Here is a 142404-nt window from a genome sequence, read left to right as displayed (position 1 = left end):
TAAGTGTGAGGGGGGGTCCTGCTCGCCTAAACATTGCACAGAGCAGCCATTAGCCCGTAGGTGGGCTTGGAAGCAGCTCGGCGGAGGGGGGAGCCAGTTTGATTTATTCTTGGTAAATAAATAAATGGCAGAAGTGGCGGCGCGGGAGGGGAGGGGGGGGCGCTTTCTTAAGTCTGCCGCTACTTTCTTTTTCTTCTCCTTTCTTTTTTCTTAAATCTTATGCAACAGGACGGCCCGTGGGTCTGTTGCGCGCCTGCTTCCCATTAAGCAGCTCCGCCTGGTTCTGGTGCAGAGCTGACACCTCCTGCACACATGGGCCTGCTCAAACAGAGGCACTTGTTGTGTTTCATGTGTGTGTGTGTGTGTATGTGTGTGTGTTACTCCAGACACATGTTCGCCTTCATTAAAATGACCCACGGTAGTAAAATTTGCTCGCCAAATGGGGTGATGATGTCATCGCCTTCAAAGAAGCACCTGCAGCCGATGGTGCGTTCAAGGACGACCTGGGATTATTGCTACTTTTTTTTTTTTTTTTTTACGACTCTGACTTTTCCGTCTGGGAACGCAAAACCATTGATCAGCTTAATGAACGCGGGCCCGCCGACCACTAGGGGTCTCCAAAACTTCAACACGATGACCTGACCCTGTCTTTTTCATTTCTGACGGGCACAATCAGAATATGTGGTAGTTTTGGTTAAAATGTTCTCAAAGACTCCTGAATGCGTGACATCCAAATTTATGATTTTAACTCTTTCTGGTTTCCTCACTTTTGATTTGAGGGTCTCTGTCTCCTTTTCTCTGTATCTTTCGTTTTATGAAGTCCTCACACATTTTCATGTTACTGATTGCTTTGTAATCCCCCCTTTATTAGTGTAAAAAATGTTTTCTCCTTTGATTATTTTTAACAATTTCTCTCTTTTGAAAAAACAAAACAACCACATGTATCAGGATATTAAATTATAATTTAGGCTGATATTTTAAATATATTTTTTTACTTTTTTTTAACCTAATTTTTTTAACAGTATGAATATATATATATACACACACACACAAACACACACAAATAAATCAATGTACTTCCTGACTTTACTTTTAAAGTCAAAGTTATAAAAGCAAAACAAAAAACATGAACAATTAAAATAAAAAGCTTGGAACAAATATTCATACCACAGGTGGTGAAACTCTTAAAGAGTTCTTATCATTACGATCAGATCTTATCTATCACCCTCGCTGGGCGGATCCATTTCTTACGCACATTGCGCTTCATTGTTATCTTGATTGACAGCTTGTGAGTGTATGTGTGTGTGTGTAACTTTTCTTTCCTTTCCTTTTTTTCAAGTGACACGACATCTAATGAGCTCCAGTGACGAAGAATTCCCCCACAGGGAAACTAAAAGAACCTTAATTATGCCTAAACAATTTCTCCGCAGCCCAGTGTTAAAGTGTGACACTGGTAATTATGCAGTAGTGACGCTGTAATTACCAAGAAGCCAAAAAGAAAAAGCCCACCTGCGAAAACAGGGTCAGGTATTTTCCCCTTTGGCATCGGCGTACAATCTTATCTAGGTCGAGCACATTGTCAGTAATCTTTCTTTATTTAACAATTTATTTGAAAACAACGATTGGTTGAGCAAACCTGCCACTCAGTCTCAGGTAGTACTAAAAAATGAAAATAAATTAATGTTTTATAACATTTAAAACATAAGCGGAATTTATCTTTGTGATCCAACTGAACTGTGATTGTAAAATTTAGAATGTTTAGAATTTCCATATTATCCTTCATAAAGTAACTTCATTTGTACATATATATATTCCTTACATGACATTTAAATGAAAACATCATTATGTGAAAAAATAATTTAAAAAATACACATAAAAATATTGTTGTTGACATTGTAGATAAGATGGTGATAAAATGTGTTATTAATTATTTACGAATGATTTTAAATGCCGTTTTGGATAAAATGGAAACATACATACATACATACATTCATACATACATAAATACACACACACACACACACACACACACACACATATATACACATATGAAATTCAATTAAATAAAGAAAATTGTAGGAGTTTTTTGCCTAATTTTTCCAGTTCGGTGTATGAAATCCAAGATAAAGTTTTGATCAACTGGAACCCCCCCCACCCGAGCTTGCAGAATGAAACTGACTCACAGCAAATTTCGCCATCTCACTGGTGCACTCCAGGAAGCACCAGCTCTGGATTTTCCCAGATTACACAGATTACAGGCGTTTGGAAATTTTGAAAAAAAAAAAGGCCTTTTCTCCTTCTGTCAAACCGTTCATTTATCCGGGGAAGTGCTGAGTCACACCGGGGAGGGACCTTCGTTTCGTCATTCCTGTCATTCATTTTATCTGAATTAAAAGTCCGTCTGCGGAAGGGATTCAAGTTTTGGTCAATTTTTCCCCTTTCTTTTTCAGGCATTGCAACTGGAGCTAAAAAAAAAAAAAAAATCAGAATTGAGGGTTTTGCCGCTTTATAATGAAAATCTTGGCTCTGACGAGGTGTTCAGGTGACAACAGGGGAAAAAGTAAACAGTTTCATATTTGGAGTCATTCCTGAAACAAGGTGTCTCCCACCGCGCAGGGAACCCCTCAACGTTACGCGCTATTTACGATATTCCGCGCTGACAGGTCTGCGTCCGAACACCCTGTTCATTCCTGCGACAACTCAAAAGTGTCGTTGCGCGTGACACGAGAACCACGTTTGTGGCACTTGAAAAACGGAAAGAGATCAAGTGGCACAATCCAAGAACGAAAAAAACGCAGCAATTTGAAAACGGCATGAGGTTGTAGTCGATAGCCGTGCACGGTCGGGTTGACCATGACAACAATGGCGGACTCCAGTTGACTCCCGGTCCACTTTCTCTTGGAGTTTCCCAACCAGTATCTCCACCTCCTGGTTGGTCCATGCAAATACTCAGCTGTTCGTGTTGTTGATGTTTGCACTCACGTCTTTGATTGCGTCAAAACAGGAAGAATCTACACGTGCAAGCGCATGTTCATCACAAAGTCACCACGCCAACGAGTGGCTCAGAGTGTGTACTACAGCCTCTTTGGTGTTTACCTACAGTCGGGCGCGCACGGAGATTGTTTGCATAGCGTCGGACGTCTGCGCGTGGAGCTGTATCGGCCGTCGTCATGGAAACGGAGGTGCCATAGAAACAGGGGAGCACCGTTGATCCAAAACAGTGAAAATGAAAAAAAATTATAAAATATATATATATATATATATATATATATATATATATATATATGTATATGTATATGTATACACACACACACACACACACACACACACACACACACACACACACACACACACACACACACACACACACACACACACGATCCGACCTTTTTGCATCATGGGTGTTTTTACTTCCTGGTAGTATTTATCGTGTATTAAAAATAACTGGAATAAAATTGTGAAGTCTTATGTATAAAATTATCTCCCGAAATGAGTAGAATTTCAGAATAAGCTGAGGATGCAGGAAATACTTCTTATTTTCTTAAATATGTTGTTTTTGGGAGCAGAACCCGCTGACATTTCAAAATAAAACTCGGCAGGTTGGCACGCCGCTGCGAGGACTAATCGCACGACACGGGCCGCCGTCTCACCCAGTCGCCTCCAGGAAATGCAACACACACAAATCCTCTTAGCGCCCAACATCCAAACAGTCCTGTTAGTTCAATCAGACGCTCCTCTTCAGTCACCGGACGCCAGGTTCTTTCCATGGCCGCCAAGTGTGACGCAAACCGGGCCTGTCTAACCATCGCTGCAGGGCAGGAGGGCGATGAGGACAACCGAAAAAGGGAGGAGGGGAGTGAGCACACACACACACACACACACACACGTGTTTTAAGATAAATAAATAAGTATACACAGGAATAAAATCCACGACTTCCACCGAATTGGAAACAAGCCCGTCCGAAATGAGAGGTGGAAGTGGATTATTTTGAAAGGGTTTTGGTGTGAGGAAAGGGGGGAGTTTGGGGGGTTGCGAGGGGACGGCGCTAGGCTGATATGAGAAGCAGATGTGGGACGTGGGGAGACGGAGGGTTGATCGTGCAGAGGAGGAAAAGTTATAAAAGGCAAAATGAGAGTAATGGTAACGCCCACCCCGTCTCCACACACACACAGTGTGGGTGTTTAAATGCGACCGATCGGGGTTGATCAAATACACAATAAGTTGGTCGCTAATTCTGCCGAAAAATTGGTTGATTTTTTTGACACATTTAAAATAAAATTTAAATGAAAATCCATTGATTAAAATTCTCTTTTTTTTAGATTATTTAACGAGAATTTCGAATACCTCGGGGTGAATTTTACCAATTTCAGGCTGCTTTTACTCATTTAAAGGACATTCACAAAATCACTTATAATAAAGTTATTACATATAAAGAAATGGGTATGAATATATAGAGATGAATTACATATATGATTTTCTTAAAAATTATTATTTTAAATGCGATTTCATGCCATTTTAAAGGTAATTTATCTTTTCAACAAGCTACGTTTAATAACCAGCTATAGCATTTTGGGGAGGGGTAATAAAATAAGGTACGCACACACAAGCACACACACACACACACAGCTAGGGAGCAGTTGGGGACTTGACCCCTGGAGCTTGTTGACATCTGACTGACCCATCGAGGTCGGGCGTGAATGAATGAATGAAAACCAAGACTCGAAGCCCAGAAACCAGCGAGAGGAAAAAAAAAAAAAAAAAAAAACCAACCAAAAGGACACGTCGAGCTCCGGGCTCTCAAGGAAACACCTACCATAGAGGGAAGACGCGTGCCCTGGAGACAATCGTGAGGATCAATATTGGCCAGAATCCTGAGATTTAGTCCCGAAACTGGATCTCACCTTCTGGGTTGACGGGGTTAATCCGAAATCCTCAGCGGGGGGGAAACTCACGACTGAGTCAAAGCGGCGGCGAGTCGGATCTACAGAGCGTGACGGTGTGCTGAGGAGAGAGGATCCCGGTGTTTACTACAGCAGCCTAAACACACACGCACTGAAAATCACCAGCCCCGCCTGTCTCCTCACACACACACACACACTTCCTGGCTGAGTCATGTAAACTCCCACTAAAATCGATCCTCCTCTTCCTCCTGAGACGCAACGCAAGTTTTCCCATCTAATCCAGAAGGAGAATCCCGGGGTCTCTGCTCACTGATGACCCCTAACTCCAATCAACCATTAACACACACGCACGCGCACGTGCGCAGGCGCCACCTCCTTGCGTGGAGTCAAGGAGGTGACAAGGAGCGAAAAACATCTCACGCCGTTCAGTGCACTCTGTTTAATCTCTTAATCCAGAGGCCCTTAATCTCTGCAGAGACCCGTAGCCCCATCAAGAAGACGTAAACCCAACAGAAGTGTGTGTGTGTGTGTGTGTGTGTGTGTGTGTGTGTGTGTGAGCATGCATACGTGCCGTGAGTGGGAAGGTGCCCAGGTGTCGTAAGTTTGGACGTGGTGTGGATGTGTGCAAATAGGTGCGCAAGTCTGTACCTGTTACTTGTGTGTGTGTGTGTGTGTGTGTGTGTGTTGGGGGGGGACTGCGTGGTCAAGTACATTTTCAGAGTGTGTGTCTATGTGTGGTGGGAATTTGTCCATCTGTGTGTGTGCGTGTGTGTGCGTGTGAGTTTGTATGCGTGGGAGTGTTTGTGTATAAGGTGTCTGAGTATGTTGACGTAGTTCTGTGTGTGTGTGTGTGTGTGTGGGCACATGCATGATGTGAGTGTGATTATGTTTGTCTTTCTGGGTGTGTATGAGGTGTCTGTATCTAAGTGGGTTCATCTGATTACTATGTGATTGTGTGTGTGTGTGCATGTTCTGTCTGTGATTGTGTGTGTGTGCATGGCCTGTCTGTGATTGTGTGTACACAGGAGTCTGCAAATCACTCAGATCTGTGTGTGTGTGTGTGTGTGGATGGTCTGAGCGATGTCCATATCTAAGCATGTTTATGTAGTTACTGTATTTGAGTGTATGCATGGTGACTGCGTTTGTGTGTGTGTGTGTATACACAGTGGTTTTAAATGTGTATGTGCATGATGTTACACTGTGTGTTTGTGTGTATGCGTTTATATGTGGTCTTAATCTGTGGATGTTTACACTGTGGTTTTGTATGATTGTTTACGTATGAGTACGTATGTCTTACTGTGTGTGTGTGTGTGTGTGTGTGTGTGTATACACAGTGTGTATGAGTATGTACATGTAGTTATTTATTGTGTGTGTGTGTGTGTGTGTGTGTGTGTGCGTGCGTGCGTGCGTGCGCACAGGACACAAACAAAATCAGGCCCACCACTCCAGTCTTTTGTAATTTGGTCTAATCCCAGATCAACTGAGTTTAAATCCCCTTCAATTAGCTCACTCACAAAAACAAGGGGGAGGAGGGGGGCACAACAAGGGTTGAGTGGCTGAACCTGTTCAATAATCCCCCCCCCCCCCAACCCTCCCACGCCGCCGGCCTTAATTATGGGAGTCTACCCTTAAAAGTTGGACGGCGGCGAGGGATTATAGCCCGCTGACTCCACCATTGTTGGAGGCAGGAACGAACAAAAGAGGCCTCCACCCCTTCAACTTTGATTCACTTGTGGGGTGGGGGTGACGCCGGTTGTGACGTCGGTTCCCTACACACACACACACATACACACACACATACACACACACAAACGGGGTATCAGTGTGTGTGCACAAGGAGGGGGGCCTGTGGGGTCACTTTCATGAAAGGGATTACGCCGGCTTGTTTTCTCAACCCATCCTCACTCAGCAATGACTTAAATCTCTGATCCCCCCCCTCGAAATACACACACGAGACCGTTTCCACGGGAGCGTGGGTCAGGTACCCTCTTCCTGTTATTCCCCCAGCTTCCTGTCCGAGATGCTCCTGGGGAGCAGGACTGTCGTCACTCCCTCAGCCCGAAGCCCCAATCTCCCACCTCCCCTTCGCGCCGAGTGCTTGAGACATTATTTGGATCCATAAATCAACATGTTTGTTATGTCAAGCCAGATCAGCCGCACAACAGGCCCCCTCCAGCGGTGCCACATGCTGCACCAGTTGGGTTCTGACGGTTGAACACATATACACATGTAAATGTCAAAATCACCAATCTAGATAGCAATTAATCCAGATTAATTAATCGTCGACTCATTCGATTTCCCGTGTAAGAACGCCACTATATGGTAGCCGAGCTGACTCCATGGAGCTGGCCGACCCTGGCCGGCATATCGGTCTCTCCGTGGGGGTGTTTGAGTCCAAAACAAACCCGCGGCGGGACAATCGAGCGACAGGATGTAGTCGTCACACTCTGCGGGAGGGAGTTCACCGAAGAAATTCCTGCCTCAAGTGAAACGCCGACGCCAAGCACCGCGAGCCGGGCGCGGCGCCGTGCCCGGCCGAACCCTCAGGGAGCGCCGGGGCCTCAGATAGTGTAAACATGTGCGTCTGTCTCAGCAGCTGAGAAGGCCACATTGATAAAGAGATGATGATGTTTTTTATTTTTAAAAAGAAAGGAAAAAAATATGGTTGGCAAATGTAACATTAAAAAGAATGTTTTTTTTTTTGTTTTGCTATTCAAAATTCCTATTTCCATCTTGAGTTAAATTAGATAAAGTAGGCCTGGATTTGTCCCACAGCACGGAAATTCACAATAAATAAAACATGTTGACTGTATATATAATATTTCTTAACCTTATTTTTGCAAAGTCATTTATGATAAATACCTAAAGTGATGTCTGTCATCAAATTCAAATGTATTTTTCCCCTATATATAAATATTTTATGAATATTGCTTTATTATTTTGTTAAAAAAACAAATTCAAATGTATTTTTTCCCCCTATATATAAATATTTTATGAATATTGCTTTATTATTTTGTTAAAAAAACAAATTTCAAGGACATTTCTTCTCTTTCAGTTTTTAAAAGATTTTTTTTACACAAGTTTCTTTTGGAATATCCTCGGAACATTCTTTTTTTTTCTCCCCGTTTCTTAATTTATTTATTATTATTTTTATAACCGATCACACAACTCTGGTGGACGACACTCCCGGGAGTCAGCAGCTGAAAACACACTTTCTACGCTAATAAATAAATCAGTGCACCCTCCGCTTCCAGAACCCTCTCGCTTCTTATTTCTTTCTTTTTTCTTTCCTCGTACGAACTGTCAGATGCGGGTGTCTCAGGGTAACTCCGAGGCGAAGCGTCACCAGCTGGAAAACTACAGCCAGACAGGGTTGGAGGGAAGGGGTGGAGGTGTTTGTTTTGCAGCTGATTCAGAGCTGTCCGCCTGTCCGAGCTTGCCCAGGCGGTGGCCGTCCACGTTCCCGGCCTCTCGGCTAAAAAGACACGCTTGTTTTATTTTTGTTTTGTTTTCTTCTCCATCCATAGGTGGGGCATTGAAATTCAAAGAAAGGGGATTTTGCGACGTCCGGATTTGCCTGCTCAGCTCGTGCCAGCTGGCATCATGTAGAAGGCCTCGCTGCTAGCTACAGGAAGAGCATCCCGCATCGTGTTTGAGTGTGTATGTGTGTTTGTTGGTGTGTATGTGTGAGTTGTGTCACACTCCAGGAGCGAAAAAGCAAAGTCACGGTTGCCGAACAGCCCCATTCTCGCAGGCTGACGGCAACGTAAGTAAAGACGAAAAACTAAAACAAAATAACATCCACCCAATGGTGCAGAACTCCATTAAAAAAAACAGCATTTTAAGAGTCGCCTCCCACAACGCCTCGAGTTCATGCACGCTGAAGAAGTAAATTAGATTTTGTGTGATGCACTGGGATTTCTCGTCGTTGGCGCCGGTTTGATTTTCCCGGTCGTCCCTGCTTAGACCCGGAACCCCGAATTTCTACCCACATCTGCATCTATTCCTGGTCGCTGAGCTAACTATCTGAGGAATAAGAGGGCGTCCGCAGAAGTATCACAAAAAAACAAACGCAGACATAAACTCAGCGTTGCTGGTGATGAAGAATATTATTGATTGTTGTACTTATTTATTAAAATACGAGTTGATGGGAAGTACGAGAAGATTGAAAAAAAAAAAAAACAGGCGGCCATCTTGAATCTGGGTTGGAATCCAGATGTTTTTTTTGGGCATATTTCTTCAGATATGTCTGGACTTCTGTCCTCGGTTTATAATTTATTCATTTATTCTTTAATACCGGAACCTGTCGTGTTGCAATTTGTCATCGTTTGCAGGAAAAACTAAACAACAGACTGAATTCCCCTTCGGGACTTGGACGACCGATGAGCAGCAGGTGTTTTCAGTGGACAGTCCCTACAGGTGTGTGTGTGTGTGTGTGTGTGTGTATGCGCGCGCATGGGGTGGGGGGCAGAGCTTCTAGGCTGCCGATTGGCCGCTTTCCTTGGAATTTATGGGAAATAACAACTGGTGGTTCATCAGCAGGCCCATTTTTCAGATTTCAATCTCCAGTGCTTGTGTTTTTTTGTGCCACTGACAGAAGTCAGCGGCTTTCTGAGCCAACAATTGGTGATTTGCACTTCTGTAAACTCAATTTCTCCAAAACATGGGCAAAGTTTTTCTTTGGCCATCCCAAGTGTTTTGTCCTGTCCTCTGCTTCACCTTCACAGAACGAAAACGGTGAAAACAACAAATAGAACGCTGATGAGGACGAGAGAGGGATGGGGAAAGAGAGGTGGGAAGAGGGAGTGAGACGGAGGGAGGAAGGGGGGAGGAGAGGAAAGGAGAGGAAGGGATGGAGGGGGGAGAGAGAGAGGAAGGATGAGCAAAGAGAGTGATGGAGGAAAAGGAGAGAAAAATGGCGGAAGAGAGAGAGAGAGAAGCGGAGAGAAGCCCCGAACTGAGCAGCTGGTGAAACTTCTCTCTCCTCATTGTTCCACTGCTTTTCTGCCTCCAGCTGTTTTAGGCAGGGAGGGGCCCGTCGCCACGGCAACCCACACCTTACAAGCTGTCCTGTCTGGTCCTGTCTCATCAGAGTGCTGTATGTGTGTGTGTGTCTTTGCGTGCGTGTTTGTGTGTGTGTGTGTAACAATGGGCCAAGCAGGCTCAGACTGGCATCATCTGAACAAGAATCATCCTTTCGAAGCAAAAGGTAACTTCTATTTCTCATGAAAAATGATAAACCACAGGGTTTCCCTGCAGTGCCACACACACACACACAAACACAAACACACACACACACACCACACACAAACACACACACACTAGGTTCAATTTATCTTTAAATCACTTAATGGTTTCAAGATTATTTTTTTTTCTAAAAAGAGCTCATCGAGATGGTTTCATATTATTGTTCCTTTCCTTTTTAAACAAACAAGTTCTAATTTCCACACTTTTTTTTCAATTTGGAGACTTCAAACCTCATTTTTAATCATTTGGGGCCTTATCTTGCTTGAAGACCAGAAATATTAAGGTGTTTTTTTTATGTTTTTTATTTAGATATTTTGCTGATTTCCAACAATATATTTAGTTGTGTAATTTTTTGGTTTATTTATATTACTCATTTCTGAATTTATTCAACTATTTATTCAGCTGATTGTAAGCATTTTTTCTCCCATTAATTTATTTTCAAGAAATTCACATAAATTTTAGCTGATTTTTTTTGTCATTTTCTTCCCTTTCTTAATTTTCCATGTATATTTATGTGTGACTCTGCCAGTCTCCACGTGCCCTGAACTAAACTCTGACTTTAATATAAAAACTGGGTGATAAAATGAAGAAATATTACAGCTGCTTGTCCTTCTGTCTGTGAGTCCTTCCGAGAAACACCTTCCACCAATCCTCTGAATAGGGTCTCCATGATGTTAATCATTCTTTGAGAAATTTGTTTCTGATTTTTTTTAATTAGGAATGTTTTGATTGAAACTGAACTGAACACATCAGTGCTTTAATTCACAAATGATTAGCAAAAAAGAAAAAATGTGAAAGATGTTTGGACAAAAAAAAAAACAAAAAAAAAATTACAGAGAAAATTGGGGGAAAAAAACCTACAAAAGAGCTAAATGGCCTGGAGTTAACCCAAAAATTAACAAAAAAAAATAGAATAAAACTCTTCAGCAAGACGACACATTGAAGCAATGAAACTAATTAGAAAAATAATAACTTTCAAAGTTTGCGATAATTGCACGGGAGGTTCCCTAAAAATGGTCATGTGATTATCCACCTCGAGTTCAGATACTAAAGAATATCGGCGGACTGTGTGGAACAGCCTTTTTGTTGTTTTTTTCCAGACGGCAAGGAAAAAAAGGAAAAGTGTTAGAAAACCCAAACAAATGAAGTCAGTAATTGATTTAACACTTTCATCCCAGAGGTTAAGGAGCCTCGCCTCCCCTTGCCTCCTGCCCTAATGTCCTTGCATAACCACGTCAGCTGTGACCCTGGGCGAGGAGATACGTGCCCTCTGCTGCGGCAACGCCCATATAAGGGAATCAAGTCTCCACCCCCTTTTAATGGGTGGGACATCAGTTAGAAACGGAGAGAAAACATCTGAAGAACAGTCCATGGGAAATACACTCGGCGGTCACTTTAGGCACGCCTTTTTGCAAGTTGCTAATCGGCCAATCACATGGCAGCAACTGAGGCGAGCATAGGTTCTCTTCGTATCTGGGACAGTACCCAGTATATGGTACTTTCTTAAAACCTGCTCAGGTACGTTTGTGTGTGTGTGTGTGTGTGTGTAACAATGGGCCCAGCAGGCTCAGACTGGCATCATCTGAACAAGAATCACCCTTTCCAAGCAAAAGGCAACTTATATTTCTCATGAAAAATGATAAACCACAGGGTTTCCCTGCAGCGCCACACACACACACACACACACACACACACACACACACACACACACACACACACACACACACACACACACACACACACACACACACACTTAATACTACTGACAATACTGACAATGAGAGGCCGGCGGCTGATTGGCTGGAGAATGCCGTCTCTTAGCACTACATGTTAGCATGGCTGCTACCACCTGATGTCTTAGCTTTGGTTCTTCTCTTGCTTTGAAATGACAAGAAGCCGCGGACCGAGAAGGTCAGTGATTAGCGATGCCCCCGTCCATATTTAGGAGTTATTGGGAAGCAGCTGCAAACCAGCACTACAATTGCACTATAATGGAACTGTGTCCAAGGAGGCTATCGCTAACTCAGGTCACCAAAAGGAGACCATCTCCAAGGAAGGACACCGGGCGCAACTCTTGTCAGCTAGCAGGAGACTGAGGCTACCTTTCAGGCTTCCTAAAATTGGACCAAAGAAAAAGAAAGAAAGAGAGAAAGAAGGAAGAAGAAGATGATGATGATGAAAGAGGTCTGATCAATGTTGGTTTCTGGGGTGGAATTTAGAAACTACATGGAAGCATGGATCCATCCTATCTCCCAGATTTCAGAAGTCAGATAAAGAAATAAATAAAAATCCATTGATGTGAGCGGGAATTTTCTGAAATTAGGAAAAAAAAAGGTTGAAAAAATATTGAAAGAATAATTCGACAATCTTTAAAATATCCAAAAATTTGACAAAAAAGTCCAAAAACATATTTTATACAACAAAAACAGCAATAAGTTGTGAGAAAAAAAATACAATTAAAAAACAGTGAAAAAAGAGCCGCTTAAAAAAGAAATTCCCGCCAGAAGAAATTATAGAAAAGTCACAGAGCATTTGAGAAAAAAAAAGGACAAAAAGTTCCAAGATTTAAAATAAAATATAGTAAAAGAAAAGATTCAAAAACCCCAAATGAGACAGATTACTTTCAAGAAACCATCCCCCAAGAATCTACAAAAAATTATTAATAATATTTACAATTTACAAAACTACAAGTAAAACCAGGACATAACAAGAATTACCAAGAATTTCAATCAACTCAATAAAAAATTTGCAAGAAAGCCAATCGAGAAGCTCCTCTGCATGTGGAAATCTCGCACTCGTCTCCAGAACACGGACGTAAGGAATAACTTTGAACACAGCGGCTGACGGATCTTTGGCGGGCAGAACGTGGCCATCTGGGCTGGATGGTTTTTGTCTGCGGGCCAACTTAGCTCAGGTTAAGCTCTTTGGCTCCCTTGCTCCCACCCACTTTATTATTCTCTGTTGCCATGGAGACACACTATATATATATATATATACATATATATATATATATATATATATATAAAACTCCCCCCACATGCAGTCTTAACTCTGCCACATTTTCCATCTACGTTCATTTCCTGGACCAAATCGATGAAACCCCCCAAAAAAAAGAAGCAGACACGCGATCCATTCCAGCACTATCGTCGATTTCATATTCGTTAGACATTCATAAATGAGCGACTTTTCCGCCGACAGCTGAGCCTGCAGCGCAAATCATTTCCAGCAGAGGGAGACGGCGGGGACGCATTTGCCAAAGAGACAAACTCAAGGAAAAACGAGCGGAGCAACATGTTGCTATAGCGACAGATGAATTGACTCTTGTGACACATATACCCATTAAATTAGCCTCTTGCCAACAAGAGGTTTTCTTTTGAAATTCCTGTCTGGATGAGCTGGATGACTTGCTCCAATCAATAACTCCAGGTCGCCCATCTACCCGGTTGCACTCGAACGTAGCACGGATCATGTCAATCGGCTTTTACTTTTAAGGTCCCGTACCTTGGAGGCCCTGCGTCGCTCCGGACACGCGGGGTGCTGGCACGCCACCCAGTCCTCCTCCGGCGCCGGCTTGTCATCTGCAACAAAAAAAAAAAATGTTAAAACTCCATCAGTCAGACCCACGAGCCACCGCCGGACATCCATTAAACGCACCTTTCATGGTTAAGCTGTGAAAACACGGCCGTGTGTTTACGCAGCGGGAGAAGATGGAGTGAAAGCGACCCAGGACATGATGGGGGCCGTGTTGTAAAAAAAAAAAAAAAGAAAAAAAAGGGAGGAAAGTAAACACAGATAGGAGGGCGGGGGGTGTTAATGGTGCAGGGGAAGCGGAGGGGGGATGAAACATGACTAAAGAGAAAATGCGGTACATAAAAAGGAAGCGACGTTCTGTTTTCCACTTTTTCTTTTTAAGTATGACAGTGAATCACACATGTCGAGTAGACCTTTAAAAATGCCCCCCCCCCGGGCCGGCGGTGAATTCAAGCTCTGATGGGAAACCCTGTTTACATCTAAACCTTGCCTGTGTAAACACTTGATAAAGATATCAAAGCGGAGACCTTCGAACACAACATCGTTTATCTCTGGGTCTGAGACCGGTGGCCATCCTGGAAGACATCACCCACCGGAAATTTCAGAGAATACAGGAAAAAAAGTCAAACTTAGCAAAAGAAAGGCTCTCGTGACGTAACCAGGGATAAGTTATGAATTTCTAGCCCCCATATAAGCATGTAATTGCCTGAAACTTTATGTATTTCCAATAAAAATGACCCCCAAAAAATCTAGATTTTTTTTGGCAAATGATTGACTCAGGTATAAATCAGGAAATTAAAACAAAATCACAAAAAATATATATTAATGTACTCAAAATGGCAGCTAAATTACCTGAAATGTAAAGTCAAAAAGCTGTGTGGGGACTCGAGGGGTTGGGGGGGGGGGGGGTTGGAAACAGTTCGCCGCTGCTGTGTGTGTGTGTTTGTGTGTGTCATCCCCCAAAGTTGGAAAGCAAAAAAAAAAAAATGGCCGCTCTGAACTTCCATGGGAAAAATACACTAAAACCTACCCTGAAAATGACAAACTACCAACGGATTACAGAAAACCCTGGAGAGAAACAACAGGCGAGAAAATCGCTGACAGGACGAAAGTAAACTCAGAAGCAAAGTACAGGGAGGCCAGCTCGCTCACAAAATAAAATATGAATAATGACTTACCAATAAAAGGAAAGTGGGGGAGGGGAGAGGAAAAATGCATAAAAATCAGACTTGACAACACGCAAAAATAAACTACCTGCGAACATTGCAAGAATTTGACAGATGCATATTTTTAATTATCTCATGATCAACAACCTGATGGAGGGCGTTTTCAAGGCCGCAAGTTCAAGACGGGACGTTTCCTTCCACCTCGTTCTGTGGGGCCGTGATGCGTTCGCTGTCCCCGGCGTGGCCTCCACCCCCCCTACCCCGTCTGGGTCTGGCTCAAACCGGCTGTGTGGACCGGGCTTCGGCTTCTGCTTCGTTTCAGCGAGAGGAAGAGGCTCCCGTCGCGGCGGCTCCACCCATGCCTCCCCCCAGCATTAGCCGGCCACTAGCGGACAGCAGCTCCGTCGCGGCAAACCGCGCAACGTCTCCCGTTTATTCTTTTCCAGACAGGAAGTTGAATGACACGGCGGCGACAGCTGGGGAAGCCACCGATCGATCGGCTGATCGATAACCGATGCCGCGGCGTCTTGTTTTTTTCCGTCCAGTATTCTGGAAAAACGAATATCTGAATATATTTCTCGACTTGACACGGCTCCTCTCTCCGATGCACCGGAACCCCTGAACTCAGCACTGCTGATTAAGCCGAAAAGCAAACACAAGTGTGCACGCGTGCGCACACGCAAACACGTGACAATGTGACAATGAACTCTCAACTGAACGACCCGACGGACGCCCGCTCTCACGGAGGAACGCTGCCCCTGGGGCGAGAGAGGAGATGATGAAGGTGCCGACACAAACTCACGAAGTTGCTCTCAGCATGCTGGGAACGCGAAATACGAAACGTAACTACGTCCAATAAAGCTGATATTTCCTGTTTTCCACGCTTCAACTTGGTTTGTTTTGTATGTTTGGGTCCTTCACAGGCTGTGTGCGGTTTAATTTATGTTTATTTATTTTTAACAAAAAAAAAAAAAAAAGATTTAAATGAGAAATCTAGCCAGAAATGGCCACAGGGATCCATCATTCGAGACACAAACACACATTTATGTGGAATGTTAAGAATGTTTCAATTCTACTTGGTGACATCTCATTGTGGCACAGTGTGTGTGTGTATGTATCGGGTGTTCTTTTGTTGGCTCAGGGTTTCAACTTTGTACAGCAAGTGTGTAAAAGCCTGTGGGCTCTCTCACACACACACACACACAGTCACTGTGTGCTTCTGTATACATGATGCCCCCCCCCCCGCACAATTAGCAAACAATCGTGAAGCTAAACATTCCCTCACAGTTTCACGATGTGTTCCTAATCCGGCCCTGAAAACGTGGCCTTTTGCCGCTTCCCTGAGGCGGGTTATAAGCAGAGTGGAAGCGATGCGTTCGACAACCAAGCCTGGTGATATATCATCGGAGCCATGTTAAGCTAGGCTAATGAGGCAGCGCTAGTAAGTAAGGTAAGGTAACTCGCGGCGTCGCCTGCATCGCTTCACCTAAAAACCACCCACTGAAATTCAGTAGATGAGGTGTTCAGTGCTGAAGTGCCAAAACAAAAAAATAAAAGAAGTCGCCATCTCTGCATGTGCTACCCGATTTAGCTCGCTGTGCTAGTTAGCGTCCATTAGGCTCCATTAGCCTCCGAGTTAGCTATCCATATTTAATTCCCCCTTCCAGAACAACTGCGGCTTTCAGAAAACGATCCATTAGCGGTGCGTCCCTGAGCGCCTCACGTGGCTGAGGGGTGGGAGGTAGACATTGTTAGAGTGTCACCGTATTTAGGAGGCGCCGCGACGGAGATTAGCACATAACTTGAATGTCTGAAGGTATTTGTCAGAAAAGTACAGTAACCGGTCAGGCTGATTGTTACATAACATGCAAGTGCATGTGTGTGTGTGTGTGTTGGCCATTTCTTTTTATGGCCTTCGTTGGCGCCCCCCCCTTCCCTGAGTTCTGCTGTTACTGGAACCTGCATGGAGTCGGACCCAGGAATGCTGACATTTCGGACTCGGCACTTTCACTGGGACCCAAATTAGGACTTGATTAGTGACCTGGGCTTGATTTCGTGCAGGAGGGAAAATATTGGCCAGTGTGTGTGTGTTTGTAACATATTCTGCTCATAAAAAAGGGAAGCGTTCCCTGCGACGTTACTTTTCCCAACATCTCTCTTACCAATCCGAGTGGTTTCACTTCCCGTCTGGGTTGAGCTGGTTTGATTTCGTTTTATTTTATATCTATTTTAAAATGAAATTTACAAAAGGGAAAAAAAAACAAAAAAAAACTATTCCCCCCCCAAAAAATATATTCTCGGATAATGAAGGAGAACTTTTATGACAAACTGTCCTGAAAGTATCAAGAAACAAATGATGACAATCCTATCTATAAAAAAAAAAAAAAAAAAAAATCGCCTGATTGGTAGCAGGAAATGACCCCACCTTCAAAGCAGGAAGTAAAATAAAAATAGAAAAAAAAAAAAAAAAAAAAGGAGATGGAAGTGGTTCTCCGCTTCCAACTAACCCGAACATTTTTATCCCCAGAAGCGAGCAGAGGATGAGGAGCGTTCCTTTTTCTGTCCCCGCTGTGCTCTTCCTCATCTGTAAATATTTCATTCGCTCTTCCTTGCTTCGGGGTGATGGACTAAGTGCCTTCCACCGTAACGATGGGGTTGAGAAGTTGTTGGGGAACCAGATTGGAAAAAACATTATACTAATACTAATAATAATAATAATGTGTTACAGGAAGTATCACCATGGATTTAGCTTGTTGATATGGTGATTTTAAACATTTTTAGCTAACTCATGGCTAATTTGAGCACCAATTTTGATCATTTTTACAAGGCAATTACAAAGTTTCACAAAGTTGCTAATTAATTACGTCTTCTTTGGACAATCAACGTGAAAAAAAAAATGGGATCTTTTTCAGGACTGGCCTTTGCTTGAGCTCTGGCTAGACGGGGGCGCCGGTGTGAACCGTAAGAGGAAGTTTGCGAGTGATGTCACCGCAGCAGTGATTGGTTGGAGGTGAAGGTCAAACTACATCACAGGGTTGATGAAATCATAGCCAGCTACTTTTCTTGAGCTAAGCTAATCAGACAATTCTGGAGTCTTAATCTCAGTCTGATTGGAAAATTACTATCTAGGTCGCACTCACGGTACAATCCCCGCCCCTCTTTCCCATGACCCCGCCCAGCCACACGCCGCTTACCGCACAGGTCGTGGATGGCGTCGGTGGACGAGGACCAGGAGTAGCGCTCCGCCGCGCCCTGAGGGAGCAAGGCCGGCAGTGTTTCCAGCTCATAGGACCCGCGCCTCCTCCAGTACATGAACATCGCGGCTAGCTCAAAAAGCTAACACTCGATTTGCAATCCTGGTCGGCGGAGGTGGGGGGGTCCTTAGCCCCGCCTCTTCAGCAGAGACCCCGAGGCTCCCCCGGCTCCTCCATCTTCCGAGGGCGGAACTCGCCAGCTGTTTGGTCCGGATTCCCTCCTGTGCGGTGACCTCATCTAGCTAGCGCTTAAACATTTGAGGCAAACAAGTCCCAAACTTTCGGTAAAGGGATCCAATAAAAACCTGCCCCCCGATGAAAAATCAACGTGAAATTTCCACCGAAATTAGCGAGGAGTCAACCCGAAACACTGCGGACGCCCCTGCAGTCACCTGCTAGTCTTCGCGACTGAGGGCTGAGCGGTTCGCTCGGCGCAGGACCTTCGGACCCAATGGGCGGGGGCTCGGCCCACTCCCTGCAGACAGGCCGTGCATTGATGCAGAGGTGAGCAGCATGCCGGGACAAAGATCTCTTTTCAAAAACCGAGCCTCCTCCAGCTGACTTTCCCCTCGCCCGACATTTTTCGCATTAATTACCGCCTTCGCCGGTCTTACCTCCGCCCGCTCACGCCCATCTTCAGGCGTGACGCGATTGACGCGAGAAAACAAAAACAGACAGCCGGGTGGATTTCAAGCACGCCGTGGGACTAAAAAACGCGAGATGTTCTCTGAAGGGTGCAGCTGGGCGGAAGGGGGCGGGGAGGGGGGTGTTGTTGTCACATACGGCGACCCACATGTCCAATTTTGGGCCGAGAAATTAGAGGGCAGGCCCCTGAGAGCCGAAGCATCGTCGAAGCATCGCCGGAGCTCCGACATGTGGGAGCAATCTGGCCCCACGACGCCGCTTCCCCTTTTAATGAGCGTGGCGGACGTGCGGCATGAGAACAGAGGGGGAACGGGGGAGGGTGGGCGTGCTCCCCGCCGTTATCCGCAACCCTCTACGACAAAGGCTTCTGCGAATGTACCTGCTGCTAATGGTGCCCTCCCTAACCCCGCGTCAACCACTACCCCTCCGTTCCCAGATTGTTTGGATTAAGAGCAGAAACCACATGTTTCCACAGCTGGGGGCGGGGGTGAGATCCAGAGTGTGGCGGCATGGACTGTACCATTTTCAAGCACGCGACGGAGGGACACGTTTAAAAACAATCTGATTTCCCTCCGATATGCCAACCGCCCCCCGCCTACTAGTTGTATGGCCGCGGGTATCGCCTGGAGGCAGGGTTTAAATGTATTTCGGGAGATGGGTACTGAAAAGTCACTGAGACCTCCGACCAGAGGAGGCGCCGGCGCTAGCTGGAGCTAGCTAAACTACATTGGCTCCTAATGCTAACTGTTAGCTGCTAGCTCTTGCGTCATCGCACAAGAAGGTAGACTTTTAATATCTTTTCTACCACGTTTTCAGACGCAGAATAATTTGACAGAAAAAAAACATTAAAAAAAATCAGGCTGAGAAAGCTAAGTTTTCCTTTTATTCCCTTTTAAAGGAAATATTTCAGACCTTTTCCAGGAGGCTCATTCGTCAGTCTTAACAAGTCAGACGAGGATTTTTTTAAGCTTTGAAAAATAAGCTTTCATGAAAAATGATTATTATTGATCAATCATTAATAGCGCATACCTCCGTTTCCTGCCTCAGGAGCCTTAAACTCCGCACGGCAGGTGGAACCCCCCCACCACCCACCCATTACTAACCCGCTGTTACACACAAAGGCTGAAAATATACCAAAACACGGCCGAGGGCCTCGCATTCGCAGATGCCTTGGCCCGCCGCTCAGATATTTTGATCAGGTTTTTCCAAATGTGGCATCCAGAAGTTTCTCCGGAGCGAGCAAGCCAGCGTGCTCCCAGATCCGTGGAGGGCAAACACGATCCCCCGCCGCCATATTTGCTCGATGACTCACCAGGGCCCGCCTGCCCTCTCGTGCCGCGGAGACCGCCGGGGGATTAGGAGCGCGCATTATTATTTTACAGAAATGTTTTGATGTTATTGTCGGCAAGGGGGGGGGGGGGGGGCTGAGCTGTGCCTGTGTGTGTGTGTGTGTGTGTGTGTGTGTGTGTATGAAAAGACGGTGCATTATTCATCTGCAGAGCTACAGCTAATCTGCCTGCTGGCTACGGCGGGCGAACACGTAAGGATGATGAAGTGTCGACCCCTTAATCACAAATGTTTCCCAAAACTGAGAAGTCTTTTTCCAACCCCCCCCCATCCTCCAAAGCTCAAATTAGAAAAAAAAAAAAAAAAAAAGTTGGCGCAGAAGCAGATCCATTTTTCATGCCGGGACAGAAATAGCAGTACGGCGGCTCCTTGCTAGGATCTCGCTAAAGTATTAATGTGGCATTTGGGGACGAGTGTGTGACGGCGCTGTAAATGAACCAGTGTGTGTGTGTGTGTGTGTTTTGATGGAGGGGGCCCAGCTGAGGGCGTGTGCTCTGTGGACGAGCCGCAGGGGGTTATAATTAGCGAGGTGGCCCTTCAAACAGGGGCCCAGATTAACCCCTCGCCACACAGCCTGGACAGAAACCGCGTAGGAATCCCCCCCTCCCACACAAACACACACACACACACACACACACACACACACACACACACACTCCCCCCCAACCCGTCCTTTTTCATCTATGCTAGGGGAGAAAGTGTGTGAGGAGGGGAAGCGGGTGCTCAGCAGGTCTGATGCAAACATGAGAAATATTCTCTTAAAAAATAGTCAATGAAAAAAATGTATATATATTTTTTGGAGTAATAAGAAAAGGAAAGAACACACTTTATCTCGATTACTTAACACATAATTTAATCTCATTTCTATCTTTCCTTTTCTTTTTTCTCAAAATAAATAAATACAGCAAAATACATATATCTTAAACGTCTTGTTATATTGCAAGTGACTAGAAAAATTTGATTTTGAAAAATCATAGACATTGTATGTATAAATGTATATATATATATATATATATATATACATATAAACATACATACATATAAAGAATGTTTTAAAGCTGATTGTTTTTGTGTGAAAAAAGAAATGGTGCAAATTATGGTGTGTCTGTGTGTGTGCATGCTTGTGTGTCCCCGACTGCCCTGCAACGGAGCTCACGCACCAGAATATTCTCTCAAAGCACTGGAAAAAAGTGAGACAATGCTTTTTTAAAACTTCTTAACACAACTCTGGCTCCTACATGTATAATGACGGCTGGTGAAGAAAAGAGGAAGGTGTGAAGTGATGAAGGGCGGACCCCCCCCCCCCCCCCCCCCACCTCAACCCCCATCACCCCCAGACATGTAATTTGACGGTCGGTCCTCAAAGCAGCACTTTGGCCCGCCAAACAACCTCCTTTTCCACGATTCCTATCGGAATAATCCCATAATTGAAACAATCTGTGTGAAACTGCTTTGGGGGAGCGCTGGGGGGGGTGAGTGTGTTTGAATGTGGGGGGTGGAGGGGGGGGTTGCTGCTGCCGGTGAGGGGGCCGATCACACAGTCGGCGGGAATCGCAAACACTTATTCAGCTGAAGTACCGTTATTGTCCCAAAGAATAAAGGGAAACAGTTATTTAGCAGGGAGGAGGGGAGGGCAAGCAGGGGAACGTGTGTTGAGTGTGTGTGTGTGTGTGTGTGAGATTCCTGCACATCTCAGGTAAAGAGGCCCGTTCCTCTGTTGGGTCGTTGGACTTTATCAGCTGATTTCAGATCCCAAAGATAAGTACTGAGTATCGGTGTGGGGAGACTCAACCGAACAGTATCTTTACCAATTAAATATTTGATTGGTTTCTTGTGCTGCCTTGAGATTTACTTCTATGTGAGTTGAAATCCGTGTCAATTCATTGTTACCATTTCCCACATAGGGCTGGAGGGTATGCGTGGTTTATACTTCCAAGTCTTTGGCTGGCTGTACTTTATGTACTTCATATATACAATATGAGTATCTGTCAGAGGCTTGGCGACAATGCGGGACAAAACAAAAAAAGAGAAACCTCTAGCGAGGAGCCTCCTGTCATCCCGTAGGTGTATGAGTGGGAGGCCGGCAGCCATCTTTCCAGGTGGGGGAGGAAGAGTAGCATGACAGAAGGAGGCCGAGTTAAATGTAAACAAACAGAAAGACGGGCCTCGGGCCGCAAATGTGACAGTGACTTCATCTCCGACCTACATGACGTCTGTTATCCGATAGCCGCCCAGAGGACTCTCGTCCTTCCATGTTTAGCAAGCACAAGACGTAATTTCCGGATCGAGAATCAATCGCCCTGGAAAGTCATCAGTGGACGCCGTCCGTGCGAACCGCAGCTGTCATATGATCACTTTTATAGCTTGTTTTTGGCGTTTTGGGGGTATTAGCTGAAAGCCAGGAGCGGGAGAAGGAAAACCGCCACACACATTTCAAGCTAAATTAAAAGATCGAGGAGAGCCAATTCCGCTAAAATGGCCTCCCCCCCGTCCAACTTCCTGCCCCTGAACCCTGAAAGAAGCGTGTCTGAAACATCGGCCATTTAAAAAAAAAGGGCACACGGCAAAAACTTGACCCGACCCTCACCAACCCTGCTGAAATGAAATCCACGTGCAGGAAGCACCGGATGACGGGCGAGGAAGGAAATTAATTTTCGGCGGGGCGGGGGTCGTTTGTTTTTCCATTAAATCGGGTCGAACCGGAGAGAAGCGGCGGTGGCGCTCAGAAGTATTTACTCACTTTGTCCCCCAAAAAACTAGGTCTTTTTTTTTCCTCCCCTGCCTTTTTGATCCGACTAAAGTCAAAAGTTGTTAAAAGGTCCGACTGAGCCGGGAGTCCTCAAACGCAACACCGGTTATTAAGAAAATAAAGGCTGTCACGCAAAACGCAGATTAGTTGCAACATCACACGCCAAAGTGGAAAAATGAGTCGTCAGGGAGAGAGAGAGAGAGAACAGAAAGCCAAACTGTGACCCCGAGCGGCAAAATAAGGGGGGAAAAGAGAAAGGAAATTACTGTCGGGGAATAAACTGGAAACAATGGAGAGACGGTTCGGGGGAGGAAGTTTGAACTGCAATGAGTCCCGGCTCGTGACCAGAGAGGGAAAAAAAATGGAACAGACGCAGCGCAACGGGACAGTCAGGCTTTTTGAGTGTGTGTGTGTGTTTTGGGTTTGGTCTGCTGAACAATGAACGAGCTCAGATGGCTTTTTTTTTTTTTTTGATATATTTCCACCCCACTCCTAATGAAACTCACACAGGCTCAACTGAGAAAAAAAAAAAAACAGAAAAAAAAAACAGGAAAAAAGAAAAGAGGAATATTTATGTTTTATTGATGTTACTTACTGGAATTAGACAAAGAGATCTGAGCCTCCTGAAGAACTTTCATTGCTATTGAGCTAAGTCATGAGCGCCAACTAGTGGTGAAGAAGAGCTACAGGAGCTAGTCAGACAAATGGCAACCAGCTCTGGAAAAAATGATGGACATGAGGGGGGGGATCCGGGCCAAGACCTGGGGTCATTCTGTCCACGAGGGGACCTCAAGCAGAACGTCCACTCATTTTTCTTTCAACATTTTAACAGTTTGCCAAAATGTTACAATTGTAAGAAAATAATATATGTGAGATAAACCTCCTCTTCTTCACGGCTTTGCAATAATTCGTCTGTTTTCCTCGCCGCAGCTCCAAAGCGGATTAGGAACACGGTTGCCAGATTGGGTTTCCGATCATCGAGCAATCCGATCTCCTCCTCGGCCTCCACAGAAGGGTCGGTCAAGATGGCGCTCAGGCTGATTCGCCGACCTTAGGACGTTTTTCTACTTCCGACTGGACTGACCTCGACTTGCTCCCCCTGGCCCCGCCCCTGAGCCCCGCCAAAACACAGAGTAAACCCCAAAGTGAGGATTCCGTCGTAAATGAGATTGGGACAACCCGGCGTCCTGCGGGGAGGCGGGACTTGGGGGGATTTCAGCTGACTGACAGTGACCAGACGAGACATCTGGTCATGGATTAAACCACTGAGTTTAAGACGGGCTTTAGAAAGGGGGCGGGCGGGTGGCAGGGGGGTCCAGGCTCAACCAACTGGAAGCTGCTAGACTTGCAGCGAACCTGCGTCTGGAGAACCTTCGATGCAGAACACCATTGACTAAAAAATGTGTGTTTTGAAGAGAGTACACAGTGCGGACCCATGTTTACAACTGAAACCTGGCACAAACTTATAAAACACACACATTTTATCGAATATACACAGATACATCGGTCCAATACCACCCCCCTTAACATTCAGATCAGCTTTTTTGACTTCCAGACAGCACATCTGGTGTGGAGCACACAATGCACTATATACTTTAAATACTGCACTGGGAGTAAGATGAACTGCAAAAAAAAAAAAAAAAAAAAAAAAGCTGATGGTCAACCAGCTTCACCATGCAGGACGCGCGCGTGTGTGTGTGTGTGTGTGTGTGTGTGTGTGTGTGTGTGTGTGTGTGTGTGTGTGTGTGTGTGTGTGTGTGTTTCCAGCTGAGCAAATGACTCAGGTCACTCAGAGAAGCGGCCAATATTTCTTTTTTAAACAAAGGGAAAACAAAGATGCGGCGCCGCTGCGCTTCCGGTCCGAGCGACCCGGGAAACCGCACACGCACACAAAAGAAGAGGGTGAGTGTGTACTTACTGAGCCGCAGCTTGAGCCCCAGCCAGCTCCTCGGAGGAGACTTGTGGAGAACCGAGTTCATGCTCCACTTGTTGGGAACCATCGGTCCTCCTCCTCCTTCTTCCTTTTCTTCTTCTGTTTGTTTGTTTGTTTGTTTGCTAACTTCCGGTCGCGAGCCCCCGGGGCCAGCGGTTTATCCGCTCGGGGTTCTGCCGGCGTATCTACAGCTCGTCACCCATCTTCAAACCCGCACACCACCTCCACCACCACCACCACCACCTCTTCCTCCTTCTCCTCCTCCTCTTCTTCGTTTTCCTCCCCCCTCCTGCGACAACCGAAGGAAAAAAGTTCCTCGTCGCATCGCCGTGCGATACTTCAGAAGAGTCGCCGAGCCGCTGGCGCGTGCAGCCCAAGATCCAGTTCCGGTTCCGGTGCGGACGCGGCGCTCAGGTGCGCGGAGGTTGCCGGACAGAAAATGAGGAGCCGAGGAGGAGGAGGAGGAGGAGGTCGAGTCCACATCGACGGGGGCCGGAATTTGGGGTCGAGAGGACGGCGAATCCGGGATCCGAATCCTCCACCCTTTCTCCCACCACGGATATTATAACCGCGGCGTCGACCGGCGTGTATTCTCTTCTTCCACCGCTCGCTTGTCTTCTTCTTCTGCTTCTCCTCCTCCTTCCCTCCATTCATTCATCCGACCCTCCAACCTGGAGCCTCTCAACTCCCCTTCCCCCGCTGCAGTACCGACTCTGACCGCACGGGGGCGCTGTTGGGCGATGCACGTGCGGGAGCGATTTCTCCGAAATACAGGGAAAGAACTGTAATTTTTATGAATCGTGTTCCTGGATATGAAATAAAAATAAAATCAACTTTTATCATATATATATATATATATGATAAAAGTTGATTATATATATATATATATATATATGAAGTAAGAATTACTGAGTTATTTGCAAAGTACAAATCACAGCGAAAATCAGGCAGAAATATATTATCTTTAATGGAACCGAGTCCCTTGGTATGAAATATATTTAAAATGAACTTTTATCATATGTATATATATTTAATAAGTTTGAATTACAGTGAAAATCAGGTAGAAATATATTTTAACTCAATCGTGATATGTATAGATAAAATTATAAAAACATATGTATATATACATATCTAATTATATATTTTATGTACAAGTATTTTTGAAAGCATCCGTAAGAACAATACATCAGAGAACGTAAAATTAAATAATTGTAATGTAGTGTAGCAACTTCTATCATCTTCACTGGAATATTCTAAAATGTTCTTAAACTAATTTGGTTTTCCTCTACTCTCAAAATAGTGTTTCTTTCCAAAATAAAATAGGGGGCATCTATCTGTTCATTATCTAAACTGCTAACCCTTCACTCGGGGTAAAGCCTATCCCAGCTGTCATTGGGTGAGAGGTGTGTTCACCCTGGATCTATCACAGGCCCACAGGTAGACAAACATCCGTTCACCCACTCATTCATTCACACATCATACACACATTCAACCATTCACTCATTCATGTTCACGCCACATAGTCACACAACTATTCACTCACTCATACGGACTTCATATTGAGACCAAAAAAAAAAACAAAAACGCAGGAACGAGAAACTTGGGAGCTTCTTTTTGAACATTGAGAAGGCTTTGTCTTATCCTGTCTGTGTGGGGTGGGGGATGAGGGGTCAGTGAACCCGACCCATCCACACCAGCTCCCCCACCACCCGGGTTCAAGCCAGCTCTCTGGGAAAACAAAACATCTGAGCCCACAGAGACAAAACAATGACTCGGCCAAAACGTGGCAGCGCTGCGCTTGTGAGCCCCCCCCCTCCATTACACAGCGAACAAAGAGCGGCCTGGGGGTGGGGGTAGAGAGGGCTTGTCAATGCATCCCACTTAACAAATTAGCAATTCTCCAGTTTGCGGAGGTTTACGATGCTCCGGACAAATAAGAAAGGTCAGATGTGACGCGGCCATCGGTGGTGGGTGGGGGTCACGGAGGCGTGAAGCCGCACCCCCTCCTGTCCGACATCCATTTCCACTATCTTGATGCTCCTTTCTTTTCTTTTTTGAAGTCTTCATCACATCTTTCCAAAGCTGTAAATGCGCCTCTGCAGCTGTTCAGGGTCCATCACTGCTGCCACCTGGTGGACAACCCAGGCTAAAGAAAAGAAATGCAATAAATTAACAATTAAAATAAAATGGTTTCTGCTCCCTAATTAATTCGTAACTAGGTTTTCCAATATTTTGTTTTTCCCCCAAAATGATTCATACTTGAAGCATGGTTTTATTGCATAAGGGGAGAGGCTTTTTTTTTCCCTGATATTCTATTCATTTTCCATTGTTGATGGGATTTTTTTTTTTTCCCCCAAGTGTGTGTGTTTTCTACTTTTAAGTAATTGTCAGTTTCATCTTCAGGGACAGTGAACCGTCCTGTGTGTTCAGCATTGGCCAGCAGGGGGAACTGGTGGGCGCTTCTGAAGTGACGCAGAGCTGCGGCAACACTTTAATGACTGTTTATTTCAAAAGCAGGACGAGTCAGCCATTGAAAAATAACAAAGACAGTAAAAAGGGAAAAGGGAGGACACTCGGGAGGACACCCTAACCCCCGACAGAACATGGGGCTGACGCGTTGTGTTTTATGTAAATGCTGGATTCCGACAGTTTTTCTTAAGATTCGGGGCGACGACCCTCCGCCTGACCGATGGGCCGGGCCGGCCAGAAGCACGAAAAGCACAAAGTCAGACGGAAGGACAGCATTTCTCCTACCGGGGTTCGGCTCTGGCTGCGGAATGTGGCCTTAGAACAAGAGCTTTGACTACAAGGTACGATAATTTCAGTTCCCCAGGGGAAAAACACGCCGTTTCCTGTGGGGAAACCTCCAGGCCATTTCCTCCAGATGCCGGATCTCGGCTCTGTACAATCCATCGGGCCCGGCTTTGGCATGCGGGCGGCGGTCCGCGTGGGTCATCAGTGGCGCCAACGGGGAGGCTTGCTAGGTGCCCATCTGGCTGGGCCTTATCAGTCCCCGGAAGACCCGCAACTTCCCGGCCCCGGTGAGCTCGAAGCTGTAGTCGGACGTGACGTAGGGCACCTCGCCTGCAAAACCCTCCTGCAAGACAAGAGGCAGCAGTGAGCCGCCAGGTGAGGGTCTCAAACTCTAACAGTCTAGATACCACCGTACAGCCACATTACGTTTAATATTTTATTTATATCAAAAGCCAATTGTAGACAGATTAGAAACTTTAAAAGTGAAAATGGGTTCCCATGGGTGAAAAAAAAAAATCAAAAAGTACTTAATTTTACTGAAGGTTCAAAAAATAAATAAATAAAATAACAACCCCAAAACATTGATTTCCTGAAAGATAAACAGGTATTTTTGTGAAAAGAATAATTTGCAGATTTTTTTAATTTTTCCCATCAAATTGTTAATCATTTGAAAAAGGGTCTTGTTAAGATTAAACATCTCTCCCCCAAATAAACAGAAGAAACAGTAATAATGGAGCCAAAATTTGTGCAGGACACAGAAATGGCTATTTCTGCCCCTTCAAAACTATGGAGACGACCTCTGACCTGCATGGTGAGGATGCAGGCTGGCAGCGAGACGGATCCAAGCAGAAGGCAGTTGACCTTCCTGAGAAGGGAGGGCTCGACGGGCGTCAGTACCAGGTAGAGACCCTGCTCCATGTCGATGCCTCGGAGGATGCCTAACGCCCGTACACACACACACACACACACACACACACAGAAACTGTCTTCAAATGACCTTAAAATCATGGACACATGACGTAGGAGGTCAGAAAAAACTACTTCACACTGGAAGTAGGACCTTAGTCAGAACCATTACTCCCAATCAGGCACGGGCAACCCCAGTGTGATGCAAGTCACCATGGCAACAACATGATTCATGCTAACACTGGTGACGGAGCTAGCGCCCTTGACTGACCAGTTAGCGGGTTGACACTAGCTGCTGGCTGTGAAAGATAGAAAATGATTTGTTGGATGTTTCCATTACCCAGAACCACCTGGGAGGGCCCTTTTAAAAATGTAGCGGGAATCTGATTGGCTGAGACAGCTGTCACTCAGTTCCCAGTGAGGCTCAAGGATGAAAACATCTTGAACAATTCAACCAATTCAAAGGCTAAAGGGACAACAGGCTGCATATATATCAACACCATGATGTGCCACTTCTGATGACTCTGCCTCCAATGATGGTAAAGCTTTAGACAGATTTGGATGGCTGGAAAGAACTTTTTGAACTACACATGTGACAGCGTGGATGAGATGCATTCCGGCGTCCCTTTCAGTGTAGGTACATTGTATGTTTACTTTGGTGGCAGAATGATGAGATATGTCAACCCGCAAACGCACGTGCGCACACACAGTAATTGCCGACTAATCACAACATGGAGGCCCAAACAAAGGACTGAGTGGAAATTCATTGGGCGAGTGAGGAAAAGGAGCGGGCAGTGAACGCACCGAGGCCCACGCAGGGGCAGATGGGGGCCTGGGACAGCAGGACTGGACCCCCTTTGCTGGACACCTTCTCAGCCAGGCAGCAGAGACCCACTAGGCTGGCGTTCGCGGCATATAACATGTGATTGGGTGTCACTTCACAGTGGATGACGCCTAAAGCCACGGCAGCGTGGGGAACCTTTGGGGTGGGGGAAGAGATGTTAACAAAAAAAAAAAAAAACCTTCATTTGCAAGTAAGGGGTGATTTAGGAGCACAGTGCTGGATGGTGTACCTGGTAGGGGGTGAGGGAGTGAAGGGGCCTGACAGGTCCAGTGTCGGGGGTCTGCAACTGGCTCAGGTAGCCCAGTAGCGTCAGCTCTCGCAGCTCGTTGGACCTCTGGTGTCTCCTGCCAAACAAGGAGCAGATGGTGACGCCACCAGTACGAGGGGAGGGGCGGCCAAGTTCTTTCCGTTGTGACAGCAGTGAGCTCACGAGGATCCCTGGCGTCCCACCCCCTGGAAGTCCAACTGGACCTGCAGGTGGGCGTAGCTCCTGGGGGGGCTCTGGTCCTCGGTGAACTCCCGGGCGGTCGGAGCCGGCGGGTGCGTCTGGTAACCATGCGCCGTGTGGAGGAACTCCGGGGTGAGGGCGGGGCACTGGGTGGTGCCGCTGTGGCCCAGCTGGACCACGTGGGATACCGGCAGGATCCGGACCAGGTCCACCAGCAGATCGAAACCGAAGCCTGCGGCGGAATGACAGCGGTCAGTTAGAAGATCGCACCGTCCTTGAACGTCTCACGTAAGAGACCCGGACGCAGGGCAAGACTGAGGTTGATGCTAACTATCCAGTTAGCCAACAGACTTCAGGTTGCCACCAGCTGAAACCATGTGGACCATCTACCATGGCTTCCTGAGCAGTGCCTCACATCTACAAATGGAGACTCTGCCCCCTTCCCGACTATGCCCGCTTCTTTTTATACTTATCGCTAGATTAATTGATTTTCTTTGACAAAGATTCTGGTCTGCATCACAAGGGGCACTCGGGTGCCCGCCAGCGGCTCCAGTGCTGACCTTTGACCCAGCCCATGGTGTTGATAACGATGGGGGCTTCTCTGCTCGGGGAACGTCGGTGCCACAGCGACTTAATGCTGTCCAGGTAGCGGTCCAGGTCCGACTCGCATGACGATTGGCCGTAGTAGACCATGTGATCGGGGGCACGCTGATGTGTGAATGGAGGGCCTGGGGGACCAATCAGATGAATGCAGGAAACAGAACAGTCATATCAGTTACCCCCTGATCCGATAGACATCTCTGATCCGCTATTTAGCTTAGCGCGATGAACAGCAGCCTACAGGATCAGACATTGGGATATCGGCAAACAACCTCAAGCAATGCTATTTAGTACTTAAGAGGTACTTTGGAATTTCCCCCGAGGTACTACCATTTACTTCAACTTCAAAGTTCTGAGTGAAGTGCTGTACTTCATATCCATCCCATATTTATCATTTTAAATTTTGGATGAGCACTTTGTGTATAAGCATATTATAAGGTATATTAAGTGTGTTTAATATACAAGGTAATCCCTGAATGCCCCAGGGCGGGGGAAATAACACAGACATGGACTATTACTGTTCCGTATAAAAATCAATCGATTTAGACACAGCATTATAGTACTTTTAATTCAAAGTATTGCATGGATTTGTTTTGTGACAAAAATGACAGGACATAATTTATATTACATCTTCCTTCACATATTTAGGTAAGTAAAGCATATTTCCACTACCCCTGCATTTATCATTGCTTTTTCTTTTGCAGTATTTGTCCATGTGCTTAAATAAAGTAACCGAGTACTTGGTCAGTCCAGACTCACCCAGCAATGGCTCCGTCAGCGTCAGCAACGACAGACAACCGCAAGGCGTGAACTCTGTCTGACCCACATCGCCCTCCAGGTAATCCACACTAGGAGTACTACACACACACGCAAATTATCAATTATTTAGGCTTTTTGTATAACTTATTGCTTCTTTTTTTAATCAATTAATAGCAAGCTCTGCGCAGCTTTATTTCTCATTAAATCACAAAGCAGCAGGTCAGCTAGCGTCTGAGGGCTTACTGGTTGAGTAAGGAATTGATGAGGAGGCGGATGAAGGTCGACTTGCCCACGTTCTTGGTGCCATACACCAGGATGACGGCGCAGCCATCCATGTCTCCTGCCGCAGACACACACATATCCAACTTTTCAAATGAATCTCTGTTCAAAAAATGTTTTTTGTTTTTTTTTTGTTTGTTTTTAATCTGACCTCTGCAGGCGCCGATCACCATGTCCAGAGCTTCGCTGCAGCTTGGGGACACCTTCAGACCCTCGATGTTTGCCAGCAAAGGGATCATTCCCAGGCCGTTGAGCGGCGTGTCAAGGACGGCCGACATCAGCTCGCTCTGCAATCATGGGGGTGACACAACCAATAAATGAACTAATTGTCGTATCTTTGGGATATAATATAATATATCCGGTGGCTATCTGATTATCTATTCCAAAAATAATTTATTTTTTACTTCCTGTTTTTCCTTTTTTTTTTTTTTTTTACTCAACTGTTAGGTGATTTAATTATCTTGTTTCTTACGATATTATCTCTGGCTGAATTGCCATATGAGTATCTGAAAAGTAATAATATTTTCCCATAGTTTCATAAACAGTTAAATGCATGTGCTGAGCGAGGATAAAATACTTTTATGAAGTGCTGCCACTGACCGCTGTTGGGCTGAAGAGCTCACTGAACTCCCTGAAGCTGGACAGGAAGCGAGTCAGAGGCGTCTCCATGGGCTCCAGAAGGATGAGGGACGAGTAGGGTGAGACTCTTCTCAGGAACTTCTTGTGCGAGGCTGTAGGGGGAAAGATGCACACGCACGCACACACACACACACACATTTAACAAAATTGAAATTAAATGAATCCATAAAAACATCCTGACTATTAAGATAAGATAAACTTTATTGATCCCCTTAGGGAAAATTGCTGTTGAGTCACACCTGCTCACATCTGATATTCTGATATTTTTATCTCATTTTCACAACTTTGGACTCCTATCTTTTAGATCGAAAAGAATGTATCAATACACAAAAAAAAGCTTAAAAAAGGAAAACATTTATGCAAAGGACAAGCCACCATCTGCAGAGCTTCAAAGAAGCAGGGCTGCATATGATGGAAATTCCAATATATTATTTTGTACATGATTCTCCATGTGATTTGATTTGGAAAAATACTGTTTTAAAAAATTCCAAACATTACATATTGAAAGTATATCAGATTCCGTGGTCTGTTTTGTGATTCTTTTTAATTCTGAAAACAATTTTTTTAACTGCCTGCGTCTAGCTGTAGAGGGCTTCTTTTGTTGTTTTGAAAACATTTTTATAGATCAGTTAAACTTCTGTCAATTTACTTGTTGCCCCCATCCCACAATTAAATGTACTCAATTCTTGTAATTATTTGGGAAAAATGAAAAAGAAGAATATTGTAAAAGAAGTAAACTTGAATTCTGAACAAATGAATAAATAAATAATAGCAAGAACAAATACCGAGGGTATCAGTAAGAAATGACCTCAAAATTGTCGGAAACTGATATTTTTTAAGAATATGGAAGAATTATTTCATCATATAATTCTTTAAAGAATGTGGTATAAAAGGTGTAAAAACAAACATCTGAATTATGGGATGTATTTGAACATATTTTATCTTCAAGCTTTTGAATTAGTCAAAAACTAGAAGCCATTTAGATGAGAGAGGATTAAACCACTTCTCGTGAACCCGGGGGTGTTCCTATGTAAACCCGAGCTGTTCCTCGCATGCCCGGCTCCTTGCTGTGACATACGGACTCACCTGGCGGAAGAAACCTCTGCAGGATGTCCGAGACCCGCGCTCTGTTCCCACGGTCGTCCTCGGGGCCGACCAGCGCTCGGATGGTCAGCGGGCAGTGCGATGCCGGGGAGAAGAGGGGGCAGCTGCGGTGGCCCTCCTCCACGGTGAAGCCCATCACCTCCACCCGCCCGTACAGACATGTCAGCACGCACTTCCCCCGGAAACACAGTGTCTGAAGGCCGGGGATCATTTGATACAGATTTTCATTAGTTACAGACTTTCTAGAATTTTTCTCCCACTTTTGGTAATTTCTTACATATTTGTACATAATTTCTCACTCAATTTCTAGGCTGATTGTTTCAACTGATCTCATTCGATGCTCCACTTTTGATGTTCCCAGATATTTAGCTAATACCTTGGGTAATTCCTTTGTTATCAGTATGATATTCTCTCTATTATTATCATTTCAGGTTGATTTTCGATTAATGTCTGAACAATTTTCAGGCTACTTTGGAGATTCCATCTCACTTTAAGTAGTTTTTTCAGGTGATTATTTAATGCATACACCGAGAACTGGACGGTATTTATGATGATTTTGAAAAAACACAGACTTATTGACTATAAAGAAAATATCTTATATAAGAGAGAATATGAAACCCACCTCATCTTTCTGCATGAGCAGTACGGCATGATTTCTCTGGTCGTCTCTCTCAGCGCAGGAGTGTAGGGCTCTCCCCTCCAGCCTGCTCCCAGCGCCGTCGCACCCCTCACCCTCGTCAACCGTGTTCACGCCATTCTGCCGGAAGGACTGGGAATATTCCCTCCAGTCCTGCAGCTCGTCTGAATCGCTGTCACGGGCGAATGCCGAGTTGCCGTTGGCCTCGGCGTGGGGGCTCTCTGCCAACGCTCTCTGAGGCTCTGACACAGACCTCGCCTTGTTTTTCAGTCTCTTCAATACGGGCTTCTTCTTCTGCAGCGATGCCTGGTGCTCCCTGATCACGCGGGTCATGACTGGGCTGGAGTTAAGGTCTGAAGAGATGATGGGCGGCCGGCAACGGTTGCCCCTCACGTCCTTCCATTTGTGGGACTTTGCCTTAGCCTTTACCTGAGGGTGTTTGTTCACCTTCATGGTTTAAAGCAAAGTGGGGGAGGTTGAGGTGGGGGGGGGGGGGGGGGGGGCTACAAAGACAAAAAGCAAATGTCATGAGTGAAGAAGGAGATACAAGGTCACCATACTCCAATGACCTTTTTAAAAACACTAGTATATCACCGTACAATTCCTCACATATTTGCAAGGTACATTTTGCAGGTCACTTCATAGTAATATCAGGCAAGGGTAGAAGAGATGAGATGATGAGACGAGAACAACTTTATTAATCCTGAAGGAAATTGTTGTGCCAGAGTTTCAAGTAAAAAACATAACAGTAATAGATAATAGTAGAAAGGAGGAAGAATAAGAATTACAATGAAATATGAATTGTCTTAACTGTTAACTGTAACTACAAAGATTGAAGATTCCCTGCGGCTGAGGGAAGAAGAAGAAGTAATAGAAAAATAGAAGTAGAGAATTTAGGAAAAAGAGACACTAAGGTGAAGAGAAACTCTGGCAGGCAGCCGCCCGAGACAGCGCCGTAAGTAAGTAAGTAAGTAAGTAAGTAAGAGGTGACTATTGTAGACCACAAAGTTGCAGAAATTAGTAAAAGTGATGTGAGGAAGGCATTGAAGAGGATGAAGAGCGGAAAGGCAGTTAGTCCTGATGATATACCTGTGGAGGTGTCTAGGAGAGGCAGTGGTAGAGTTTATGGCTAAATTATTCAACAGGATCTTAGAGAGTGAGAGGATGCCTTAAGAATGGAGAATAAGTGTGATGGTGCCTATTTTTAAGAATAAGGGAGATGTGCAGAATTGCGGCAACTATAGAGAGATAAAGTTGATGTGCCATACAATGAAGTTATGGGAAAGAGTATTGGAAACTAGACTGAGAGCAGAAGTCAGCATTTATGAACAGCAGTACGGCTTCATGCCTAGGAAGAGAACTACAGATGCAGTATTTGCGTTGAGAATGCTAATAGAGAAGTACAGAGAAGGCTAGAGGGAGCTGCATTGTGTTTTTGTAGACCACGAAAAAGCATTTGACAGGGTACCAAGAGAGGAGCTCTGGTATTGTATGAGGAAGTCTGGAGTGGCAGAGAGGTATGTTAGACTGGTGCAGGACATGTATGCTCGCTGTGGTGTGCTGTAGGGGTGACGGAGAAGTTCAAGGTGGAGGTGGGACTCCATTAGGGATCAGCTCTGAGCCCCTTCAGTGGTTATGGACAGTCTAATAGATGAGGTTAGACAGGAATCTCAGTGGACCATGATGTTTGCAGATGACATTGTGATCTGTAGTGAGAGCAGAAAACAGGTAGAGGAAAATCTAGAGAGGTGGAGGTATGCTCTGGAAAGGAGAGGAATGAAAGTTAGTCGCAGCAAGTGTGTGTGAATGAGAGGAACTCGTGTGGAACGATGAGGCTACATGGAGTGGAGATCAAGAAGTTGGTGGATTTCAGGTACTTGGGGTCAACTGTCCAGAGCAACAGAGAGTGTGGAAAAGAGGTTAAGAGACGGGTCCAAGCAGGTTGGAATGGATGGAGAAAAGTGTCAGGGGTACTATGTGATAGAAGACTATCGGCCAGAATGACAGGAAAGGTGTACAAGACAGTGGTGTGACCAGCGATGCCGTATGGCCTAGAAACAGTGACAATGACAAAAAGACAGGAGGCAGAGCTGGATGTTGCAGAGATGAAGATGTTGAGGTTCTCTTTGAGAGTGACCAGGATGGATAGGATCAGGAATGAGTCTATCAGAGGAACAGCACATGTTCGATGTTTTGGAGAGAAGGTCAGAGAAGCCAGACTGAGATGGTCCGGTCATGTACAGAGGAGGGATAGTCAATATATTGGTAGATGGATACTGGAATCAGAGCTGCCAGGCAAGAGGTCTCAAGGAAGACCAAAGAGAAGATTTATGGACTTGGTGAGAGAGGATATGAAGGTGGTCGGTGTGAGAGAGGAGGATACAGAGAATAAGCTTAGATGGAGAAGGTCGATTCACAGTGGTGACCCCTGAAGGGAAAAGTCGAAAGAAGAAGACGACTTCATAGTAAAATCAAAAATATTCATTTGACATGACACTGACGTCTCAAAACAACAACAGGATCACAACTGGTCACAACTGACACGGGGGATGTAAATAATAATGATACATTATTGGTAAATTAAGCAATAATACTGAAATGGGCGTAGAACTAGTCATTGCAGTGTGGACAATACGTGAAAACCGTATATTTCATTAGAACATAGAAATTAAATAAATAAAACATAAATGAATGAACATACTCCTGCATAAATACTCGTTTCCCTGGAGATTTTAACGTATTTTCTACTGATTCGGGTGTGTGTCTGAATCAGAGGTTACTTAATTTTTCAACACAACTTATCTCGACACGTTAGCGTCACGTCTGTCAACACTGGGGGGGCTAAGCTAACAGTGCTAGCAGGCAGGGGGAGCTAACCAGGCAAAGTGTCACCGTTATACTCACCTTTCTAGGTATCTTTAGGAGGGGAAATAGAAGCGCAGCGACCGTCAAAGACGAACCATGGTTTCGGACAATGGAGCGACATTCATTTTAACACTTTGCGTGAAGTTGCCGGCGCTATCTGACAATACCGAGCTAGCTTCGCCACATCTCCAACCGGCTAATGTTAATTCGTTTATATAGTCGGGGGGTTTAAACCCGGCTCGTTTGTGAGAGACAATATAGAACACCGGAAATGAGCCAACTCTTATAAAGAGGCGTGATTTTTGTGATATTTACGGCTTCGGCGTTGCTAGCAGGCTAACATGCAAACATGTGTGAGCCACAAACAGACGCCGCAAGAAGATGGACGACCGCAGTCTAACACGGAGTCGTTTAATTACTAGAACGTGAGAACAGAAACGCTAGTATCTATTCTAGTTAATGTTACAAAATATATTCATGTCATAAAAAGGCGACAGGGTGATTAAGATTTTTTCTGCTCTTTTGCAGTTAATATCCTTCGTGTTGGCGCTTGATAACGGACAAGAAAAACCTATTCCGGGGCTCGCCCTCTGATACGTCACATCCTCTTCCTTGTGCATTTAGGGGCCTACAAGAAGCGAAAACAACACTGACTTTGCTATTTTTACACAATCTACTTTCGGCACCTCCAAATTGGGGGTCGCTTTTAGCAAAATACGGGCAAATAATCGGTTTTCACCGGCCCTGCCGATGTGGATCGCCGCAGGCACCTGTCGAGTCGGAGACTCGCTAAGGGAGCGTCTTTAAAGATTTGTGCGGGGGAATAGCGCCGAGGTGAGTTGGCTGTCAAGGGGACTGCAGCAATCTTTATTTCATTTTATTTAATTTTTTAGAGAAACGACATGTAAATGTCTACCAAAGATTAGTCCTTTATATTTAAAAGGCGAAGTCATTTTTTTTTCTTGTTGCGAGCTTATATTTTTAACAAGTAAATTAAAATATAATGCTTGTCATATGTCATTCAGTTTATATTCTAATTATTCCAAACATGAAAGTCTTATCATGAATATTTAGTGACTTAGATATACCATCCGGGGACTCATAGCATGCCCAAAGTGTTTCTTATTTTCAGATTAGTGATGCTATCCATTTTGAGCTGTTGTACATTTCCACCTGAGAAGTCGTGACAGTAAGGAGTGGCGTGCACAGGTCGCTGCGGGATAACATTTCTCGTGTTTGTATCCATTTACATACAGGTGCTGGACGCCATCTCGGCACCGGAGCCACAGAGATGCTCAGTGCGGAACACGCCCAGCGTGTCCTGTCTTCCCTCAACCAGCAGAGGGCGGCGGGGAGGTTCTGCGACGCGGCCCTGAATCTTGGGGGCGGGGCGGTCTACCTCGCCCACCGTAACATCCTAGCCTGCTTCAGCGAGCTGTTCCAACAGCCGGGCGTCTCCTCGGCCCCCTGCGTGGAGCTCAGCTTGCAGGAGTGTCCCAAAGACGGTCTGGAGCTCCTGCTGGACTTCGTCTACACCGGAGACCTGAGGCTGGACCCTGACAACCTGGACCAGGTGCGGCAAGCGGCGTCCAGCCTCTGCGTCCTGGACGCTCTGGCTCTGTGCCAGAGCTTCCACAAAACCCCCGCAGATCCCGCCGTCCTCAAGCGTAAAAGAGGCCGACCCAAAAAGTCCAAATTATCCGCGGATCCTCCCCGCGTTTCCGCCCTGGAGGAGAATCTCATCACCAAAGAGGAGTCCGGCTCTGATTTGGCGCCCGCAGGCCTGAGCAGTGACGCCGCCGCCACAGCCACAGCCACAGCCACAGCCACCACCACCCGCTCTGGTCGGGTGGTCAAAGGCCCCAGACGCCTGGTGACGGACGAGAGCGTCACTGATTTTACGGAAAACTCCAGCAAGAAACCGCAGATTCTTCCTTCAGAGAAAGAAGGTGTAGACGCCGAGCATCGCAGCCCCGATCAGCTGCCGGGTCAAACCCAGGTATGAACTTTTTTTCCCCTAAACTTTATTACAGAGTGGCAAATTCACGTACATCTTCAGGGTGAGGCAGCTGACGTTTACCCTCATTTATCAATTTGAGGGCGTTCACCCCCTAGTGGTGGAGACGATAAAAACACCCAAACGTGGCGCGAGTCACGTTTGGACTCTGTATCCGATTCTCTTTATACGTCCCTTTTTTCTCATTTGACAGTAAGAGACCTACTAAAAGCTGGGCTAGATAAATTTCCAATACAGGTCATACCACTTTGGACCCCCGCAAGGAAGCGGTGAGTCTTTGTTTATTGTTCCACCGTCAACAGATCAATGACCCGCAGCTGGACGGCCACAGTGGCAAGGATGTCGTCAAGCTTGTGGAGGAGGAAGGCGACGATGACGGGGAGTTGGAGAGGAACAATGGAGACTCTGATGAAGAGTACTTGCCTGGTGAGGAGCCTCGCTCCTCGTCGCCATCCATGTCGACGGCGCGGCGACGCAGGGCGCCGGGCAAGTCAGATCGGGGGGATAAAAGGGCGGAGGGGGAAACCAAGAAGGACTCGGTTCAGTGTCCCACCTGTGACAAGTCCTTCAAAAGCAAGTACTACCTCAAAGTACACAACAGGTACGTACGGTTCCCCGTAATGGTCATTTGATGGAGTTTTTAAAAACCGATGAATTAAAATACACACACAAATTTCCTGAGACAATACCGGCGTAGTTTTAAAAGTAATCTAGAATTTCCTTTTTTTCTTTTTTTTCTTTTTTTTTTTTTTTTGGCAATTTCAAATAACATTAAAGAAACATTTCCAAAAAAATTTGGAAAAAAATGGCAATATAATTGCAATATAATTTCCTTGTTTTTTTTTTTCTAAATGGTAAGATAATACATTAATGGGCCAGATTGAGCCAGCGGTAGGCAGCAATTAGCCAACAATGATTAAGATTTCTAGTAATAATTAGCTTGGAATTACAAAAAAAAGAAATATAAACATAAGTCACCTAGGAATGGGTGAGAAAATACAGAAACATCTGCATGAATTTGGAGAAAAGAAAAAACAATAATTGTGAAAGCAGCAAAAAAAAAAATCAGCCTGAAACTTTCAAGAAGGTTCAAAAATGAAGAAAACTGACAAAAAAAAAAAAAGATTATGAATACGCATACATATTGAAGCTGACTTGTTTCCCGGACAGACGACACACAGGAGAGAAGCCCTTCGCCTGCCTCAAGTGTGGGAAGAGGTACTTCAGGAAGGAGAACCTGGTGATGCACGAGTTCAGGAACTGCGAAACAGCTCAGGTGAGGGAGGAGACCGGCGAGGTTCGCCAACGCCAACCAGCTGTCTGGTCTATTCATTGTTTTATTTGTTTGGTTTGTTTGGATTGTCACGGCAGACGTACAAATGCACCACCTGCTTGGCGACATTTGGCAGAAAAGAGGAGCTCAGGGTCCACACTGTCTCACACACTGAGAACATGCCGTACAAGGTAACACACACAAACACACACACACACACACACTTTTAAAACCAGCCTCACTCACCTCTCTTTCAGTGCTCGACGTGTCCCGAGCAATTTCTCTATAAGAAGAACCTGACGTTTCACATGATGAAAGTCCATGGCTTCCCCAAACCACACGCCGTGAGTCCTATCAGATTCATTTATTCCCAAGAGAAATCTGCTTCCAACATATTTAGATGCAAAGAATATTGCCTGTTGGAATGAAAGGCGGCTCCTTGCTCAGTGTCCTCAGTGTCAGAAGACCTTCCTGACCCGCTCGGAGCTGCGGGTCCACGAGGCGGCCAAACACCGCGGGGAAAAACCCTTCGTGTGCGAGGAGTGCGGTCACCGCGCCTCCAGCCGGAACGGCCTACAGATGCACATCAAGGCCATCCATAGGTAGCGGCAGGGCGTTATTTTGTCCCGACAACCGCGCCGCTTTGAGGCCGCGTGATCTGACCTTCATGTCCACACAGGAATGAGCGGCCATTTGTGTGCAACCTGTGCGGCCACGCCTTCTCGCAGAAGAACAACCTCAACATGCACCTGCGCGTACATAGCGGCGAGAGGCCCTATCAGTGTCACCTGTGCGGGAAAACCTTCAGGACGCAAGGTAACCCCCACACCACCACCACCACCGCCAAATAGCGAAAAATAAAATGCGCTGTGTGTCATGTGACCTCAGGCAGCCTGGATAAGCATCACCGGACGCACACCGGCGAGCGACCGTTCGCCTGCGATGCCTGCCAGCAACGCTTCACAGAGAAGGGCGCCCTGCTGCGCCACAAGGCCAGCAAGCACGAGGAGGGCCGGCCGCACAGCTGCCACATCTGCAGCAAAACCTTCAAAGGTGAACGGCCGCCTCGTGATCAACAGCGATCCGCCGTCGATAATCGAATCACGCATGTGTTCCGTCACCCCGCAGCCAAGGAGCAGCTGCGCGTCCACCTGCGACGCCACAAAGGCATGCGCAAGTTCGAGTGCGTCGACTGCGGCTACAAGTTCACCCGACAGGTGGGATCCAGGGAACCTTTGTTTCATGAATTTCAATTCATTTGGTAACTTTTCCTCTCGTGTTTTATTTTCTACAAAATATTTAAGGGGATTTCATGTGTTCATAATTTTTGCAAAAAAAAAAAAAAAAAAGATTTCTTTAATTAAAAGAATTGAATAAGTATACATTTGACAGGTATTATTGTTTTATAACTTAATGGTTGTCTTTTAAATGCTATATTTTGGACAGACAAGTAAAGAAACTGCTGTTGATGCAGGAGTTTATGCACAATTTTCACTTTGGCCACTGGGTGGACCAGTGAACTGGCCCACTACACCTGCCATTGTATCTCCTATATTCCCATTCCTGAATTCTGCCAATCTGGAGACAGGGAATTACCATATATGAAGGGGAATTGAGTTTGTTTGTGTCAAAGAAAAACCAGGATTATCCTGGATACTCACACCCCAGATGGGACTCGAACCCACAATCCCTGGCTTAGGAGGCCAGTGCCTTATCCATTAGGCCACTGGGGCGTTACCGTTGCCGTAGCAGCGCACTGTAAATTCGGCAGCCTCAGGGCAAAGTGCTCGGAAGCTGATCCTCAGATCTATGGATGTTGATTCAGATATTTGTTTCTTTGAATTAATTGATCAAGGCCTTTAGCTTGTCAACATATTGAATGGGAGTATTTAATCATTATTGATTCTTCATAGTTTTAATACATTTTGTATTTTGAAAAGATCATCTACTTATCAGTATTTCTTGGGGGACACCGGTCTCTCTCAGGCTCACCTGCGGCGCCACCTTCAGATCCACAAGCGCACGGAGAACTACAACCCCCGCCAGAGGAAACTACGCAACGTGGTCGTGCAGGAAGTGGAGGCTGCTCTGGTCACCGAGGAGGAGGCGGCCGCCGTCCAGGAAGCCGCTGTCCAGGAACAAGAAGGAACCGCCGCCCTGGGCTCAAGCTGCATCGTGAGGGTGGTGATCGAGTCGGGCGGGGCCACCGTGGCGGCGGCCGGTCAGGAGCTAGAGGCGGTGGAGGGTTTCTCCGTGCCGGCAGTCCTGCAGCAAACGCAGTTGAGCGCCAAAGCCTTCGAGTATGACGGCGTGGTGGGAAACCTGCCCGGGGGAAACGCCTGAGGGTACATAACCAAGTGGCTGTGACCTTTACATACCGCCAGAGGTCGTTCGTGCAAACCGCTGCTGAGAAATCAGTGGCATTCGCTACCGGCGTCAGAAATAAAAATTCCTGAAAAATAATGGTGTCGCGAAGAAATGACCCAGAACAGGTTAAAAATCAATTATATGGTAAAAAATTAGCAATTTTTGAGAAAAAAAAAATATTAGCCAACTGACCCACGAATAAGCCAAGTTACCAGAAAACCTGGAAATAATTAACTTTATAACGAAGACATTTTTTTTCTAAAAAAAAAATTTAAAAACTAATAGAAAATGAAGCTGACAAAATGATCATGTAGAATAATTCATGCAAGCAATGGTTAAGGGAATAAAACTGTCTACTACTTAAGAAAAACAGATCCATCATATTAAGTGTAAAGTAATTTTCTGCCCACAAAGTTTTAATTATTCTGGCTGATTTGATTTTGCTTGACCCCTGACCTCACACAGGCAGAAACACTTGGGAGGATGGGAAGGGAGGTTGCTTTACTGGTCCAGCAAGGCTGCAGCCACTAGGTGACGCCAGTGTTTGCATGGGCCGACCACACGAGGACATGCACGTCTGGAACTTTTGGATAAGGAACAAATGGAGCTTCTGTCAAATAAAAACAGACAAAAAGTAAATTTTGTTTTTTTGAAGATTTTCTATTGCGTCTTTCGGGCCTCCAGATAAATATTTCCATTGCACCGCCGAGTCTTCCTGGCTGAAGGGAGGAGAGGATTTTGGTTTGAGCCTGTAAATAAAGGAGAGGAGGAGATATTGGACAGGATAAACAATGAAAATGTTTTCAGGAAATAAAGCCAATTTGGTGAATTGCTTGATTGTCAGTTGAATTTACGGTAATTGCTAATACTGGATATCAAAGATATGCAGTGAGACATGAACCAAAACACCGATCTCGCAGTTTAAATGAACATGAGTCAAATCAAGATGCGACACACGTTAATACTTTTAAAATACATTTTACTTTATAGACTGCATTTTACCAGCGCTCATAAAATAAAATAAAAAAACATAACACAGTTGTTGTCGTTTCACACTCGGCTGAATCTCATTTTTCTTTTTCTTTTTTTTTTTTTTCTTAAACCAAACTATACTGCTCTTCAGAATTCGGCAAAATAAACGGCAGACCTGCTTGCGGTTTCTATGGCAACCACACTGTAAACATCAAACACGGGGCGTCAGAATACACTGTATTTACAGGGAACTCGTTCAAAGACGCGTTAACATTTTTACTGCTCAAACGCCATTTGTGTCAAGGTGAAAAGCGTCTTGAGATTTTTATTTTTTATTTTACGCTTCCAGTTGAAACGGCCGACTTTTCGGCCTTTGCTTGCAATGTAGCGACCGACAGGCAGCAACACCCTCCAGCACAACAGCGCTGATATATCCATAAATAAAAAGGTACAAAAAATAAGTCAACACCCCTATAAATACATCTTTTCTAAGGAGAAAAAAAAAAAAAAAAGTCATGCACATTTGACAGGCGGGATACCAAGGTCGCTTCTGTACTGGGTTGCTTTTGAGTTGTTAACTCGCTGAAATACAACACGTCTTTCAATCGCGGCCGAGCCGACAGATTTCTTTGATTTGTATTTCAAGTCTTTTGTGTTGTTGGTTTGACGTACGTCTATCGTGCATATTTCTGTTTCTAACAGTGTAGTGTGTTGACATTAGCTCTGAGTCCTAAAAGCTACTTTAAATCCCTCTCTCTCTCTCTCTCTCTCTCTCTCTATATATATATATATATATATATATATAGATATATATAATGTATATGACCAACATTATAGTAATTGGCATTTTGGGTAATGAATATTGTTATGTTTCAGTACACTTTGCTCACAGAGCTGGGTGCTTGAGTATATGTGAATATATACATATCCACGCACACACACAAACACAGAGTATATTATCAATTTCATCAACATCTGCTACTCCCAAGTACCAGTAAGGGCTCTGTGGATCCAATATATCGCTCTGCCTCGAACCCGGTGCACCGGCAAAAGCTCCGCTCGCCTCGGTCGAGTTGTCCGATCAGTCAGAATCCATGGGGTTGGTTCTGGAATGTAAACAGGCTCGGCAGGGTTTATTTTTTTAAATAAATGTAAATTAAGAAACAAACAAAAAAAAAAAAAAAAAAAATCAGTTGGTTCTTTCTTTGGACTGCCAACTGTGAAACGGGTTTGCCTGATGGTCGCCATGGCAACGTGTCACTGCCTTACATGACTAGAGTAAAATACTTCATTGATTACTACAGTAGTAAAGAGGCTCTTTGATCAGAAGCTGCCGTTCTTAGACGGCGAACTTGGCGAAGACTCTGAACTTTTGGCCGTTACAAACGACCAAAGCCAAACGGAAAAAACTAGCTGCCTGCTCCGGTTGATTATCGAAGCCCGAATTCACGCGGGGAAAGTGGTTTTGGCTGATTGGTGGAAACCATATATAGATTTTAGCTGACAGACCTAAATGACACATAGTGTTTAAGTTTAATGTCAATCTGCAAGTGGAAAACAGTTTGTTCTTTGTCTACCACATCGGGAGACAATTAAAAAAAAAAAACCAACAACATCATGCTGCCCTTCCGTGAGGAATTTCAAATGTCCTCGCATGAGGACGGGTGGGGATCTGATTGTCCTGCCATCTTTGGTTCGGCTCCGGTCTCTGGACGCCACTGGACACGGCTGATTTAATGAAATGTTAATGTTAATGAAATGTTTCCCTTTGCGTTAGCTCCCGGGTTGTCTCCAACGTAAAAACCCTGGGTGATGCATTTGACAGTCATGTGATCGAGAAGCTCGGACTGAACATGCTCAGTCTTGAAACACCTTCAGCGTAGTGATGAGGTAAATTCACAGTAAACTACCGATGGCACGGGGGAAGAGGGAAAAGCTCAGTGCTCCGCATTGACCTCCTGGTTCAGGTTGTTGTTGAGATTGTGCAGCGCCTGGTGCCGCTGGTGCCGGTGTAGCTGGATGGCGTTGGACTCCGGCGCATCAGCGGGCTGGAAGGTGCTGGACACCAGCGGCATGAACTGGCGGAAGATGCTGACGCTACCGTGCCAGAAGGTGGGCTGCGGGAGGCGCCCCGCCACGCTCCAGGTACGCGTGGACAGGTCGTACGCCTCTACCACGTCAGACAGCTCGAATGTGTTGTCGTAGCCGCCAGACACGAAGAGCTTCCCACCCAGCGCCGCCACGCTGCCTCCAACGTGGACCTGGACAGAGGGGGTTTGTTACGCTTTCAGCACAATTCCCAGAAATCAAAGAAAAAGTCCTATCAACATGTGTAGTTTTTCCTGTGAAAACAGCATCATCTTAATCTACTGATTTACTACCGGCCTGGGATTGACCGCGGCGCCGCACATCTTTTCTGCCAGGAGACAAACCCCATGTGGAATACGAACCTGGGTCATTGGACTAATTTTGTCCCACTCGTTCTTCTGGGGGTTGTAAACATCCACCTCGGCCGAGTCGTCCCTGTCGACACAAACACGCCCCGGTCAGATCCGTCGGCGCTTTACGTCCCCTCGGATTATTGCTCAATTCCGGCATCAAAAATAAATCTTGTCATTCGCCCCGTCAAATCTTGCCAGCGGGCAAACAGAAGACATGGAGCATCGGATGGTTGTCGTCATGTTTATGACTGTTTGATAAATGTAATGTGAGCCTGCGCTCCATGATTCGTGATAAATGTATACAATTGAATTACTTTTACAACTACAATATAAATATACGGGAATACCTTGACTTACAAGATTCATTTGTTCCGTGATCGAGCCCATGACTCAATTTGCCGGTATAGCAAATAAAATGTCCCAATTAAAATGAATTGAAACGCTATAAATCCCTTCCAGCCCCCTGCGTTTGTCACGTGACTTTAAATAAGAAAAAATGTGCCTCATAAGTGACAACTAATGAATAAAAAACAGTAACACACGATAAAAAGAATGTAAAAAAATGAACTAGTGTTATCAAGTGTATTTACCTTGAAGATTGGACAAAGATGGTGGTGGAGGAGGTTGGGGGAGTTTGTTATTTGGTGCCCTCTCGCTTAACTTACTACAATGCATTGCTAAATGTAACTTGCACACTATGCTACACTGGATTGTTAAACTTAATATAGCAACGTTCCTCTTTATAAAATGATCAAACCGTCCTGACTGGCTTTGAATGACTCCTCTGATGCCTCATCTGCTGACGTTCGTGCCATCTGCTTTAACAAATCCCCGTAAAAGTCCTGTGCCTTCTCACAGATGATGCTCTCGCTCACGGTATCTCACCAACAACAACTTCTAGATCTCTTCATGGACGAGTCCTCACCTCGCTCGTGTTATACACTGGGCTTCCTTGTGGTGGGAAGTGCGTCACGATTTGTTTTTTAAAACGCCGCTTAACAGACAGGTGAATGAATGACACGTCGGTGATCCAGATGCCTCGTATCACAACGCAAAAAAATACCCTCAACGACGGATCGTATCTCGGAAAGCTCGTAAATTGATGCACTTGTACGTCGAGGTTCCACCGTGATGAAGGAAAACAGAATTGCCGTCTACAGTCCGGTGTCCTTCCTGCTCACCTGATGAAGAAGATGAGGCCATTGAGGGTCACCGTTTTGGGCGTGAAGGACCAGGGGGGCAGCTGTCCGCAGTTCACCATGGACCAGCGGTTGCTGTCGGCGTCGTAGCTCTGGACGGCCATGGTGTCCTCGCCGGTCAGACAGCCGATGGCGTAGAGTCGCCCGTTGCAGGTGGTGGTGGAGCAGTTGTCCATGGGGTGAAGCATGGCGGGCAGCCCCTCCCAGCAGTCCAGGGCGTGATCGTAGCGCTCGGTGCTGTCCGACGCCACCACGTACAGCTGGCCTTTCAGCACACAGGAGCTGTGGTACTCGCGGGCCTTCAGCATGGGAGACACCTCCGTCCACTCGTTCACGCTGGACTTGTAGCGCCACACGCCGTCGTAGAGGCGGGAGCCGTCAGAGCCCCCTGCGGGAAAGGAGGGCACCAGCGTTAAAGTCTATTTAGGAATAATACGTGCTGGATTGATTTGTTTCTTCACTCGGCATGTTCTGTCCGGCCCGGCCACTCGCGGATGTAAATACAAACAAGTCATAAGTAATTTTCAGCGGGTGAGGAGCCAGAACCGCGTCAGTCCAAATAGCCCGGGACTGAGTCAGCGCCCGAGACAGAAATAGCTGCTTTTAACCAGCAAGCACGAAATCTCAGACGGGCTCGCGTCAATATCCCCGGCCGACCCGCTCGGTTTCAGACGTCTGCAGGAAATGAACACTTAATTTGCATCAGGCCGTGGCCAGATGAGGCCCTGGCTTGACGGTTATTCTTTGAAACAAAAGGACATTTCATTTACAGTCAAAGTCCAACTCCCCCCCCCCAAAAAAAGACAGCCTTGTTTTTGTTGTGTTAATCAAAGTTCAGTGACTTGACAGTGAGGAAGAGACACCTCTGTCAAAATGGGATTCTTGAGAGAATGAGCAATGAGAGAGCAGCACTACAAGAAACAGCCTGAACTTTCACTGAACCTCGACGATGCTTCGCTCCGGCCAAATCACAGTTTTGGTAGCCCCTCGTAAACCAAACCAGCGACCTCTGTTTTTTTTTTTTTTTTTACCCCCAACATTTTTTACTTTTCTGGAAGCTCAGCGCGACATCACATCCCCCAGGTTGACAACTGACTCACTTGCTCTGATCGGGATTCACAAGCACTGGTAATTCTGTCCCTACGGTAAATTGGTGTGTCACATCCCTATTAGAAGCACGGTAACAGCTCATCTAAATACACTACCGGCGGTAACATAATCTCAATCTGCAAGGATACATTATGCAATAATATGGTGCTGTTATTTGAGCCAACGCTGCGAAATGTCCCTGCTGTTGCGACAGGAGTCGCCGGCTCTGAGATAATCGTTCGACACCGGCCTTCCTGTCGGCCTGAAGGATGAAGGTGAAGATGAGGATGAGAGTGCAGGTCACTGCTGGCAGCACAGCATGTCCTTCTTCACCGTGACTTATTTGAGCACGGAGCCACGAGCCTGCTGTTTATTTATAAATCGCTGCTCAATGGCTGTTTAGGAGCGGGAGGCAGCCGGAATGGAAATGTACTGGACGGGGGTTTCACCCGGAACAGTGGGTGCAATTCATGCCGCCGCGGTGACGAGTGGACGCCACGGGGAGCTTTGAGCGGCACACAAATGATCCCCTGTGTGTTTGAAATTGAAGACTGCCGCTAAAACTACTATTTACAGCTGGACAGTAAGCTCAGCCAGACAGAAGTAAGATAAGGGCAACGTGGACGATATTCAGGTGCACGTTTTACCTGAATTGACACACAGAATGTGTGTTTTGTGTGTGTGAAACCACCGGTCAGACAGGAATGTTTGTGTCGTGACCGGGATTCGGTTCCACTCGAATGTTAAATATATTAAGACGTTTGGATAAATAGCTCCGACCCGATCCTTCCTTTGTATAGACAATCCAAATAACCTGGACTTTTTTTGTTTCCATAAATCAGCCATAAACTGAATTGTTAAAGATTTGTTTTTCCACTGTTGTGAAAACGCTCTGGTTGTGTTTCAAGTCGTTCTCGATAACTTTCACTAGAGGTTGTGAGCGTTGCAAATATTCCATAGTATGAATATTCCCAGTACAACAACAGTTAAACTAGATTCATTATTGGATGCTGCTGCTGTGATATAAATAGACATGAAGACGCACTTAAGCATACTTAATGTGTACCAATTCAAAAACTAACTTTAATAAACAGATGACGTCACGTGATTCGACCAGGTATATCATGATGAATGCTGATACTGAACATTGTGCTATATGGCACGGGGACTTTATCAAGCGGATAAAGGTAAACTAATCAAATCAAACCATGTGATTGGTTGGTACTTACCCGTGACGTACATATCATTTCCCAGCGCAGCTATGCTGTAGCCTCCTCCGAGGTGATCGGGGAACTCAGCCAGGTAGCGCCACTGACCCGTCTGCGGGTTGTAACAGTCCACGGTGACCAGCTCGTCACAGTCCTGGTCACAGCCTCCCACCACCACCAGGATCTCCGCCAGGCCCGTGGAGGGCCGCGGCCGCATACGGTGGCACGGCCGGTCGTGGCGGTCGTACTCGCAGGACTGGAAGCTGCGGGCTTCGTTCACCATTCGGAGGCAGGTGGGCGACAGGTACACGAGCGGGTCGCTCTCCACGTGGGCCAGCAGGAAGAACCTGCGGACGAACGGGAGTCGCACCTGCTGCAGCAGCTCGGGCCAGTAGTGGAGCCTCCGTTGCAGGTCTGACTTCACCCAGCGCACCGCGATTTGATAAACCGTCTCCTCTTTGTCCACGCACAGCTCATCGTCGGAGACGAACTCCAGCAGGCGCTTCCACGGCAACCGCTCGAAGTCCGTCCCTTTGGCCAACTCCATGATGTTTTTGAGGACAAAACGGCGAGCGCTGGTCGCCAGCTCCCGGCAGGCGTAGGCCTCCGCGAAGTCCTGAATCTCTAAGCAGTTGGAAACGTCTAGCCGCTGCTCCAGAAAGGCGCAGCAGGCCTCTTTGACGGAGGGGAACTGGAACAGGTCGGCTGTCTTCAGCAGGAGGTCCACGTTATCCTGCGTGACCGTCACCCGGCCCGTGTAGCAGAAGTCCACCAGCAGACCGAGGAGCTCCGCCGACACCTCGTGTAGGACGACCCGGTCCATTGCGCTCTCCCTCAGCGTCCCTGCGAACATGGCTCGGAAGTAGGTGCTGGCGGCGGCCAGCACCGTGCGGTGGCAGTTGAACTCGCGGCCTTCGGCGCACAGGGTCACGTCGAAAAACTTGCGCTCGGCGCGGAGCTCGTGGATCCCCCGCAGCAGGTTGAAGGCGTGGGCCGTGTCGAAGAAGGGCAGGGTGGACGGCTGCGTCTGTAAGATTGGCTTTTCCATCTCTCCTCTCTCTGGGTGTATTGGTTTGTTGGGGTTGCGCTCAGAATGCTGTTTACATCTAAAAAAAACGAAAGCACCAAATAAACAAGAGAACGATAAGTTAAAAAATGAAACCCCACATTAATCTCAAACAGGCACTTCAGAGAAACCATTAGAAACTGTTAGAGCATCAGGCCTCTGTGTAGTTTAACAGCAAATAAGTCACATTGAAAGATCAAACACGAGTGACACGTAAATGCAGTATTTACCAGCACGGCGGCAGAAAAAACGCCTCAAACACACACAGTGAAAGCAAAGCGCCGCCAGTAAACCTCACTGTTACAACACAGACGGCTGTAAAAAGACTGGCCGGCCAAAATGCGCCAGAGATTTAACGGGCCGCAAAAAACCATCCGGTGGGGGTTATAACCTGTAAGAGCCCCTTTCAGACTTGTTTCGCAAGCAGAGTCACACGGCAGTCTAGAAGCTACCACGTCGTCAGGGAACCTACCACAGTGACGCCCGGCTCCGGCCAATATGATCTCCTTCTCTGCCCGCGATAAAGAAAAAGAGCTTGCTTGAGCTCCGGGTCTATAAATACACCAGCAGTGTCCGTTTCCAGTGAAGGGGGATGGGGGTGGTTTAGGAGGAACACCTAGTATGCCGTGGCCTGAAGCTGCAGTGAACCACCCACACCCCGGCGGTATGTGTCTGTGGCCGGCCAGCATGAGTAAGTGGTCTTTGGGAGAGAAGCCGGCGGGTGGGGGGCCTCCACCTTCGCCCGCAGGAAACGGGATCACGACACGGGTCTTTATTAATCCTGAAAACAAAGTGAGCACCTCCGGCGGGTCAGAGCGGCGCTGCCACGACCGCCGGTCAACATGTCCGAAGCGATCGATTCACATTCACAGCCGGGTGCGAGATTCTAAAACCAAGAGGCACTCAGGTGAAATGACTTTCCACATCTTCCCAGAAAAGGCAGATTTTTTTTTTTTTTCAATAGCCTGATGTTCACGTGTCCTGCTGACTAGAATGTGTTTATGGGGGGAAAAATTAACAGAAATTAAATGGAAATCCTAATCTGGCCGAAGCAGTGTCAGCTTTTGGGAGATTCAGGGATCGGAGGAGTCAATTTCTCCCTATTCGGACTGCAGCCGTCAGTCATCCTCTCCATCTATTTTCTGATGTTTAAAAAATCTGGGTTTCATTAAAACAAATGAATGAAAAAAAACCCGCATTCGAAACGCTCTATTCATTCGAGTGTCGATATGATCTGAACTCGGCGGATCCAATTTTGGCCGCTCTGAAAAAAATGAAAATACTTTGAGAATGTTCCCAGAACTTCTCGGCTGTTATCTCATTTTAGTTTTTTTTTTTATGTTCACCATGTCTGGCCAAATTTAAAGAAAAAAAAAAAAAAAAAAAATCTGTTTTAAGGTTCTCAAGGTTTTCTCAGGATCCCTGCATCAAAAGTGGATTGGAGTCCAACATTTCTGGATCTGTTCTCTTTCAAACTTGAAATGTGAAGCTCCTCATCACCAAGTTTCAACTATAAAAAAATTACAAATCAAAAAAAAGAAAAAAAAAAAAAAAAATCAAAGAACTTTTGCGTAATCCTGCTAACAGACCGACCCAGAGAGGGGGCTGGAAACATAATCCCTTTGGATGAGGTAACAACTGCCGCTCTCAACCTCGGCCAAAAAAGATAGAACGATACTGGAAACAGATTTTTTTTCATCCCTCTTCAGCTCAGAGCCGCCGAGGCAAATACCATACGATTACCTGTCAAACACGGGGGCCCTTGAACGTGGCTGATATATGGCATATTAACCTGAAAATTTTTCATTTCACTTGAGTGGTGCAGTTGACCTTTGAAAAGGTGGGGGGTTAGATTTCGAGCGTTCTCTTCAGCGAACAATCGTTTCTCACATCCACGCTCCTTGTCAGAGGACGGGGACGATCACGCGCGCTCGAAAATACCCAGGTATCTCCTTTCGGAGATTTGTGTAAAGCTCCTGGTCCCGGGGCCGGGGAGCTTTGCATGCATTCCTCATTGGGGTTCGACAATGCTGCGTTCCACATTCTGCAGCTCTGTGAGGGATCAAGCTGCCCCGCTGAAGGGCAGACGAAGGGGGGTCGCAGACCTGCACCGACAAAAACACACGCCATTCAGACTTCTGCATAAGCACTTGTCTCACTGTCAGAGGGGCTGATGGTATTTCCTTATGGGAGCCGATGAGATTTTCCTTTTTCGCCCGGCCGTGATGAGATGTCTCAGCCCGCCGCCTGCTTTTCCTCCTCTTTTACAAAAGCACTTGTTTCTGAGCAATTTGAGCGCGTTGTCAGTGGGGGGAGGGGGAGGTTATGGTTTCATCGAATGATCCAACAGACGGAGGCTTCCAAATACTGACGGGATGCCGCGCAACGTACAATCAAGTGTGTTTACAACAGACTCTGAGAATAGCAGAGAGAAATGTATACTCCCAAAAGGAAGGGGAGGGGGGTGTTTGAGCGGAGGGAAGGTGAGGGGAGACAAATCTCGCTGGTATGGGCTAGGAGCGCCAAACAGCCGGCAACGTGAATACGAGCCCAGATGAAACTCACATGTCGAGCCGTCTTTCATCGCGTACCCGAAACACCGTGAGTCCGGGCTCAACCCGTGACCCGCAGCTACGTCCAGGAACGGAAACACCCGCAGAGATACAATGCGGTTAGTGAGACGACTCGTCCTGGCCAAAACTCTGAAGGATGGTTGTTATTTTCTATTCCTGGGAATGGCTGATGAGAGGGTTTATGTCTGTATTTGGGGAACCAGCGTGTCTGTGGCCACACAAACAATACCAAGCACTGACTCTGCCACCGCTCTGGTCTGAAGGCACCGACTGGATGAAGTTAGCGAGTCACAAACGCACACATCCATCCATCAGGCTTAATAGGGTCTTTTCTTTTTTTTTTGCAATGTGAACATAATGTTCAACAGACATCGATGGCATATCCCCATCAGCTGCAGAGTTTTTGGAATTCAATCGAAAATCGCAATCTGTAGTGGCTGGCAAAAAAACAAGTCTTGACTGTTTTAGGCATTCATTTTAGTACATTCATGCACTTACTGTTTCACGGTTAGACCACAAAAGAAATTTTGACTGACACATCCAGCCTTCCTGGATACATCGTCAGAAATGACTGGTCTGATTCGTTTAATGTCAACTGTGTGGCCGGCCGCGTTTTGCCTCTAGGCCGTGCTGCGACAGACCTGCACGTGGATCAAGTGAACTGTTGCTGATGTGCGGACAGATTCCTCTGTTATTTCTCTGTGGAAAAAAACTGCTGTAACAAGTTTTACCTTTTCTGTCTATTAGCATAAAATTATAAAGTCAATTTGTTTAGACACCTTTTCAAGACAATGAAAAATGGAAATTAGTCTATTTTGCATGGCAAGAACTTAACATTTTCTTTTTGCTGTGGTACTGACAGTGGTGCGGTGTTAGGTTTCTCTACTAGTAGTACAATCAGTTGCAGTATTCTGGAACAGTGACAACCTGAAGGAACGCAGAAGTGTGTCAGATACTGCGTCGGTTCAAAAACACATGGCTCACCAGCAGCGACCCTGACAGCTGCTCTCCGGAAGGCTGAGTCCACGGCATCCGTCAGCCACACAAAGCCCCGCAAGGCCATAAAAAGGCAACCCGGCCTGCCGAACGACACACTCCCAGTTCATCCCCCTCCTAAAGATCGTCTCAAAGCCGCTCAGATCAGGAGGCAGAAAGAGTGGACACGTGCTCGGTATGCCCATGAATCAAGAAGCGCTGACTCGCAGTAAAGCTTATTGCTGTGCACGGGACGCCCGGCTGCAACAGGAAACTTTCACTGAACTAGGCAGTCCAAACACAGGACCGGGACCCCTGGTATGTCAAGCTGACCCCGGCCCGCATCGGAGATTTGAAAACAGAAGAACATACACGAGCGCTGGGTTTGACCCAAAAAACATGAACAGTCTAATACTTCAAGATTCTAGTGGTTTCGCAGAAAAATCACAAAATCTTATGTGTTTCTAGATGGCTTTTGTTTTGACATATAACTGGACCTTTATAGAGATTCAAAGCAGCTTATTCCATCACCAGGAGACATAAATATATCAAAACATTTCTACACCTCCCTCTGTTTCGAAACTTTGGAATCTGCTGCTCAACACATTTGCAAAATATTGTAATTGTGCAAACTGCCACGCAGTGGAGAAAGATCTTGAACAGACATCGGTTTGGCTTCATTACTTTGGCCTGAATATAAAGCACCTTCAATCCAGTCTTTTAATTGCACTGCCATCACACATCGGCCTTTGAAATGAATCACGATTTATTTTCCCAATTTGCCTGGAACCTGTTTGATTCCCTGACAGGAAATTCTGGACTGTCAGAGACAGGACTCTTTTGAAGCCCGTTCAAAATAGTGTTTTATTCTGTATATATATGTGTTGGTGGGATTTACACCAATCAGCCACTGGCAGGCCAGTTAGACAAATATAGAAGTCAACCAGGGAACACATTAGTTTCTCAATTTAATGTGTTGTACTTCAAAAATGGGCACTAGGATGTCAGTGACTTTCTGGAGCCAGCATGCGGCGGACTGATGACTCGATTGGAGTTCCTCTAGAACCAAGCTCCCGTCCTTGTCTTCAGTGACCGTTATGTTCCAACGGTATAATAAAGTGGATCTGAAATGGTTTCCGAAACATAATGCCAAGTTCAGATTGTTGGCCTGTGCGTTCTCCAGATCTCAGTCCAACTGGCCATGTAGGAATGTGCTGGACAAAAGAGTCCATTCCAGAGCACCTTCAGAGTTCAGATGGAGTCCATGCCCCAATGGACCAGAGCTATTTGGTAGGCAGAAGGGAAACCCCTACCCTCACATGGGTAGTCGTCATGTTATAACTGATCTGCATAGATATAACGACTTTAGGGTTGACTCGTCCCTGGGTAACTTTCTAAATTAAGCTATCTTTGTTTTTTTCCTTTGGACAGTTTTACATTTCTGGACCGCTGACTCGCAACCGGTCTCCCCAGGATGGATTGAGCCCCACTGGGCCGGAAAATCACCGGTCCTGACTCAGACATCCAAGTATTCATGCTTTTATTTGCCCCCTGCATTCCTGTGATCCCCCCCGCCGCCCTCCTGACTTGGCACATATCTTATCAGGACTCAATCAGCTTATTGATTACTAGAAGATGACAGGACACTTCCAAACACCCCAGAGTCAACATCTGGATTCCTGCCATCCATATGGGATGAGTGAGAGCACATTTTTAAACGTTGACACATTGAAAGGAGCTAAAATCTGACGAATTTGCGTAAAAATATGCCTATCACTTCAATGAGTTATCGATCCGAATCGATATAGTGAAATATCGCCTTCTTATAGTGATATCGGCACGGTGTTTAGAGGGCAGGCTGTCGCTACAAGTAATTTTAAATTAAGGAGTAAATGTAATTATCCCATTAATAACACCACAAACAATACAAGCCAGAGGACCCACACACGCACGGAGGTTAACTCGGTGGAATTCCGTACATTAGCATAAACATGCTAATGACGCAACAACACGGAGAAAACATGCTAACAATTTCTGACCGGCTAATCAACTTCCCGCATTAAATATAACTAAATCCGAAAACAACCGTTTAAAACCGAACGAAAGCCGTTAATCTGGGATGTAACGTATGTCAGGCAACGCGGGGTTTCTACAGAATAAGTCTTATTTTAATTCAAAAAGCATTTGATGTCGTTTAACAAGTGTCTCGTTCACACGATGCCTGGAAGGGAACGCTAGTTTTCTCGAATGCTGCCTTGTGTTAACCGCCCTACCGGGGACGGGGGGTACCGATGTCCGAAATGTAGATATAAAAAAGCCTAAGAGGTAAAATCTACTTACCGGTATTTTCCTTCTTGGCCGCGTGTTTTCAATTTTTCACAAGAAACGGCGAGCCCGGGCGTCGGAGAGATAGAAGGGGTGAAAGTTCGCTGCCGCTGTTTTCTCCGGCCTCCTCTGCGCCATCATCCCGCTGCCGCTGCGTGACGCGTTCAAGTACGTGCCGCAAGGGTCGGAAACGCGAGGTGCGCAGGCGGACCTCGAGCACGTCGCCAGTTCGCTGTTTACAAAGCAGATTATCTGATTGTTTATTTACATTTTTTAGATAATCCTTCTGGGGGGAGGGGGGGTATAGTATTCGCACGTACACCTTTGATGGGCACCTTACATGTACTATTATTATTTTTATGATGATGATGATGATTATTATTGTTGTTGTTGTTGTTGTTGTTGTAGTGATATTACACCCCTTTCTCCCATTTGAATTCATAAGTGACTTAATTAACAAAAAAAATCTAAATTGCGTTTATGAAATTAGAACCAAATATAATGGTTAACACTACTAACAATTTCAGATAGTAAAAAGTTTTGAGTCTTTTGAATTTTTTTTCCTTGGTTTATTTTTAACAGAACCCCAAATGTGTATTACCAACGTTCACACTTTCCCTGTGTTACTTACTTGCTGTTTATTTTCTGCAGCCTCTTTTTATCCATCTATTGGTATTTTTTATTTTTAAATGATTAATTTAAATTTTATTTTTTCAAAATTTATTCATTTCAGATGTTTCTCAGGAATACCTTTGGAGATTTTTGGTTATTTTCCGATCCTATCACCCCCGAACCCCGGGACAGTGAGAAGACCTGGCCCAGTTTATGAGCCTCCCAGTGCGACTGCGAGAAGGGCAGGAGTACGAGAGTCACACCTAAATTTGTGCCCGGCAGGCTTAGATTAGCATCGCCGGGCTAGTATGTTGTGTTTGTTTACAGTTTGGTGTGAGAGGGGGATGGCAGGATGGCTGAAGATGATGGGCCAAAAAGTGATGTCTGAAGCTGTGGGGCCTCCTGCTGGTAGAAGGGAAAAAGTTAGACCCCATGACCTTTTATTCTGGGGTGGTGATTAAATGAATGAGCGAACTGAACTTCACCTTGTTGGCGATGAAGAGCTGGAGTTTGCTGACAGACATGACATCACCAACTCTAATGACAACGTTTTGTATAAACCCACTGCTTAATCCCGTCCAGATTAAAAGGCTTCCAGTCAGAAATCCAGGTCTTCATCCTGGCGAGCAGAAAGTTTAAACTTAGTTTGACATTTACTTTTACAGAAAACTCCACGGCAGGTTGGCTCCTTCGCTTCCGTGCCAGGATTATATCTGTTTGCTTCCACCTGGTTAGCTTAGTTTAAGGAGAGCAGAGAAGACAGAAACTACAAGAAACAAACTACAAACTTCCACGATATTGATGTTTGATTTTATCAATTTTGATTCAATTTGCTTTAAGATTTTACTGTGGATGGCAAATTCATCACACACACATATTCAAACACAGTGAGACACTATTCAAGTTCACAAAATAATACCTGACCTGAAATTATGTCTACAGACTTGCCCAAAATTTTGCTTTTTTATTCATTCATTATCTATCATTATGAATCATATCTATCATATAGAGACAGAACCATTCACCCTCTCATTTGCACATCTGGGCAATTTAGTCTCTCCAATGAACCTCCTCCTCAGATAATCTAAAACCACTGAGGCATTGAGTTCTACTCAGATTGTGAAACATCATGGAAAGGGAGAAAAAGGCTAATCAATATTTTCTAGAAAATAAAATAAAAATAAAAGTCAGTTTGAGTTATTACTTCTGTTTCCTATTACTTCTGTTTCCTGTTTCTTTCTGTTTCCTACAAACAAAACAATTGGTTTTTAAAAAATATTAATATCCGAGATGTATAGATCCCTGGACGGACATATTACCATTAATACTGTGGCTCCTCTATTTGGATGATGAATGTGGATTTTAAAAAATGGCCAAAGAAAACATGTTTCTCAGTTATTATTATAATCATCATTATATTTAAATCATTAGAATTATTAATCTATTCATTCATTTATTTTATTTATGTCAATGGTCAGAAAAGGTAATGCATCTTCACTGTGCTAAAATAAAGACAAATTCATGTGTCCAGTCTTGGATGAAAATAAATAAAATAAGATGATGTAAATTAAATTAAATTAAATCAAATTAAAATAAAACAAAATAAAATAAAATAAAACAAAATAAAATAAAATAAAATAAAATAAAATAAAATAAAATAAAATAAAATAAAATAAAATAAAATAGGAACAGTTACACTATTCGACCACTAGATGAAGACATAAGACACTTTTTAGCGATATCTGCGGACCAACACGAAGAGAAGTTTCATTAATTCACGAGAGCCGAGTCAACACACACACACACACACACACACACACACACACACACACACAAACACACACGCTTGACAGATGTTTCTGTCATCACGAGGACCCGTCCTTGACATTCAATCAAACGACCCTCCCTCCCGCCCCAACCCATCCCCGGGCCCCCTGCCCTTTACCCCGACCTTTACCATCAGAACTGCAGGTCTACTCCGAACCCAGAGCCGACTCTGACCCTCCGAAATCACACTCTCAACCTTTAGACAGCTATTTTTCAGTGAAATGCTCCCCGCAACACCTCAACGTGCACACGCGCATGCACACAAACTTAAGCCCCCACAAATCCAATCGGATGGAGCTGACACTCGAACCTGTAAAAAAAATTCTGATTCTGGCCAAGGCCGCCCTTGAGCAAAGCACCAGATAATAGAACCCTGCTGCTCCATAGAGTCGGCACGCTGACATGATGAGGGGTAAAAGATCGGTTTGCAAAGTATCTAACTATTTTCACAGACGAACAGATAACATTGCCAAGGTGACGAATCGACCAACCGAAAAGTGTAATCGTTCCCTGCTGTTCCCACGGTCACAACGTTGATTTGAGTTTTTTAAAAATAATTTTACACTCCAACGGCGGCGTCGCCCGTGCATCACTGTACATTACACCCTAGTTAATAGGTTAAAAACCAGAATAGCACCGAGGTGCTAAACTTCTTCAATAATTCAACGGGTGGGTGGGGGGGGGGGGAACAGCCACGGGACGTCGCACAGGCATCATTTACTGTTACACGGCCGTGTTGCATACCTCCATGCAATTCACCTGCGTAAATTATTGACGTGACCGACCGCCACGGCGAATGCCAATATACATCCGGGGGCTAGATCGATAGGCGGGGAGTGAGGCGTCCCTCAAGAAGGAGGTCGAGGGAGGCTTCCAGGTAATAACCGCCTCCTTACCGCACGGTGGGGCGACACCGGAGGTCAAGATGTGCTGGGGTTGATTGAATTCCAAATTTATTGTATGTAGGCGGCGGCGGCGGCGGCGGTGGTGCGAGGCTCGCCTGGAGGTGATGGCTTTGAAGGGCCGGCGTAATAACGGAGCTTGTTGAATAAGTAGGTTTATTATTAATGGATGCGGCTGCCGGAGACGGGGCGGGGGGTGAATACGGGGTAAAAATATTGAAGATGCATCTTTTATTTGACTGAGGCTGCAGGCTCTGTCAGCAGACCCCCCTTGTTGTTCTCTTGTCCTTTTCATAGAATTAATATCATTTGTATGCATTATTGTGATGTATGCTTTCAGATTTTGTTTGTATTTATTATATCTCAGTTGCAAAGTCTGTGCATGAGGAATACACCTGGAGGCAAAGGGGGTGGGGGGGATCTGTGTTAAAAAAAAGAAAAAAAAATCCTCATTCCTTCCCCTTCCTTTTGGCGGTTTATCTCCATCTAGAATGTTCTGGCAGTCCAGAGACGTGGAGAAATAAATTCGCCTCGTTGCCATGATAACCAGGTGTTTGTGATTGGTCCGAAAAGGTCGCAGCAGGCCAGCAGGGGGCGCTGCCTGGAAACGATAGCAAATGAAGCCCCAGTTTTTAGTCATTAATGCCAGGGCTGCAATTACAGATTTTTCATGGCAGCAAAGTCGGAAGGAATTTTTAGGAGTTTTATTGGAGTCGAGGCGCTCCCGTTATCTCTGGTCGAGTACAAGGTGGTGATCTGAGCTGTTTTAGATCAGTCCTTTTTCAGTCTTGGGTTGACGATAATATCAAACATGATAAAACAAAGTTTTTCAGTCTTTACGATGATTTATGACAACCAACAACCGATAGGTGAGCTCGATACAGAGACGATGTTCGTTGGCGGTATTGATGAACGAAAACGGCGAGGGACGCCCGGATAAGTATGGAGCGTCAAATAAGAGGACCGTGGAGCTGTGTGCAGTACAGCCCAGCTTGGTCGATGTCAACTCTCCAACGTACCAGTAGCAGAGGCTCTGCAAATACCTGCTTTAAAATCTCAAGCTGAGATTTAAAACTCTTAAAACGTCTTTAGATGTGAGCAGGTGTGAGATGATAGTAGTCTTTTTCAAATCTTTTTAAAGTCGTCTGACGTATGGGTAGATTTGCTGTAAAGGTGTTCATTTCCCTTGAACCCCGCCACTAGATGGAGAACATTTTAGATGGAAACATTTATCTTTTTGCGTGGTACAAGCGGTGATGTAATCGCAAACCTCTCGTTATGCAACGGCTACAACACAGTTACATTTGATCCTGATATATAATCGACAATTTTGCGCATTTTGAAATGCAGTTTGTGATAAATTTTTTTGATTTTTTTGAAGCTCTGCTAAGAAAACATTAAAAATTTTGTGTAATATTTTGTGTCGCTGTTTAATTGTGTAATAACTCATGAAAAACACAAACAAAAATGAACTTCCTGATCTGATATTATTGTTAGCTTTTTACAGGAGCTTGATATTTTTAACCCCAAATATGCCGTAGCAATCCGCATAAAATGTGCTAATTATGTGTTATTATATAACACGCTACATGTAATTATATAACACTATGTTATTACATAACACATGATTGAAATGTCATAGATGCATAATTCAGTTTATGTTTTATGTACTTTCCCATCTCTTTTTCTGGTTAAAAATATCAAATGTTTTAATCCCTGTGTCGCCTCCTCCAGCTGTGGCGGCGGGGTTCGTATTGTAACCTGCCCCGACCCACTTCCTGTTTGTTATTCCGAGCCGCGGCGGTGGCGGCGCCGCTATACTTGTCAACCCCCCCACCGTCCGCCACAAAGAGCATCTTTCAGCAGGACGGCTTTGGGGTGTGTTTGCGGCCCGTAATCCTGGCCCGGCAGAGAAAATCCCCTGTCAAACGATGGGTGGGCGCTATTATTTCCATGACTCACAAGCAAAGACGCCATTTTAAGGCCCTTACGTGACCTTTTTTTTGTCGCAGAGGATACTGGAGGCTGGTTATCAAGGGAGGGGAAGCAGGAGGGGATTTTATCTCTTTCCCGTAAATACCCACACCTAGACCCGACTATTTCCTGGTTCACGGCAACGGAATTCCCGTGGGGGAAACCTCACGTTATGGATATCAAGATAACGACCTTCATGAGTTGGTGCTTGAAGAGATGTGCGAAGAGATTTCGCAAAGAGATGAATGTGCAGAAGACAAGGGGGTTATTTATATTTGATGAAAACGCGACGTCTGTGTTTCCTGCCGCGGCTAGAGCCCGTCGATACTTCGCTGAAGGACGGTTCGATGGCGGCGCTTTTTAATCCGGACGGAGGCTTTCCTGCGGTTTCGTGTTTCTCTTTTCATCAGGCCGTTCGATCATTCTTTGTGTTTTAAACTTTTTTTTTTGTTCCCCTTCCTCTTCTCCTTTTTCTCTGCGTTGCCGAGAGCTCAGCCTCCCTACAGGGGGAAATCGAATGCTGGCGAAAACCAGCTGTCTCTGTAGACAAGACATTAAAATAATTTCTGTTGTTCTGTATAAATAAGACCAACACAGCACTGATCTCATGCTGGAGGGTGTGTGTATGTGTTTGTGTGTGTTTCTGTGTTTGTGTGTGTGTGTGTGTGTGTGTGTAAGAGACCTGAGGCTGAGTCAGGGTTTTTTTTTTGAAAATTGAATTAGATCTGCCCATACGGTGAGAGAAGAGATCCTTCATCTTGTTGGCGAAGGTGAATGACAACCGGTTTACTGATATACTGGGTTGCCATGGGCAACCACCTGCAGGTTCGCGCTGGTCGCACCCAGAGGCAGGGACAGTGGGGTTGACCTTTGGACGAGCGCCATATTTAGGCCAAAGGCCTGCTGTTATCCAGAAAAAAAATTATTTCAGATCGAATATGGCTGCCAGTTGGCGTCAATATTGTCATGGGTGGCACCAATGACACAATTTGCTTGAATAAAGGGTTGCCACGGGCAACCATCCACAGGTGCGCGCTGGTCATACCCAGACAGCTGGGAAAACAAGGTTGACCCCCAGACAAGCGCCATTTGTAGGCTAAAGGTTTGCTGCTGTCCCGACCAAAACAATGATTTCAGATCCAATATGGCTGCCAGTTGGCACCGACATGGCTGCCAGATTGCGCCGATCACCTGAATCGACCAGATGGTTCGGGCGCAAGGGGCGGAGATCAATTTTAACAGTCAGAGAAGGGAGGAATATCCCTTAACTAATCTCTGCATGTAATGTCCTGAAAATCTACTTCCTGATGGAACAGGAGGTGGGGCTTATCTGCTTATTTATCTTATATGACAAAATAACAAATCAAAAATGGCTGAACCGCGCCGTGAGGCTTTGGCCGTGGAGAAATTCATAAAAAAAACAAACAATCAAGTTGCAAACTGTGATAATGAGGAGGAGATATCGCCCGGCGTCCGTGTACCATCAACGCCGCCATTTTTGGCGAGGGAACTCATAAAGCCCCTGCAGCTTTGTGCTGCGCTTGCAGTTTATCTCATATATTTCAATATATACAGTACGTATAAATGGCGGTTTGTGACGGGGGGTTGGGGGTTGTGCTTATTTGTTGGGATGAAAAACTTCCGAATGCAGGGGTTATCCGCCCGCCCGCCCGCTGCCCGCCGCAGCCCACGCCATTATCCACAGTCTGATCCAATCACGCTTCACCGCTGCGCTGGGACAAGCTACTTTCGTATGACTCCCCCTCCCCCCGCTTTAGCTATTTTTTCTAAAAGTGCACGCTCAGAGAAAAATAGATGAAATTTTAAAAGAGCACCCCCCGTTTCAAACCATACACACACACACACACACACACACACACATACACTTGCCTCATCTCTGTTTTTCAAATGCAATATGGCGGTGATGGTTTATATATATATATATATTATAGATATTGTGTGTGTGTGTGTGTGTGTTGGGTTGTGATGGGTCTGCAGCCAATCCCAGCTAGGAGGCGGGGTCTAACCTGGGCCGGTCACCTGTCAATCAATTACAGGGTCACATGTGGCGACAAATAATTGTTCACCATCTCATTTCCACCTTTGGACAATTCAATCTTCAAACAATGTGATGACCAATTTTGGAGAACATGGAAGACAGACCACGCACACACACACACACACATACACACACACACACATTTAAGATCCGCCTTTGCTTCAGGTTTTAGTTTTTAAAGAAATTGCTGTTACTTTGTAATCAAATGCATTTGGTTTCTTTGACGTGCGAGCGTGTGTGTGTGTGTGTGTGTGTGTGTGTGTGTGTGTGTGTGTGTGTGTGTGTGTTTTTGGGTGGGGTGGGGTGGGGGTAGAGGGGTGCATCCTCGTGGAATAATGGGAAACCGTGAGCAAACATATTTATGATTTATAAAAAAAATAAGAACCCTTAAAGTGATTATACACTCATTTATATTCAGTGAATTAAGAATAAATAAACACCCCCCCTACACACACACCAACCAGAACCCCCACCACCACCACACACACACACACACATACAGACACTCACATCTGCATACAAATAAAAAGACCCCATACTCCTAGCTACATGCGGGTGCAGCGGGCGATTTTCAATCAAAACTTCAATCTTTATTCAAAGGGTGTTCTTTTTCTTTTCTGTTCAACGGCAGTAACCATGGCAACCCCCCCATCCCCCCCCCCAACACACACAGAGGCGTTTTTGCGCCAATGCTGACGTGTTCGGGACCGTTTGACCTTTTTTTAGCGGGCGCTAATCGGCGTCGCCCTTTTCCTTGCATCAAGGGGGAACTGCAAACAAAGGAACCCTACACACACACACACACACACACAAACACACACCTTTCCTCCTTAATCACTCTAACTAGCATGTGCTGACACACACTTTTGACACAGCGGCCCTCGGGCGTGAGTCATCCCGCCCAAGCCACCGACACCGTGTCAGTGAAGTCACGTACTCGGTTACACTCGAGGATGGCGGCAGCGAGCGAGCGAGGGAATAATTGGACCAAATTATATTTAGCCCCTGTCTCGGCTCCATCGCCTTCCTCGCCGTTATTCAATTCCGGCCGACGTGCGACTTAAGTCTCACCTCCGTGCGCCCCGGCTAAACAAACGGCTAATAATGAAAACAAAAAAGGAAAGGATGGCAAGACTCCTGCTCTTTTCTCTGCCCTTTTTTTGGGGTGGTGGTGGGGGGGGCTGGCTCTGGCTTCCCGCCTCCTGACACCTTTCGGTGGCAGCTGTGTTATTAGGGACCGAGATTATGGCGTGTCGGCGGGACGGCTGCTTCGAGGGCAGCTGATTGTTGAGGGGAGCGGGGCGCAGTAGCGCACGGAATAAATGCAAAAATGCATGAAAAGTTTGTAGTTTCTAACCTGTAAAACAAAGTCGTTTTGTTTAAAATACATATTAATGTAAATATTTATGTGTTTATATGTTTATTACACATTGATTACAAATTTATTACATGTGTATTACACATGTGTTACATGGTAAAAATCCTCCCTTCTTAAATTCAACCCTTTTTGATTTTAATCTATTACAGCCATTGAATAAAATATTTTGGAGCGTGTGAATGCAACCATATTATATGTATTACATTGTATTATATGTATATTACATTCATTAGATGAGGTGTGATCGACCGCTCGTCTGGTTGCGCACCTCTTCTGGATTTTGTTTGCTTGAAAATTTTGAAATCAGTTTTACCGATGGAAAACGGACATCCCTGTTATAAAAAGATGGGAGTCAGTTTTTTTTTTTTTTTCTGGAAGCACATCATGGCGGAGCGTGAACGTGGAGCTTCATGGAAATGAAGCTGGAGACAAAGATGGGCTCTCGCCGGGCGAGGAAGGCAACTCACTTCAAAAGCCTGTAGTTTTGAAGGACGTGTGAGCTGCGAAGACAGAAACGCCTCCTCTGGAGTTTCGTCTTGGGATTTCAAGGAGGGAGGACGAAGTCATGAATTAAACAAAACACTAACTGGGACTCAGCGCCGACTAACCACTAGCCGTCAGCTAATCCATAGCCTGATGGTTTACTTTTGTTTTTTTTATGGTGTCTCTGAAATGTGGGTTAAACAAACATTAAATTTTAGGAAACGTCATGGAGAACAAAAAAAAACAAAAAACTAAACAAACAAACCAATATGACAGAAGACATAGCATAGCATGAACATAGCATCCTAAGCCATATGCATATGCTATGGATGCTACGTTCATATGTATATGTATATGTATTCATTATTATTATTCCCTACCTCTGGGTTCTCAATCTTCCTCCCGCTGTCCAAGAACAGTCAACTACGCATTCTGCAGGTGCAAATGAGATGGTGAATGGTTGGGCGTCTCTGTTTGTGACCCTGTGATTGACAGCTGACCCTGTGATTGACAGGTGACCCGTCGGGGTGAAGGCTCTCCTCTCGCCTCGGCGTCAGCTGGGATTGGCTGCAGCCAGTTAGCGAAAGCACAGAATGAATGAATGAATGAATTCACGCGTCAGTTTGCATGTGGTTACCAGGAGGCCATCACCAACTCCCTCACATCAGCTGCCAATATCGTCGCCGGCGGCGACGTAAGATGTTCTAGATGCTCCCAGCTTAGCGAAGTAGCTCCGCAATCCTGTTCCCACCTTCGCTAGCTCGCTCACACGGCAAAAAAAAAAAGATAAAACGAAACAAAACTGAAGTGTTGCTGACACATCAGCCGAGGCTGTGTTTATCCGCGGCGAAGCAAACATCACGCCGCCGCAGCGGCCGACATCCCATCATTCCGCCCCGGTGCCTCCAGAGGCAGCGGGGGGGAGAATATCAGGTATCAGGATGGAAGAGGTGAGAGGAGGATGCCGCATGCAGGCGGCGGCGCAGCAATGGCGGTCGTCACGGCGCCCCCTTGTGGTCCGAGACCCCCCGCGGGCACGGTTGAGGCTGGCCATGTGGCGACCCCACATTACATTTTTTTTTTCAAAATGTAAAACAATGAAATAAGAAAAAATATACCAGACACATCGCCGATCAAATATTGAATATTTCTTTTTGGTTGCCGTGGCGACTTGGTTCACGCCCCTGCGGTAAGAGGAGGGACTTTATCTGTCTGAGTGGCACCTGAAACAACAGCTACTACTGGTAAAGTTTGTCTCCTGGGCAGTTAAATAACTGGCTCCGCAGCAGAAAATCCTTTTTTTTTTTTTTTGGTGGGGAGGAGAAAACCAACGGATGTTTCGTTTCACCGCCGCCAGGAAGGAGGGATCGAGCCAATGTTTCCTCGAGGGAGGGGGCAAAACTACTGTTTTCATTACACAGTGGGAAAAAAAAAATTATTCACCCAACGTGGGCACCAACTCTGGGCTGTGTGTGTCTCTGTGTCCTCATGTTCTGTGTAATAATATAATAATAACAAAAGTCCAGGAGGATCTGAAGCTGAGGAGAAATATCATAATTGCTTTTATTTAATTTCCTCTTCTTCTTGTCTTATGAGTGTACTGTCGAATTATGAGGGATAAATTAAGACTGTGAACTAAAAAAAAAAAATCAAATAAATGAGTGATTTGAAATAAAACATGCTATAATAGGTAAAATAAAATAAAATAAAATAAAATAAAATAAAATAAATATAGCTCTCCTCTGCTGCACTGTCACAGTGTTATTACAGTTATTACATAGGCATAAAGCTAAAGCAGCACTGCTGTCTCAAGGAAAAATAAAATAAAATAAAATAAAATAAAATAAGATAAAATAAGATAAAATAAAATAAAATAAAATAAAATAAAATAAAATAAAATAAAATAATAAATTAATACATTGAGCTTGACCCGATCAGCATTTTGGGCTGAATTAAGGCCAGAGGCACCTGGTTGGTGTGATGATCAATGCTTTTAAAGTAGTTTTCCTTTTCTTAATCAAAAAAAGAAAAGACATAAAACTCAGAGAGGTTTCTATCCAGACTGCTATGAGTTAAAAAAAATAACAAAACTAAAGCAACAAATTCAATAAATAAAGAGTTTTGATCCAGGGAGAGATCAACTGCCCATCTCTGCAGAACACGTTCTGCATTGCTAAATCTAGAATCCCCGGCGAAATTGGTCTTTCAGCGCCTCAAAAAAAAAAAAAGAAGACCATTGTTTACTGTACGATAAATTACAAGTCTGGCGTTTCTAAGAAACCAGTTAGCTTGGAGAATCTGGTGCAAAAACCTCCGGATTTATGATTAATTTAAAACTGGGTTATAATTCATTTAGAGCAGGGTCAGCTTTGAAATGGGCTGGGAGTAAAAAAAAAGTAATTAAATAAAAATATATATACACACATTCAGGTGTGTGTGTGCGTGTGCGTGAGCGTCTGTGCGTGCATGCGCTGCTCTCTCATTACAGCAATCCTTCGTAACTTATTTCCCCGGGCGATTCGTCGAGCAACATCTCCATTTCTATCAGACCTGACCCCACGTCAGGAGCGCGTTCGCTGCGGTCACATGACATGAAACCCGAACACCAGACATCCAAAAGCGAGCGTGTGTGTGTGTGTGTGTGTGTGTGTGAGCCTGTGTGTGTGCGTAGACATATGGTGGTCCTCCACCTGTGAATACGAATAGAAATCAATCATCTCTCACGGTAACAGGACGGATCAATGTAGGGAATCAATTCTTTCCATAAAAGAGATGCATGGCCGGGAGAATGGGATTATCGACGGTAAAGGTCAACAAGTGTCACGTGTGTACAAACAAATATGCAAAAACGTTGAAAAGACAGATGATCCTCCGCGGGGGCATCTCTTCTAATCCGCTGTCACAATGTTATTAAGCTGTTATTACACAGGAAAAAGCTGAAGAGGCGCTGTTGTCCAAGAAGAAAGGAGGCGCAGGGACTTAAACCGGTGCAGGAACAAAGTCCTAAATGGGCTGCTAAGCTAATGCTAATACCAGCCGCGAGTCCAATTTAACAGTTAGCGTTAGCTAGGTTAGCTTGACCGATATTTTGACACAAGCGTGGTCTGGGTGAGACTCGGTTAGGTGACAAAAACCGGGAGACACAAAATGTTTCGCAGTTGCCGTCATCACACATATGACAACAACGCTGGCACCAGTGAGGAAAAAAAACAAACAAAAAAAACAAACCAAAAAAAAGGTGTGTATTCTCTTTGGAAAAAAACCAATAGATGTTTCAAAAAAGGAAAGAAAATAAGCTTAACAGGAACAAACAGCTGAAAAGAGTTAAAGCAAACGACAAGAGAGTCGTCAACAAACAGCGGAGGTAAACAGCAGAGAGAAGGAGTGACATTGCCATGGCAACAGACACCCGAGCAGGATGGGATTATAACCTGCAGTGCTCCTGAAGAGGTATATATATATATATATGTATATGCAAGGAATAGCCAATCAGGCAGAAATAGAAATTAGTGGTTAAATATTGAAAAGCTCTTAAAGAAGGCCCTCTAATGCCTTATCCCTGAAAACTAAGACTGACAAATGCACGTTTGTTTTAATATAATATAATATAATATAATATAATATAATATAATATAATATAATATAATTTTAATAGAAAACTTGCCCAAGTTCTCCCTTTAACTACAGATTATACAGGTTTTGAGTCCCAGAGTTAACATCAATATTATGCTTAGAAAAATATCAAATATCAATACTACTTAATTGAAATAATATTATTATTGATATTTGTATATTTATGACTTTATTTTTTTTCTATTGTTGACCATTAAAGAGCTATTTATGGGATTAAAAGTGAGCATTGAAATCCACCATAGGAATTATTTAGTGTACTAGTTATATATTAAGCTTTTCTATTTTGTTTTGTTGATTTTTATTTCCAGGATGAACATTAAATAGGAAGTTTTAGAGGAAGACTTTAAGAGACAAATTTAACATTCAGGATCCAAAGATTCAGAGTGTGTATTGCTATATATGTGGAAACCCTGGACAAATTCTTTTGAAATTCTTATTATGCGGTCCACGGTGAAGCCAGGCAGGTAGACAAAATAAACAAAATAAAAACCCAAAACATCAAATAAATAACCATTACATTATTTAGCATGTTTACAAAGAGATTCAAGGAAAACATACGTTTTGATGCAATTCCTAATTTTGGTACATAACTGCACATAAGTAAACAATATTTTTCTATCTTTCTTTTTTTTTTTTTTTTTTGCTCAATTAAAATGACCAGGAATAAATCATTTCAAATTCAAAGGGAAGAATTCCCGCCAAGTAATTGGTCAATTCTGGATGAGTTGAGATGAGTGTATTGGCCAATTCTGGGCAAATTCAAAGACGATAATTGGTTGATTCTAGTTAAGTTCAGGGAAGGTAGTTGGTTGATTTTGGCCAAAATCACGCCAGTCAATTGGTCAACTCGAGCCGAATTGAAGAGAGGTAATTGGTCGATTCTGGCACTCAGGTGAGGTAACTTGTCCATTCTGGCCAAATTAATGAAAGATGATTGGTCAATCAGGATGATTCAGGCCAACGGGTTGTAAGATTCTGGCTCAATTTAGGTGAGATAATTGGTCGATCCTGGGCAAATTCACATGAGGTAATTTGTCATTTCTTATACACACACATATATATATTTTTATATTTGAATTTATTTTTGTTTTTATATTAAATGCGGAAGAATGTAAAATTAAAATTGTATCCGAGTTCTGTAAAGACTCTCTTTGTCCGGGAATCTAAGAAAAGACTCATCTGTCAGCCATATTGAAAACATGGCGTACGAGTCGCGCCCCCGAAGACCCCAAGGAAACGGACCCTCCCGTGGTGTTCGGCGGGTCAATCCGTCATCCGCCGGCGCCGGTGCGAATTCCTCCCGGCGCTATTTAGGACTCCTCCGAATGAGCTTAACCAGGAATCGAAATCCAAACGGCTCAGGTTGATTAAGGCCTCAGGGAGACGTGCACACACACACACACACACACGCAGGTTGGAAGTCCAGCTGCTGCTGCCGCCTCTGGTTAGCATAGCTTTTAGTAACCATCCCTTTGTCGAATTCAACATCTGCATCGCGGTAGAGATTAGCCGCGGTGGCGGTGATTAGCATTTCAAACGCCGGCGACGCCACCTTCTCATTTATCGTTGAAAAAAAACACGTCTGCACCTGCAGCCACACAATCAATACACACCGCCCCACACACACACACTTGTTTATTTATAGCCGGTCGAGATGTTCGGGGCGAGTTGCCTCATTAGTCGGCGTAAAATCCCAACAAGCTCCCTCGTCTTTATTACACCATTATTTCACTGTAACAACACGGGAGCTTTACATTGGTTTACTTTTTGTTGCGGCAGAGATTTAAATAATTTAAAGGCAGATGAGCTTTTATATGAGAGATGCTCTTTTCTCCTTTTTCCTTTCTTTTTCTTTTTTTTTTATTTGGTGCTCTTTCAGACCAGGGCTGCATGAATAATTCAACGGCGGGGATAAAAACGTTCGGCGAGCTGTTGGATTGTGAGAGAGTGGACGTTTCAGCTCTTTCCACCGCGTCTGGATAAAGAGGTCGTTTGTTTCCTGTTTTACGATCCGATATCCCGAATCTCGGACTTTGATTTTAAGGGGGGGATTAAAAATGTGGGGCGTGAATATGAGGCCGCTTCCCCATAGTTGCAATGCAAAGTATATGATGTGGAAACGCGGCTAGCGGCCGACTGAATGCCAGCCGGGGTCGCGCATATTTTTAATCCCCGCCAAATAACCATTTTTTTTTCTATTTCTGGAGCCTGATTGCTGCACCAAAGGGCTTATTCATTCATTTTTTCATTAATTCATTCAGGGTTGCATGGATGCTCGGGCCGAGCCCAGCCGTCATTAGCCGAGAGGCGGGGTTTACCCTGGACCAATCACAGAGCCACATATTACCTGTTAATCACAGGGGAACAGAGATACTCAATCATTCACTGTTTTCACTATGAATGGATGAATATAATATCTTCCTATATTAGACAACTGAACAGTTTCCTCTGTTTCGAGTGTTCCGATGCAACAGGGGTGCGAAAAGATACTAGGGAACACTTCCTGTTCCAAAAGAAAACACTTCCTGTTTCGGAGAGAACGCTTCCTGTTTTGGAAAAACACTTCCTGTTTTGGAGAGAGCACTTCCTGTTCCGCCAACGCTGACTTGCACGGATGTGGTGACGTCATTTTTGTTTACGTTACATCGTTGGCCACAAGATTATAACTTTGAATTAATTTTTTTGTCCATTGTTCAACACCGTCACTCATGGCACGCATCGAACCTGGGTGATGAAGAAGAAGCGACAATAACGTCTCTTTTTTGCCAAAAAATTCAGTGTGAGGTGAAAAAAAAACAATCCGGGTGTCGTCGTTGTCGCAGCCACTCCTGCTCTTTCTTGTTCTCCAGCTTATTACAACGAGAACCGTAATAACAGGGTAACTACCTCGTACTTACTGCTTAAACGCTCACTTCAAAACAGCAAACGGGCAAATGGGATTATTACAGCGCTCAGGTGGCCTCTTCCCCGCTAACGGCGCGTCGTCTTTTTAATGGGCGGATATTTCTTAGCTGTCTCCTCCGATGATGGAACAGGACTCATTGAGGAGCCATTACTTACAGTAGCATCAATTATTTTACCAACGCCTGGGAAGGAGGTGGGGGACGGGACTATTTTCTCCCCGCAGTTAAGAGTCTTGCATCAGTGCGCCGGAGGGAGGGGGGCGCGGGGGATTACCGAGTCAATTCGACTGTATGTCAAACCACCACCTCGGCGATGAACGCCGCAGGTAGCGGCAACCCCCCGAGCGGATTAACAACTCCGGCGGGGGCGTGTCAGAGCGGCGGAGGACCAATCGGACAGAGGCGACTCTCCATGACCGCCGCCAACCCTACAACTCTGGAGGATGAGGGGTGGGGAGGACGTGGAACAGCTTTCAATTACCCCCTGGGGAACAATGGCCGAAGGAGGTCGAGGAGGACGCATACCCTGGTTTAACTAAATTCAAGAATGGATTTGACCGAGATCCGTTTCAGCTCAACGTCAAGGAGGAATGACATCATCTCACGGTCTGATTTGTCTCCGGGTTGATTCAATCGATAAGTTTGTGGGGGAGTTAGATTGAGCAAAGAGAAAAATAAACAAGAAAAGCTAATTCTGTTTCATTACTATCAATAAAAATTGGCAAAGGAATCAGAAACATTTGGGTTTTTTGGGGTAGTCGCAGTGCTAGTGGTGTTTAACCTGTGTGAACTGGACGAACACTTCCTCCTGGCCGGGCGGATTACCACGTGAACGATTTTGAGCTATTTGCAGCCTTGTCCATGCTAATAATCAAGAAAGGTCACCTTTTTTACTTGAAAGTAGAGGCCATGTAACAGAACAAGCATGGCTAACAATGGGGAAGCTAACATCGATAGCTTTTTTTTTTGTTGTTTTTTTAAGTTGCGTCAACGGCATAATCCCATTTTTACCCCCAAACACATCCATCGGGCTCCATCCATCAGTTTCTTATCAACAAAGCGTTGAACTTCAAATTTGCCAAGGAAGTGCAGATACTCATCCGGGCTCTTGTCATCTCTCGCCTGGACTACTGCAACTCCCTCCTTGCCGTTGCCCAAGCGGTGACCAGCAGGCCTTTGGAGCTTATTCAGAAAGTGGCAGCCCACCTAGTGTTCAATCGTCCCAACTTCTCCCACACAACTCCCCTTCTTATGTCCCGACACTGGCTCCCGGTAGCCGTCCGCATCAAGCTCAAGTCCCTGGTGCTCGCTCCAGATTATGGTGGAGCCACATGTCCCTACCCGTCGCCTACGATCTGCCGCCTCGAACCGATCGAACCGGTCTCGGCTCTTCTCGGTCTTGGCTCCTCAGTGGTGGAACGAACTCCCGAAAAAGGTCAGAACAGCGATGTCGCTGCCCATCTTTCGCCGTAAGCTGTAAACATACCTCTTCACCAAGCACTTCCCCACAAATCGCACTTAGGTACTTAGGTATTTCAAGTTTGCTAAATGCAGCATCTTTAGTGAAAATTTTTTAGCCATCTCCAGGGGGTAGGCTAACATTGCAGAACGTAGCATCTAACAGCATTTGTTGGATTTTTTTTCAAAATGAATCATCCAGTGGAGGAGCGGCTATGTCATCTGGAAAATCCCTGGCTCATTTTTCAATGACATGAGGTAGTTTGAGTGTTATTTTGCGAATTGTAGCATTTTTAGCAACATTCCCATGGGAAATTTATGGCAAAGCAAGAGTTCCGTGGAAGGGCGGCGGCTAGCATTGTAGCATGTAGCATAATCCCATGTTTACCCCAAACATTCATCAGGCTCCGGCTATCTGCTTCTTATCATTGAGGGTAGTCAACTTTGAATTGGAGCAGGAGGTTAAACACATTTGGTCGATTTCCAAAATAAAATCACCCTGTGGAGGAGCAGCTATGTCAGCTAGAAACCGCTGGTTCACTTTCCAATGGAATGGCGGGTTTTTTTCTTTGGCAGTTGTAGCATTTTTAGCACTTATAGCAGCACGGGAAGCGTTGTTGCCGTGAAGGGTGGAGGTTAACATTGTAACATTTGGGATTTAAGCATTAGCATATAGCATAATCCTATGTTTACCATTGTGGAAACATGGTGTCCAAGATGGAAAGGTTAGCATGGTAGCATTTGGATATAATTGTTAGCATGTAGCACATACACACACACACACTCGTCTTGTAAACACAGCTCGGCGTCGGCTCGTCGGCGAGCCACGGTAGTCGCAGGTGGCTTGGACCGAGGGGAATTTGCCGCGGGGGAACGGCAGACCTGAGAAAAATAAGCCCAGTGGTCGTTATGAGGGTGTCTAGGCCGCATTCTTGGGTGGCGCCATGGAAACTGGGGGTGCTATGATGGCGGCGGCGGCGGCGGGGTGGGGGCGGGGGTGGGGGGGTTGAGCACCCACGATTGTTGTGATGCACCGTGATGTGATGCGGTAATTATTTAGTTGTATCACCCGGGGGGGATAAGCGTGCTTCATTACCTCCACAAATGTACCAATGCACACATACATATGTAAAGTGCAGGCACACAAACAAACTGCAAACACACACACACACACACACACATACAGGCGGGCACGTTTGTGTGTAAACACTCTGGAGAGATTCTGGCAGAAGAATCAGCCGAGGACGGAGACAAGTTGCATTTATCTTCTGCACGGTAGACCGCCGCCGCCGCCGCCGCCGCTGCTGCTGTGCGTGCGCGTGTGTGCGTGCGTGTGTGTGTGTGTGTGGGGGGGGAGTGTTGGTCCCTCTGGATGAGCGCACTCGGCCGAGGATGCAGCTAGGAGCATGAGTTCTGACCGAGAGGAGTATGACATGGTCTGTCAGAGAGCGGTGACCCTAATCGTTGACCTCTGCCTGCACAACAGCACCCTGCTGGAGCCGGACGCCTGCCAGGACTTCCTCTTCCTGCTCTCCGGCCAGACGTCCGACCGCCAACATCCAGGTAACGACCCCGTAATTACCCTCGTCCTCCCCTTTTCGGCTTTTCCCTTTGCTCCGTCTTTTTATCCCTCTTATGAGGTCTTTTTTTTTCGTTTCTTTCTCGTTTTTTTTTTTTTCTTTCTTTCAACCTGGAGCAGGAGTTGCGCGATTGTCCGTCCTGACGATCGCCGTCCGAAAAGAGAGACGCGGGATTAACGCGCTCGTGCGTGCGTGCATATGTGTGTGTGTTTGTGTGTGTGTGTGTGTGTGGAAGAGACTCAACGGGAGCGTTTCAATCCCAGCCTACTTCCAACGCCTCCGATTTTGTTTTGGATTTATTCATGAGGGGCTGAATTTACACATCTGTTGCCGCCGCCTGCATCTGTTGCTTTTACACACTCGCGCGGAGGGAATAATCCCGCGTTCTTTCTAAGAAAAAGGTGGCGAGGGATTGAAAAGCGGGGGATTTCATGCGCAAGATGAAATAACTAATGGTTGGAGTAATAACAACGCGGCCCGTTTCAAAAAACTTTCTTCCCGCCGGGGGAAGGGGATCAGAAAATCCTGAAAACTTTCTTTTGCGCGGCAAAGAGGCTTAATCTGCTTGTCTGACCGCATGAATTTTTTAAAACTTGACAGGTGGGGGTTGTAATTACCGTGTAATAACAGCCGCTGTGAGAGATCATGTCAAATGATTTCATGGCCGATCTTACCAGGACTGTATCTGACATCTGTGACGATTTTTTTTATTGTTGTTAAAATTCTCATGTTAGCTTTGGCTACTTAGCTGAGGAGACCAGCCATCCATGATTTCCCATTATGCATCTATAATTCAACTGGGGGCTAATGGTTGATTTAGCTTAGCTTTAGCGTGCTTGGTGGCGTGTTTTCCCCCCTTGTGTGCAAAATGCAGCTGCGAAGAAGACGTTCTTTGGCGTGGGATGGGACTCATGATTCGGTCGCCACGGACTCGTTTCCGAAGGCGTCGGAGGCACCGTGGCGTGGAGGATTCAGAGCAGCAGGCTTCAGCGAGCGCTCGCGGGGTGAAAATATTTAGACAGAGGACCCAAAACAGAGAAACGTGCGCTACAACGGAGAAAGGAGTCTTGCATTTGAGGTCCGGTTTTGACGACGAGAGGGAAGAGCGACCTCTCGGCGGCTTTTTCCCAGGACTCCCCTGTTGTTCAGAGCTCTCGTCACACAGATCCAGACCAAACCCCGCTGTCGCGTCTCATCATCCTCAGCCCGGGAATCGAACGTACGTCGCGGCGCCACCGGCGTCCACCGCCGAGCTGTGGGGACATTAAATGCCATCGCGTGTTACGCCGCCGCTGACGCCGATCACTTCTGCCACGTGGGAAGCGGAAGACAAGATGCTCCTCGTGATGTCTGCGGACGTGCTCGGAGGTTGGGGGGTGGGGGTGGTGGGGGTTGCATGAGATGTCTCCTTGTATGTATTTATCCACCGGCGCCGGTGCAAAAAATCCTGTCGTGAGGAGGAACACAAAGTGCCGCCCTGCAGATTGGAATTCAGGATTAAAAATTATGCAAAAAAAAAAAAAAAAAAATGCTACACGTTTCTAATCAGGGGGCCGGAGGCTGCAGATTAAGCAGATTACACCTTTCCTTCTCACCAGATCAACGTTCGCAGTATAAATAAATAAACCACAATGAATCACAGTGCTATTTTTTGATTTGTGTACTTGCGACACAAAGCGGTGATTATCTATAATCGTGTAATAACACTGTCATGTCTTACACGGCGCGCCGTGGAGGTTTAAAGGGGGGGGGGGTGCACTTCCTGTAGCTCTGTCACATGGGCTTCACCGCCGCCCCGCCTCCACAGTCATACAGCGTGAGGCCTGGTAAACAGTTATACGATGCAACGCACTGTGGCAGCAGCAGGGCAACACAATCTCGTTGCAGTGTAACACACTGTATTATTACACTGCAATGCATGTGTAATAAACTGAAATGCATTTTTTTTTTTGCAAAAGAATGGACTAGCCAAATGCACCTTCACACTGTTTAAAACATGCATTATAACACAATATATCCCACAGTACTTTACGGGAATAGTTGTAACACCGTTTGTAACGTGTTATTACATAATGTAACCCTCATCACTGCACCGTTGCACTGTTTATGACATGCATTAGACACATAGTAGTGCACGGTACCCTGCATATAGCATGCTTAATAGCAGTGTAACCCTAAGCTATCATAACACAGTTTATAATACGACGTAACGCACAGTAATATTGTTTGTAAAATGCATTACATATCACAGTACTGCGCCGCAATACGTTTTATATACAGTGTAGCCCACAGTAAGATGCCGCAACACCCTTGGGTGTCACATTTTATAACACCATGTAAGACTATTTATACTATCTATTTTTTTCCTTGTTGTTGCCATCCTGTTTTCTGTTCCTATCCTTGTTATTGTCTTTGTTCTTCTAATTGTCTCTTCTATTTATATTTATATTCATAATTATTGATATCATTATTTTTGCGCTGCTGTGACAAATGAATTGTTATCTTATCTTAAAACAATAGAAACCTGCTTTGAAACCGCATTATAACACAGTGTAACACACAGTAAAACGCCATAACAATGTTTGTAATATGGGTTATAACATGGATTGTAAAATATGCTACAACACAATGTTATGAATCAACACACTGTGTAACACAACATAGCTCATAAAACTATGTAACACTCAGAATTGCTCTATAACACAGGTTATAAAATGTATAGTGACACAATGTAACACACAGTAAGAAGCATTTTTTTGTTGCAGCTCTACCTTATTATGACGCTGCAAAACGACATCAGGCGACACGATACGATGGGGACGTCAAAAAAAAAAAAATGGCCGACGCGGAAATGCGGCGAGGAGGTTGTGGCGTGATCCTCCGCAAACGGATGTGTTGCGCTTTTCACGGAACGCCGCCCGTTACAAAATCGCGCAGTTGCCCGGAAAAAAAATCAGAGAGCGTCAAAAACAACATAGATTTATTGATGACAGAATCAAAATAAAGCGAGATCAACTGCCGTATCTGCAGATAAACTTATTATACGGACAATAAAATGTGTTGTAACATAGTGTAACACACAGTATTGCACTGTTACACTGTTTGAGTGAACACAGCGTTATCGAACATTGAAACAAAGATAGCTAAAAAAAAAGGGGGTTCCGAGAAGCCGGGGATACTTGAATACAAGTGACCTCTTCAATGGATTTACTAAATCTCATGCACACACACACACACACACACACACACACTGAAGACAGTAAGGCGTGTACGGTCCTGACGGGCCGGAGCGATAACAGCCCGACCCGTCTATTTAGCTATTTTTGTCTGAAGCTGGAGGATTATGTTTCGATGGAGGCTGAGAATGAAGTGGCCCCGGCGACCCCTGGAAGCGCCCCCTCTTTCCCCCCCGTCTCCACCCCTGCCGGACCCCAGCCGACCCCCCCGACTTTCCCAGAGAGATAACCCCGGAGGAGTGGGCCCGCCGCCCTCACCTTAGTGAACCCTTCCCGGCCCATCGACAGCAAACCTGAGATATTGATATTTACTTCAGAGGGTTGCTGTTGGTTACACAGGTTACCCTCACACACACACACACACACGCACACACACAGACGGCCTGGGTGCTCTTATAATAACCCGGCCCTCCTTTACGCCCATAGCTCCTCAATTACAAATTCCACTTTCATTATCAGCTGCAGCTCCAGGTGTGTGAGTGTGTGTGTGTGTGTGTGTGTGTGCGCGTCTGAATTGACAAGGCTTGTTTTGATCACATCAATTCTCCCACGCTCGTCTCATCTCGGGGGGTTTTATTAGACGGGACCTTGGCCGGCAGTGAACATTAGCATCGGGGGCGCGTTGTTCATTTGGCCGTGGCGTTTCATTGGTTGGTGGGGGGGGGGGAGGGGGGGCACGGCTGGTGCATTGCAGCCAACCCACCCCCCCCCCCAAAAATAAAAAAACAAAACAAAAAAAAAAAAAACAACAAGAACATCAAATGAACTGCACAGTGGAGATTAGAACCTGGGCTGAACCGCTACGCCGTTCAATAATTCATGGCCGCCGTCTACTGTCTCTGCATTTTATTGATACAACATTTCACTGTCGGCCACTAAAGAGGGGTTCAGGGGGAGCGGAGGGGGGGTAAGAGGCAAGGCGGGGGGGAGGGGGGTACCAGGCTCTTCTTCTACCCTTGCTGGTGTTCGTTGTGAAGATTTTTTTTGCACAAAAAATGTCTCTTTTCCTTATAGAAAGATCATAATTGAAGATTTGACCGCATTCATTCATTCATTCATTCATTCTCTAGACCGCTCAGGGTCACAAGAGGGGGGTTCGGCCCCCACGAACCGCTTGCAGGGCATACAGCCATTCACCAATTCACACAGAGGACCAGCATCACAATTATTATTCCAAAAAAACTACTATTAATATTTATTATTTAATGTATAGATTTTTTGCATTACATTTTTCATCTTTAATTTTTTCCCTGTGTCACCATATTTTTTTTTTTCACTGAGACATCCCTCCCACGTGGTGATTTTTTTTTTTTTGTTTTGTTTTGTGCACACACACACACACACACACACACACACACACTCGCACACAATGAGTCCAGCAGAACTGCTGTCACTCAGGTGGATGATATTTCCCACCATTCGCTGTCACCGGGATGATTTATCATCGCCGGAGTCTCTCCGCTGTCGCCATATTGAATGTCAGGGTTGATGATGTGCGCGGCGGCCGCACAATGCCGCCCTCCGGCCGTTCACCTGCGCTTCCACGTGGAAATGGCGACACAATAATCGTTGAAAATGATTGGTTAGGAGAGTGAAATATTGAGGGAAAAAAGCAAAAACCCCTGCATCCTCCGAGGGATCTCATTTCCTGTTTGTTGTTTGATACAGGGGCGGCCTAACAAGTTTTCTGGATTGCAGAAATGGGAAACATCCTGCAGGGGGCAGCAAAGGTGCTGCCGCAGGTGTCCTCTACCTTTTTATGACGCCGCAAAACGAGGGGCGGGGCTAAAAGAAAACAGGAAGTGCTTCGTCCGGATGATGGGGATGTCAAGAAAGAATGTCCGACGCCGAAATGCGGCGAGGAGGGGTTGACGTGAGCCTCCTCCGCCGACGGTCGTGTTTTTCACGGAAGGGCGAACGCTATAAAATTGCGCGGTCGCGTGGAAAAAATAAAAATGTTTAGATGATGGGGAGAACCTGAGGACGGCTAAAAGGGCTTGGCGAGCGGCGGCGGTGAGGGGAGGAGGGCGTCCAACACAACATGGTTTTATTGATGAAAGAATCAGGCCCTGGGGCAAAGGCAGCGGCGGGCGGAGACACAGCGGAGCGTGAGATTCTTCCATTTTGGCCGTCTGCCTCGTCAGAGCATAAAACGATGCGGTTGTTTGACACAGATACACAACGGCGGAGCGTTAATGGACCAATCGCGGGGCGCCGCTTCCCTTTACTCAGTGAAAAAACGCCTAGCGCAGCAATATTTGGTCCAGAGAACCACACACTGAATTAATGATCATAAAAAAAAAAAAAAAAAAAAAAAAAAAGAGTCAGGCCAAGCAAAAAAAAAAAAAAAAAAAAAAAAATAAAACTTCTCTGGGGAGATAATTTCTTCATGTCTGTAAACTCAGTATTCATAAAACAGATCAAGTTCAATAATCTCACATCCCATGTGAGGCTGTGTGACTGACGGGTCGCCGTTTGCACGTTTGGCATCGATGTCTTTTAGCTTTTCAACCAACACGTCTGCAACCCAATATGTTCGCCACGTTTATTACTAAGTTATTACTGCTTTATTACTGTGCTATGCACATATCACGACGCCGCTAGCTCAGGCCGATTCCCAGACTTCATGGCGCCGGTTTCCATAGAAACAGTGCAGGTGAAACCCAGCCACAGGTGGGTGGCACTAATAAGACTGTTTATTAGAGCTGTATTACTGATTCCAGCCACATGTTTGGACCAAAATAGCTCCACCCTGTTTGCTGTTTTCGCTCGTCCAACGCCGGCCCGTTCCGCGAATCGGACGCACCCTTCACGGGATAACATTCTGTGACTGGCTGCTGTGAAATCAGAGCAGAAAGGCGGCGAAAGCCCATCCAGAGAGGCGAAACAACCTGGTCGTTTGATTTACGTCTCGTCTAATCCGTCATCCGGATCCCTGAGAGTTCAGATTGAGCGTTCCCGGGAAGGGTAAGCGTCTTATTACGATTAAATTACATATTTATGCTCTTCCACTAAGCTATCTGTTTGGTTTGGAGGTGGATTTCACTGACTTTTCAAAATGATGATGAAGGTCGATAAAAAGATAAATAAAAAAAATTTACATCCTTCATCCCTGTGTCACGTTTTGAGCCTTCCCCCGCTCGCATTATGGATTAATTTTCTGTCTCTCCGACAACGAAAAAACTTTTCCTGCTATGCGATGAATAACCGCTCCAGAGGTCACGACGCCCCACGTCGTACCGCCGTTTCTTTTAATCGCAACAAGAGATTTATTGGTCCGTGGGAAGGAGAAAAAAAAGTGGTTCTTGGAGGGGGAAAAAAAAAGCACAATACCTGTTTTATATGCAGCCAAAAAGCCGGGGATGAAAGAGGAGTCGCTCGTCGCCCTCTGCAGTCTAATTAGTCCTGGATACACTTCTCTGGTTCAAAAGAAACAGAAAGTGGTGGCTCAGCGGTGATGATAGCACTTTTAACAAATGTATCTTTGAGCACCCAAGAGGAAAAAAATAGCGCCACTCGGTGGATTATAAAATATACACTATTATTACACTGTTATTACACTGTTATTACATGTAATAACCAGAGTCTTTCGATGTTACCGGTTGCAAATAAGTGACATCGTGTCACTGAGCGGTGACAATATTGCTTGAATCAATGGCGGTCAGCGTTCTGCGGCAAAACCGCCGCCAATCATGACAAAGAGCACCTGGGAGCAGTAGGTGGAAAGCAACGTTCGTGCAGCCATCTTGGCTGTTGGTGTATGTCTTATCTGTGTGTGCGTGTGTGTTTTAAAGTACTTTACTGTCAGTTCTAGAAAAGCGTTACTCCTACGTTTTTAAAAAAAATAGAAAAAAAAAAGGCTTTCCCAGCGAACACACGCCATTAGACGTTACTACACGCCATCACTCCATCACGCCTCGTAGCTCGAGGAGCGCGGCTTAATCGACCGGTGGCGTCCTTGGAGGGGCGTTGGGGGAGGGGGAACGTCTAAAAACTACGGGAAACACTTTCAAACCAAACACCCAAAGGAGGTCATGAACGTATGATAAATGTGTCATAGACATGTGGATTGTGTTTCCACGAGTTAAGTGTTCGACAACATTCTCTGCCGTAATGACTTTTCGCGGTATTTGCGGGGCTATTTCCGTATTTCTGGAATCCATTAAAATCGTGGCAATTAGTCAAATTAATGCTGTTTCGCTTGTGTTACCGCGAGGTCACACTTGTGGCCGCCCTTTAATTACGGCGCTCCCGAAAGACACGCAAGAGAGCGTATTTTGGTTCAAGCCAAAAAAAAAAAAAAAAAAATGTAGAAGTTTGATGAAAACGGACGCGGCAGCGGCTCCGCGGTTAATGACTTCCACGCGACGATAACGGGACAAATGGCCCTCGGAGGACCTCCGACCTCTTCCCCCGTCGGGCCCGATGCGCAGGATTTGCAGAAGTAATTTGGGCCGGAGGTTAAGAACAAAAACAAAACAGAAAAACTTTGAGCTCGGCGCAGAAGCTATTGTTGCTACTTTGTGTTTATTTTAAAAGGCCGGGACGCTCCTCCACCGCCTTCTCCTCTTCCTCCTCGCCGCCGAAGCACCTGGAACACACAACGCCGCGGGCCGCGCCGTCCGCTCCGGCCCGAAAAAACCCCACGCCTTGGTTCCCAGAATCTCTGCTGCTTCCTGTATTTTGTATTTTCGCTCGCGCACGCCATTAAGGATCCCCCGAGGAAACATGACCCACAAGAAGTACAATCAGGGAAGATGGGCGGAGGACAAATTGAATAACAGCCTCATGACAAAAGACTCGGGGGCACGTGCGCGAGTGCGTGCATGTGTGCGAACAAGACCGAGCAGTTGGCAGATATACTGTTTTCCCTTTCAGTCGATACTGTTTCATTAAAACATATTTTTTTCTTCTGTTTGTGCGGTCGGCGATGGTGTTTTCGTCCCCCGGAACACCACACTCCCACCCTCGGCAGGGGCGGAGGAAATGGGATCGTGTTTCTTTGGCGGTTTGGGTTTAGACGAGAAAACGATAATTCGGAAAGTAGCTGGGATGTTTCCGGCGCCGGCCAATCCCCAACGGGTTCACTGAAGACCGAATTGTCCGTAGGTGTGAATGAAAGGGTGAACAGTTGGATGTCCCTATATGATTGACAGCCGACCCGTACGGGCTAAACCCCGCCTCTTGCCTGAATATCAGCTGTGATTGGCTGCAGCCGCCTACCCCCAAACAGTGGCGGCTCCTGACAAAATTATCAGGGAGGGCGACATTTGCAATGACGACCAAGGTGACCCATTAAATTGGTAAATTAGCAGGGGATTAGACAATTGTCGCCATTAACATTTGTCTTATCAAAATGACAGCAATTAGTGACGAGATAAACACAAACATGTTCCCTCTAGCTACATAAGCTGCCAGAAAGTTACATCTCGGTACATCACTGGTGAAAACTCGTTTAAACGAAATACACAAAGTAGCGACCATATTTTTATGTCATTATCTTTATATATTTTAAAGCTTTATGACACCCCCATGCTCTTATTAAATGTCCCCATACTCTTATAAACACTTCTTATACTCTTAAACACAGAGTAACACTATGAGTATTGATCACCCGTCGATGTGAAATGGACAAGGCGAGATGCTGAAAGCATGCTATGTGCAGGAGATGCAGAGGATGATGTTACGGTCGCAGAGCCAATCAGAACCCAGCATAGACGACGCTTATTTTGCTGTAAAAAATGATTGAAATAATGAATATATAAAAATACATTATATATATAAAATCACCGCAATAGGTGAACTGGGAGGGGACTAGTGGAGATGGAAGTGATGGCTTTCCTTGGCCAGAGCCTAATAACCAAAGTGTGTCTGTGTCAAGCCTTCCTGGAACCCATAGGGAAAGCATTGAAATGCCTGTATTTTGGAAAAAAAAAAGTATATCACATGCGATTCGACCTGACAGAAAATCTCCCCAAAAAGGGGCGGTTCCCCATGGAGCTGCACTGCACTCTGATTGGACATTATATTCAGAGGCAGCTACAGTGGTCAGAACTGCTATAACAGTGGCAGAATGGTATTTCAAAACTCCTCGCGCTTATGAACAAAGAAATGAATGCAAAGAAATGAATTCCACAGTGCAAAAACATGCTTCTCTGAATGAGAGAGTGAATGGTTGTATGCCTCTACATGACCTGGATGAAAGGGTGAAGTGTTGTATGCCTTTATGGTGGGCGCTAACCACCTGTGCTAATAGTCTAGCATCACGCTTAAGTTCGACGTTTGCTACGTGACTGTTTAACTTACTCATTAGCCTCTAGCTAACTGCACTTTGGGATAAAAAAATGAACTTAGAAATTGAGACTGATCGAAATGACCAAAGCTCAGCAGCAGCTTGTAAATTTTGACATACTTCCGGTTAAAACTCCTCCGGGGTTGGCACATTCAAATTTAAATTAGTTAGCAGCCTTGTGGCTAACGGGGCTAGCTCCAGAGAACCACATCGGCGTTCACATTCAGCAGCAGAACCTGTGTTCCCGAGCTACATGTGGGAAGCTATCTTGGTTCACGGAAGCCAAACGGGTTTAATAGCTAATACAGATATTTGCGAACATAGCAGGAAAATTACAATGTCTTTTTTTCCAAAGTGTTCAGGACTCGCTGACGTAACACTGATATGAAACGTTTTTGCTTTTGTCGTCTTCGGCCCACTAAAGGAAACCATGTCTAATCGACTTTGGAGCACTCTAGTGCCCCCCTCCTGGGGGCTGTTTTATTTGTTTTTCAGCTCCAGAAACTCTCTCATCCCATGAAAACTGTATTTTCTTCCCTGACAAAGCCTCTAAATTCCCCCCCTCGCATAAAGGATCTGCTGTTTGTCACTGTCTCGCAAAACAAAACTGCCCCTGAGCCCTCCAAATGGAAACAATAAACGCATCGGGGTTAATGCGTTTGTCCTACATTTTAGGGTGACAAGTTAAAAATACCCTCCACGAAGCAGCACAAATCCAGGGTATGTTCCTTGAGAGGTTCATTCCAGGGAGGATTATTAGTCGTCCAGGTCACGGACCCCAGCTTGGGGGTGATTTAAAAACGCAGGAGGGCGTCCGATGTGGAGAGGACCGTTTGGGAAAAACCAAAACAAGAGAAATGCGAACATATAATCCCATTTCAGCAGCTCCAGCGCCTCCTGACAACTCGGAGGCATAAAGTAAGCCATCTTTGCGATGACCTCGGCAAGCCTCGACAGAGCAACAGTTCCGACTTGACTCACCGGCTTCTTCTGCTCCATCGAGGACAGTACCTGCTACCTTCTACTTCCTCAGTACCATCTCCAGAACGTGACTTCGACTAATTGCCGGCAACAGTTTGGCCGAGTCATCTCAAGAAACCTGTGAGAGCGTTACGTTTTTACATGGCTGCTGCCTCGCTTGTCACCTGTAGCCTCCTCTGGCTCTTCTCTTGGCCAATCAGAGCTCAGGTGGGTGTACCTGCTGCTTCAGGTCCAAGTGTGACTTGTCTCCAACAGGCCCTTTTCTTTGGGGTCAAAAACCTGACACTCCCAGCAGGTAGTCAAATCTAAGGAAGACTCTTGGATGAAAGTGTAGCCTCTTCACGAGAGTCCAGCCGCCACAATAAGATTTGAACTGGCACAGCGAGACTACTGGAAATCAGACCATCAGAAATGACTCCCTTGTCTGCACGCCATTAGCATAGCATCAGTCAAAACCTTATGGGAGGGAAAGACGCCCTGCTTCACATGCCAGCGGTAATGACTGAAGAGTGAGGGTAGTGTGTGTGTGTGTGCGTGTGTGTGTGTGAGCGGTCGGGGGGGGGGGTCACTTATGGAGATCTCCCTATGTAAATAAGTTCTACAGATGGTAATTCATCCCCGGTGGATCATAGCCCTCATCTTTGACAAGCTAATCCCCAGCCAAGCGTGTAATTAAGAACAGAGGTGGGTATGATGGGAATTAAGTATGTGTGTGTGTGTGTGTGTGTGTGTGTGTGTGTGTGTGTGTGACAGTGATGGTGAAGTAGCAGCAGTAATGCTGTAACAACCCACCTGTCATGGTCCGTCACTGATGGCGCGCAGTGGCTAAAGCTGCATTCCGCCTTGCCATTTGCTAACGAAGAGCATGGGGGGATGGTGTGTGTGTGTGTGTGTGTGTGTGGGGAGAGTGTGTGTGTGGGGGTGGGTTGGGGGGGGGGGGGGTGGACATACCACTGGGTGATTAATGGCGACGCTCCAGGCCGTTGTTACCGGATTCTGACAGAAACGCTTTGACAGAGGATGTTTCTCGTGTGCGCCCCTGCACGCCGTATCTTTCTGCATGTAGCAACGCACAAGATGACGTTGGCGGCATGCTGACATACAGTGGCAGAACGGTCACACACACACACACACACACACACACACACACACACACACACACACATACAGAATATCAGTATAAGTCGCTGAACCTCTACTTTAGCATGTAGCATAGCATTGACATGGAGGGTCTTTATTCAACTGGTCAAAAACCACTGAGGGGCTACAATGACATCCTGCTGGTGCAGGAAGGTAGTTATTTTATTTATTATTGTTTTTAAGTAATACCTTCTTGAAAAGCAGAATTGAGATTAACATAGCAACAAATAGATAGTGGCGTGAAAAACTGGGTTTTTCTATCCAAGCTTTAAGAGACTAGTGGTTAACAGACAAAGTACCTCCTGTTTTTAAGTATTGAATTATTAACTTTGCCCATTCCGGGGCCTTCAGTTTGACATCCTTCTTCTCTGATTTGTTGCATGTGACGTTGCTAAGCTAACATTTTTTTGCATCTGAAAGTCCACACTTATTGCCAAATAAGTCCCGCCCCTTGACAGCTTTACTGACTGGCGCGTTTTTAATTGGTGGCAAAGACGACTGGCTACGCTACCAATGAGAGTTCATCAATTACATTGAAGAAGGGTCAATGAGAACCTAACCTTCCAGCCAGCACACACACACACACACACACACACACACACACACACACACACACACACACACACACACACACACACACACACACACACACACACCAGTACAACCAGCTGAACCTCTACTTTAGCATGTAGCATAGCATCAAACCGGAAAGTATTTATTCAACTGGCCAGAAGCCACTTAGGGTCGGCGACGTCATCCTGCCAGCACAGGAAGGCAGTGCTTTTATTCATTATTATTATTATTATTATTCTATGATAACTTCCTGCTTTAAAAACAGAATGCTGGAACATGGTGGAACCGATGTGAAAATCCTGCTTCTCTGATTGGTTGCCCTGCGATCTGACGATGCTAATCCACGCCGGTCACTTGTCGCCAAATAAGTCCCGCCCCTTGTCGGTTGGCTCGGCGACGAGACGCACAGTGACACCGACTCTTTCAATTGCTAGAAAAGATGTTAATCAAATTAACGAGACAACTTTCTCTTCTTTTGTCCAATCAGGGAGTACCAAGGAGAACCTACTCTTCCAGCCAGCATGCGCGCACACACACACACACACACATATACACACACTCCACTAATGATGCTCCTGTTCCACTTTCTTAAATCAATACTGATTATCTCAAATTTTGGCCCCTGGAGGAGTTGAGGCCCCCCCTGCATCAGACGTGACCTTTTTGAAACCCGCGTTGAATCAAGCGACTCTGCGAAGTGACCCGCGTCTACGTCGGATTCGCCAGCGATGGTCACATGACCTCACAAAACCAATTTTCCCTTGATTCCCATTTTGATGAAACCGGTGATTTCTTTCTCGCGGGGCGAGGATCCCTCGATGTAATAGATTACATGAGCGCCGAGCAGTTGAGCCGATGTGAACACAGACGAGAAAATAAACCAAATCTCGTGATCTGACTGCGAATGAATGAACGAGACGCCTCCTCTTTTTTTTCAAGAGGCTTTCATGCTCTTCCTCCCCGCCGCCCTTCTAACTTTCTTCCCTCCGAGTTTGACCGGCGCTCCCGGGATCGCCGTGGCGACGCGTGGCATGAAAATCTCCTCCCGCCGAATACCTGAGTGGATTTCTGATTTCCCCTAAGTCCCCGGAGAGCCGCGCCTTGGCTGCCTTTGAACTCGACTTAGATTTCTTTTCCTCGCTGGTCTTGAGTGCCCTTGATGCACGGTTCATTAAAAAGATGAATTCTTCCCAGTCCGTCCCCCCGGCGAGGGCCGGCCGCTCCTATCAAGTCGACCCGCGAAGGGGTTAACGGGTGAAGGTGACGCGGTGCGTTCAAAGTCTAAACTCCAACCTGAAAGAAATTGTGCGCTCCCTCTGTTTTATTTTATTTTTTTAAACCAAAACACACTACAGGTGATGTGATATTTAATGGAAGTTTCACCATTTTTACAATCAAGGGTGGGTGTCATGGTAAGGAAGTGATGCCATTCGTGGCAACCGGGGGTTAGCTCATCCTTAGCCATGTTTTCTTTTCAGTGAAGGGCTAAAAACATGAACTAAAGTTTATTTCCAAAATGAACATGTCAGGCACAATTAAATAAAAGTGCAAGTGATGTTAAAGTAAAATTTAATTTTTTGGACGTTTTTGGCACTTCTTGTTTAGGCGGAAGTTTATTTTGAAAGGTTGTGAGTATGTATACAAAACAGGAAACTTGACGCTAAACGGTAAAAATTTGAGAAAACAGAAGGGAAATGGCAATTAAAAAGTAAGAATCGACATAAGCTTCAGTTGAAAAGTAGGAAAAAGGTATGTTTATTATTTTTGGTGCTTATTACAACGGTGCATCGGCGATGCGAAGGGTGTTTAGCTATACTGTTTCATGTTGTTTATTTTCTGCTTCGTTCTTATGTTTGTTTGCGACCTGAAAGGCTACACTTACGAGGTAAAGCCCACAGACGTGTGCTGATGAAATCTGATAGCGTAAAAAAATTAAGAATATTACAACTGACATGAGAAACTCAATAAAACTCCAATTATGGCTCCTGTCCCCACTCGAGGCACAGTGCGTCCTGGGAGGCTGACATTTCTGCGAAGATAAAGAGCAGCGGCAGGACATTTTAAGGGGGCTGCGCTAACGCTAATGAGTACAAGGAGCGGGAACGGCTAATTGAGCCTTTCCTGAAACGGGAAACAGTTCAGTTCACTTCAGCTGAAGTGAACATTTCCCTTGTTGAAATTAGCAGCACCTTTGGCGCGAGGTTTAGCACTCCTCGCCGCGCGGCTAGAAGGTTACCGGTTTGATTCCCTGCCTCGGCGGGTGACGAAGACAGTCGGGGGGAATGGTTGGATTTCTCCACGTGCGAACCTGTGATTGACACAGGTAAGCCGTCCAGGTTAAGCCTCGCCTCTCGCCCAGAGCGTGGAGCCGGGATTGGCTTCGGCCCCATGGGGTTTCGGGATAAGCGGCGCGGACAACAGGGGAATACGTATGATAAAACCAGCTACGTGGCCGGGACAGAAAAAGCAAATAGCATCTCGCCCCCGAGTCCTCGGCTCGTGCCCTATCTGTTTCCTCCAGCATTTATTTAAGCCCCGGGGGCGGAGGTGGGGGAGGACGTCTATTTAGAAAGCCCACTAATTAGCATTAATCCACTCAAGTCAGGCAGCTGAAGGTGGTCAGGTTGCTCTACCGGGAGGGACTGCAATGTTTGTTTATCATCCGTCCAGAGGTAAACGATGTTGTGGCGAGTTTTTTTTTTTCCTTTCCGAGCACTCCCTGGTTATCCTCCTTGCACCCGAGTGATTTTCACGGTCACCCGGTTTTATCGGCCGCTCACCGAGCCATCTGCCACACCGGGCTTCCTCTTGTGTTATTCATTCCTTTTTATTTTTTTGTGCATTTGTTTTGTTTGCCGCTATCTCTCCCCCCCCCGTCGAGATTCGTGCTTTTAATGCTCCCGGCATGCTGAGCTCTCTCTAAAAAGGTACGGTGCAAACAAAAAAACAAAACAAAAAGGTACTTTATCGTCCTTTTATTTCTTTTCCTACGCGAAACCTGGAGGGGAGACTTTCCCGGAGGCTCGTCTTCGTCCTCATCCTCATCCTTGTCATCATCATCATTAAGGGAGCGACTTACACTCCACCGTTTGCATTTACAACCCCCTATTTTTTTCCCGAGAAGAAGGAAGTAGAGGATTTGCAAACCTCTCACGCTTCATTTAGAAGACACCCGCGGAAAAGTAGAGGAGACAGAGAAAGAGAGAGAGAGTGCCGGAGAGTCCAGGCCTGTTGTACATGGAGGGCTACAATTGCCGGGCGATGATGAAGGGAAGCGTATGCCGGTCTGACCCGGGGTTCGAAGGCCACGGGCGTTCATGTGAGATACTCTAGACCTCGGAGTAGAGTCACAACCCTCATTATTTTGGGTTGCACGCCCCCGACCCCCCCACTGCTGTGACCCGTTTACAAATCGCTGAGCTCCGGGGAGAGCGCACCAGAATAACGTTCAAGTGCGCGCCCCCCGAGTCCGGTCGTATCAGCGTTCCGCCATGTGGCATCTCTGATATTTACAAAGTCGGGAAAAGCTCCCCCCCCCACAACCTCCATCCCCAATGCAAATATAAAAACAAAACCAAATTAGAGGGGATGGGTGCCCATGCTAAGCTATTAGCCAGAAGCTACCCTGCCACGAAAAAACATCAGTGTTTTCTCTGATCTTTATCATAGCGCTGATTTTTCACAGAGCCATTTTCCAGATTAGCCAAGGAGACAAGAAACCAAAAAAAAAAAAAAAAAATTAGCTTAGAACATCAACTCACAAATGTCCTCACAAGATGGCGGCAGCCTCCAATACTTTCAACAGCAACTTCTTATTTATTCCCTGCTAGCAAGCAAAGCTAAACATTTCCTGAATGCTAAACTAGGCTCATCTTGTCATGCCAAGTGCAAATAATACATTAGCAACGGCATACAATATTTGTCACTTTTTCTCATGTGTGACATTATTCTGCTAGCACTATAATCACATAGCTTGTAAGAAACACTAAAGGCTGGGGAAAAAATGATTTTAAAAAGAGCAGTTCAATCATTCTTACAAACTGTAATGTCCCAGAGAGCTTTTTAAGGCTAACGTCATTAGCTTCAATCCAAACATGCGTGACTTTCACCGATAGAAAAGCCTGGAAGACTAATCTGTGTACTTTGTTGGGAACGGGATGCGGTTGTACCTTTTGTACTCGTAGAATACACACAAGGAAATAAACTACCATCCGGCGAGGTGTTCTCATCCTCTTCTCAAGTAGCGACGTCAAGTTTTATAGTTTTCGGTCAAAGCCAAGGGTGTCATTTTGCCAAGTGCATCTCTGGAAAGTACATTAAACGGCGTAGTGCACTTTCTCAAGACTTCGACAGATGTAGATCATAATAAGGGGGTGTTTATTCAACACAGGGGTCCTCGTACTCGTCGTTGATTTAACGCCGTCTGCTCCAGGTGCGTCTTTTGTTCTCTGACTTAAAGAGAATAAAACGTGCGCTTCGGAGAAGATCTGTGGTGGTAAAACATGTGTGCCAAGACTCAGCAGGGCCGCTTCTAGCTTGGTGGGGGGCCCTGTGCAAGATGTTTTTTTTTTGGGGGGGGGGTTACCAAACAAACAACAAAGGACTGATCCACTAAGATGAAGTAATCGATTACATTGCAAGAAGAAAATGATCCGGGATCATGGAAACGTCTACGTTTTAAAATATCACGTCAGTGCTGTTGATGAATTAATAACAGGGAGGTTTCTTGTCAAGATGTCAGTCAAGCTAACATGCTATTATTAATGCTAATGAAATGGAATACATATGGTGTTGAACAAAAGGAAAATTGCAATTTAAATATTTACATTTTTTTGGCATTGTATTTCAACTTTGAAATAATGGACGATCACATAAATTTACCGACACTATTTTGTATGTAATCATCCGTACAAAATCAAACAAAAGGAAAAAAAATTAAGAACTTTCTTAATTCAATTGATTGATTGAAAATATTCAAAGAAAATAGTTTTGCGTGCTGGATAAAAAAGCAAAATGAGGCGGAAGTGGCCTGCAGGACGTAAAATGCCCAGGTCTGGCTTAGAGGATTTTTTACCAACAAACCTGGTAAAAGTGAGGGCGACGAAATTTGAAGGCCAAATAGAAAAACTGTCCTCCAGTGAAAATAAAAACCAATTTATATAAAAGTTACACTTTGTCAGTTCTTTTCTTCCTAACCCGACATCTCGACATTTTCTTAGTGGACATCTAATTTAATTTAAATATTGAATGAACCTGAACCAAACGCTGCGATCCTGGATAGAAAAAAAGTCAAGTAAAAGCCAGATGTGTTAATCAGAATTTAATTTCCATCTTTCTACCCTCCATCCCCGGTGTGGATGACGGACATCGACCTGGTGTCTCTGAAACATTTGAAAAACTTTAATCCAACTCCACCCGTGGCGGCAGCGGGGGCGGTGGTGAACTTCAATTTGTTTCCTGACCCCCCCGCCAGGTCTGATCTCAGCTCCATCCAATGCATAATCATCGCAAATTTGAAAATGTGCAGTGAAAAGGGGCTTAGCTGGTGTGTGTGTGTGTTTCATCTCACCAAATATTGCCTTTTCGACCCGCCCAAATGGCATTTTTGAGACCGGAGGATCAAGTAAAAAAAAAAAAAAAAAAAAATTCTCCCAATCTGAGTATTTCCGCTGGAGCCGCTGCCCCTGGCTTTCGCGTAAAAGCCTGGATTTTCTAAATAATTAGTCAATGGTAAATTGAACCTTGTGGTCTGAAAAATTAGTAAATTGCATTCACCCGTTCACACACACACACACAAGTTCAGTGTCTTGCCCAACTTCGACAGGCGGGAAGAAGAAGCCGCAAACAACTTTCCTATTGGAGGGACGCCAACTTTACCAACAGAGACACAGCTGCCGTTGCTAATGCTAAGGCTAAAGCTGATGCAAATTTGAGTTAAAATACTAATGCTAATGCTACTGGAAATGCAAGTGAAAGTGCTAATGTTAATGCTAGCAAAAATTTCAAAATGGGACAATTGAATATCAAATATGCGCCGATCAGAGTGCGAAACTCCTTTCGCTTTACCGAAGAAGAGATCCGTTGGCCAAAATGTAGAATTTCCACAGAATAAAGTGATAACATACGCAGTACGGGGGAGGGGCGCGGCAGAAAAGATAATATACCTGGGGTTGAGGGATTAAACACTGCGGCACTGATATGAAAGAAAATTACACCTTAAATATTGATATCGCGGCAGCGCCCATTAATGGTGAAGTCAATTACCGTTTTAGGTGTGTGTGTATGTGTGTGTGTTTGACTCGGAGCAGTGCTGATTGTGCACTCTGACAGCTGCAGGCGATTAGTCATATGTCATAGCTAATAATAGTTAATCGCATCAGTCGAAAAGGACCAAACTAGTACTTTTGCTCCGGTGTCTTAACAAGAAGCGGGGAGTCGTTGGCGGACGTGAGCTACAACCAGAGGATTTGGGTGATTCCACTCATGCTGGATGTTTAAGCTAGTTTTCATGACGCTTGATGCTAATTGGCGGAGGTGGAAATAGTCCGACCCCTTCGGAGGAAAGACAGTAAAGAAAAAAACAGCAAAAAAAAAAAAAAAAAACATCGAGGCCAGCAGTTCTGCGCTGGCGAATGCCCGTCAGCTGAAGCATCACAATCCGGCGGCCTGCATCCGTGGAGCGCTTGTCCAGCCGCTGTCAGCTGACTGTCACGCCGGACGCTTCTCGCGGCGCCCTCCTGTCACGCACGGTTAACATTCAACAAAAAGGACGACGGCGAGTTTGCGAGAAACGCCGGAGACACGATCGAGGTGCCGTGCCGCCGCGGGCTCGGATTTAATTAATATAGAAATAAATGGGATGCAAGGCGAACACACACACTCGAGCTTCTTAGCACGAGGGTGTTGAGGAGTAACACGCGAGAGTGTTTACCGGTTTCGAGGAGCTCGGTCTCAGCAGGGAGGCTTTAGAGGGGATAATCTGAGCAAGCCAGAATTGATGCCGCCAGGCGGCTCATAATCCTGCAAGCTCGCATGATTAACGGCGATCGCCCGGGCGTTTGTGCTTTCTAAATGGGAAACTCTAAAAGTACGACGAAACAAACGTATTGATCTGTCGGAAACACCTACGGCAAATGCGGCGTTGATCGGTGCAGAACAGCGCCCTCTCCTGGCCGGACGGGGAATAGCAGGGAAACTGAGCGACAACGCCGCTGTGAATGGCGCCGCATTGTTTACCAAGAATGCGATTTAAATAAAAATATCTTTCACAGCAGTAAGTTCATTGGAGAAGCGAGTGAATTGTTGTACCGTAATTTCTGTAATTTCCTATTTATTTTCCACAAACTCAAGAAAAAATACTGAGCCTCGTCACATCGGACCAATGAAATTACACAGGAAGTGTGTGACGGAGGAATTCTGCAAACTTTCGTGGTTTTAGTCGATACAGGATATAGATGAAGATAGCGATCAATTAATTTTCCCGGTAGGCTACTATGTTTTTAATATTTTTAACCAGATGTGTTACAGGTACTGTTTTGGAAAAAAGCATTTAGGGTACATATTTAATTGGAAAAAAAATCTGACTGTATAAATATCCCATGTTACAAATGCACACTTGCAGCTTCTACACAAGCACGGCCTATATATGCACAATTTTTTTATCTTTTCAAATTTAGTGGGTACGGCTTATACATATCAATAGTCCGAAAATAAGGGTATGTCTCCATATATGGCGCCCAGTCCAGGGCGCACCCTACGTCTCGGCCAGTGACACCCGAGATTGACTCCAACCCCCTCAGCGACCCAGAGAAGCGATATAGAGAATTAAATGTTGTTTTTTTTTAATTTTGCTGGAGCTACATCTGAAGGTCGCTCTTCCATGGAGAGATCTAACTAACACGGGTATCGAGACTCTCTCATTGTTGGCCGCTAGCAGTTAGCCGGGGCTGTTTGTTTCCCTGCGATGAGAGGGAGCTCCTGATGCCGGTCAAACAGAAAAGGGGAAAGAGCATGAGATGAGAATCCAACACATTTATTGACTTTTGATTTTCCAATCACCGACGACGACCTCCTCTCTCAGCCTGTCCGGGGTCTGGACCATCTCTGGTTGTGGAATCCATCGCGGCGATGAATTCCAAATACCCGTGAGCGTTAACCGTCAACCCCCGCGTCTAATTTTGTCTGATGAAGTGACATCTGGTTTGCGGCGTCAGTCGCTGCGGGTCTGTTAGCATAAAGCTACATGTCAGCCGAGGGTGCGCGGATATAAAAAGATTTGAATCAGTGTTTGGTCTCGTGCGTTGAAACAGAAACGCAAGGTCATCGAGCTTCTCGAGGCGTTTTTCGATTCAGTCGAAAAGCTGCACATCTGGTTTCTTTTCAGTCTTCCGCCGTCTATCCCGGTCGATGCTAACACGGCTAACGGTGAGCCCGCGCTAACGGTTCCCGGCAGCGACGCCTTCCGGCACCTCGTGCAAAGTAACGAAAAAACGGCTGTCGTTAATTGGACGACCGGCAGCCAATCTTAGTTGAGATGGAGGGAGGAGAGGCGGAGCTTAACAGGTGGGTCACCTGTCAATCACAGGGAGGCGTCCGAACGTTCACCCTCTCCTTCACGATTTCTGCGAACTCTCAGCTTGTTTGGTCTGCGGGGAGAACCTGGAGAACGTGGAGAGAATCCAGGCAGGAGAACGTGGAGAACCCGAGAGTTTAGGAGAACACTCACTTTCCCATAATGCCATCGATGTGCACGTCTGGGGAGATGGGGGGTCTTTTTAAATCAATAACGCTATTGAGGGTTTGTCTCAGGTCTCAATTCCCGCTTTTCATTATTTTAGTTTGAAATGACCAAGCTGCTGACACACACACACACACAAACACACACACACACACAAAAACACACATACGTTCACAGGAAAACGACTCAAAGGATCTCGGAAACAAGGACTTTCTTTTCTTTACCTTTCTTTTTTTTTAACATTCTGCAGGAGAATGTGGCGCCATGCATAATGCATCAGCTACAGTTTTGCAGAGAGCCCCCTACAAACACACACACGCACACACACACACACACACACACACACACACCTTTATAGAACATCCTCTTATCCAGCACTTTTGTGGAGGGGTGGGGTACACCTGTTTAGAGCGCGGGGCCCCATCCGGTCCCAATTGAAATCGATTATTGATAATTAGTTTTGTTCATTATCAGCATGGCGCATCCCCCCCCCCGCTGCATCCACCGGAAGTGGAGGATGAAACCCCCCCTTTCCTTCCGGTTCTGATCGCTGCACGCATCGTGCTGCAATATGTCGCATGACCGCGGTCAGAGCCGCGCGAGCTCTCCCGCACTCCGTGCACGCGCGTGCGCCAGCCCCGCACGGTTCTCCCGGGGGCGCGAGCCGCTCATCAAAAGAAACCCGCGGTATCCAACATATTTGAATCATAAAAAAAAGATTAAAAAAAAATAATAAATAATAACGCACTGTGGGATACTATTCATAATTATTCAAAAAAATATATTTATAAACAAAAGAACTCCGTCGTCATGTGACCCGGGCGTTGATATTCACGTGCGCGCGTCGACCCGCAAAACTTAACGCGCGATTCTTTTGCTGCATTGAACACGCACATGCGCGTGCGCGGTCAACAAATAAGCACCCCCCCCCCTCTCTCTCTCTCACACACACACACACACACACACTTTCACTTTACGTGCGGCGCGAAGTGAAGTTGAAGTTGCATGCGGTGCAACAAGAAAAGGGGGCACATTTACGCTACAGCCTCACACGCACACGCACACGCACACTGCCATAGACACAGGGCTCCCGGGTGCAGCGGAGGCTCAGTCTCTCCGGGAGCGGGAGAGGGAGAGCATCGGGAGGGAGGAGAGGGTGTTGGAGGGCGGGAGGAAGAAAGGGAGGAGGAGGAGAAACGCATGCAAAGGTGGAGAGAAAAGAGAGAGAGAGTAAAAGAAAGAAAGGGGGAGGAAGGAGAAGGAGCAACAGAGGGAAAAAGTAGGAGACCGTCAGCGGTGAGTACGCATCCTCCTCTTCCATCCATCCATCCTTCCATCCTCCCGGTGTGACCGTCGGTGGCTGCTGAGGAAACAGGTTGCCGGTTTGTTGTAGTAACGGAAGGAGTGAAGGCGGAAGCATCCGGATGCGGCGCCTTTCTTTTTTTTTTTTTTCTTTTTAAATTGTAATCGTAAATTCATTTTATTTCATGATTTTTTTTTTTTTTCACTTGAATTCCCGTGCACTGTGCGTGTTTACTTTGCATTAACTCCACACACACACACACACACGAACCGCAGCCCCCCCTTTTCCTCTTAGACTCGGGGTCGATGCGTCAGTTGCACAGGTGGGTTGGCGTGGCGTGGCGTGGACGCCCCCCCCCCAGCCCTCGCGCTACTATGGCACTCCTCTTGCGTGGAGAGGAGGTGTGCGTGTGTGTGTGTGTGTGTGTGTGTGTGGCGGGGGGGAGGGGGGGGTTGTGCTGATGGACCAGGGAGAAACTCCTGCCTCTCCTTATACACACTTCGTGGGTTCTCCACGTCACGTGGGAGGCCGGACACGCAAGACTGTGTGATGTCCGTCACACACACACACACACACACACACACACACACACACACACACACACACACACACACACACACACACGCACACACACACACACACACACACACAGAGCAGGATTATACCGCCTTATCAGCTTCCTCCCGGCTCCTGTCAGGAGCGGACCCTGGTGGCCCCTTCCCGGGACGTGCACCCGCACTGGCACGCTGATGAGAGATGTCAGATGCGCGTGCGCGTGCGTGACATGATGGTGTGTGATCAAGACGGCCGTAGGGGTCGCTTGCGCTTCTTTTGCGAGTTCATTGGAGGGATTCTGGCATTTGTCTTCTGTCACAAACACTCACACACACACACTCATGCGCACACGCACGCGCACGCAACCTCCAGTGACATATTTTATGGCTCCTTGTTAAAATGTCACTCACCGAGGCTTGACTGTAAAACACACACACACACACACACACACACACACACACACACACACACACACACACACACACACACACAAACACACACCTCCCCTTATGGGAGCAGTGTGTGAACAACAGTGTGATAAACATGTTATAACACACGGTGGGACACCGCAAGGCTGCAGGAGATAAAACACAAAAAAAAAAAAAAAACCAGCAGCTCCTTCCAGGCACAATTTGTTTCAAATTGGACTGAGTTCTGACGGCCTGAATCAATAACACCCCTGACTACACACACACACACACACACACACACACACACACACACACACACACACACACACACACACACACACACACACACACACACACACACAGGGTGTGATGGGAAACAGTATTGTCCCGGTAAATGAGGATGCGAAGACGATGATCTCACTTCCAGGTCAGGCAGAAACTGGAGAAGCTAATGCTAAAGCTAATCTGGTAAAACGCGCCCGGTGTCGCGACTTTGGGGTGAAAAAGCAGGTTTTCTGAATCGGAGGTGGGATTTTAACCCGGATGATTAACAAAACCCAAAAAAAAAAAAAAAAAAAATGTATAAGTATTTTAGTAATGATTTTTACATTTGGGTTTTTCCAACTGAAAGTGGCATTAACTGGAATGGAGAAGAGTAGAACAAATTAAACACCTCTGTGTACTTTAATATACTACTTGCATGTTTTTTCCAGTTTCATGATGAATTTCATCATTATCAAATCTTTAAATGCATGACATAATAATCATAATATTAACATTAATTATTACACTGATTACCTGAATAACAGAGATAAAACTAAATATAAATGTGTATTTGCCAGGAAGAAGCAGAAACAGTGTTTTTAAAAAAAAAAAAAAAAAAAAAAAAGAAGTCCCTTAAAATAATATTTACGCTCCCATCGCACCAGATATCCGCAGCTGTCATCTTGTGCACAATCAATAATCACTCATTGATATCTGAGGCGCCCGGAAGAAAAATTGCCGCTGCTAAGCTGCCGAGCAGAGAGGCACGCCGCGGCTCCTCCGAGTGCAGATAACGCTATTTAAAAAAAAAAAAAAAAAAGTCACCGCGTTTTCTGCGTTATCAGACCAGGCTGCAGCGGCCTTGCACATCACCCTCCCCACCTCCACGCCGCCTCCCACGCCTGACCGTCCGCGGCGGCGGTGACGGATGCATCATCTCCTCGTGCTGACTTGTTGTGTGCCGGCATCATCTGAGGCCCGGGGATGGGGGGGGAGTCATGTCACGACAAGGTCGACATCGGTCTATTCTTTAAGGATTGCAAACTTGAAAGATGCAGTTTGACTTTTTTTTTTTGGAAGGGGGGGGGGTTATTTATGTTTTTCTTAATTCAAGATGGTTCCGGAGAAATTCATCTCACGGAAACCACCGGGGGTTAGCTTAGCTGCCTGGCTAGCATCACCAGCTGTGTGATAACCACTAACAGGAGCTGTGCAGAGCCATGTTAGCGGTTAGCATGAGGAGCTACAGCTCTGTTAGCACGACCCTCCCAAAAAAACTCCCGAAATGCATTGCAAAGGCCGATGGCGGCCGTAAGAGCGTCTGGGAGCTCGCCGCGTCCCTGAAACCATCCCCGAGAAAACATGAGGGCATTGTTTCTCCAACACAATTCAAGTTTCTCAAACTCCCTTCCCAGCGCCACTACACACACACACACACACACACACACACACACACACACACACACACACACACACACACACACACTGAACCCAATCAGGGACATTAGGATGCGAGCGCCTTCCCGCACTGCCCACGTCGCTCATATCCGGGGCCTGACAGCATCCCTCCCCACCCACCCCCCATTTGGTTTCTTAATTCGGCGTGATTAACGGCGCCGAGCTCCGGGGCGACGGCTCCGCTGCAATTCCAGGTGCTTATAACCCCCCCACACCCCAGCCCCGAGGTCTGGCATCCATTTTAAAAATCCCTGGCGAAATGGCAAATTAACCCAGACTGGAAATGAGCTAAAGCTGTCACCCCCCCACACACACACACATACACACCAGAATTACAGCGTGTTCATTTTTATTAGGATGCTCAGGGAAATTAAAACGTTGGCGTGACGACGTTGGCCAAATGAATAACGCCCCCATTCTCGTAACCCCATAAATTTCAGCCTTTATGATTCGACTGCTTCGCCCGAAACCTCTCCTTTTGTTTTTTTTGTTTGTTTTTTTTTTTTTACATCTCTCCGCCACAGGTTTTCAGACGTCTCGTAAAAACATCGCAACTTCATATCATCCAGTAAAAAATTAATTAGTTCAGAGATGGTGAAGCGGGGCCCCGCCTGATGCCCTGCAAACGATGGAGGGCTGACAACTAGGATGAACACACACACACACACACAGTCGTTACACTGTTATTACAATGTAATAACAGTGTAACGACACAGACTACTCGTGTCTCCATTGGATGGAAGATAGAAGGAATGGTGTGTTTAACAAAGCCAAAACAGCCACAAAAAGTTTTTATTCTTATGCGACAACCCCCCCACCCCGTTCATTTTTTTCCCTCTTCAGTAAAAATAGGGGGTTTTACTTTTTTGCCTGGAGGTCAAAATTTAAAACCATTGCGGCTCAACGATGTCCGTCAGCTAATGACAAAACTTAGGAAAATGGCAGGATATTTTTTGTAAATATACACCTAATTCGCTCAAAACTAATGAAATAAAAAGCGATTGAGCACACCATTTTTTTAAACTGTATTGACACAGTAATAACAATTAAAATTCTAGTCTTACTCTTTTTTAAAAAGAAAAAAAAAAACAAGGGACACCATTCTGACCTTGGATTGACAGACTGAATTCATTAATCTCTATATCTGCTGCTGTTTGACTGCAATTCATTAAAAGCACCCCCCCCGCCGTGAGTGTAACCGTGGCAACAAATCTGAAAGACAGGGTGACTTCAAGAAGTGAAGCAGAACACTGCAGACAAAGTGTAAACATTGAGGGGGGTCGAGAATCAGCAGGTGAGGAAAAAAAAAAAGTCGCCCTATATCCCTGAAAGTCTTTTCTTAATTTAAAAATTTTTCCTCTTACACATCCATCACTCAGTTTGTCATGTGGAAGAATCCATCCAGAGTTTAAGAAAAAGTGCCGCAGGCGAAAAGGGAGCGACGTTTATAATTGAGAATGAGGTTATAAAGGTGTAATATGGCAGTAATAACAAAACCAGATGCGACACTGGGGTTCCTTTATGCAGTTATAAACGGGTTTTGTGTTTTTTTTTTTTTTTTTCTTTTTTACATCCCCCCCATTGGTTATCTCATCGTCGTTCAAGGCTAAGCAACACGGGATTAGTATCTGACGCAGTGATATCTCCTTGCAGTAATACTGCGGACAGCAGACACTGCAGCGTTTTCTACCACATAGACGTCCGTCAAGGACTTTTTGCACCGATTCTGACTCTAAACAACAATATTATAACATCATGCATCAACGGGCGAATGGTTGTACGTCTCCACATGACCGGCGAACCCCACCTCAGTGAAGGGATATAAGAAAAAACTAGACAAAACCAAGTCTTTAGGGATGACATATTTGCTTCCGCTATCGGAAATGCACAAATCTTAGCACTGAAGCTAATGAGAGGGTGCTGTTAACTTCCTGCGAGGGGTGGCGGCGGGAGGCGGAGCCTGCAGGCTAGTGGCGTGTTAGCGGTGCGGAGCCCGACAGAGATAAGGGCCTCCGGGTCGACAGCGGGTTAATTGTCTGATACCGCCAGATGCTAATTCGGTAGCCCGCCCCCCCCCCCCACGGGGCCCAGCTGCCCACCGGACGGAAGCAATCTTGCAGAATTTGACACAGACGAGAAGCCCGATTTTTTTTTTTTTTTTTTTTTTCAAAAAGATATGGCGTTTGTAATGAGTTAGATTTATTTTAAAAACTTTTCCCGGACCGGCGATGGCTGCTTCTGGTCCGCTGCGTAGGATTAGAAGATGCAGAGGAGAAAAGCGACCGTGCTTTGATTAACTCCGCACTCGTGGAGGAGATAAGGGGCTCTCCTCCGTGGATTACTGTCTCTCCACACACAAGTGTGTGCGTGTGTGTGTGTCTGTGTGTGTGAACCCACCATTAGGAAACTCAACGCATGATTTATGTCTTTCTGACATTTCGTTTCGAACTGAGAGAAAGTTGTACGGATGAAGTCTTCATATCACGAGAATAATTTACGTAATGACTGTGTAATAATCAAAAGTCCTGCAGATATTAGAAGCCGCCTCTTCCATCTTTGGGCGTTTCTTTCCTCAGAATCAAATTTTTGATTCTGCGGCAATTTCTTAAGTTCTCATTCTGCCCCCTAATAGTTGTGATTGTGTGATAACAATTCTATTACTATTAATTCTGGTTAAAGATATACTTTCCTTTGCTTTTAATAGTTTTTTTTTTTTTTAATTCAATATTTATGTCTGAAATGTTAAAACAGATTTATGGCTTTTTAATCTTTATGCCAAATATTAGGACTCTACTAGCATTCGAGCCTTGTTTACAAACAAAAATAAATATAAATAATTGTTCTGCCTTGTAGTCGCCACAAAACCTGTGGTGGTGTTAATCTGCTCACAGGCAATCTGAGCCGTTTAGCTTGTTTACAGGATTAAACAACTGAAATGAGTGGATTATCTCAGGAGCGGTGCATTCACTCAGTCAGGGGCACTGCAAGCGTTGCCGATTGCCAAATCCATCCATCCATCCATCCATCGTCTGCCGCTTATCGTGCACTCGGGGTCGCGGGGGATGCTGGAAACCATCCCAGCAGTCATCGGGCGAGAGGCGGGGTACACTGATCTGGTCACCAGTCATTCCCAGGGCTACATGTACATTCAGACAACCATTCACGTGCTCATTCGGGGCAATTTTACCGATTTTTTTCCAATAAACCTGCGGGGGTTCTTGGACTGCGGAACCCCAAAAGGACCCCATTGTCTGAATCGAACTGTGATCGAACTTCGTGCTGTAAGGCCGAAGCGCTAACCACCGCGCCACAGTGTTGCCAAATTGTAATTTTCGAGAGTCATTTGCCAGTACGGCTGCCAAAGCCGCCAATCGACCCGCCACACACCCGTCCCTCCTCCCCAACTGCTACCGTTCAGGGTGTCGAGCTCCACGTGCCAGGATTTTAACCGACACAAGATGCTGGTCGAAATCTTCGTGTTGCGGCAGCTGGACTCGAATTTCAGACGTCTCCAAGTGAAGAAAATTTAAGTCCAGTCGCCGCAACAAGAAGATTTCAACAAGAATTCACCGTGATCTGGATGACTGACAACAGGTGTTTTTATTGTAGTATTTCAGCGATAAGATCTAAGCAAGTGAAAAAAAAAACTAAATCAAAAAAGTGTCCTCATATGAGGACAACGGGTCATTGAACAGCATCCTAATAACTTCAAGCTACAAAACAGGATTTTTGAGCTTTGGAAATCTGCAGATGCATCTTGTTAGCATTCATAGTTGCAGTTCGCCTTTGTGCCACCGGGCAGGAGGGTCCATTTAAGGATCCGGCCAACAGATCGTCCTTGAATGAGGACGTAAAAACCAACAAGTCTCATAACACGGGATTTAAATGAACGATCTTTGTCCAAGAACGAGCAAAAGAAAAAATTCTTTACAGATAATTTGAGCCTGACATATGCTAGTAAAATAAATATACTCCTGCTGCCTCTGAAAGCCGTTTCTCGACAGGCATGCATTCTGTAGCTGTTGTCGTTTTAAACTCCGCTTGAACCTGCTTTTTCTCCTCTCTCTAAAAAGGAGTCTGTTGTTTCCGCGGGGGGGAAAATATGTCGGAGGCGAAGTATAAAAATCGATTGAGGAGATCAGGAAGGAAGAAGTCATCATTTTTTTTGAAGTGTGTTTGTGTGTGTGTTTACAGAATCATGATTCATCTGTTCCGCCCCCCTGCAGTCCCCAGCCATGTTTGTTGTTGCTAGCCTGAACCTGGCGCTAACCAATTAGCTTCTCCGACCCCCTTGCGCCGCGATAGCGAACCTGCGCTACATTTGCTGGCTGTAAACAGCCGGAACAACACCGACTCACCCGACCTCCAAAAACCACAAATGCCCAACAGGAAGTGGAATTAAATCCGCGCGCGGACATAAAAAGCTTTAAAATCTTTAAAAATGGCGGCGTGAAGCCTGAGAACGGTGAAGAATCCCCACCTCTAAAAACAACAGCGTATTTCCACCAAAGGTTACACCCACCGGCAAACAACTTCAACCGCAAGAAGCTGTTATTGCCGGCATGAAGCTTTTACCGCTTCATTGGTTGCGATGGAAGGCCCTTATGTTGCCTGTCGTTACAAGTTATGTTCCTTTTTATTTCCTTTGGCCTACGAATCCGTATAGCTTTACAGAAGGACTGTTTGGGAAAAAAAAAAAAAAGAAGTTGTTTGCCCTTAAAACGGCTGGATTGCAAACGAATGAAATTGGAACGGCGGATAATGAGCGCTAGCTTTTCCTACTTGTGATGCTTCGCGCCCCCCTCCACCCCTCCACTTCACATTCTGGTGTCAAATTCATCACACACACACACACACACACACACACACACACACTCACAAGTCGCGCTTCCAGGGTGTAAACTCCTCAGCATAGAAGCTGGAGATTTAGGATTTGGGAATGGATTACGGGCTTTTGTGGCAGCTCTGGAGAGCAAAAGACAGCATTGGATACAGAAATGGCTGATGTGCCCACACTGAGATTAAAAAGTGTATCACACACACACCTGTGAGGGTACGGAAAAAAGAAATAAAGACTCCTCGCACATTTTAAATCCGACGCTGACGCCTGTTAGCGAAAAGGCCGACACGGCAGAAAATTCCATGCCCCAATTTCCCCCAAGGATTCATGGGAGGTACTGGTCAGAGGCGGTGGGCGGGGCTTATTGCAGCCAGGGGGCGGGGCTTGTTGCATGGGAGGGGCGCAGACCCGACCTCGTTAGATGTCAGACTTGTTTTCGAGCCGGCTCATCGGGTAGGAAGAGGCGGTAAACAGGAAGTAGTGTCAGAAGGCAACAGGAAGGAGAGAGGATAGGCAAACGGCAAAAAAAACGAGGCTGAAAAAAAAACAGGTTGACTACAACGGCCGGCCTTTTGTCGGCCATGTTTGTTTACCTCCTAAACCATCGTTTTGGGAAGATGGTGATGCGTTCAGGTGTCCTCAACCACTCATGTTTGCGTTCCCGCATCAGGCATTAAATGTCTGATCTGCTGTCTTTCAGTCCTCGTAAAAGAAATCTGCTGAAACCCGTAGGGCTAGTGTGAACTCCAAGTCTGTTCGACATCGGTAACCATGGTGACAGTCTGGTCGTCTGTTCCCCCCCTGCTTTGGAAACCGTAACGGTCGACGGAGGCACATTTCCCCGCTTCACGTCCGGATTATTTAAGAAAAACATATAAATAAATAAAAAGTTAAACCGCTGATCGGCTTTAGGGGTGAAAAAGGTATTGGCTCTCCGGGCACGAGGCGTTCGCTTTCAAGTCCTGCCTGGTAAAAACAGGCATTGAATTCACACTTGGATAAAAGGGGTTTAAATTAGACTTTACCCGGTCATTTTCGGGCTTTTGCGGCAAATAGCTGAGACCTTTAAAAAAAAAAAAAAAGTCTGAATGCTCATTTCCTGAACATTTCTTTCCAATTTCCCGTAATTTGGTGCAAATTTTTCGCAAAACAATTCACTCTGGAAAATCGGAAAGATTACAGCGAGATGTGACAAAAAACATAGACCGGGAAAAAAGAAAAATAACTTCATCCTCCATTCAGAGAATGTTGATTGGAAGGGAAATTGCACCACCCGCTTCCTGTCACATGATCTTTTTTCAGATCCGGCACTAAACAAGCCTCTACGTTGGCGTCTCTTTGTTAGCCCACATATGCTAACCCCTGCTAACAACAGCAGCAATGGCGAATCACGATGTGGCATCGCTTCATCTTGTGCTTGTTAAAGTAGCATGAGTTTTATGCGCCGGTTCAGTGTTTTCTTATCCTTGGCAGCCATAGATCAGCTGGTCAATCGGGCGTTTCTCCAATGACACTGTGAAATTGTGAGGGCACTTGATAAAGGAAGACCATTTTCAAGCATGCACACTATAAGGAAAACTTCACAACGCAACCGATTTTATTTCCGTGTGGACAAAGACTCAGTCTGCGTGTCCCCGAAGGAACAATTTCCTATTAGCAGCATTGTAGCGTTAGCCTTTTAGCTAAAATGCATGATGAGATGCACACAGACAGCGGAGTCAAAATCAATTAACCGTGAAAGCTCATCTTAACGCAGAGATTTACTTCAAGAGCAGGTGCAAAAAACGCTGAAGCCACGAGGACAACAAGGCAATGACAAGTGGAACAAAGCATGAAGGTGAAGTGAACTCGAAATGAAATGTCCTCATTTGAGGACATTACATTCCGGGTAATGACAACGTGCGACAAGAAATATATTCTCGGCGAGGAGCGAGAACCGACGTGGCACGAGGGTCGAAGGGATATTAGCCTGACGTCTCCGGGCGAGGACGAGTCACGTCAAATTAAAGTGAGCGTCCATCTCCAAGGATTGAAACGGAGACCCGGGTCTCCTGAGGGAGGTCGCCCCGCTCGAGGACTCCGCTCCGAGACGACCCGGATTAAAACCTTCCGAAACGAGCGGCGGACGCTCCCGTGTGGCCTTTAAGTAAAGGTCAGGCGCAGCACTGATGACATCATAGGTCATGTGTTAGTTTAATCCGTTCGGCACGAGATCTTGGCGTTTGGTGACACTAGGGCCAAAGCGGAGAAAACTTGTCACGGTATGCTTTCACGTTTTCTATTTTGTTCAAGTCACTTTTAAAGTTTACCAGAATAAAAGTAAGACATATAGCAAATATCTTACCTTTTAAAGACGAGGAGTTTTGTTTTTTTTTCGTCCAACCGGAGGCGTCGACTGTCAGAGCTCAGAAAACCAAAAACATCGGAACCCGAATTATTTTTGGCGATGTTGGTTTTTCAAAGTTTCCCAACCAGGAGCTTTTTCTTTATGGTCTTGCCCTGTCACGCCCTCAAATCCACTTTCCTCCTCCTGTTTCGTCCTGCCGCCCTCCTGATTCTCCTGACGAGATCCACCTGTCTGATTGCTCACCTGTGGCACGTTGACTCCCTGCTCCTCAAAAGTCTTCACAGGTACTGTGTGATCTTACTTCAGTTTGAAATCATCTTGTTTGCACAGAGCCAGAGTTTTCTGTCCAAACTTGAGGCCCAAACCGAGGTCAGTTCTATTAATAAGGACAAAAACAAAAATCGGAGATAAAGTTGAGAAATCTGTCCTTAGGCAGAAGAATAAATGTCACAGATGATTCTGATCATCGTCCGATCAATGTCCGACGGGTCGAAGTTACGGAGGCTCAAAATTCAGGGTGTCCCTCCTTCCTGCTTCAGTGTCACTAATTGTCACCTCTCATTTTTCTCAAGGCTCCAGCCTCTGCTTCTGCTTTGACTTTGAGCCCCTGGTCTTGCAACATGGGTGCTGGATTTTGACAGCACCCGTCAAAAGATGGAAGGATGAACTGAAGAAATACCCGTGAGGCTTTGGTTTCTTTTGGTTGTGTCCCAAAACTCAGAGTGAGGTCTTGTAACTTAATACCCTTGGTATCTTGATAGTGCCATTGCCTAGTATCCTGATACCCCTGGTATCAAGGTCCCTTGGTATCCTGATACCCTTGTATTTTAGCTCTCCTGGTATCCAAGTACACCTGGTATCCTTTGTATTTAAATACCATGGGTACTTGAATACAAAGGTACCCTAAGGTATATCTGAGGTATATCTGAGGTACCAGGATACCAAGGTACCCTCGGTATCCTGGTACCTCAGATAACATACCACTCCCAGTGATACCTCCTGGGACCCCTAGTGCATTGGTTCCCCCTAGCGGATGATAACCCTGTTACCCCGGTACTGCTTGTCCTCTGGTATCCGTAGTATTTCATTTCCAAGTACTCCAGGTATATTAGTACCCTTGGCATCCTAATACCCCTCGTATCCTTGTACTTTTGCTATCGGCTTGACTTGGTCCGTGTTGAGAGCAGACTGGGTTCTAAATTGCGACTTGAGGAGTTCAGGTCACCGACGGGTCAGAAAAACTCCCATCTGGAGCCGGAGTCTGTTTTACTGTTATCTTTTAATTATAGGGCTCCGTTAAACAACAACATACCAGCTGCGACCCCGACCCGCCATCCACAAACACAGATTTGGCCGCCCTCCTCCCGGTGCATTCAGAGCCAGAACTCTCTATTCCTAATTTTTTTTTTTTTTTTCCCCTGGCGGAGGAAGTGAGCTGTCGGGTCAGAGGGGTTGACATGGCGTCAGAGTTCTGGTTCTGCGGGTCTGGACTCGACTGCAGTGAAATCCCCGCTTCCTCTAAAGTCAGTCAGGAAGGAGTCGGCGTCTCTGTCACGGCAGTGCAGATGTCTGCCGGAGAACTAAACACCCCTACGGGTCCACTTCATCTAAAGAGACACTTGAACATCATAAAGTCTTACGATTCTCTTTATATTCCTCCCACTTAAAAACATTTACTCTGTACTTTTGTGACCCGGAGTCCTTACATGACAACATTTCGAGTTCTCCGATGTAGCTCTACTTGGCTGCTGTCGTTGGTGGTAGTGTGTGTGCACGTGTTGGGGTAGTCCTTAATAATTTGGGTGATTTTTAGCTGATGTGATGTTTTAGCTGATGTAATTTTTAGGCCACGCTTTTGCTGCCAATTGGCTACAGAGATTTACAGAGTTGGCTGTTAGCAATTTGATGAATCCTGAGGACGATCTCTGAGCAACCAGGTTGCAATTTCCTGCAAAACTGTAATATGAGGATCAGAGAGGAAACATTTAATCATCGCCGAGCGTGAGATTGTTGCCCGGGCAACACCTCCACGAAGCAGTTTTACACCGAGAATCTTTCCGTTGACCCCAAGTGATCAATAACCTGTAATCAGTTTCCCCGCATGGTAATCAAGCAGGCCGGCTTCGGCTGATTGTTACATAACGACGTTGCGGTTTGACAGCAGTCGTGGAACCGCCTGTCCAGGACCCTCTGCTCAAAAGGCCGTCTTAGTTCCTTGACATGAATCAGTTCATTTTCTACTGCTTACTTATACCGCCGGGCTGGAACCAATCGTAGTTGGCGCTGGGGAAGGAGGCGGGGCTTGAAACCACTGATTTCCTGATTGATGAGCCAATGGGACGACAATCTTAACGCGAGAACTGAACTCCACCGCCCTCATCGCCATTTAACGCGACGGTAACAACCATTTCAAATATTCATTTAGCACTTACGTAGGTGCGGGAGCCAATCACAGCGGAGATCTAGCAAGAGGCAGGGTTTCTGCTGTCAATCATACATCTATCATTCCAGTGAAGCTGTGTTTTCTGCCTTGTGTTTCGGGTGAACGGGCTTTGCTTCACAGCTGTGTGTTTTAGTTGTCGGCTTCTGTCGCCGCAAAGAGAGCCTCCGTCGAATTCGTACCCGTCACCCCCGGCGACCGGGGGGTTGGGGGGGAAGTGACACCTTCCATTTATAGAGCCCTCGTGCCCTCACGCCTTTGCACCTCCGCTCCCTCGCCCTTTACTCCAAACAGAGGGAGCTTTTCCCGCAAGATTGATTCACCGAGCGAGATATTGATCCCGAGACCCTTCCGACCGACGCAGGATGGCGGCGGCGGCGGTGGCGGCGGCGGCCCCGTCCCTTTTCCCCCCGCTTTGCGGCGATGGGGGCGGGCGGCGTGAGGGTCGACCCGGTCTCACGCTGTCAGGGGAGGTTTTGTCCGCGGGGAGTAATGTGTTCACACAGCTCTGCTCCATTACACATCTGTCTGGATGAAGAGGAGGAACAATGGCTTTTTTATCACCCCTCTATTTCTCTCGCCTTCACGCCTGTCGGTGTCTCACCGCCGCGGCGTCATTAACTCCCCGCACCCTTTTTTTTTTTTTTTCTCCCCTCTGACGAGATGAGACATTAACAAGCCTCCGTGTTTCTATTTCCGCACCCGCCGTGTTTAAAACGCCGCTTTTCGCTGCTGTCGTCTTGACAGGCGTCGCCGGGGCCTTCGCGGGTACCGCCGTTCTCTCATTAACCTTTTTTGTTCGGCGTGCCTGTGTTGCCGTCACGCCCGGATCGAGGCGCCCCGGACTTTTAGATTCCTCTCGCGCTTCTGCTTTGTCGCCGCGTGAAGTTTCATCCGGGAGAGCGAACTCGCCGCCGCCGCTGTGAGAGCAACGCTCACGGGCGCTGTTTGCCGTTTCTGTAGGTGTTTGACAGTCCTATGAGTAACCCGAGCTGAAGTTTCTCCTCCCAAACGCAAGTCCTCTTAGAGCTGTCGGGGATCCGCGGAGGGCGGGGGTTGACGGCGCCCGGTCAAATTCAATTCGGCTTGATGTGCGGATGACGGCTCAGTGAGCGACAGTCCGGTCCAGGCGAGGGTTTTTCACGGAGAGCCGTGTGAAATAAGAGATGTCACGGACTGTTCTGGAGAAATCCTCCACCCGGTGTAAATCCGGGCATCCGCTCCCAAATCCCGCCGACCGCCGGGCTCAGCCAGTGCATCATTTAGCTTTTTCTAAAGCAGCGGCTCGTGAGTTGGTCCGGGGATAGTTCAAATGCACATGGATTGATGTTTCAGCGGTTTTAGCCTAATATGTCATTTTTTTTTTTTTGTAAATTTCGATTAAGGTCTCAACTTTAAATCCGCGTACCGACGGAGCTTTCTGTCATTGTCTATGTATTTTGGGAACTAGCGGACACGTGGCCGATCGAAGCAAACGGAGCAGTACAGCCGCAAGTGGAACCAGTGAAAGGAACAGAGTGTAACCAGGGGGAAGAATTTTTAGTTGACAGAATATTTGTTATTGTTTGAAACAGAAGTAGGAAATGAACTCTGAACTCTGGTCTCCACTCTAGTGGATGCATTGCTCAACAAACCCTGCGTGGGAAATACAGGACTGTCTCGGAAAATTAGAATATTGTGATAAAGTTCTTTATCTTCTGTAATGCGATTACAAAAACAAAAATGTCATACATTCTGGATTCATTACAAATCAATTGAAATATTGCAAGCCTTTTATTATTTTAATATTGCTGATTATGGCTTACATCTTAAGAAAACTCAAAAATCCTATCTCAAAATATTGTAATATCATGAAAAAGTAATTTTTGTGTTTTCAATTGCATTAAAAAGATAAAGAACTCTAATTTTCTGAGAAAGTCCTGTATGCATAAATGAGGCTTAAGTGACGTCTTAAAAATGAATAGTACTGCCAGACAAAAGTATTCAAGTCCTCCAGGGAAGTAAAAGTAGAAATTGTGTTACGAGCACAACCACGGCAGTAAAATTATCATTTCATATCTTAACACCCCTGATATCTTGATGAAAATAGAGTCTTGATACCCCTAGTATCAAAGTCCGCTGGTATCCTGGTACTCCGTTGTATCATAGTTCTCCTAGTGGCGTGCTAGCCGTGGTATCCAGAGCATTTCCCTTAGCCCTTCGCTAGCTCAGCTGGAACAGCGGAGGACTGTTGTGGAGATACCAGGCATCCTTAGGTCGCTGATTCAAATGGAGCTCAAAGGAGTGACTTTTAGGGGGCGCAGGGGGCAGAGCGATCGTCTACAGAACCGATCGTTCCTAGTTCGAGCCTCCTCCTAGTGTGTCGAAGTATTGTCGATTAAGACACTGATCCCCTGGTGCTGCGAGACAGCATGTCATGAGAATTAATTTCCCGCAAGGGATTAATAAAGTACAATAAATAAAATATCTTAGTTCTCCCAGTGGCCTTGTATCCCAAGTGTGAAAGTACCCATGGTATCCTGGTACTCCTGGTACCGTATTGGTACCTGAGGTGTCATAGTACTCCCAGTGATACCCTTCTTACGCCACTCAAGAGCACTGTCAGCGAAAAGTACTCATTCCATGTCGTTTTGTCTTATCACATTTAACTATCTTCTAATAGTAACGTTTATGGATGCAAAGCCATTTTTAAATACTTTGTTTAGAGTAATATCCATGGTCCTGCAAGACTGTACTTACAAGTGTATCGCATATAGGTAATCGGACCTTTTTCATAGACAGCGCGATAGTATGAAACTAATCGTGAACAGTGTAAAGACTGGAATATTACATAAGGCAACATTTACATGTACTGATGGGGAAGTAAAAGTAAAGTATTGTCCCCCTGAAGTGTACTACAGGGCAAGGTATACAGTAGTACCAGATGGAAATACCCAAGGAAAGTGAATCAGCGCTGTACTGAGGTGCCCTGCTCAAACGCCGCCAGACCGACCGGGTCGACACGGGGCCAGGTTTCCTTGGCAACGCTCGGTGACATCTGCTGACCAGCAGCGCCTGATGACAAATAAAGAGGAGCACATGGCTTGTAATCTGTGTTTGATTCAAAGCGGCTGTGTCTAATAGCGGCAGAGCGCCCGCGGTGGACTCACAGTTTTTGTGATTTTTTTAATTTATAATAATCAAGAGAAAAAACACGATGGAAAAATCACAAGTGAGGATTCTGGATCCTGGATCTTGTACGCTTGGGGTACAGAAAAACGCTGCAGAAACACACCGGACATCAATTCAGAAACCTAATTAATGTGCTCGGGGCGCGATATTGAGCAAGTGGTGGCATTCATCAATCCGTCTGTCGCTGATGGCGACATAAATCTGCTTTTCTCTCCACCCCGAACAGATCAACTCCCAGGATTCAAGACATGGCGGCGGATAGAAAGAGGATTAATCGCCGCTGAAGTCCTGCCGATACAACCGTAGCGATCGTCGCCGCGGAGAGTCCGACTCGGATTTAAAAGTTACACTCGATTAGGGTTTCAACGATATCGATCGGTTCTGCTCGCCGGTGGGCGGCTTCTCTCTGCCGAGCCAATCACAAGCAGTTGGTTCGTAAAGAGGCGGGATTAAAAGCTGGCTGCGGTATGCGAAATTGGCGCGGGGATTAGTATTCCTCACAGCAAGAAGGTTCCTGGTCTCATATCGTCTGGGCGGGTTCTCCATGTTCTGCCTGATCCTATCTGGGTTCTCCATGTTCTCCATCTTGGGTTCTCCATGTTCTTCTGCCTGGGTTCCCCTTAGCTGGCAGGCTCACTGAGGACTCAAAGTGTCCATATTTGTGAAGGGTCTCTCGATGGGATGTTATGATTGACAGCTGACCCATCCAGGTTAAATCCCGCCTCTCACTGTGATTGGCTCCAGCCACTGCGGCGACCCTGACAGCACTGAATTGCTTGTTTCCATGTTTTTAAACACGGGGGGTGAGTGAAGCTGTGGGTTCTCCATCCAACGTTCTGTCTGTTTTTGGTCGCCGCGACAAGTTCTTTCACTCTGATTGGTTGTTGTTGAATCCGTCCACGTAAGATGGACAGTCCGCTGTCGCGATAACCCGGTTGACATTTCACCGCGGCTTCATTCAATCCCGACGCCTTTCCTCCTTTTATCCGATTCGTCCGTCCGGCCGCCCAAATGGCGGATGTGAAAAAAGATGGCCTCGGGTGAGGTGAGTATCCGTGCAGCCAAAACGATTAGCCGGCGCAGGTTAGCGCTTGGCAGGAACTTCACTTTTCACGGGTCTTAGCGCTTCAGCCTTGTTGTGCTGCCAGAATGGACAGGGAGAAGACAGCACCCCCCCCCCCCCAACCGCCGCTCCCACCCTGACCCCCCCCTGCACCCCCATGATAAAGCCGCAGAAGCGCTAAAGACTGCATTATGGCGAGGAGGGCGGAGGGGGAGTCACTGTTTGAATCATCGTTGCATCACCTGTGTGTCTGAGCTTGGCTCCGCAGGGGCCGAGGCTTTTTGGGGGGGGATTTATCTGCGGCAGGAGTCGGTCTCTGGGCACTTAAGAAACCGAATAATGTGTCAAAAGTGAAGAAATCCGAAGACATCCGGAGGTCGTTCAGAGTTTGACGGGAAGTCTACGTTTGGCATCGGACCTTTCAAAGCGTTTCTCGCGCGATCGTCCGAACGTTGATAAACACGTTAAACATCCGGACTTTTTCTCAATCCCGTTTCTGCCATTTTCCGTGAAAATAACAACCTGGGTTCTGGTAGATAAATCCGGGTAATCAGGACAGGAGCCTCACCTTTCGGAGGCGGCGAAAGATTATTACTTTAAAGCAGGAACGGGGAGCGGCTCCCAGAGGTGGAGGTCATGGCTTGAATCCTGCTTGTCAGTGTTGAAAAAAAAAAAAAAAAAAAAAATTGTATTTACTTTTCCTCCCACCGAAAGCCGGAGCGGGTGTGACTGCGCCGCCTAAATCCGCTTCCCCTCGAGAAGATATAGAAATAAACAGATACTGGAGGGAGGCGCAGGGGGGTTGTTACTGACACTTCGCCCGCCGACAAATGTGTGCATGTATGCGTTTGGTTACACGCCGCACTCTGTGATTGTGTTTGCATTAGCGTGCTCGCTGTCTCTGCCCGGCTGATCCGAGGACTAATGGAGGCGCTTTTAATATTTATGAAGCGCATCTCTTGGCTCGCCGTCCTCGCTCTTATTTAAAACTGCTGTTGCGCCAACTGAAAGAAAACCCCTTACTAATAGATTCTCTCTCTCTCTCTCTCTTTCTCTGTCTCTCTTTCCTTTGTCCTCTCTCGCCCCCGCCACCCACCACGCCACCCAGACGCCACATTCGGCCTGCTGCTCGCCGTGTTTGCCGTCTGCGTCCTGGCTCTGCTGGGCCTCCTTGCCTTCGTCTCCTGGAAGCTGTGCTGGGCGCCCCGGCGCGGCAAGGCCCCGTTCCCCGGCTCGCCCCCGCGCCCGCCGCAGCCGCCTCTCCTTCCGCCGCCCAGTCCCCAGTGTGCGCCGGTCCCCATGGCGACGGAGAAGGTGAAGGACGCGGCGGGCCCGATGGGGTTCCTGGAGGCGGCGGTAAAGATAAGCCATACGTCGCCGGACATCCCCACCGACGTGCAGCTCTCCATGAGGGAGCACTTCCTGCGGCGCACGCAACGCATGCAGAGGCAGACCACCGAGCCGGCCTCCTCCACCCGGTCAGTCCTACAAGTGTGTGTGTGTGTGTGTGTGTGTGTGTTTGTGTGTTCGCACAAGGATGCGAGGCTCCGCATCATCCGTCAGAGAGGGCGCGGCAAAAAAAAAAAAAGAATGAAAAGGTCAGGAGGCGACAGCGGTAAACTCTGCGCGCTCCATCCCCAAAGATAGTCACGGCAACCGGGGGAGGCTGAGTGGTTCACAAGAACTAATGCAATGTCCAGGGTTGTGTGTTTGTGTGGCGGTGGTGGTGTTGGGGGGGTAAGATGGAGAAATCTGCGAAACTGCAGCTCCCGGGGCGGTTTGTGAAAACGCCTCCTCCTCGATCCAGCTAGTTGCAGTACATCTTCTGGCCACAAGGGGATTCCTGTATTTCACCTTTGTCTTCTTTAGAAAATAAAGTGGACTCGAGGCATTAAAGAAAATAAATGATGTCTCCTTGAGATAATTTATTGAAAGTTCGGGTCATTCGTTAACTGTCAGATATGTTTTTTCAAGAAAATGCTTTAAAAGAATTTTCTGATAAAACTGAATAAAACATGTAATTTGTTTTGACCCGAGCTGTGTTTTAATCATGGCCGAGCCCCAAAGTGGGCGGAAGTCGTCCTTGTATGAGGACGAACCAAGGTACCTTCGACAAAGATGTCCTCCAGATCTCCAGGAAGGCCTTGGAGAACCGGCATTTTATTTGCATTTGTGTTGGTATCATTTTTAGGATGATTATATCCATTTTCGCGGTGGCTTGCATTTCAGTGTGACAGTGTCAGGCTCTGTTCCAGTGGGTTCTCCATGTTCTCTTTCCCGGGTTCCATCCATCTTATCCCACCTGGCTTCTTTCCAGGTTCTTTATGTTCTCCTGCTTGGGTTCTCTCCATGTTCTTTCAAGATTTTCCATGTTCTCTGATCTTTGTTTGGTCATTTGTTAGTAACCTGTCAGTCCACCTGCTGTCATGGGGATCCCTGGAATGACTGTCGTTTCTGTCCTCCATCCGCCTCTCTCAGGCACAACTCCTTCAAGAGGCACCTCCCCCGGCAGATGCAGGTCGGCAGCCTGGACCTGGGGAACGACTACGTCCTGGACAAGGACGAGAAGTCCACCAGCATCGGCCGCATCCAGCCGGAGCTCTACCAGCAGAAAACCCTGGAGTCCGAGGACTCGTCCAAGAACGGCAGCAGCAAAAACTGCGGCCGGATCAACTTCTCGCTCAAGTACGACTACGAGAATGAAGCGCTCCTGGTCAACATCCTCCAGGCAGTCGACCTCCCGGCCAAGGACTTGTGCGGCACGTCCGACCCTTACGTGAAGATCTACCTGCTGCCTGACCGAAAGAAGTTCCAGACCCGCGTCCATCGGAAGACGCTCAACCCCACCTTCAATGAGAGCTTCCAGTTCCCCGTGCCTTATGACGAGCTGCCGGTCAGGAAGCTGCACATGAGCGTCTTTGACTTTGACCGCTTCTCCCGGCACGACATGATTGGGGAAGTTGTGCTGGACAACCTCTTCGAGACGTCGGACCTCAGCCGGGAGACCAACATATGGAGGGACATCGACTACGCCACCAGTGTAAGTACACCCATTCTTGCGTCTGTTTGCCCGTTTCGCCCGTTTTGCCCAATGGGTGTTGGGGATTTCCGAGGGCAGAGGTCACACCCTCAATTATCGGTCGGTTACAAATGCGCACCCGGCCTGGAGCTTCATGAAGCCAAAGTAAACAATTGCCCGAAGGTTCACAAAGCAGGTTCTTAGTACCTGGATGATGAGGATAGACGTTGGAATTTCGCAGAAATTAGACTGAACTGTCCGCGGGTCACTTTCTGTAGCAGCGTCTGTGAATGCTAAATCTCCTCATGGCTTCATTGATCTCTTCAAGCCGTACCGACCGACGGGGTGTGACGGCACAGCTGTGAGACGTCCACTGAAGCTGCCCAAAAGTCATTAGGCTTATTAAACATAGAAATAACGTGAGACAGAAACTGTACTTCGGACTCCTGCCTCACATCAAGAAGGTCCCTGGTTCAATTCCGACCGGGAGCCTTTCTGCCTGGAGTCTCCATGTTCTCCTTGTGTTTGTTTGAGGTTCCTCAGGCTCTCCAAGTTCCTCCAACAATCCAAAAACAAGCAAGAGGTTCATTGGAGACACTAAGTTGTCCAGTTGGGTGATCTAGAGGGTGAGTGATTGAATGTCTCTATATGCAGTCCTATGATTGGTGACTGGTCGAGGGTGAGCCCTGCCTCTCGCCCAGTGACAGTTAAGAAAGGCTCCAGCATCCTGCCACCGCACTGCAGGATAAGCGCTATAGATAAGGATACAAATCTGAGATGCGCGGAATGTACAACTCCGAACATGGGCCAAAAACTACGAGCCTATCCGCTGACGATGATTGTCGTCCCGCGCTTCCCGGGTCTCATTGAACGATCGCTTTTTCAAGACAGCGAGGAAATCCTTGCAAGCGGGTGAAGGATAAGGCCGACACGTGGGAACAGCTTGTGACCCATCTGCACAGATCCCCTTCTGTTCCAAAATTGTACCGTTTCCCATCAAAGCAGGAAAAGGGAGCATTTTTTTTTCTCATCCGCGGACTCGAACCCTGGATTTAACGGCTTAAAAGACCAAGAGGCCCCGATTGATGCTGCCACGACAACAGAATCCAAAACAGCCACTTTGGATTGGTTTTAGCGGCGGATATTTGTGCCTAAGTGCCACCGGAGGGACTGTAATCGACATTATTGAGCACCTGAAGTGGAGATGTTATAACCCCCGTCTGTCCCGACACCAAAATGAAAACATTGCACCAAACCCGCTCATTATTTATTTTATTTTCAGACTGACCATTAAAATCATAAATCTACCGTAGGCGGGTCGGGGTGTTGAGCGCTCGCACCACTTGAGGAGCCGAACTCCGATCTCAGTGTGACATCACCAGATAGCAGCGGCGTTGCGCATTCAATTCATGTCTTTCTGTTGCTCGCCAGTAGGCGGCAGCAGGAAGAGCGCTTCTGCCTCGGCGCCGCTGCTGCTCGCAAAGTTTGCAGGTGTCACATCACACACACACACACACACACACACACACACACACACCAGGCTCATCAATTAGGTCTTCATATTGTGTGTGTATCATCTGAGAGGGATCGTTGCCTTCGACGCCGCGTCCACTGCAGAACGCGTGATTATTCACACACACACACGCACACACACACACTTCTAGCTCTCATTTACGCCAGCATAACCGATAATGTAGTGCAGTTTCAAGTGAGTCAGATTTTTTTCTAACCCATATTTATGAGCCAATGAGAGCATTTTTTTCTCAGTATTTCATGACGGTACCCTGATAGTGCCACCTGGGAAAGAAAATAACAAAAAAAAAAAAATTTGAATCATACATTATCTGAGGGTTAGAGGCAGTCCCAGTTGAGATTACACAAGAGGCGTCACCTGTCAATCACAGCGGCGTATACAGAAACATCGAACCAGTCAGTGGTAGAATACCAGGATCCCATTTGCCCACTGGAATCGAACCCGGCAACCAAGCTTTTGCTCATTGATAAACACCAAGTTTTTCACTCTGAAACATAAATGAGTCACAGCTCTCAGGATAATTACTCTTAAAATTAGGAATAGACTAGTTTAATTTGTTTGGTAAACAGATGCAAGTGCTGGATAACATTTTGAATCAACTTACATGCTACATTTATCAAATCAAGAGAAAAAAAAACAACCATTGAATTCAAAAGGACCACCAGATCGCTCATTGCGATCGCGATCAATAATAATCGATCGCGTTCTTGTAAAGACGATTTTTCAAACGCAACCCGTCAGCGAAGAGCCACCTCGCTGCTGAACTTGAGCTTCCCCGCGGCGCGGTCAATACTCCCGGCGTTATTGCTTAGAAGGCAGAAACATGATCTGCATCCCCCCGCCATCACACGCACACACACACACACACACACACACACACATTTTATGACAACATCCTTCTGCAATTAAACTCCGCCCGAGGCAACGCAGGCGTGCCAGGTTCAACTGAAAGACCAAAACAAGTGTGGGTTGGACCTAGTGGGCGCTGTGAGGCTCCGCCTCCTCCATTCATCACCAAGAAACGGCGGTCGATCACGCCGGCTGACAAGGAGCGATGAGATCACCTTATTTGCCGTTTGAGCCAAAACCACGTTGAGGGTTTTATATGCTAATCGGCAGTGGGGAACACGCCTCGAGCTAGTAACTCAAGCTAATAGGAACATCCATAAAAGCTACCAACGCCGTTTTTCTGGCACAGGGCGAGAGGAAGCCACCCGGTAACTACCTGCTGACCCGCCGATTCACTGACTAACAAGGGTAAAAGACCGCGGTCATGCTAAAATGCTAGCGGCAGCCAGATGCAAGCTAATCGTCAGAGAAGTTTACGTTGATTAGCTTCCCCGTCTTTGTTGCTAATGTGAAGCTCCTTGTTATGTAACAACCAGCAGAAGACATTCCTAAACATGCTAAACCTTCGAAATCTGCGACAGGAAGCCACCCGGTAACTACCTGCTGACCCGCCGATTCACTGACTAACAAGGGTAAAAGACCGCGGTCATGCTAAAATGCTAGCGGCAGCCAGATGCAAGCTAATCGTCAGAGAAGTTAACGTTGATTAGCTTCCCTGTCTTTGTTGCTAATGTGAAGCTCCTTGTTATGTAACAACCAGCAGAAGACATTCTTAAACACGCCAAACCTTTGAAATCTGCTTTTATATAAACAGATATTTTATTTTTGGGGGGGTTGGAAGCTTGGTGAATCTAGCGTGTAGACATTTTTGTGATTTCATAAAACAACAGCGGTGTCGGTAGCGAAACACGACGGCGTGTCGAAGAGGTGATGGAGCAAAACTACGGCGGCCCAGAGGAGTCGACCGCTCGCCGCATCCTATTTATTTTACAATTTAGTTCCTGCCAAGTTATTCATGCCGTCAATCCCGGTCCACTGAGTTTGTCTCCGCATTATATCCAGATTATGTTTCCAGTCTTCCTCCTGTTTCTTTAGCAAACCAAACCTGACACTTACTGATGTCGGCCATCAGGGCTTTTCTTCCTCATTTACTTTTTGTGTGTGTGTGTGTGTGTGTGTGTGTGTGTGTGTGTGTTCATTCTTAAACTGTTGAGAATGAGAAATAGAATGTTGTTTTTACAGATTATTTCAGATTAGAGATTATAAATCCTGATATTTAAATGAAAGGAAAACCCCAAAATTGAATTTGTGGCTTCTCTGAGCAGCTGTGGAAAGCTTTAAAAATGTATGATGTTATTATTACTATTATTATCCCGAATTTATCTGTTTTTTGTATTCAAGGAAAACTACATCTTTTATTTGAATCAGTGAAGTAATATATTTGCACTTCCTGCCCAAAGTGAAGCCTCTCATGAGACGTGAAGTCGATGAGTTCTCCAGGATGACCGATTTCAAAGGGATGCGGGAAGTAATGGAGCTTTCAAAAAACGTCAGCGGGGATGACCTGACCTCTAGTCTTCACTCGAAGGCGACCTCATTTGACCCCTCGGCAATCAATAAAGTATTTCTGCACCGTTTCGTGGAAAACCGAACTGACGCCTCGTGAGTAACGGCCTAGTAATAACACCAGCGACTCGGATCCGAACGCTCAAAGTGGAAAAAATGGCGTCCGACTTGGAAAAAAAACAAAAAAAAATGTTGTGAGAAGAACAAACACTCCTCGCCAAACCAATCACTCGTTGATTATCCGCGTAATTGGTTTGTGCCTTGATTGAGCGGCGAGCCGCCGATCTGATGTCCTTTCAGATTCGCCGTGGAGACGAATCAGAAACACGGACGGCAGAGGGTAATGAAGGCCGCCGCCTGAATCTGGGACGCTTGTAAATTACTGCAACAATAACAATAATAATTACAGTGTATTTACACTGAGGCGTAAAATGGCGTTTCAAATAATCGTAAAATCATATAAAAAAAAAAAAACCCTTCACACAGCGAAGAGTAAACAAGAATATCTTGTCTTCTTCCCTTTTTTTTTTCTGGAACTCAACCGGAGTAGAGTTTACACAACAGTGTCCCATTTTGTTTTTTCGATGGACAAGCATTTTGCGTTGGATATTGTGTTCACCAGACTGTAGGCGACACCAAAAACGCAGTAGGACACTTGGCAAGCCACTCGTCGGCACTGTGATATCCTGACGAAATAACAAGCATTCCTAGGGACACTTCCTGTCTCGGCACAGAGGAGTCTTTGTTTGGATCCAACCCTTTGTTTTGGGTTGTTGGAGTGACCTGAAACTACAAGGGGGGTCATTTCTGAAAGAACGTAGACCGGGCAGTCAAAGTACTTTGGCATACTTTGGGGTATTCTGGTGTATCCCGGAGTACTCCCGAGTACTCCGGAGTCCACCCTTGTTATCATCGACCCACCTGTGCTCGGGCAACTGACCGCAACCTTAGTGAGCATGCCTGTTTTCAAAGAGTTGCATGTTTCCCATCTCCATAGAGACGAAGGTATTTCAAATGTTCCCAGTCCGGAACATGTTTCCGTTTCCTTCCAGTCTCATTCAAATAATTTTTTTACTGCTCCATGAGAGGGAAATCGCAGTCCTTGTGTCGACGGACAGCCGAGACCCAAGTGAAGAACCCTACATGTGGACCTGTGATTGATTGACAGGTGATGCATCGAGATAAACCCTATTGTTCTCCAATGCCAACTGTAATTGGGATTGGGGATGATATATTTGATAATGAGCGAATCAATGGCCGAATGAGTTGCTCCTTTCAAAAAACAGATTTCAGATTTACGGGACCTTCTGTTCCACAGCAGTGACCGCAGACCAAACACTGCTGGACACACAGTTGGCCGGACATGCAACAACCAATCAGAGAACAGGAGCATGCAACTCCCTGGCCAATCAGAGGCGGATAGCGTAGTCAGAAGAACTAATCAGAGAAGGAACTCAGAGTAGCTTTTCCTCTTCTTTTTTTAAAAACCCATCCTTGACTCCCCTTGTGACGACGCCACATCGGACATTCCCAGATTTAAACCCCACCCCTCGGTGACACATCTGGCTGCAATTGGATCATCGAGACTTTTCTTTTTCTTTTGTTTTTTTTTTCATCATACAAATTCCGACACCTTTTTCTCTCAACATCCCAACATTGTTATATCAGTCAGGGCAAATATCAGTGTCTGTAATGACCTGTTCCACGGACTGACCCGTTGGCTGGTCCAACGTCAAATCTGTTGCAGGTTTTCCAGCATGGAAGTGTGAAACTGAAGTGATTTCTGTGTGTGTGTGTGTGTGTGTGTGTCTGTGTGTGTGTGTATTTCTGTATATGTGTGTCTCCCTCAGGAAAGCGTTGACCTCGGCGAGATCATGTTCTCACTCTGCTACCTGCCCACCGCCGGCCGGCTCACACTTACTGTCATCAAGTGTCGGAACCTCAAGGCCATGGACATCACCGGCTACTCAGGTGTGTGTTCCCGTGTCCGCCGAGGCACGTGTTTGTGTGTGTGTGTGTGTGTGTGTGTGTGTGTGTGTTACCCCAGCGTTATCAATTACAGCCTCCCTCTCCACACATTTCTATTATATGTATGTCCAAAAGACAAACTATCAAGCATAATCCCTTCTTCTTCTCCTTTGTTTATGCTAATACTCAAACTTGAAAACACGCTCAGCCAATGGCGGCGGCGTGCTCGTACCTCCCATCCCCTTCCCCGTAATCTCAACGCCACTTGTTAAGTCGTGACATTAATTGCGCATAAAATGCCGGGAGTCGGTTGTAACTTCGAGTTAATGAGACATCGCAGCCAGTGTTCCATGACATTTCGCCATTCTTTTTTGCCAATCGGACACACACACACACACACACATACACATATGCCGCCTCCCAAGTTTTCAGGTCTTTACGCTGCGATTATTGAAATCCGAGCGCCGTAAAAACCCTGCCGTTGCGCCTCCAGGAACGTCACGCGTTGCTCTTGCTTGCCTTTATGTAGATTTAAGGGAGGATTACAACCGAGGAAAATAGTGATGGAATCAGCTCGGGTTAAAAATGTCTTCTTTGTTGTTGGGGGGTTGAGGTGGGGTTTGGCGGTAGAGGGTGGTGATTATCCGATATTATTTGCGTCTTATCCGCAGCTACCTCCGGGGCTGCCGTCACGCTCAAACCAAGATGAAACACAAAACAACTGCCGACTGATAAAAATCGGGAGGGGGGCTGACGGCGGCCATGGCGAGTGTCCTTCCACTGGAAGCCCCGCCTTCTCATCCCCCCTTTTCTACTTTCTCCCGCCGACTGATCAGATCCATACGTGAAAGTTTCGCTCATATGCGACGGCCGGCGTCTGAAGAAGAAGAAGACGAGCATCAAGAAGAACACGCTGAACCCCACCTACAACGAGGCCATCATCTTCGACATCCCACCCGACAGCATGGATCACGTCAGCCTGCACATCTCCGTCATGGACTACGACCTGTGCGTACCGCCGAACGCCGCGCCAAGTCAAGTCATCGTCTATCCATGTTTGCAGATGATGTTGTGATCTATAGCGAGAGCAGGTGGAGGAAAATCGCAAAAGGTGGAGCTACGCTCCTGGAGAGGAGAGGAACGAAGGTTAGCTGCAGCCAGGGAGCATACATGTTCTGACCTCTTCTCCATGAGGGTAGAGAAGAGGTGGAGAAATGTATGCAAGAAGGTCGGAAAAGGTGGAGAAAAGTGTAACGTGTGACAAGAACATGACAGGTGGTGAACACGTGTCAAACTCAAGGCCTGCGGGCCAAATGTGGCCCACCACGTCATTTTATGAGGCCCGCAAGAACATCTTAAAAGGTCTGGTTGTCTTAGAATAAAAAAGTCAAAGGCATGCATTCACCATAAACTACATTTCCCACAATTCATACCTACAATGTTACCTGCGGAGCGACAGCATCCCGCCGTTAGATTGCAGTTATCCACATCAATGCAATTTTCAACAAGTGGAATAGAGAAATACAATTGATCCCTAAATGTCCGGGGAGAGAAGAGTTGATACGGGTGGAAGGCTGTTTCAAGAAAGATGGGTAAGGCGAATACATGTTTGTGCTTCAAGGAGAAAAAAACAGTATGTTTTTTGTGTTATTGAATATGCCAAAGTTAGCCTTCCAGAAAAACAACAAATTGTCCAAGAATTAAAAGCCAAACTACAATGGCAGCAGAATGTGTTCACGAAAGCCGCATCCAAAACCACTGCAGCAGTGAAAGCTAGCAACTAGTTAATATCATATTTTTTTTTACATCTATTCAAATGCATTTTTAACATTTTGGATTTGAATGAGTGATAAATTCAGATTTATTTAACCTTAAGGCGTAATTATATTTATTTTACATTACATTTGGTTACATTTATACTGCTACCGTTACCGTAGCTGGATCGAGCAGGGATGAAGATTAACGTCTTAGGTTAGCACGTGTTAGATGTCTTGGAGATAAAGTCAAACTGAGATGGTTTGGATGTAAGGAAGGAAAGCTGGTGAAGATCTAGAGAAGGTTCTGGAGGAAGACCAGGTTTATGGGATGGAGGGAATGAGGACATGAAGTTAGTTGCTGTGGAAGAAGAGATTCAGATGGAGACCCTTGAAGGAAACAGCTCAAAGGAGTATTTCTTCTCGATCTGTTGTTTTTGTTTGTGCTCCTCGGTCTTTGTTTTTTTATGATGATGTGAAATTGACATCAAACAGCTGATTATGGCATTATCTTTAATTGTAATGTCCGTCAGTAATAAGAAAGATAAGACTAATCTCTAAAATGTGCACTGTCCGCCAATCAAAACCGAGGAGCCAACGGCGCCCCCTTGTGGTTTGGTTTTTATAACTTCATGTTTTTCTTGTGAGTCCTTAGTTTAACCTTAAAAAAAAAATAAGTAAAAACAAAAACAATGATTCTGTGGGAAAGGAGCGTCCTGATTGGCTGAAACAGCCAGCTCAAAAACACAGATGAAGAAAAAAGGGCACCGATTAAAGGGGATGTAGAAGTTACAAGCCGCATAACTCAGGTTTTGACGCATATGTGTGTGCATGTATGTGTGTGTGTGTGTGTGTGTGTGTGTGCCTGATCCCACGCAGAGTTGGCCACAATGAGATCATCGGCGTGATGCGGGTCGGCTGCCACGCCGAGGGCCTCGGCAGGGACCACTGGAACGAGATGCTGGCGTACCCGCGTAAGCCCATCGCTCACTGGCACCCCCTGCTGGAGTCCAAGAAGTCGGAGAAGGAGGTGTGTGTGGGGAGAACTTCCCTTTTTCAAACATCTATTCAGTTCTTCTCGGCAGATCCCGACCTGAATGAATCCCAGAAGCCGAACCCTCTCTGTCACCGGTGTCGCCGGGCGTTGATGTTTTCCTTAAGCGTCAAGAGGCAGCATATGTCCGATGAATCACCGCTTTGTGTGTGTGTGTGTGTGTGTGTGTGTGTGTGTGTCCCGCAGTGGAAGGCGAGGACAGCCAGCTTCGACAGCCAAGGCTCATGCCCCTCGCCGCGGCCCCCCGCCAGCCCATGAGCAGAGCCACCTGTGACCCAGCGGCCCGGGAGGAGGAGGCGTCCCACCTCCCGCCGATCCACTTCCTGTCTGCCTGTCTGACTGTGGAGAAACAACACCCCCCTCCTCACCCTCACCCTCCCCTCACTCTCTCACTCTTTCTATCCTTCAAGTCAAATCTCAAGAGCACCCCCCCTTCCCCGTCCGAGATCTGACACGGGACCGCCGAGGGTTTTCAGCCATCGGGTGAGTTGGACTTATGAACCCCCACTCCCTGGACGTCCGGTCTGCAAAACACCCAGGGTTGGAGGTAGAGGAGGAGGTGGTGGTGGAGGTGGAGGTGGAGTGGGTGGGGGTCTCCATCCTTTCTGCCCCCCTGCAGCCCCTCCAAAAGAGAAGACACAGCTGCAGAGACTCTTTGATGGAGGAGCTCTCTCCATGCAGGCAGCGGATGTTTCGCAGAGGGAGGTGGCAGATGAAGAGGAGTTGGAGGAGGGTTGGGGGTCCGGCAAGCTCAGGCAGGATTTAAAGCAATTTGAAAAACAAAAAAAAGCAAAAAAAAAAAAAAAAAAAAAAAAAAAAAACCTGTTGATCTTTTTCAGTGCTGTGACTGTAGCATTTTGGAGATATTAGATATAACCCTCCCCTCCCTCTCTTCGTCTTAGTTTGTGAAATTTAAACCAATCCCCGGTTCTGCAGGTTTTATTGTGTTTTCCGCGGACGGACGCTGATTTTTACTCTTTGAGTTAACGTTTTAAAAAGAAAAAAAAAAAAAAAACTCGGGGAGAGACAGAGTGAGGATTGAGAAATAAAAATAAGCACAATTTGCATAAAAAGCCGAAAAAGAGTCACTTTAATAGAAGACAAATGTTATGTTGTTGGTTTTTTTTTTTTTTTTTTTTTTTGCTGTTCAACATTCTCTTTCAAGCTAAATGTTTTCCTCCAGGCAAAAAAAAAAGAAAAACTTTTATTTGTTTTTCCTGGATGGGTGCGTGTTGCGTGCGTGTGTGCATTGTTGTGTGCAGACATCAGTTTGATTCCTTTTACCCTCCCCAGAAATACAAAATCCTTTAAAAAAATACAGATATATGTAGCTTTGCTGGTTGTGACGGTTGAGAATAAAAAATAAAAATAAAATAACTCCCCTGGCTGGACCTCCGTCAGGTGATGGATGCAATATTTCTGAGGATCCCCGACAGGATTGACAATTAAATCAGCCGCTCGCTCTCCGGACAGTGACTCAGCCCAGATCCTGAATAACTGGTCTGTCGGAGTAAACAAAACTAAGATCCATCCATATCTGATAATAATGGAAAGTGGGAATGGAAAGAAAAACAACCGTTTTTTAATTGGCTTTAAGGACCTGATGATAAATATTGAAATCTCACGTGAATTTATTCTGTTTTATTCCTTTTTTTTTTTTCAAACTGTGTCAACCATTGCAATGAGAGTAAGTTCTCCCATGCTAGGGTAAACAGCTATCATTAGCCTAGCCCGCAAAAATGACAACGGAGGCCTAAATGGGATGAACCGCATTCCAAACACCTCTCAGAAGCCAGAGGCCTTCCAGATGCTCATCGCGCTAAGTCCGCTCACAAACGCGTCTGCTGAAACGGGGCTAGCCGCTAAGTGTTCGGTTTTATAATCTAGCTGTAGCCACGAGTTTCATAAGAAAACACATTTCCAAGGAGTTTATATCGACTTGCCAAGGAAGTTTGTAAAAGGTAAATAACCAAAAAAACGCACAAATACAACACCGAGGTCAAAGTCAACACACGGCTGTAGGTGTTTCATTAGCATGAACGTGCTAATTTAGCTGATATCCCTTAGCGCTCACTAAAGGGGGCTAGCTAATTACGGCATGTGGCTAACTAGCGATCATCGACTTTAGCTTTAGCATCGTGGAAACAAGACGTCATGATTTGGCACAACGGCGCCCGCTAGCAGAGGTGCCACCGTCTTATTATTACCCAGGGTTAGCATCTCCTTTTGTCGCCTGTTTAGCATTTTGTTAACCTGGCTTAGACTCTTCCTGTCAGGTTATCTCGGGCATTAATGCTAAGAGTTCGATGGAAATCCAATATGGCTACCACGGTAGTTCACCCTGGGCGCCGCCTGCATTGTATTATGTAATTTTTTTTTTTTTTTTTTTTTTCCAAGTCACACCACCAATGAAGGCTTCAGGCAAACTTTTTATTTTTCTCTCTCACTCTCTTTTTTTTTTTTTTTACTCGGGAGCTGCTGATATGATCGGAGGAAGACGCGTCGTGGCACCGAAACGAAGCGATATCAGGCTGGAAACATTCAGAGATTACATTTGGTCTGGTGGTTGGGAGGGAAGGGGGGAAATTTCCAACTAGCGCTTATGTATTATCTGAACGGCAGCCCAAATTAAATCTGATAGCGTAGAGATTTTATTGGAGGACCGGACTCTGGACAAGTCCTGCAACGACACGAACTGGCGGTGAAATATGCGACACGATGAAAATGTCACGGGTTTAAAGGGGGTGGGGGGGTCAAAACACAAGTGGACGCAGTCAACTGATGCGGCGGGATCCGGTTCGTACGGGTTTGTGTCGTCGGATTAGCCGCGCGACGAGGGAGGGGAGCGATTGGCGTCGGCGTGGCGGTGGCATTTCTCTAATTGGTACTTTTTCTGGCGGGGGTGAGTCAGCGAGCCTGCGTTGTTCGTGCTTGACGGAATCCAAAGCCATATCTAACAAGGGGGTTGTCGTGGGGTTCAGAACGTTTGAAAACAAAAACACCTAAGGGATAATGGCACACAGGGACACACCTTTCCCAGGTTTAAGCCCGAATCTTGAATCAGGTACAGAGTATTTATTAATCTATTTCTTTATTATCTATTTATTCATTTATTTATTTCTATGTATGCCTCAAACTGTTTCACCTGCTCCTGAATACTTTTTTACATTTTCTTGGTCCTACATCAAATCTTATTGGTTATCAGGTTGTAGTGAGCAGAGATGAAGTCATGTGACTAATTTTCGCTATAATCTTAAAGATAATATGTCAAACTCGGAAAATAAAACAACAGACACAGCGAAAACAGTCCCGCATATTGATCTGATTGTATTGATTTTTTTTTTTTTGGCGTGGGCTCTACTATATTTGAAACCTGGGCTGGCGTTATTCTTTGGGATTAGGTCAGATTACCGCTCAGGACGGGCCTTCAGGTTCAACAGTCGCAGATGCAAATTGAAAAAAAAAAGAAAGCTAAATAAAATAGAAAAAATCTTAATGTTTTTCTCACACGGTGATTAAATTACCCCCTTGGAAAATCTGGAAAATGTCCGATCTGGTTAACAGCGGGTTTATTGCCGCGCTATAAACGCTATATGTAGCTTTAATGCTCTTTTTTTTTTTTTTTCCAAGCAAACATGTTTAGAACCCCCCCCCCCCAAACAGCTTCTGCCCCCCAAAAACCCAAAGCCAATGGTTGAGAAACAACACCATTTACTCCACTTCATTTTATGTATGGATGTGTGTGTGTGTGAGTGTGTTTTCACCGTTCGGACAGCCTGTGGAATGGGCGGCCTCGGTTTACGGACTGTTAACCCCCCCCCCCCCCCCCCCCCAAACTTCACCTCGCCTCGTAACGTCTCCCGATATGACCCCCCACCCCTTCCCCCGCCCCTCCTGGCGGCTGTGACGGTAGCGTAGAATTTCCAATTTTCTATTGAAGACCTTTTTTTGTATTTGTGATAACAGAAATGTCCGGGGAAACGCGAGTCGCTGTTAGAACTGGGAAAATAAAAAAAAAAAAACAAATAAATAAAAAAAATGTCTGTTATGAGTTCTAGGTTCTAGATCATTATCAAGAGTGGCGATCTGAGTGTGTAATAAACTGAAATTAGCCAAGCGGTGTTTTCGAAGAGTGTGTCGTCCTCGTTTGGTTTCCTCCCCGCCCGCCGGGTGTCGCGCCCCCAGATGTGTGTGATGGTCTTTCTTTCTTTCTTCCTTTTTTTCTTTCTTTTTTTCCGATTAAAAGGACTGGTGCGCCCGCCGGGCCCTGCGCTCCTGTGGTGTCTTCATTTGTGTCCCGCGTTTGTTTCGGTTTCCCCGCGGCGGGGAGACTCGCTCCGGTGAGCCGGTGGGAATTCAAGCGGTTGGCGGCGGAGGATTACCGGCGAACGCCGCTAACCGGCTCACTTTTTCCTTTCAGGAGGTCCTTTGGGCCAAAGCCATTCACCCTCTAGCTGCAGCCCCGCTCCATCAAACAGGATTTATCAAGGTTAGTTTCTCTACCTCGCAGCAACAAGGTCCCTGGTTCGATCCCGACAGGGAGTTTTTTTTTTTTTGTCTCCATGACCCTCCGTGTCCTCTGGGGTTCCTCTAAAAGTCCAAAAGCATGTAGGAGGTTCATTGAAGACCCTGAATTGCCCAGACAGGTGAATCAGAATCAGAATACTTTATTGATCCCTCAGGGGGGGAAAGCAGCTCCTGCTACAGAGTGGGGAAGAATCAAAATAGAACTCTATAGCGAAAGAAAGAATAAAATAACAAATAATAAGGATAAAATAAAAAAAGGTAAAGATTAACAGAAAGAAATAAAATAAAGTGGAAGATGTGTATATATATATGTGGTATATGAAATATGTGTGTACATGTGTTAGGGCGGTGAATAATCGTATGTCTATATATGATGTGTGAATGAGAGGGTGAATATCTGTATGTGCTACATGAGAGAGTGAATGGTTGTATCCATTTATATGAATTTGGAAGGAAAAGATTAATAGTTGTATGTTTCTACATGATGTATGAATGAAATAGTTGTATACCTATAGATATAAATGAAGTGTGAGTGAAAGTATGGATGGTTGTATGTCTCTATAATATATAACATGTTTTTTCTCTATAGAACGCGTGAATGAGAGGGTGAATTATATGTCTCTTTAACATGAATGATAGAGTGAATGGATTCATGTCTACATGACATGAATGAGAGGGTGAATAGTTGTATATCTATATGATGTAAATGAGAGAGTGAATGTGAGGCTGTATGTATCCAAATGGTTTGTGAATGTGAGGGTGAACGTTGTGTGTCTGTATATGACGCAAATGAGAGTCTAAATATTTAGTGAGCAATTCGGGGTCTCCAATGAACCTCCTGCATGTTTATGGGCTACATGGAGACTTCACACAGAAAAGCCCCTCCTGTCAGAACCGAACCAGGGCACCGCCTTTGTGACGCTCAATAGGTTATTAACACTTCAAAAATACAGTTAATTCATTATAATGACAAGGCTTTTAAAACCCAAAGAATGCAGGAGGTCTCAAAAATCTTTCCTGGACAAACTCCCTTGGTTTCTGATGGTTTATTCTGAGGCTGTGACCCCGACCCGCCAATCTGTTACGGCCGGAGATTTTATCCGCTAGCGGGTGAGAAATGAGGTGGTTGAATCGCTTGCTGTCAGGGAATGATTTATTATGGTTATGAAATTCATACGTATATAAAACACGCCTTCATAGCACCCACACATACACACACAGGTTTCCCAATAAACACATTTGCATTGAAAAAATACAGAAGGGACACAAAAGAAATAGAATTTCCCATGCTAGCATGACAGCTGCTTTCCGAAGCAGACGGATCGCTTTGGAAAGAAAAAAGGCCCCCGACTTTCACCCTAGAAACATCTGTGAGGGTGAAACGTGGGTGTCTGTTTCAAATCTGCCGTGACCGAAGCCTCCCAAAGACACATGGTGCTTCCATCCGCCTTGAAGAAGAAGTAGAAGAAGAAAAAGGAAGAAGAAGAAGAAGAAAAAGAAGTCCTTCCCTGCCGTAGCTCAGACCAGGAGCTTCCTCTTGGTGGTCATTCTGTAGATGATCTGATAGCCGTCGTCCCAGGCGTACAGCTGCTTCTCCTCGGGGTTGTATCTCAGGCTGCTGTGGGCGCCGTACCTCCGGGGGAAGTAGAGCAGCGGCGCCTCTTCGCCGATCACCACGTCGTTGACGTCGAACACGCACTGGATCCTGGAGCGACTGGGCAAGCGCGTGTTGTACACAACGTAGATAGTGCCACAGGCCACGAACGCCGCCTCCGCGTTCTCCCGGGGGCAGCGGGTGTCCCAGATTTGCTCGATGTCCAGACTGGCGGCGTCCATCTTGGCGAGGTGGATGTTCGAGTCGTCGGGGCCGGTGGCGTACAGCAGCCAGAGGCCCTCGTCGTCCGCGGCTAGGTCCGCCACCGTCTCCGGGTTGAGGCCGTAAACGCTAACCCGGCTTTCCACGGGGAACATGGCAATGTCCGCCACCGAGTCACTGAGAAGATCGTACTTGACCACCTGCAGGTCGGCGTCGGCCTCCTGGGTCACGTAGTACAGGTAGCCGTCGTAGACGGCACTGCCGAAACCTTTCCAGTCGTTTGGCAGCCGCATGCGCCGCCCGGCGGTCAGGTCCGGGGACCCGGCGAAGTCCTTCACCGACTCGAACTGGTAGAACGTGTCTCCCGAGGTCCCGTTGAAAACATACAACTTGGAGGAGGTGGGGTCTCTGACCCACACGCCCTTGGCTCCGCCCACTCTCTTCAGGATCTTCACCGATTGGATGCCGGAGATGATTTCCACGCAGTCTGCGATCGAAAACAAAACGGAGATAACCTCGTCATCACGGTAGAAATAGAAGATCGGCACTGCGATGAATGTCGTCACAGGTGGTGCAGTTAGTGCAGCGGCTAGCTTAGCCTCGGCGCACCCAGATGCTACGAGGTGACATACGAAGTACATGGAGTCCGTCCTTGTTGCTCAGACATACTGGCCTCATGCTAGTAATTGTAAACTCAATCTATGGGGGATTTGAACTTGCAATTTCTGACTGAATTGTTTTTCCTGAAGTCTGGCGCACAAAGTACTCCCTGAGGGCCAATGAGCTGCGAGGGCAGTTGGTTGGACCACAGAGTTGTGAGTTCAGAGGCGGGAAACACCCGTTAGACACAGGTGTGACCATGGACTGCACTTTTCCTCACCACTAAAATGAGAATGCCAGAGGCCCAACAACATGGCCGCGAACAACTTGGTTGCATCCACCCTGTTTTAGGAACTCGTTGTTGTTGAAGGTATGCCATCCCCTCAGTTGGGGTATAAAATGTAAAAAGATGCAAAAATGTAAATGTTTTGAGGTTGTTTTTTTTTTGGGGGGGGGGGTCTCATCATCACGCATGATAGCTAAAATAATCTGTTATATTTGATTTATGTATTAAAGAGGAAGTCATTTATTTCAAAGGTCATTAGGGAGTCTGTAATTGGCGACGCTGTCAAACTGAAACCAGGCAATAATTTCCCGGCTTGTTTTTAAAATGGATTTGGGTTCGATAGAGTGGGAGGAAAGTTAAACTCCGCTCATTTGCATAAACGGTCAGATGTCGGGGAGAGAAGAGAATACAAAGCTTCCCCTGAAGGCGAAGGAAACCAGGCCAGGATCCAGAGAGGAAGTATGAGCGCAGTACACAGATGCACGGAATACTTCTTCCAGGAGACAAATACCGCGCTCGAGAGGTTGGTGGGGGAGGGGGGGGGACGTAACACTGACTAATTTAATGAGAGCTAACGATGCGGCGAAGCTTGTTGCGGGTCACTTCACAACAGAGCGTCATCCTGCGAAACATGAGCTTGGCCGGGGGGGGGAAAGCGATGCCCCAGAGGCGACTTCCTGTCCTCCCTCGCTGCAGACGCAGAGACTTTTTTTTTTTATTAATTGAAGTCCACTTGAGGTCAAGAAAATGACTCGTACGCTAAGACTTGAGACCTGCTAAACTCTTAGCACTGTGAATGCTAGCCTATTGTTTGTGTAGCCTGTCCCTGGCATTGCATCTGTAGCCTAGCTCTGGCAACTCTAGTATACACCATTCGAAGACAAAATTTGTACTTTTTTCATTGAGCCGAATAAAAAAATGCCATTGGCAATGATGGAGGTTTTGGAACTCGAAATTGAGCTTGAAGTCGTTTGTCGAAGTTATGATGATGCTGTAGCTCAAATACACAATTTGGTTGGACCTTAATTGAGTCGTACTCCAGTGTATAACTTTAATTCATTCCTAAATTTAGCTTTGCTTCAGTGAGATGACAATGGAGAATGGATTAGTCTGTTCCTGCCCCGTCAAAATGAACGATTTCTTTACCGTTTTTACGTAATTTTATGCTCAGGATAGCCGAGAAAACACATTTTCTATGCTGATGACTCTGCTTTGTTTTTAAGAACGTCAGCTCTAGGGTCCGAAGGCCTCATTCACTCTCCACTACCACTAATAGCTTTGTGGCTTAAAGCACATAAATCAATTCAAATTGGAAAACAAAGCTCTGAGAGCCAGTGAGGAGTTCAGCGGAGAGTTTGCTGCAGCGTGACTGGCGCACAAATGCATTTCTCTGCAAACAGTTAGCAGCTAATGTGTTGGTCAACCAACTCTAGGTCAGTACCACGAAAGATGTTTTTTTTTCAAGCTGACTCTTTGATGTCAATACGAGAATTATATCCTTTGTTTTGAAATGTTAGCGTGGAACATCCAAACTTAAAAATAGCCGGAGCTCGAGCGGACACGGCTGGAGCCACCGCTTCTTTTGATGTGTTCGAGGAACTGAACGTTCTGCGGGCGTCCGGAAGATCAACCGTGCCACGAGGCAAGCAGAGCCACACGGCCCCCCTGCAATGGCCTCTGGTTTTGTTTCCCAAAAAAAAAAAAAAAAAAAAAAGTTGTGCACAGAAGGCGCATTCAAGGAGGCAGGAATAAACGAGTTGCATCCAAGCCAGACCTCCTGGAAAAGATGACGGCCGAGTGACTCAAAGCATTAAATGGCTCCCATTTTCCAGGGCGGAGAGGAGGTGGGGCCGCGTTAGCGAGCCCGCTAGCGACGGCGTGATAGGAATTAAAACATGTAAAAAAAATGGTCGTAACTGAACGGGATCTCATCGGTTCTGTTACGGATACCTGAAAAAAGAATAGTTTTTGTTAAAATTTCAATTTCCCGTTCAACCCTGAGGGCTCACCCGAGACGCTGGAGGGAACCTCCTCCCATTCGTCCTCCCCCCGCCTCCCCTCGGGGCCCCAGGCTCCCCCCTCCAACACCTTGTCGGCCGCATTGACGCAGGCCCGGGGGGCGGTGCGAGACTCCACGTAGTCCATCTCCCGCTCCGCCCGCTCCACCCTGGCCGCCGCCCCCTGCAGATCTTTGAGAAGCAGGGCGTGATCCCGCTTGAGCACCTCCGCCGCCTCCGCCGCCAGCTTCTGGAAACCCTGCAGCTCTGCCTGGTACCGGCGGGACTCCTGGTGCCACAAATGCATGTGGTCCTGAGAATCCACAGAGAGGGGTGAGGGTTGTTTTTTCTGCTCCCCCCCCATCCAGCCCACCCGACGCCCGTCTGTCCATCCACCCGCCGCCCACCCACCTGGGAAAAACAGGTAGAGCTTTGTTGGACCCGCTAGCCGCGCTCAGCGTTGCGGTTTCCACGGGGACTGGGTGGCCAGTGGTCCGGACTCCGGTGTCATCCATCTTAAAGTATAAATTCAAATCCCCCCCCCCGCCGTATCCTTTGACTGAATACTAAACAGTATGTTTCTGGACCATTCCATGTATTTATAACGGCAGGGATGAGTCGTAGCGAGTTTCAAAAGTACTTCAAAACCACAAATATTTGGATTTACAGTAAACTGGTTTGTGGAAGAGGATTTATTTATCGGAATTCGAGTCTCGCTTTCTTATCGTTTTCGAGCCGTTTGCCCTCCGCGCCACCAGGGGGCGCTGAAGAGCCATCATCTGTGACGGTTAGAAGACCGAAGCACATTCACTGCTTTTCTTTTTTTTCTCTAGTTTTTATTCAGTATTTATCATATATATTTGGCTTTTGTCAAAACTGTTCATCCCCTCGTTCAATTTTCATATACATTTAGCCATTCACCCTCTCATTCACGCATCACACAGAGTTTAAAACCTTTCACCTACTCATTGACAGGTCAAAATCACTCTCACACTTTCATACAAAAGTCATACTGTAATTTCCACACGACTTTTTTTCACACGCTTTGAACACTGCTGCTTAAACAATGATGCAGCTAATCTATGGATTTTCGGGGGGGCTAACGAGCTTTATGCCACCAAAACATTAAGCTTTCTCACATCGGACCAATGGAATTACCGTGAAATTCTGAGGCAGTTCAATTCCGATACTGAAGAAGACCACTTTAATGGTTTTAGTGCGCGGGAGAAAGATAAAGGTAGCGATCAGCTGAAGTGGGACAAAGCGGGATAAAAAATGGATGGATGGATGGATGGATGGAATTTTCCTTGTGTTATTTATTATTAATCTTTTCCAGGGTGTACCCCGCCTCTCGCCTGATGACGGCTGGGAAAGGCTCCATTTGTGGATGCTACTGGTATGTATTTAATTAAAAGTTAAAAAAAATAGTTTCTGTGTAAAGACAGATACAACATGGACACCTGCGGCTTATAGACAAGTGCGAGCTATACATGTACACATATATTTATTTTTGTTATTTTTAGCCGGTGCGTCTTATATTCAGGTGCACTCAATAGTCCATAGAAATAGAAAATAGGATAAAGACATCCATCCATTCATTGTCTCATTCATACATCATACAACCATTCACTCTTTCATTCACACGTCATATAAAGACATGCAACCTTTCACTTGCTCATTTTCATGTTGTATCGCAGCATCTCCCAACCCTTTTTTGTACCAGGGACTGGTTTTATGGATGAACATGTTTCTGCTGACCAGTTGGCAGTGCAGGTGTTATATAATAAAAACTTCTGTCAGTTCACAATATTTATCTGAATACAAAGATCACACTTTAAATCAGGCAATTAAAATAATTTTGCATGATAATTTCAATTCATCATAAAGCACTTTTGAGGGTTCACCCCGAATAATGCATAGGGAGCTTTGTTATCACCTGTTGTGATGAACCCATAACTTAGGTAGAAATCTTGATATTTTCTTTTAAATGCAGCTTTCTTTTTGCTGGCGATCTGCGACACTTCTGCGGTTTCATTGTCAGCTCGCCTCCTCCCGAAAAAGCTCTCAAGCCATTTTTGCATCCGGCTCTTTTTTTTTTGCAAGGGCCGGAGCTGATGTGTGTAATGGCACGACAGAGATAAGCGTGTCAATAAGGCGAAGGCGGAAACAGTCGAAAAAAACAGCAATTTGTACCAAGAGAGATTTTCCGTGCAGCCCGGTACCAAATAACCTGTGGATTGGTACCAGTCCCGGGACCGGGGTTTGGGCACCCATGTTGTCGAGAGACATTCAGCCATTCACACATTGTGCATGTATATACTGTATTTTTCGCACACTGAAGCACACTTAAAATCCTTACATTTACTCAAAAATCGTCTGTGCGCCTTATAGCCCAGTGCGCCTTATGTATGAATTCTTGTTATGCACTCAAAGATCTGTCATAATGTTTTCATGCGACTTTGGTAAGTGACAAAGCCGCTCCTCTTAATTGATTATCGGACTGTTCTCACCTGACACGGGGACGTTGTGTTAAAGTCAGTCGTTGGTTGAAGATGGCTTGCAACGTTAGATAAGTAATTATGTTGTGCTTGAATACGACATTGGTCCAACCTCACGCTAACTTCAGGCGTCCGCTATCGCCGGCAACGATAAACCAATCAGACAACAGTATGTAGTACGCTTACCCCCGCCACTTTTTGTAATACCAGTTCGTTCCGTGTTTTGAGGATCCCGCAAAATTACACCTGTTAAGAAAAATGCTTATGAAGCGGAATTCAAACTCAAGTCGCGCAGTAGACGATGGGAATTGAGCGGCTGCCAAAAAATTCAACATGAATGAATCAATGGTGCGGAAGTGGAGGACGCAAGTACATGAACTGCGCCAAATAAAGAAGACCAAACAGAGTTTCTGAGGGAACAAAGCGAGATGAATGAGACGAATAAAGTTCGACTAAACTGACCGTTTCGTTTCGCTTTATATACTGTATCTTTTATCATGCGCTTGATGAAAATAGACCCGTTCATTGATACTGAGCCTTATAATGGGGTGCGCCTTATGGTCCGCAAAATACGGTAGACGTGCTGCCTGGCAGGACAAATATCACTCCATATAATGTATATTTCCGGGTAGGAAGGGGCGACATATCAGGGACGCATTGGAAATATTTAAAGTTATTTACACGACCCCCTGCCCACCCACGCAGTGCTGTACTTTGTCGTCTGCCCGCTGATTTGTCGTGTTCTCTTTTTTTTCTCCATTTTGTCAGTTCTTGTTTTATTCCTCAGTAAGCTTGTCTCCTCGCACCGCGGCTCGCTCGCCTCATGCGCTCACCTGCGCCCGGTTATGCAATCGGCCCCGCTGCTCGCGTCTCCTCCAATCAGATCCCGGCCTGGCCTCCCGCACGCCTGTGTCTTGTTGTGTAATTAGCTCGGTCTGGATGGGAAGTTCTGAATCCGGCTTTCGCCTTCGCTTTGTTTTGTTTCGCCGGCCTAATCCTCCATTTCGGCTCCATGGGCGCTTCCTGTCCCGTCGCTTTCAGGTTAGTTTTCATCCTTGAGTGTGTTTTTTTTTTTTTTTTTTCCAACTTTACCAATGTTTTCAAGTCACGGGTTCACTTCCTGTTTGCCGGGCTTTCTGAATGTTCTTCCTCACCCTTTTTTTTTGTTTCAAATTTGCAAAACGCTACGCACAGTGGCATAAGAAGGTCCCTGGTTCGATTCCTACAGGAAGGGCCTCTCCGTGGAGTCACCATGTTCTCAAACAGTCCAAAAACATGCAGGAGGTCCAGCGGAGACCCGAAATAGTACAGACGTGTGAATGAGCGATGTTGTATTTCTATATGAGGCCCTGTGATTGGTCCGGAGTGAACCCCACCTCTCATCCAATGACAGCTGGGATAGGATATAAGCGGTATAGATAACAGATGAATGGATGAATTTACAAACATTGAACTTCCCTGAAATATGAAAGCCTCGCCATCCTGCACAGAGACTTGCCGGTATGTTCTTGCCCGTAAAGCGGTGCATCAGATAAACGAGTGCATCACACACACACACACGCACAGCTGTGTGTTACATGAGGACAGGCTGGGATAAACAATCCCTCCAAGGAGAGTTTGGCTTTTTGTTTAGATTCCGTGTTCTCTCTGAGATGTGAACCGCATCCCTTCCTGCCGACGGCCGGAGGTCACCTAAGGGAACACTGACTCGTGGAGTCGCTCGATCGTGTATTTTAAAAATGGAAAAAAAAGCAGCTAGAGAGCGAGGACCTGCATGCTGAGAACCTGGATCTGCAGAACCGCATGACTAAAGAGGGAACTGGAGTAGAGGAAGGATAAGACTCCTCACGCTAAACTTTGGGGAAACATTAGTTTTGCTCTTCCGGACGGACAAAAGGGCAAATAAATCACCTCAGGAAGTCATTCCGTCGGATGCGGAGGGTTGAGGGGGGGACAGGATTTAAACCCCCCTGAAGACGTGGGGAGTCTAGACGCTTCCCCCTCATAACTCAGAGCCCTGCTAGGTGGGCGGGCAGGATGCCGAACTGGAGGCCGAACGCTCAGGTTGGAATTAACCCTCCTCTTCTCTGTGGCGAGATCCAGTCTCACAGTCCCCGGAGTTAATCTATCTGGAACATTTCCCCAGAAGACAATAACAAGAAGGGAATCTTGTTAGCGTGCCAAGGAGCGAAACTACCCTGTTCACCACTAGGGGGCATCCAAGGTCAAACGTCAGAGGCCAAAACGCCAATCGCTCATTCATCCGTTTGATAAATTCCGTAAAACAAAACAAATCAGACCGAAGGCGAAGACTGGACTTCCTGGTTCCCGTTCTTATCGCCGATGTTTTAACGTCCAAATTTGACCGAATAGTCAACGGGGAGCTCCGTAGCTGTTCCCCGTCCACACACACCGAGCTCTTTGTCTTGTTTGCCCACGCCGATAACATCGCATATCAACCGGAGCGGGGTTTGGGGGGCCTTTTTTCTCCCAAAAAAAAAACGGAATGCGGTTGCTCCCGGTGATGATTGACGCCGTTGCACGGGCAGATGAAACACTCCCGGCCAGGCGGTAATAACATGACCGTCCTCCACCTCTTCCCCCGACGCGCAACCAAAATGAAAGTTCAATGAAAATCTTGCTGCCTTTGTATCGTCGGTGTGGAGACGGAGGACCGGCTCTGAGCCCGAGGGGGGAGCGAGGGGGGGCAGGGAGCAGGGCTTAGCTGTAAATAGATGATTCATTTCATGGCCGATAACGGTTTTAAGTTTTTTTTTTTTTTTCCGGCCAGCTGGATAGAAATGAAAATATCTTGTCTGTGGAAATGGACCCCCCCCCCAACACATTACCGATCCGCTGGGATGTTTATTACCATGGAGGTGGGGAAAAAAAAAAAAAAAACACTGTTTCTTTTGTTCTGATCGTAATGGCGATAATGATGAGAGATGTTCCGACGCTTCCGCCCGCCAATGGGCCTCCAACCGACGGACCGATCGGTCGGCTGAAATCTTCCCGTCAAGGATCGATATCGGTTTCTTATAACTTCACCGTTTCGTCAGACGTCTCATTTAGATCCCGACTACCTCCCGGGTGCTACATCCCAGCGTCTCCTTGCTGTGCTCCATTGTTGGGGGTCGTTCGAGTGAATTTAGATTTTTCCTCAGCTTCATCCGTCCGAGATTTTTTCAGAGAAACTCACTGGTTTGACGTACGAAACACGGAGACTCGTCTCCGACGTCAAACCATCAACGAGCCATCGTCCCCTATAATTCCCCAAATTTAGCGACTTTGCCCTCGGAGTTTAACTTCGCCAACGCTCCGATCGCTCCGGATCATCTCAAATACGTCACCGACCGAAATGAAGTCAACAATGATCGGCGCTCCCGGATAATCAGCCTATTAACCACCGATGGATGGCGTAAAAAAAAAAAAAAAAAAAAAAATACAATTCCCCGCTGGTTGTTGATGGGTTCTTACCTCGATGGCCAGCAGCCGGTTCTCCAGGTAGTCCACCAGCGCTTGGTAGTAGAGCTGGGCTCCGCTGAGCGTCCAGGCCACAGACACCAGAAGGACCAACACCGGCTTCATTGTCGGTCACTCAGCGGGACGCCGGGTCCCTTCGCGCTGCTCACCCCCCCTTGCAACCACCACCGGGCGCGTTCCTCAGGCGGCCGTCCCCACCCGGGGGGGGCGTTCACGTGCGCTCCGACGCCTCGGGGGAGTCACGGGCGGAGGGGGTAGGGGGGCGGCCAGGGGTGGACCCGAAGGAGGGAGTCAGCCGGGAGTTTTCCGATTCTTCCAGCGCTCGGACTTTGCTGGAATGTTTTCCCAAACTCTCAGGGAGGAGCCTTCAGCCTCTTACCCTGCTCTGTCCTCCCCGTGTGTGTGTGTGTGTGTGTGTGTGTGTGCACTCCACCCCAGGTTTTTGTTGCACAGAGGAGGGTGCATTTAACCCCTCCAATCTTCATGAAAGTACTTGTGATGTTGTGTTCAAATCTTTTTTCTAGGAAAATCTTAGTGTAGCTTTTTTTTTTTTTAAATGAACTATGTAAATCCTCAATCTTTCCAATGAGTATCGCCCATTTTAATGCATTTATTTTTTTCCTAGTACTTCGCAGAAGCTAGTTTTACAGTACTTTGAATGAATACTTCAAATGAGTAAATGTGGCAGTACAAGACCACAGGAAATACTTTTAATTTTCCGACCCGACAAATAGTCGAGGTGCTAGCACGCTTTTAGCCGTGTCGCTAACAAAACATGCAACGATACTCGTTATTTGTATTTTGTTTGCAGTTCCACTGGATTCCAACAAAAGACGTAATTTCCCCGTGAAATAATTCCAGGGGTTGGACTTTAAAACAGGAATATTAATTTCATGCAAGCTATTTTACATAACGCATCAGAGAGAGTCAAAGAAGTCTGGTGAGGTTAAAAAAAAAAAAATACAAGTCTACATTTTTTAACATGTGGTCAAGTTTTGATTCTTCATTCATTATTTTTCAACTGACAGACAAATTTCATGTAAAATTAATGAATTATAACGCGTCTAATTCAAAGAAAAAAGTACTTGAGCTGAAATTTACTCCATTGAGTTTAATTAGAATATGCTGTTTTATGAAAAGTTGCTGCATTAATGATGGCTTATACACACACACACACACATTCACAAGTTACTTGTTTTTAATAAATCTACACTGGGAGGTGTGGACGTCATAATAGTAATTTAAACTGAATTTTATATCTGAAACTAGCAGAAGGAGACCATTCCTTTTACCTATTTTTAGTTACACAATTGTACACAAGCACAATCCTCCACCGAATTAACCTTAAAAGGAAGAAACAGCATGTTTCCCGTCCCCTTCTGCCAGCGAACAGAACACCGACGTGCACGAGCCGCAGTATATTACCCATAACAACAATGTAATAAAGCTCCTTCGTCCTCGATTTGATATTGATCGATATCCTCCCGCTCGTCCGACGCCAGCCAACGCGGATATTTCTCGCTTGGAGAAATAATCCCATTCCCTCGAGAGAAAGCGACTTTTATTATTTCGTTTTTAAAGCCAAATAATTATCCCATGATCTAATTGGAAAACCTGTAAATCCAGTGACTCCAGGAGGAGATTCTGCCTCCTTCTGGACAAAACCGGAACAGCAGCTCCGAAATTGGAACTCACGGTACAGTGGTCACAGAACCCCCCC

General features: G+C 46.1%; 6 protein-coding genes and 1 non-coding gene across 16 annotated transcripts in view; 2 read left to right on the top strand and 5 right to left on the bottom strand.

Moving 5' to 3' along the window:
• The window catches only part of plekhg5b (pleckstrin homology domain containing, family G (with RhoGef domain) member 5b), a 60107-nt gene extending 34748 nt beyond the window's left edge, over nt 1-25359 (bottom strand). The window contains exons 1-2 of one of the 4 annotated variants that reach the window (XM_086160091.1): nt 24760-25359; nt 13651-13727 (exon numbers count right to left, since the gene is read on the bottom strand). In XM_086160091.1, coding sequence (XP_086016217.1) covers nt 13651-13727; nt 24760-24841 — 159 coding nt within the window. In that variant the 5' untranslated portion in view covers nt 24842-25359. Of the gene's footprint in view, nt 1-4814; nt 5144-13650; nt 13728-14993; nt 17315-24759 lie in introns of those variants that run through there. The other 3 variants (XM_086160094.1, XM_086160093.1, XM_086160095.1) reach the window with 3 other exon arrangements.
• Nucleotides 25360-27255: 1896 nt separating this feature from the next.
• On the bottom strand, nt 27256-34247 carry nol9 (nucleolar protein 9). The gene is made up of 12 exons (XM_086159918.1): nt 33730-34247; nt 33090-33300; nt 31965-32095; nt 31516-31651; nt 31329-31425; nt 31086-31183; nt 30287-30454; nt 29709-29958; nt 29508-29622; nt 29239-29413; nt 28333-28466; nt 27256-27871 (listed from the first exon to the last, which is right to left on the bottom strand). The coding sequence occupies exons 1-12, from the start codon at nt 34195-34197 to the stop codon at nt 27755-27757; spliced, it is 2100 nt and encodes a 699-aa protein (XP_086016044.1). The 5' UTR covers nt 34198-34247; the 3' UTR covers nt 27256-27754.
• Nucleotides 34248-36649: 2402 nt separating this feature from the next.
• Nucleotides 36650-43652, top strand: zbtb48 (zinc finger and BTB domain containing 48). 2 transcript variants are annotated; one of them, XM_086159914.1, is made up of 12 exons: nt 36650-37034; nt 37138-37443; nt 37866-38608; nt 38929-39227; nt 39797-39902; nt 39998-40090; nt 40157-40243; nt 40347-40501; nt 40579-40715; nt 40788-40952; nt 41028-41116; nt 41886-43652. In XM_086159914.1, exons 3-12 carry the CDS (start codon nt 37901-37903, stop codon nt 42240-42242), a joined length of 2196 nt encoding a protein of 731 aa, XP_086016040.1. In that variant the 5' UTR covers nt 36650-37034; nt 37138-37443; nt 37866-37900; the 3' UTR covers nt 42243-43652. The 2 variants fall into 2 exon arrangements, with proteins under 2 accessions (XP_086016040.1, XP_086016039.1); XM_086159913.1 differs by having other exon boundaries at nt 36650-37443.
• On the bottom strand, nt 41560-41632 carry trnar-ccu (transfer RNA arginine (anticodon CCU)). Its single transcript has one exon. It is a non-coding gene; the product is annotated as a tRNA-Arg (tRNA).
• On the bottom strand, nt 43231-56288 carry klhl21 (kelch-like family member 21). Of its 3 annotated transcripts, none has more exons than XM_086159915.1 (5): nt 56130-56288; nt 49197-50281; nt 46861-47266; nt 45689-45761; nt 43231-45499 (listed from the first exon to the last, which is right to left on the bottom strand). In XM_086159915.1, the coding sequence occupies exons 2-5, from the start codon at nt 50221-50223 to the stop codon at nt 45176-45178; spliced, it is 1830 nt and encodes a 609-aa protein (XP_086016041.1). In that variant the 5' UTR covers nt 50224-50281; nt 56130-56288; the 3' UTR covers nt 43231-45175. The 3 variants fall into 3 exon arrangements, with proteins under 3 accessions (XP_086016041.1, XP_086016042.1, XP_086016043.1); XM_086159916.1 differs by lacking the exon at nt 56130-56288 and adding an exon at nt 50714-51791; XM_086159917.1 differs by lacking the exon at nt 56130-56288 and adding an exon at nt 50472-50608.
• Nucleotides 56289-72373: 16085 nt separating this feature from the next.
• Nucleotides 72374-129742, top strand: syt6a (synaptotagmin VIa). Of its 2 annotated transcripts, XM_086159051.1 has the most exons (8): nt 72374-72491; nt 74830-74906; nt 114842-115211; nt 116212-116773; nt 122552-122672; nt 123506-123677; nt 125303-125453; nt 125664-129742. In XM_086159051.1, exons 1-8 carry the CDS (start codon nt 72433-72435, stop codon nt 125733-125735), a joined length of 1584 nt encoding a protein of 527 aa, XP_086015177.1. In that variant the 5' UTR covers nt 72374-72432; the 3' UTR covers nt 125736-129742. The 2 variants fall into 2 exon arrangements, with proteins under 2 accessions (XP_086015177.1, XP_086015176.1); XM_086159050.1 differs by lacking the exon at nt 72374-72491 and having other exon boundaries at nt 74750-74906.
• Nucleotides 129743-131060: 1318 nt separating this feature from the next.
• Nucleotides 131061-141050, bottom strand: olfml3a (olfactomedin-like 3a). Of its 3 annotated transcripts, none has more exons than XM_086159801.1 (3): nt 140679-141050; nt 134716-135016; nt 131061-132307 (listed from the first exon to the last, which is right to left on the bottom strand). In XM_086159801.1, the coding sequence occupies exons 1-3, from the start codon at nt 140787-140789 to the stop codon at nt 131523-131525; spliced, it is 1197 nt and encodes a 398-aa protein (XP_086015927.1). In that variant the 5' UTR covers nt 140790-141050; the 3' UTR covers nt 131061-131522. The 3 variants fall into 3 exon arrangements, with proteins under 3 accessions (XP_086015927.1, XP_086015929.1, XP_086015928.1); XM_086159803.1 differs by having other exon boundaries at nt 131061-132335; nt 134735-135016; XM_086159802.1 differs by having other exon boundaries at nt 131061-132335; nt 134780-135016.
• Between the last annotated feature and the right edge of the window lie 1354 nt (nt 141051-142404).

This window comes from Fistularia commersonii, chromosome 14 (assembly GCF_037954325.1).
Source record: "Fistularia commersonii isolate RoL2024-O1a breed Wild chromosome 14, RoL_Fcom_v1.0, whole genome shotgun sequence".
Taxonomy (NCBI): domain Eukaryota; kingdom Metazoa; phylum Chordata; class Actinopteri; order Syngnathiformes; family Fistulariidae; genus Fistularia; species Fistularia commersonii.
Note: the sequence above shows the minus strand (reverse complement) of the source record. Positions and strands in the feature narration are given on the sequence as shown.

What these genes read in the sequence shown, in the direction of transcription:
- nol9 (XM_086159918.1), bottom strand. Translation starts at nt 34,197, where the DNA reads ATGAAGGTGAACAAACACCCTCAGGTAAAGGCTAAGGCAAAGTCCCAC. An exon ending in GCAGAGGTTTCTTCCGCCAG is followed by an intron (nt 32,096 to 33,089) that starts GTGAGTCCGTAT and finishes TTCCCCCTACAG; the next exon opens with CCTCGCACAAGAAGTTCCTG. An exon ending in CCTGCATCCTCACCATGCAG is followed by an intron (nt 27,872 to 28,332) that starts GTCAGAGGTCGT and finishes CTTGTCTTGCAG; the next exon opens with GAGGGTTTTGCAGGCGAGGT.
- zbtb48 (XM_086159914.1), top strand. Translation starts at nt 37,901, where the DNA reads ATGCTCAGTGCGGAACACGCCCAGCGTGTCCTGTCTTCCCTCAACCAG. An exon ending in CTGAGAACATGCCGTACAAG is followed by an intron (nt 40,091 to 40,156) that starts GTAACACACACA and finishes CCTCTCTTTCAG; the next exon opens with TGCTCGACGTGTCCCGAGCA. An exon ending in GCTACAAGTTCACCCGACAG is followed by an intron (nt 41,117 to 41,885) that starts GTGGGATCCAGG and finishes GGTCTCTCTCAG; the next exon opens with GCTCACCTGCGGCGCCACCT.
- klhl21 (XM_086159915.1), bottom strand. Translation starts at nt 50,223, where the DNA reads ATGGAAAAGCCAATCTTACAGACGCAGCCGTCCACCCTGCCCTTCTTC. An exon ending in AAATGATATGTACGTCACGG is followed by an intron (nt 47,267 to 49,196) that starts GTAAGTACCAAC and finishes CCTTTCCCGCAG; the next exon opens with GGGGCTCTGACGGCTCCCGC. An exon ending in GGCCTCATCTTCTTCATCAG is followed by an intron (nt 45,762 to 46,860) that starts GTGAGCAGGAAG and finishes TTGTGTCGACAG; the next exon opens with GGACGACTCGGCCGAGGTGG.
- syt6a (XM_086159050.1), top strand. Translation starts at nt 74,750, where the DNA reads ATGAGTTCTGACCGAGAGGAGTATGACATGGTCTGTCAGAGAGCGGTG. An exon ending in GTCCGACCGCCAACATCCAG is followed by an intron (nt 74,907 to 114,841) that starts GTAACGACCCCG and finishes CACGCCACCCAG; the next exon opens with ACGCCACATTCGGCCTGCTG. An exon ending in CCAAGAAGTCGGAGAAGGAG is followed by an intron (nt 125,454 to 125,663) that starts GTGTGTGTGGGG and finishes TGTGTCCCGCAG; the next exon opens with TGGAAGGCGAGGACAGCCAG.
- olfml3a (XM_086159803.1), bottom strand. Translation starts at nt 140,789, where the DNA reads ATGAAGCCGGTGTTGGTCCTTCTGGTGTCTGTGGCCTGGACGCTCAGC. An exon ending in ACCGGCTGCTGGCCATCGAG is followed by an intron (nt 135,017 to 140,678) that starts GTAAGAACCCAT and finishes GTGGATTCTCAG; the next exon opens with GACCACATGCATTTGTGGCA. An exon ending in GGGAGGACGAATGGGAGGAG is followed by an intron (nt 132,336 to 134,734) that starts GTTCCCTCCAGC and finishes CGTGATGACGAG; the next exon opens with GTTATCTCCGTTTTGTTTTC.